The sequence below is a fragment of the Argopecten irradians genome, chromosome 16, assembly GCF_041381155.1.
Source record: "Argopecten irradians isolate NY chromosome 16, Ai_NY, whole genome shotgun sequence".
Classification (NCBI taxonomy): domain Eukaryota; kingdom Metazoa; phylum Mollusca; class Bivalvia; order Pectinida; family Pectinidae; genus Argopecten; species Argopecten irradians.
The window spans coordinates 4369784-4491679 of NC_091149.1; the positions used below are offsets into that span (position 1 = coordinate 4369784).

At 34.1% G+C, this 121896-nt stretch overlaps 5 protein-coding genes across 7 annotated transcripts; 3 read left to right on the forward strand and 2 right to left on the reverse strand.

The window, feature by feature from the left end:
* Nucleotides 1-31602: 31602 nt before the first annotated feature.
* Nucleotides 31603-33877, reverse strand: LOC138311074 (uncharacterized). The gene has a single exon (XM_069252511.1). The coding sequence runs from the start codon at nt 33748-33750 to the stop codon at nt 32296-32298; it is 1455 nt and encodes a 484-aa protein (XP_069108612.1). The 5' UTR covers nt 33751-33877; the 3' UTR covers nt 31603-32295.
* A 12149-nt stretch (nt 33878-46026) lies between these two features.
* Nucleotides 46027-70613, forward strand: LOC138311111 (islet cell autoantigen 1-like). Of its 3 annotated transcripts, none has more exons than XM_069252551.1 (14): nt 46027-46583; nt 48222-48289; nt 48683-48860; nt 50220-50292; nt 50949-51072; nt 52387-52585; nt 53068-53292; nt 53835-53923; nt 55843-56088; nt 57042-57139; nt 57710-57850; nt 66257-66508; nt 67238-67332; nt 67893-70613. In XM_069252551.1, exons 2-14 carry the CDS (start codon nt 48285-48287, stop codon nt 68004-68006), a joined length of 1839 nt encoding a protein of 612 aa, XP_069108652.1. In that variant the 5' UTR covers nt 46027-46583; nt 48222-48284; the 3' UTR covers nt 68007-70613. The 3 variants fall into 3 exon arrangements, with proteins under 3 accessions (XP_069108652.1, XP_069108653.1, XP_069108654.1); XM_069252552.1 differs by having other exon boundaries at nt 48686-48860; XM_069252553.1 differs by lacking the exon at nt 55843-56088.
* LOC138311109 (tripartite motif-containing protein 2-like) lies at nt 59862-63487 on the reverse strand. Its single transcript, XM_069252550.1, has 2 exons — nt 63333-63487; nt 59862-62190 (listed from the first exon to the last, which is right to left on the reverse strand). Exon 2 carries the CDS (start codon nt 62182-62184, stop codon nt 59980-59982), a length of 2205 nt encoding a protein of 734 aa, XP_069108651.1. The 5' UTR covers nt 62185-62190; nt 63333-63487; the 3' UTR covers nt 59862-59979.
* Nucleotides 70614-81337: 10724 nt separating the features above from the next.
* On the forward strand, nt 81338-105377 carry LOC138310855 (uncharacterized). Its single transcript, XM_069252185.1, has 14 exons — nt 81338-81851; nt 84574-84788; nt 85552-85635; nt 86543-86681; nt 91677-91848; nt 94739-94832; nt 95341-95418; nt 95756-95901; nt 98088-98137; nt 99462-99567; nt 99956-100120; nt 101174-101312; nt 101849-101920; nt 105150-105377. The coding sequence occupies exons 1-14, from the start codon at nt 81752-81754 to the stop codon at nt 105375-105377; spliced, it is 1788 nt and encodes a 595-aa protein (XP_069108286.1). The 5' UTR covers nt 81338-81751.
* An 81-nt stretch (nt 105378-105458) lies between these two features.
* On the forward strand, nt 105459-114235 carry LOC138310856 (uncharacterized; the record flags this gene model as incomplete). The annotated part of the gene is made up of 10 exons (XM_069252186.1): nt 105459-106137; nt 106270-106385; nt 107026-107084; nt 108231-108400; nt 109071-109176; nt 109896-109912; nt 111674-111806; nt 112409-112578; nt 113279-113343; nt 113638-114235. Coding segments are annotated over 10 exons (1533 nt in total), but the record flags the coding sequence as incomplete, so codon positions are not given.
* Nucleotides 114236-121896: the final 7661 nt, after the last annotated feature.

The following is a 121896-nucleotide window of genomic DNA, read 5'->3' on the forward strand; positions in this document are numbered from 1 at the left end:
ATTATCAGTCGTTGTATACTACATGCTCATTTTCAAGTAATTATGCCTAGTTTGCTAATTTCACCTTTGAGTCAGATCATAAACTCATAATCAAGTATTATCAACGCCGTGTGAGGTTTATGATTTGGAGGAAGCCGGAGTAGATAAAAGAAAACCACCGGCCTACGTTTCAGTGTCTGGCAACTGCCTTACTTGAGATTTCAACTCAAAACACAGAGTTGTCGGAACAAATGTATGATTATAGCAGTGCGGCATCTATGATGATATTGATAGTTATTAAACAGTCAAAACCTGGTCTTAGTGACAATCTTTGTATTACGACAACCTGCTTAATAAGACCACTAACTCAAAGTACCAAATGGTCAATTTCAACATACCTTCACCGGTGTACGAAGGCTATTTGGGTTTAAAGAACAACTGTTTTATTAGTCTATTGGGTGGTCATGTTTGACGCAGTAGTAAGGTTTGGCGAAATACGATGAATAATAGAACAATTGTAAATGCATTGTTTATAATATTCAACATGGTAGTTAGCCCCTAGATAGACATGTTCATTTAAGATTTGAAAATTTTGTCAAATATTTATTGTAGTCGATAATACAAAACATGCAAATAAATTGAAATGTCATGAAATGTTGCCTTTCAGTTCCAGAGTCTTAGAAGTATTTAAGTGGACGAAATAGAGTGCAAGAGCTGTCAGAATAATATTCGTGATTTAAGTCATCTCGTACAAAGAGCACAACAGGCTAGATTGTATACAGCTGCTGGGTCGAAATGTCTATGAAGCGGAGTGATATTAATAAGGATGTGTTTTTGATCAGATGTCACTTTTTTGGTTTATTTATTTTTACGTCCTATTAACAGCCAAGGTCATGTAAGGACGTGCCAGGTTTGTTGGTGGACGAAAGCCGGAGTACCCGGAGAAAAACCACCGACCAGCGGTCAGTACCTGGCAACTGCCCCACATGGGATTCGAACCCGCATCCCAGAGGTGGAGGGCTTGTGGTAATATGTCGGGACATCTTAACCACTCGGCCACCGCGGCCCCTCAGATGTCAGAATGGTTAACTAGGCGTATTAACAGAGATTTTGACTTAAAACAAGACAATGTTCAATTTTAGCGCTAGAATTTTTCGATATTTGGCAATTAGGGTACATAAATGATGGTGCATTCGATTAGTGTTTGGAGGTACCGCGTTCGAACCCCAGTCTGACCTTTGCATTACTTCACGCGGTGTTACACACGCACTGACTATGACAACAATAAATCAAATTCAATCTTAACAAATCACAACATATGATAATCGGTTAGTATTATCGCGACAGACATACAAATATGATTTGAAGGTTAAAAAGTGTTACTTAATTGTGAACGAACACTAAAATATTCGACACTCTCTTACTATAGTGCAAGGATTTATAAGTGAGAAGGATTTGTCACTGTCTTTTACACTACTACATGTAAACACCACGCGAGACGCCTATGAACCAGGAATAAAAAAACATTTTTCTCAACAAATCCTTGTCTTACCGAGTCAATCGAAACACCAATGTAAAGTTGATTAAATTTCACAACGTTTAGTACGGAAGATTTAGAAGAAATGTCTTACATTTTCGTTAAAAAATACGACAGCTCATGAAATGACAGCACGCTTCAGGAAAATCAGTCGTCGACCAACGTCAGGTCCGTGCACACACATAAAAGCTACTTGCCCAAAACCCAGTGTGGCATATCCTTCTCAAATACGTCCTTGCTATAGTGGGTTTCAAATAATATCAGGACAAATCGATATACAAGGCAAATGATACAAATGGGCATTTTATTTAGGAATAACTTAACTTAGCGGTTTATGATGAGAGTACACTCAGATTTTTGTGTTATATCTCCATAACATAAAAAATCTATTCAAATTAATCCTTATAATTCAATTTACTAAAGATAATATCTTCAATATTAAAAATTCATTTTGGGACTCTTTTTTTCAGTGAAACCATTACGTCTTTAGCCAATCCGATGCGACGTTACAAACGGTGACGCCATTTTTTCCTTTATAGAATGATAAAGTAAATGTTTAAGCCAATGAAAATACTCGTTACAACTGAAATTGAATTATACACCAATATAATGTGAGGGCAGGGGAGAATTACCTAAAAATAGTAAATTAATAAATAAAGCAATCTGGTATAATGTCAAAGTATCAAACTCATAGACTGACAAGGTCATGGGGCATTATACGCAATTTACATAAGCATGACAAAGTTGACTGTAAAATGTCGAAAAACCGATAAAACGTTAAATTAAAAATAAAACGGCCACAACAGACTGTATTGTGCGTGTGTTTTTTTATTTGAAATCTAGAGCAATCGGTCACATAAATTTGTGTCAACCTGGCAGTCAAATGTTTGGTCTAAACGTTATGTTCATTATACATTCATAAATGCTTATGTAAGAAATTATGATTCACATTTATGCATAATAAACTATGTTGAACACATTGAGGACATTCGGAAGCTGTTTTTTTTTCTAAAAATATGCATTATATTAATTTGCATGCCATTTCGTGATAAGTAAACTTACGCAGACGCCTCTCTGGTTGTCGCGGCATTGTTCCCGCTTTTATGGAATATCGGTGGGAGTTTGGTTCCATGCAAAAATATCAAAAACACAATAAAGTCTTTCCATGGAAATCAGAATACTAGATTGTTTTGGAAATATATACATAATAGGTTAAGAATACTAATTCACCAATATCTAGAGTTTAATTACGATGTGAAAAGAAATGAGACAATAATTTCGTTGACTAATATGGAATAATGGGAATTTTCTTATATTAATTGTCTTCGCTGTAAAATGACCCAAATATTTTTTGAATAAACGTTCCATCAAATTTAAAGTTTAAAGTTTACTCAAAAGTGCTCTTTTCACAGTCGACAAACAATTCATTCTAATATAAGTCATCTTTCATTACATTTCATTTCATTTACATTATTGAAAAAGTAGAATTATTCTTGGTGAGGAAATTTAGCTTTAATTTAGCTTTCATGTCCATCCCCGCTAATAAATATATATGCACAAAAATATCGAAAAGTTTATTGCAAATGATTATAGACTATAGATGTAGAACAATCACACCTGAGGAATTTGAAACGAAAATACCATTACACAAAAAAATCTTTTTTTTTCATTGTCATTGTCATCTAGTTTATGTAGATATATAGAATAGGTCTTGCATTTTTGCTCACCTGACGAAAATGCATTCAATATGCAGAATCTAGCATTTTCAGCAAAATAAATACCATAATTATTTGATCTTGGATAGTAGTATAAAAATGATGCATTCGATATCATTCTATAATTGCTTTTTCTTTTGCTTTTCGCAATATTGTTTGTTTGATAAATTAACGTCCTATTAAGAGCAAGGGTCATGTAAGGACGGCCTCTCATGTATGCGGTGTGTAGTGTGTATGAAGTGCGTTGTGCGTGTTTTGGGAGACTGCGGTATTTTCGCTGGATGGAATAAGATATGACAAATTGTGATTATATGATTTAATCTTCCTTTGTACAAGCATTTACATTGGCTTAAAACCACGTAACACACTGACGTCGCCGTTTATAACGCCGTATTTGATTGGTTGATACAGCAGCGTAATAATTTCTAAGAGAAAATAGTCCGTCATTAAAAGTGGAATTACAGGTAAAAGATTAACGTTAAAAGGGTAAACTTGAATACAAAAAATTGAGTGTAGTTTCATCATAAACCGCTTAGTGGTTTATTTAGAGTATACTCAGATTACATGACAAAAATATTTTCAAATTCATCAAAACAAAAGGTGTAACTGAATGTTATGAAACGTTTTCTTTTAGAAGCCTTACTAACATTTGCATGCAGATTTCAAAGGTTGCATCCTGCCTGAAAAGAAAAAACTAGTTGCTGTATACAAATATCACACTTAATATTAATTCCCTTAAATTTTCTTTTAAGCATATATTATAGAAATGAAATATTTAATGAAAGACCTGATAAATTCTCGCCTACACTGTTTTGCATGTTTCTCCACATGAGCTCTTTTCGACAAAGCAGCTTGTTTTGTATGTTAACAAAACGTACAATTTCGGACCATCTTAATATAACAAGATTAATATTATTTAACATATTAAAACCGTCAGGCCAAAATTCTTCAAAGATTTGTAATAATTATCAGCATGGTTCTTCCAAATTAAACCAACTATTGAGTCATATCTGTTCATCTTCTAAAGAAATATGAGTGAATAAATGAATAAATGATAATTAGTGTAACCACTAAAATTTAAAAGAAAACATATTTAAATGAAAGTACAGTTCAACATGTATATGGTGTGATTTATCTCAAAGAGTTCAATCGTATATAGGACTATATATTTGATATATGACAAGAGACATTTTCACCATTTGGTTCCGCAATGGACGATTCCTTAAGATGGTCCCGCCTATTACAACGAACCATCCACTCAAAGTGTAGAGTTCGAATCCTATGTGAAACAATCTGGAACCAACCTCTGGTCGGTGGCTTTTCTCCTCGCACTCAGACTTGTCTCCACTTTCTAAATGACATTGACTGTTAATAGGACGTTAAATAACTACTTACGTATCCACCTCTCGGATTCGAGTTCGAATCTCATGAAGGACTGTCCAATATCCCTTATATACATTGCAACTTCAAGTTCTTATAATCGACTACGATTGTACAATTTAATAAATCTATCTGCTTGTTGATGATATAACATAGTGTATGAGGAGTAAATATATGTCTATTTTTTATTTGCATATAAGTAGAAACGATTAAGTACAGAAAGATGAGTCGGACAGGTGAGACATGTTTTTGATGTTTTGTATTATACATTCTTATGTACGGAAATGAAGGACACCCAATGTCACCAATGTTAAACGTACATCCAATGTCATCCTCGATAATCCAGGAGTTACTATCACTGATGTTATTTCCACCCCTCACGCAATTTACCATAACTAAGGATTTGGCAGTGATTATCAAACTGGTGACAAATCAATGAATTCCAGTTATGGCATGGACTGTATTACATCGCCCTATCTTAAAATCCTGTCATTATGCTATTTGTTGTCCTCCATTGTTATCAATTTATTACATTTTAATTTATTTTTTTATTGATCTTTTACAATTACATAGTAATTCAACGGCAATAAAACAACAGAAAATAAACAATAACTTGACACTGAAATGACTAAGATTACGTTCCAATTATTCATAGTCATGGGATAACTTAAACAATATCATAACGCACATCAAATTGTTTTGTTGTTTTTGTTTCAATAAAAATATACTGCAACAAAAGTCATAAATTCATTATTTTCACTTCACTTACGGAAAACATCATAACCGTTTTTGAGGAAAAAAGAGCGTATGTCTTTGCATCATTATCGTATGAAAACACACTAGAATCAAAACTCGAAGACAGATGTCCTTATGTATTTAGTCCAACTGTGCACATCTTAATTACATTAAAAACATGTCATCTTAATTTGCACAGACATTTAAAAATGATATTCTGTATGTAGGCTAAATTACAGAGAGGTTGTCGGGAAAGTAAGACGGTTTTCTAACTATTCTTATGAATATGGATAAATGTCTGTTGTCTTACATGTTTGTATATGAATTTAATTGAGATTCGCAAAACACATGTAATTTTAATACTATTAAAATGCAATGCAAATTAATTTGTTATAATCGTGTTTGTTCCTTTTAAGTTCTGTTATAGTGACATAAGATATCATAATACGATAAACTGTTGATATATACATATATTTACATTACCACTGCACAGTACCTATATGTTGCTGCTAAGACCAATGTATGTTATTTACCAATATTGGCAGTTAGGCTCTGGCGTATTAATATCACAATCAAAGTTGAAAAGGTCACGTATACACTGGGTTCAAGTCAGTGCGATAATTCACTGCAAAAACTGTTAAAATATTCTTAAAAATGACCAATTTGACAATATATTCTTATTAAGATATTTGAAATGGATTGAAGTTTTGTATTTTTCTTTGTATATCTGGTTTATCGATAGGATTATTTCATCTACTGCTATTGTTTAGTCGGTTGTCCATGACAACATACTGCAGGCCAGTGGCACACAGTGTTTCAAACCAAATCATAGACTTTTCCATCGACTGACATTTTTTCTCTATGCAGACGTAAAAGTTTTATTATCATGCTTAATTTTTATCTATTTTCTTTTTTTCAAAACGATAATGACTTAAAATGTAAATATAAGCATTGGTTGTCATATCTTTGGCATATTTTGATGTGTAACATACATTGGGTATTCTAGCATCATGGTGCGCTAACGTGCACCACTGGATATGCTAGAACATCCAATGTATGTTATACACCAATATATGTCAAACATATGACAACCAATGCTTAAAAACATTAACATTGGGTTGATTGACTTAAGTTCTTTCAACAGCCATGTCATTTAAAGGCAAAACAGTTTTGCGCTTTGTTAGTCGAGGAAGGCTGGAGTATACGGAGAAAACCACCGACTACAATTTACCTGAAAATTGTCCCACATGGGGTTTGAACGGCTTTATAATGCAAAAAAGACTAAGAAACATTGTAAGTATAAACCATAAAACAAAAGGCCATGAATGCTTTTTAAAATATTATGAATATAAATATTGTCTCTGCAGCCAATTAAAACAACGTAAGAATAACAATAACAGTTCAGGAAAATGACGAGGTAGTTAAAATGATGAAATAAGACGTGGTTCATTTCACTTACTAATTCTTTATGACTTTTTTTATTTTGTAGATATACTTTTCACTTCGTCAAAAGTTACACTCACGTTTAATTGTAGAGATTTTGCGTTCTAATTCATGTACGTGGCCATGTTTTTGATTAACGGTCAACAATTTTTGTATAATCACTGCGTGTCTTTTGTAACGAGTTGTCCCTTCTTTCTGACAGACATAGTTTGTCATTGTGTGCGGATCAGCAAATCACTATATATTGGTGCCATCATGTTACTTAGATAAAAAGACTCAATTAAAGATGCTCCACCGCTGACAAATGGTATTTTTTCACTATCAAAACAGGAGCAGGCGATTTAGTATTTTTCTTCAGTTACAAAAGTTTCTTACTTTACACCATTACCACCATTGAAAAGTTTGAGCTTCTAATTTTACTTCAAGTTAAAAATATGAAAAATAATTAATTGCATCCCGAAAAAAATCCGTGACACTATATCCTATATGGAATGAAGTACTGATTGTGCATGCAACAAAGGCGAAATATATATACACGATTAAACACCAATTATTGTTCAAATGATTAATATCATTTTTGCTCTGTCGGCGGTGGAGCATCTTTAAGGTATGATAGACAAAATAATGTTCAAAATATATCAATAACGTCATTTTGTTTTAATAGTCAGGAATTATTTATGTCGTAGAAATTTAAAATATCTCAAAATCATATTATCTCTTCGATTTAAACATCTCCTGAACATATCAAAACCTGCATTTTTACCTGTGAATGATTTCACTGTACAGGTAGATGCACACTGCAAAAATATCCACACATAAAAATGTCCATGTTAACTGTACAAGGGTGGTCTTTGCGATATCTTGAGACGGTCTTTTCGAAGGAGGAGTTATTTAATCATTAACAACTCTTCAAAGCTGCGATATTGGTGAGTATGATTATATTAAAATATACTTATAGAAGGAGGAGTGCGGACACGTTGAGAATAACAGCATATCACGCTTAGCGGGAAAATCTAAACGGTAACGTTATGTTTTAATAATTCATTTTTGCTTGTTACGAGCATTTTCATTGGCTTAAAAATTTACTTTATCAGCCCATAAAAGAAAAAATGGCGTCGCCGTTTGTAAAGTCGCTTCTGATTGGCTGAGATGAATGCGTAATAATTTCATAGACAAAAGAGTCCCAAAATGAATTTTGAATGTTGAAGAGATTATCTTTAGTAAATTGAATTATAAGGATTAATTTGAATATATTTTTTATGTTATGGAGATATAACACAAAAATCTGAGTGAATGTCATCATAAACCGCTTCGCGGTTTATTTAGAGTACACTCAGATTTTTGTGTTATATCTCCATAACATAAAAAATCTATTCAAGTTAATCCTTAAATATAATATCCAAGCATTAAAACCATGTATAAAACAACATTATAATGTGAGTCTTGATGATAAACTACCATTGTACGATTTAATAGAACTATTTGCGTATGGTAATAATATGTTTAGGTTTGAGAACCCGAGATATGTCAAGTTTGTATATGCATACAAGTGGAAACGGTTAAGTGCACAAATTTTAATCGGACAGGTGAGATGGTTTTGCAATTAATACATTCTTATGTACTGAAATGAAGAAATATCCGATGTTTTGCGTGTTTGGATATCTATTCAATTGGAATGATTTGATATAAAGTTGGAATTCACGAACTTAGAGTTTTCTAGAAAGGGTTGTCTGTATTGGAGAACTGCTACAGGTGAAAGGGAATTATCGCCCAGAATGGATTCAGACCCGTTGCCCATATACACTAGCTGAATGATCATTTGATGTGTAATCGGTGATTGATGCAGGTCTCTTCAGATATATTTCTAACTTTTTGCAAAACATTTGAAGACACTACTAATCACAACATCTAGAATACACTGACAGGGGTTCGAACCCGGGACCTCCAAACGCTAGTCGAATACCTGGAAAATAGCACAGTCCAATCCTGCGACACGCCAGACGAAATCTGGAAAACGAATATTACATGTCTTTACATAGACCACAATGTAAAAGTTTTGCAATGTATTATTAAAGCAACTGAAGGATATTTAGTCGTTGCGTTTTGTTTTCTGCCTTCAAATATTATAGTAGATACAAAATGGGGCCTTCCAGCCATTTGGATATATAGTGCATTTTGCATTGACAAATCCTTAGATTCTAATGTTTTTATTATAAAAAAATTGATATTTTGAACAAAACATCTGTAATTTTCACACACATTTTAAATAAAATAGTGTATGTAGGCTAACTAACAGAAAGGTTATCGAGAAAGTAAGACGGTTTTCTGTCCCGCATTATGTATTCTAATGAGCATGAATAAATGTCTGTTGTCTTGTTTGAATATGAATTGAATTGTGCTTCGAAAAACAATGTAATTTTACCGAAATAAATTCATAGTGTGTTCCTTCAAAGTCTGTCAGTAAGCAACAGGTACCATGAACTATTTTTTTTATATATATTCATAAACTTCATGAACTTTAATGTGTTATTTTAGTTTTTTCCGACAGCCATTTCAGAGCGTACCAGGTTGATGGTTAATAGAAAGTGGAAGAAAGCCGGAGTACCCAGAAAAAAATCACCGACTGCATATTATCTGACAACTAACAAACATGGGATTCGAAGTCACTTTATAATGAGAAAGAAACAGAATAGGTATAAACAATAGTAAAAGACCTTTTATATTTTTGGAAAAACTATTTTGTCTCTAGCGCGTCAGAACCATAATTAAGAAAATCGCAAAGTAAAATAAAATGGTGAAATAAAAGGTTATTCATTTACTATTTTTTTCGACCGACATTTTATTTTTGTTTGCTTTTTTCCCTGTGACGAACATGTGTTTTAATTGAAGACATTACGCTGGCTAATTTGATTATAAAGTTTTGCTCTAGATCATGCACATAACTGTCATTTCAATTAACATATTACATAATTATTGCATGTCCATTGCTACGAGTTGTCTCTTCTTTCTGACATTTATAGCTTGGCATTTTGTGCACATCGACAAATCCTAACGATACATTTGTACCATTTGGGTGCCGCGACAGAACAAAAAAACAATTATTTGTCTTTAATTGTGCATTTTGTGCACATCGACAAATCCTAACGATACATTTGTACCATTTGGGTGCCGCGACAGAACAAAAAAACAATTATTTGTCTTTAATTGGGTTTGCCAAGGACGTATATGAGAAGGATAAGTCACACTGGGTTTTGGGGAAGTACAAGGCAGGAGCTTTTGTGTTTGTGCACTGACCGTGACGTTGGGCGACGACTGATTTTCCTTTGATATCTGCTGGCGCAGCCTTTGATGTAGCTTGTGGGTGCGAGGGTTACCGTCTTACTTTCTGAAGCGGGCCGTCATTTCATGAGCTGTCGTATTTTTTTAACGAAAATTTAAGACATATCCTCTAAATCTTCCGTCCTTAACGCAAGTGATAAACGTTGTGAAATTTAATAAACATTACATTGGCGTTTCGTTTGTTTGATAAGACAAGTATTTGTTGAGAAAATGGTTTTTATTCCCGGTTCGTAGGCGTCTCGCGTGGTGTTTAGTAATGTAAAGAGACAGTCACGAATCCTTCTCACTTATAAATCCTTGGGTTTGCTTTAAAGGGACATGAATCGTAAATAATTTGTTCTGTATGCTTAGATATGGTTTTTAGATGTTAATTGAAAATTTTATTAAAATGATTGGTTATCTAAATCGACAGGAAAACGTGGGGAATACCTACCTCAAAAATGATAAAAAGAGACCTCATTTTCTATTTGGAACACAAAACGAAAGCTGGCCGAAAAACGAGTTTATAATGAACAACAAACTTGCTGACATGACAAGGAATATTAGTTTTCCACATTTTAAGATTATTTTCTAATTAACGATAGTCGACAAATGAAGTTTTAGCCATATTTGTTATAAAACAATTTGTATTTAGCATAAGAATGATAAGTCAAAAGTCAAACGAGACTTTTCATTCGACAGGGCACCGCGAAGTGAGGTTCCTGACTTATTGCACATGTGCATCACGCAAGTATAAAGTGGGAAGTTGCTCCCGTCTCTTGCATTTCAGTGGTCCATTTATATTTACCTACTTTTCCAATCACGCACGTTACTGACTCTTGACGTACACTGTTTTCTATCGGAATTCGTTTGTGTTCGCTTCACCCACGCTTTTGACCCACCATTTTGTTTACATTGATATAATTTGTGCATTGCATTGTGGGAGGTCACTAAAGTTCAACACTACTATACTATCGTTACAAAATTCGACCGTGCTGGTTCATAATAGAGAAAGACGGAATTTCCATTATAATTATTTTATTTGACTTATTTGCACAATAACTGATATATATTAGTTAGTAAGGTATCTGACACGTCTTAAATATGTATTTTACTCAAATTTACATGGTTTATTTAGGTTCATGTCCCTTTAATTGCAAATAGAAATACCAAATCTTTATGTTACCAGATTATTCAATACACATGTTATTTTCTTAACTTAAAAGAATTTTTTTTCTACATTTGAAAAAAAGTTATGTCCTTTTAATTATAATTGCTTTCAAAATTGATATGTAAAAATTGTTTTTATATTGTTGCATACTGTGTGAGAGCCCTCCAGTGCGAGGACATATATAATTGTTCGGGGAGTCGACCCCAGGGCATCCCAAACCTGGCATCGCTCATCAAAACACTGATTTGTATATATATATTTTTTGCAATGCCACAAATATATATACACATTATTTGCACTGTGAAAATACTAATAATAAAAAAAATGCAAACAGAAAAGAAAATCAACAAAATACTTGAAGGTGTTGCTACCTATGAACAGTCAGTGTCATTTCAGGACGTACAATGTACCAGGTTTAAGCAGTGGAAGAAAGTCGGAGTACCCAGTACAAACAACCGATTTACAGTCTATCTCAGTATGCTTTCTACAATGTGATGCTTAATGTTATGTCTGCAAATCCTCCTCGCCCATTATAAGTTCACCAAACCAATCCAACAAACTCAAAGAAAAATGTTTTGAAAGACTATTAAACTTATAACCCAAAAAAACTTTTTCTCTGTAAAAAATATTGATACTTTATTAAAATTTTGATATATATTCTATTATGATTGATTTGTGAATATCGTGCTGTTTTGTTCGTTTGGTGTTTCTTTTCTGAAAGTATTTTGTAGTTTACTAAAAATCTAAAATAAGATCGATTAATTATAAATATTTCACATTTAAGTCTATTTTATGTGAACAATATATGATACTAATATGTTCATGAACATTGCTCTATTACTAGACATGCATAAGGACTCAAAAGAGTCAAAAAAATGAATCCTGATACCATGTGGATTATTCCATATATATTATACATGTATATATGATCAGGAACAGTCTCAAGTAAAGGGATACAACTCTTGTAATCTACAATGATATTTAATACAGAATTAGCTTGACACATTCAAATTATATACCATACCAGTTTTTTCAGCTAGCATGCACTGATACTAATCAAAAGTGAAGCATTGTTTATTTACATTCTTTAGAGAGAAGCTATGCTATGGAAAAATAAATTTATCTTTATTTTCAGTTGAATATTTTATGAAATCAAAATATTTAATTTGGATTAAGCGGTATGCTAAGCCTATAGGTTTTTTTGTGGGCTTTTTGTTGTTATTGTTTGGTGTTGTGATTTTATTTTTTTTAATTTATTATTTTTGGTTGGTTAAAACTTCCCGTCGAAGCGCCCTACCTACGAAGAAATTAATTTATAATAAAGAAATCCTAAACCGTCCTTCCGGCTGACTTTGTTCGTTTTTACATTTTCGCGCAGCCTTGCTTTCAAGTCAGGCGAATTTGTTTTCAAAACTGTGTTAAATTTACTCGGGGCATTTCCATATTTTCAATGGTCAAACTGGACAACGTAAACATAGCTTGACTGGAAGGGCTTTTGGAAGACCAATGAACGCTTTATACTGGTTTCCTTTGCCCTACTATTCACTTTAACACTGTGGGTACCCGTACTCCGTATATTGGTATAGAGGAGGCGGTGGCCTGTCACACAAGGGTAAGTTTTGCAATATATTAACAGTTTTAATGTGATTAGTGTATCTGTAACTATTGTCCAGTTCAAGTTTATTATATATCGCGTCCGTATGCGATCTGTCAACCCCTAGCGTCATATATTTATTGGGGAATAGACAGGAATCCAGGATCACATGCAGGGGATACCGCAATGAAAACGACTGTGAACTACGGTTTGTGATATTACTAGATTATTCCATGTCACCATTTTTGGGTTGTATAGACGGGTTATGATAGGGAAGTTCATTTTTATGCCAATAACAGTCATGGTCATGGATGTTTCAACAAGACAACTCAAAATTTAGTTTGTGTACGAGGGCTTGCTAAACGGGTATACGGGAGCTTGGTTTAGGTGATAAAAAATGGTGTACGGGTGCTTTGCATATCAAAATGACAAACTTCACAATAGGTTTAAACAGATAGCGTCTAGTCGTCCAAAAGACAGATGTAAAGTTTTCTTCCGACATCTGTGTATTTGTAGACTTCATGTAAAGATGTCAATGAAATATTAGGCCAACCATACGAAGATGATGAATGTTGGTTAGCCTGTAGATTTTGTACACAGGATCAGTTTGTTTGTTTGCTGGCATTTAAAAAAAATCTTTATCGGAGGGGATCATTTTGATGGAGGAATGCACTCTTATTAACCATGTAGCGTTGATAACTCAATTTCGATAAGAAATGCAACTTCACCTGGTGAGATTCAGGTGGAAATGTCATAATATAATAGCAATAGTAAATTTTAATTTTGAATTGTAAACCATGGCTACGAATACTAATTTCCATTGACCTATGTCTTTTTCTTTTCGTTCACAACGCTCTTAGAAGGCAACGCAATATGGCAACGCAATATTTGTCATAGCGTTGTTTTGACATTGCGTTTGTACAAGAAAAACTCCAATCTGGTATTTTCTACAATGTTCCAACCCTACGAAGGTGAGTAGTATATCTAAACATAATTGATTGTAATATTTTATGATATTTACGGTGCAACGTTTAACGGAAATTCTATCACCCTCAGCCGCTGCAAAACTTGTAGTTACAGTTTTTAATATTGAAACACTATAATTCGAGAATATAACACGGAACTGCAGTTAAATGCACACTTGTCCAGATTTCACCATTTACTGATTTGGTTCCGTTTCTTATATTTTCTGTTTTAGTTTGCATCTTATCCTTATTCGTCAGATTTATAATTTATCATTTGCTGTTATTTATTTCTATTTGAAGAAAATGTTTTAATACGTTAATGCTTTTAGTCGCCAAGACTTAAATTAATTGGAAAGAACCGTTTTTTTTCTAGATTGATCGAAATCAAAATGATTGATCAATCTGCATTGCGTATCGTTTCAATCAGTAATTTGATAATAATATAGAACGCTATGTATTGCTATTTAGAAAAAGAAATTTGACTTAAAAAGCTGCGTTTCTCTCAACTCATCAACCAATTCGCCGCACAATCGTCAACCAAGCTGGCGTACAATCAACATCCAAGCCCCCGAACACTTGATTTTTAACAACAAGCAAGCCCCCGTACACAACGTGATATTCACTGATTTATTTCGTAACCTTGTGGCCTCAAGATTTGTCACCGGGGCGTGAAATGCTTTCATGTGTAGCGAATTAGCCATATAAAATGATTACGTTATCAGGAAAGCATTAAATATCCATATCAGTGATTTATTTTGAACCGCCTTTTTCATGGAAGTACCTCCTTGGATGTGACCCTGGATTCCTGTCTATTCCTTAATATATATATGACGCTGGGGGTTGACAGATCGCATAAGGACGCGATATATAATAAGCTTGAACTAGACAATAGTTGCAGATACATTAACTACTTTGAAACTGTGGAAATATTGCAAAACTTACCCTTGTTGTGACAGGCAATCACCTCGTTGATACCAATATCCTTTGTGCGGATACAGTGTTTAACAGTTCCAATCGATATTTTGTCAACGCTGTACATGCAAATCAGACTCGAATAATATATTAAGGCTTAAAGAATATAAAGGTGATTTTAGCTCAGGTAGTGACAATGACATTGTTCAAGGTGACACAAAGAACCCGTATGCATAACAAACTCAAAGGTATTATCTAAACATACCGCCTTCAGAAAAAAACCATCAGGTCTTCTTGAATTGTCCTATTTACGACGTATTTGTCACGCTTAGCTAAGAACATCACACTTCTAAATATAATTATGCAAATTAAACGTTAAAGAATCTCCGAGTGTATTTATATTTAGATGATTTCAGTTGAGTCTGGTTATGAACGGCAAAAAAGCTGGATTGAAGTTATAAACATATAGCTGCTTTTACTGCCATGGGAAGACTACTTTTACAACATGGGCCGATTCATCTGTATTCCTAAATCTTGAGGAATTCCTTAACATCTTCCACGGAAAGGGAAAATTTCTTAAATTATTTTTTAAAAATCCCATGACTCTTTAAATATTTTTCGATGTAAAACTAATGTAAGGCTTTCATTAAATTTAAGAAATATTGATGAACCCGGGCACAGTTTTGAAGTATTTTAATTGCTATGTTTCAATATTATTAGCTTTCACTAGTATGCCCTGAGGATTATACTATTAGTTTATAAATGAATAAAAGAAGAAAGACTATGATCATAAGGTATGCAGATGTTAGGTTGTGACGGTTTCATATAATTTTCATTTTGCTTTGTTAGGCTTAAAGTCGTATGGTGGTCATTAAAAAATGCTCCACCGCCGACAGAGAATAAACGATACTCATCATATGAACAGTAACTGATATTTATTTGTGTACATATATGTCTAATTAACACATACATATAAAATTATTTGGTTTGTTTTGATGTATGCATAGTTAGTTCTTAATTCCATATAGGACATAGTGCAATGATTTTTAATATTTTTATCTTGAATTGAAATCAGAAGCGCAAACTTTTCAGTAGTAGAAATGGTGTAAAATAAGTAACCGAATAAAAAAAATCGTCTGCTTCTTTTATTTGAAAAAAACCCCTATTTGTCAGTGGTGGAGCATCTTTGATAAGTTAGGCTTAATGTCATATTTACTGATGGGGTCACTTGAGGACTGTTTGAATACAGTATGCTTTGTGTGTGGAAATGTCTGTGTGTTGTGGGATGGTGTTGTATATTCGTGTATAATAGTAGAACTTTTCTCTTTTTTATAGTGTTATCCTACTGAAACATGCCCCAGAAGACATCGAACACCACACTCCAGCTTGTCACATATAATGACAACAGACAAAGCAAATGTTGGTATAGATTTTTTATATCACATAATCAGTCTGATATCCATGGATTTCGCCCACGTAATATTTTTGCATACGTCATTAGTGATTATTAATCAAGGTTAAAATATTTCTGTATTGTGAAAATAGCTTCATCTGAGTGAGTAGACAATAAAGGTTACGTGAACATGTAAGGAACTTATCGCTGTTCGCCATTTAAAATGTCTCGACATAAAACCACAAGCCATTTTCCTCTGGGTTTCGACGTGGGCAATACAAATTAACACACAATGCATAAAAAACAATAAAAAGAATTTAAAATGTTATATTTGAAAAGTTTAATACATTTCTGATCCAATTATAATGTAAGTATTCTAATTTTGCAGCTCAAGTTATTTCCGAAAATGATTACACGCATCCGGCTTAATATTTCAAATGCGTAACCATTATGTATTTTATTTATTTAAATATTGCGGCTTGTAAGCATGATCACGTGGACATTCTGTTTTAGGAATATGTTCCGAACCTCTTCTGTATGCTTTCTTCTTCTTCTACTTCTTCTAAAACATCCATTTTTTCAACTATTTCCACAAGTTTGTTCGAACTACAAAAATATTAACGAGCCACCTATAATACTGACATTGTAATTTTAGCAATGATATTGTTAGACGTGAAAAATACTTAAGTTTAGCCATGATATTTTTAGGCTGGAAAATTCTTAAGTTTAGCCATGATATTTTTAGGCTTGGAAATACTTAAATTTAGCCATGATATTTTTAGGCGTGAAAAATACTTAAGTTTAGCCATGATATTTTTAGGCGTGAAAAATACTTAAGTTTAGCCATGATATTTTTAGGCGTGGAAAATACTTAAGTTTAGCCATGATATTTTTAGGCGTGGAAAATACTTAAGTTTAGCCATGATATTTTTAGGCGTGGAAAATACTTATGTTTAGCTTTGATATTTTTAGACGTGGAAAACACTAAAGTGTAGCCATGGTACTTTTAGGCGTGGAAACAAACTTCTAAATTTAACAACTCGATACTGGCAGATGCTTACTTAATTCATTGTAATTAGCACTATTTCCAGAGGATAGGTATGTTAAATGATACAAGACTTTTATTTTTCATTTCAGTTCAGTCTGTCTACGAAGAAAGGGGAGTAATCCTTAATCCTTAAATATAAAAATATTTTCAAAGAAGTGGTGTGCATAGAAATACGAGCTGCTTTCGTGAAAACATAATATAAATGCTATGCTGTGTTTTTAAGTGTATATTTACTTTAAGGTTTTAAACCTGTTGCATTTTATCAAATGTTAATAATATTGATAAGCGATTCCATTTAGTGTATGTATTATTCAATAATTCAATCATATTTAAAATGAAAGTTTGTTCCGTTAAATTCTGATAAATACCATGTTAATGCCTATTGCATATCAACTGTGCTCCCGTTTGTAAACTACTGTACAGTTATTAAATATCGCGGGTGTAAAATCTCGCAATTTACTGTGTGAAAATTATTCGCGAGGAGATTATTTCCACAGATTACCTGTGTAGCCCTTGAAAGCGTCATTCATCCGATCGCGACAGTTTGCAATATATTTAACCATGATTGTGCGAGGTATTAGTTCGCGTTTTTGGATGAATCCGCGAATTTTGCGAATTTTCCGTGAATATAGCAACAATACAGTAGTCTACATTACCTGGCTTCATGTTTTTGATGCTCCGGAGTACCAGTAATAAATACAGAGCCTCTCGCAAAATAAGACAAACTATTCGCAAAACAAGGAAAAAGCATCTCGCAAAATAAGGACAAAGCACCTCGCAAAATAAGGACAAATCATCTCGCAAAGAATATGGATATCATTTAGCCGGTCATGTTCGCGACAGTTTGCGTCTTTTTGTGGGACATCAGCGCAGACGCGAAAACATAAAGTGGTAGAGAAATGATTGTGATGCATTCTTACAGCCAAAACGTAAAATAATTAGCTGAACCTTAAATGCCCATCACGTTTCCGTAGTAATGACAACGTTAGCTGGTCAATGCTGACGTTAAAACGCCAAACAAATGCAAGGTTCCTTGTGTGAATCTATATTAACATAGAAGGTACATTTCGTTGTAACTAACGCTCAATAATTAGGACGACGGCGAGAAACATAATACGACACGCGTTATGAAAATTAACATTTCATTTATCTGTTTATAATTGTTTTGATAATTTGTGGGACTCTACAAAATAAGCTGGTTTAACACTTACATTTAAACTTCCAAAATCCACTTCGGAAACATAATGGCCTTGAAATATCAACTTTTAAGTCAGACTCATGAAAATAGCCGGCAACACGGTATATAACGGTATTTTTCTTTTTATAAACATGTGAGCGAAATCATGGTTAATTTCATCAAATTTTATCCATCATCACAACTCTTTACTTTAAATTCGGTTATATATCTAATCGTTAATACTATGCCGCATTTATAAAAGATGGGTGCAACTAGTTTATATTTTTAGCTATGGCACATGTCTTCATGCTTTAATGGTGTGTATTTATTTATTGCCTCTTGCCACATTAAGTGAAGGAACGGGGATAATTCAAATGAAATTACCATACACACTTTGTATATGACATATTTTTGCTATTTTGCAACTCCTGATTTAACAAAATGGAGAGCAAATATACATATCATATACATATAATACCATTAAATATTCATTGTGATTTATTAATAAATCAATTTTTGAATATACGTCTGGTATGCGGAAACGTATTTACATATAAGTTCGTTCATGAGTAAGGGTTCACAATGACTAATAAGCTCTTCAGTACTTGCAATACTACAGAACAATTTTCCTCTGGCGCCAAGGAAACCACATAGCCGGTTATTTTTGCGGAGACGATATTTCCGCGGTTTCACTGCACATTGATTTGCTCGGGAACATTTTTTCTTCCATACTTCTCAGGGATATCCCGTGTTAGTGGTTACAAGGGAAAAGATATCTCTATCTTACACAGGGGGTGCAAGACAGCTCACACGCGCTAGACAATAACGTGACGTCATCAATACATGCGGCGTAACCGCGGCGCGCATTGTAATTGACGTCATCAATTTTGAAGCATAACGACGTTCCTGCGATAATGGCGGGATGAAAAAGCTTGAAACCAAGTGGAATTTCATATTTTTTTCTACTTAGTATGGGAGAAAAAGAATCTTACATGGGTCTGTTAAGTGGACAGGGATATCTCAACCCTCGTGAAAGATTTTGGCCGTCAACCCTCGGCAAGCCTCGGGTTGACCGGCCAAACTCTTTCACCCATATAAGATTCTATTAATCCGCGACATATTAAGAAATGATTAAATTACAATTAAACACTGTTAAAGCCAGATCGCGAAAATTTAGAACCACTAAAAGGACTTTGTATGGTCTAGGCCCTATAATGACTGGGTTTTTTCAATTTTGCAGCTATAACTGGTCATACCGTTTAGCCGGGTTTTTCGCGGGAATGATAAATTCGGGATTTCGCGGCACATTGTTATGATCGCGGAACTTTGAGCGGCGAAATATTGAGAAATGATTGGATGATATCTACCTTTGAAATCGATGTCGCAAAAATTTAAAATCGCTAACACATGAGTTTCTCATTTTTAGATCAAAACGCGAAAATGTTGGTCAGCGACAATAACCGGCTCTACGGTAAGTTGTCTTTACGATATACATTGCAGGGCGATAAAACGGTGTTTATCATTTTAGCGTTAATGTCACCGTTTTCCCATCGGGGTAGGAATAAAATAGTTTACAAATTTGCACGATAAATCATGGATTTGATCATATTTAATTATCAGACTATTTGATTGATAAAAAAAGTGTCATGCTATATATTTTTTCATAATGGTATAATAATACAATGACAAATCAGAAAGTCAAATTTATTATGAAAAAAAAATAATAAGAAAATTATTATATTTCTGTGAAATTTAATTGATTTATTCATAACCATAAAAATTTCATTGAATTAAATTTATTAATTTGTTATTAATTTGATTCTGATAACTTAAATAACAGAATAAAGTTAAAAGGAAAATGCACATTGATCAAAGTCGGCATTTCGGTTTTTATTTCAATTTTAATGAGAGTTTTATAGGGCAGGAGGAGAGAAAATTTGTTTTGCTTCGTCAGTGCTGTCGTTTCGAGAGCTAAGCCAAGGAAGTTACTCTGGAAGGTCAAGAATGACAAAACCATTTAAGTCAAAAATAACAACTTTATTTCATTAAAATATTTTTTATTTCATTTTGTGATTCGTATGTTAATTAAAAAACCATTTGCAATTTAACCTTCATTTGCAATATGTACATTACTTAATGAATATGGAACATGTGCAGGTAATTAATATCATGCATCAAAATACATTATTTACATAAATATGTGAATTTTATTTCCATACACGTACTGACTAATGTTTGCATTTGATTATTTTATCTTAGATGAATGCATATGATAACGGCCAATTAAAGAAAACCAGAACGTTAGGTTTGTCACGTTTGCACTTAACAGATGACGAAGAAATAACTAGAACGAAAGAAAATAGCCTGAATTTCAATGTTAATGTATCCTCTCTTCACCATTGTGTAATACCCATCATAAATGTGATACATAAACAAGGTTTTCTTTTCTTGTTCATAAATACTTTATAGTGTATTAGAATCTTACCAAACGGCTGTTTTCTTCTTCCTAACGTCTTCCTTGACACCGACTCACCTTTGACCTTCTGCTGAGCACCTGTCCCTTTGAGGAAGGCTCTGGGTTCTGTCAACTGGGCGAAACATACCACAAACTATAACAGTGAAAGTTTCTGCTCGTGCACAGCGCTCAACATAAAGGGAGTGGGACGACTGGTTCCCCGTTGTTAGTATAATGTGATCGGGTGGGATGCGTTGCTTGGTATCTACGGCGGAACGCCTTCGTGATATAGCATCATAAAAAGGGTCAGAGTTCCACTATACAAGAAGACACAATATGAATATACCGCAGTCTCCCAAAACACACACCCGTAATTTGAACAGTGTTTTTATTGCGTTAGCGCTACATGTAGAATATGTCTGTATCCAATTGCGTTCACGACACCTTTACCACAATCAAAATACTATTTAATCTAAATATTTACATAAATAAGTCTACTTTTACATGTTCGTCGTCAAGTTAAAAACGGTGTTGGTTACAAATTTGGGTATTTACAGTATTCAGAAGATATAGCTCCGATTGTTGAAGCTGCAGTTTAATTTGAAATATGACAATGACACCTTTCAATTAACTATAATTATAATTTTTTATTACCGAGGTTGAACGACTATGTATCGTTGTCAAAGTAGCAATACTGTCCGAACTAGAGCCGTCATATTTGATTTTCAACCGAGAAAAGTTAGAGTGATATTTACAAGCCTAAAGATCCAAGACTTAATTGTTCATTGTCATAACTTCTATTTTCTTGTACGTAGGAAAGACAAGTGTTTGTATGGTATGTGTAGGCCCATTTATTTCTTTCTGGAAATCTGTACGTTATTTGTTAACCTATTGTTCGCTTAGAAGCTCCCAGAGTTGTTCTTCAATCAGATGTTCTGTGTATGCAGGTGAGATGAATGACCGTACACGCATAATGACGTAAATCATGTAACTATGGAATTGTTCGAACAATTCCAAAGTTATTGCGATTTTGAAATCCGCCAATTTATGACGTGGAAACTTTTTTTGACATTTCATTGTAAAATTTCCTACTGTCAACAGAGTACTGACGAATACAATATTGTCGGTGCCGACTAAGGATCAGTCTTGAGACCAATATAAGACCGAATACGTCTTTTATGAATCCAAAGCAAATCTGTCATCTGTGAAAAGGTTAAATGTAATTTAAGTAATTAAAGCTGATTTAGATTGTCACGTGATGCAAAATCTTATCGAAGCTTCAACAAGGAGTAGTCCGATCCTGCACTGGGTTTGTATGCATACGTCATTGCGATTACGCTTATTTCAACGCAAAATCCCTCCCATTGACTATATAGGGGCATATGTAAATACTAAGACGGTAATTCATTCTAACAAATAAACCTAAGTTCGGTTTAGCCATATAATACACCTGATTCTGTAAGAAATAAGTTGTATCTTTACCAGGGCTACGTTGTAAGCTTTCTTGTTTTCTTTCCTTGCTTTTTTAATGACACGATCAACAAAACACTGTCTTACCTCATTAAGATAACCCTTGCATAATTCCAACACTTATGACCATGAACTAATCAAGGATTAGCTTACCTGTTAACATATGCTGATTTGGACTAGGAGATATCTCCAACTATCGTCATAATCGTCTGTCACATAGAAATATGTTTCATGTGACATTAAATTTGTTTTGAATTCGATTGTGTCATCTAAGAGTGGAAATGGACTACAGTGAACTGCGTTTAAGCGTTTCAGATTAGACTCCTCCCCAAACGTTGTAGCATTCTATAACGACAGCCAATGAAAACTCTGGGAAATTGCCTCGATTGCTTAGACTCCACGTGGTGTAGCGCAAACAATATTGACTTCAAAGGGATCTACGGATTTGACTTGGTCACACTTTTTACCAAAGGTTTGTTAGCATTTACTTTTAGATAAAAAGGTTTAAAATATTTTTTTTGTTTAAGTCAATCTTACTACAAAACCATCGAAAGACAATAACACTATCTTGACATCTTCGTAAAAGTTCCCTGGAACGTACACGGTTGTAGATGTTCAGTAGATCTTTCATCTGCAAGCAGATATCCCACCTCTGATATGTATTGTTAGTTGTATGGATTGTAAGAATTATGTTTTAAAGTGTGCTTGTAAATATGTATTCGAACCTATGATAAGTTGAGCTAATAACATATTCCGCTATTGTAGCTCAAGAAAGCATAATTCTACATTACATGGACTGACGAATATACATGTAAATGCATAAAGTAACTACTCTCTGTATTCTGTGATTTCAAATAAAATAGTATTGTAAAGTTAAGGTACCAAATAACAAACTTCCATACACTTTAACGTGTGACCATGGCTATGAACATGTAAGTCATGACTAAATACATGCATGTAGCATTGTTTTTATTTAACGATCTGTATACCAAGTTGGTGCGGTATTAATAATTGAAATTGCGTTTTTGAAGTTTTTGAATGTGTATAACAGGTAAACTCCGCCCTCATATAGATTATCGCGGTTAATAAACTCCGCCCACATTTTGACTGACGCTATTCCCGAGCCGATAAAGGCGCATACGACTGGTTGAAACTTTTCACGAAATTTGTGGTTTGAACGATCCGAAAAGCAATTCCGGACGCTTGAATGAATATCAATATATCTCTTGCATGTAAAGTATATCCTTGATAAAGGCAGATTCTTTTGTATTATTGTTTTTGTTGTTTGTTTGTTTGTTTTTTTATTTTTCAAAATACTGTAAGCGTTCTTATTTCGCCTATTGACTGGTCAATAGTTTGACTGTTGACCGGGGCGGAACGTTTGCATGCGTTTATTGTTGACGTCATAATTAATTGTTGACGTCATAAATACTGGAGCGCCGGATCGACCCAAATACCGGTATTCTTTCAGCAAATGTCTATCTCACAAGAAGCTCAATGATAAGTTTAAGATTGCGGTTCAGGTATCAAAACTGTTGTTTCTATCGGCCTCGGGAAATAGTTCATCGGGTTGGTCCCAACACCTCGGGAAAAAGTTTAGACTGTTGACTGAGAAGGCATGAAACAACTGTATACTGTTATTAAATGGTTAGGACATCATGATATGTTCATGTTGAACATAACTATTTGCGTTTATTTCCCAAGCTGCGTATACGGATATTGATTGAATCAGTTGATTTTTTTTAACTCTGAGAGGGTTAGAATTAGATTATTACTGTACATCATTAGAAACATTCAAACGGTTACTATCGCTGACATTATATTCACCCCTTGGCTATATCATAGTAAAACTAGAGGCAAAGAAGACAAATGTAATCATTTGATGTACATCAAAATAATTATATAACGGTACAATGTGGTTGAATGTGTTGCTTTGAAGTTGGGCGTCGATCTCCCTGTGCTTTGTCATTTTTTCTCTTGAACTGCTCCAATACATTGATACGTACGTTTTTATTTATATTGAACATCTAAACGAAATCATGATTAATATTTAATTTAATTTTAATTTTATCTATTTTCACAACTTTATACTTTAAATTCGTGTAAATATCAAAGTGTGTATACTATACTGCATTTTATATAGATTGATGCAAGCAGTATGAATATTTTAACTATAACCATAGCATTTTCCATGCTTTACATAATGTCTTGTCTCTTGCCAAATAAAGTTTAAGGGCAAAGGAATAATTCAAACGAAATTACCACTTATATATTACATCATTATCTATCTTGCAAGTCCTGATTTATATGGAGAACAAATAATACATAAAATATGCATATCATCTATATATAATACCGTTAAATAGGCATTGTGATGTATGCATTCATTATTTTTTCTATATTTTGTTTGTACAAAAGGTCTGGTATGCGGAACCATATTTACATAAAAACTCGTTCACGAAATAGAGTGTAAAGAGACTAATGAATATGAAGTACTCAAGGTACTACAAAAAATTACCTTTGCTAAGGATATATTTTATTTACGATATACATTATTGGGCGATAAAACTTTATCATTTAAGCACTGATGTTACTATATTTTCATTAAGGCATGAACAAGAATTGTTTACAAACTTTTGTGAGAATCTGGGAATCTGCATATTATTAAGGTTTAAGATTAATTGATATATAAGATATGTTTTAATGTACGATTCCATTTATTTTCCAAGTTATTCCTTTTCCATCTCAATACGCAACTCATTGCATCTACTTTACCATCACGATAACATCGTGTTTTCGTGCTATTCTCGGATTTATTGCATAGTGGCATGAAAAAATCGCCAATCAGAAAGTCAGATTTAGTATGAGAAAAGAAGAAAAAATAGATAAATGTCTGTAAAGTGTAATTGATTTACTCATAATAGCAATATTTGGTTATCTAATTCTATTCTAATAATATTAGTATCTGGAAGAAGTGAGTTGAATTAAAAGAAAATTACATATTGATCAAAGTCGGCATTTCGTTTTTGTTTTTTATTAAATCTTAATGAAAGTTTTATAGGGCAGGAGTTGAGGAGTTTTATTTTACTCCGTCAATACTGACGTATCAGAAGTGATAATAAGGGACATAACTCCGGTAGATCAATAATGATAAAATCATTAAAGTTAAATTAACAAATCTTTTTGATTAATGTCTATTTGATTTCATCGCGTGATTCGTAGAACCATTTGCAATTTAGCCTTCATTTGCATTATGCATATTACTTCATGAATAGGATGATTAATTCATGCTTTAAAATGCATAGATTTACATATATAAAAATATCTCCATACACGCACTGACTAACGTTCGCATTAATAATGTTGGTTTCTTAAATGACTGCATACCATAACGACCAATTAAAGAAAACCATAATAGTATGTTTGATACGTTTGTAGTGAAGAGAAGAAGAAGTAACATGAACTAAAGAAATAAGACTTAATTTACACATTTGCATTACACTCATTATTTCTTTCATATGCAAATATGTTTTTCTTATCCTGATCAAACAGTATTTTATAAAGCATTCAAAATATACCAAGAGGCTGATTTCGGTCATGTCACACTGTCGCATTTGCTACAATGCTACAGCGCGAAAATGTGACATTGCGACAGTGCGTAACGCGACAGTGAGATAGTTGTTATCGCATGGCGCATTGTTGTACTGGTGCAATGTCACGCTGTCGCATTGTGCGTTGTCGCATGGTGCATCGTCACACTGTCGCACATTCGCCTATCGCATTGTCGTTTTTTGTTTGGCGCATTGTCGCATGGATTGTGATTTAATTATAGAAACCATGTCGTAAGAAAAGATATCCGTTATTATCGCGGCAGTTAAAACTTCTCTCAGTTGTAAATATCTTGATGCATTTCTTGCAGAATATGTGCAAGTAATGTTTTCGGCCCCACAAATATTTCAAAACATATTGTTATTTGATCTTCAATGGTCTGTATAAGTGTTGTTGCCATGGTTACTGTTTACTTGGAAATCTGGAAAATAATAAATCAATCATAATCGCTGATTTCTTTAATGTGTCATGTCAACCTGTCTTAATTTAGATCATTTTCGACACCGCATAATTATATAAAATGATATTCTGCAATTGCCTTTTTAAGCATTAAACTATCTTCTCATGGCATCTATGGTCATTACGCGCATTATGAAGATTGTCTTCAAAGCTCTGGCATCTATCTAAACCATAGGAAGATATATTTACATTATCAACTCATTTTAGGATCTCTGCATTAACATTGTTTAAGCTAGACCAGGAAACCGTTAATCAACGACGATTTACCACAAGATGGAACAGCCATTTTGACGGTGATCAGTTGACATCACCAGATCAACATTAGTGACGTCATAATTGTCACGTTTTGGGTGTCAGTTATACCGTCATATAATTCTCTTTGCCTTGGTTAGTTTATAGAGTAGAAGTGACAACTATGTAAATATACCACTATAGTAATCCAAATGAATAGTTCATTTATATATTTTTGCATATTTAAATTATGTCTTAATCGTCCATATAATTATTGATTACTACATGCTACTAATCGATTTCTAAATCTAAATCATAATTTGTCCATCAACATTTTCAGTTTTCGTCTCAGAAGTAATTTGATTTATTTATGTTCATAATATAATTACAATATATTTAATACCATCTTTTGGGACAGGGGTAATTGATACTTGTGATAGTTTTTCAAATAGTATATGTGTTAATTTGAGTTCGAATCATAGCAGTCGTGCAGCTATTTTTTTTCTTTTGTGATTCCTTTTTTATCTGGTCATTTGATTTTCACTGGTAGTTTTTTTTATTCATTTCTTGCTTTCGGTGTGTCAAGTTCACTATTAAAGAGTAACAATGCTGAAATAATTTTGTTTTTTGTTTTTTGCATTTATTGTGAAGTGTAAGAAATTTTAAAGAAAATATTTGATCTCAATATAGTTAGGAATTACGTACTTAATAAAATTAATCATAAACAAAGCAAAAAAAATGATTAAAAAATAAATGAAGAAGAAAAATAAAAAATAAATCTATACCAGAATATCATATCAAAATCTAGAACTTTGTCAACATTTCTTTTAATAATTTATGTGATGATTTTGAAAGGCACAACAAAGATATCACTAGTTTAACATAAGGTAAAATATTTAAATGCAAAATAAACATACTTTGACGAGCCTCTTCCTGTAAAATAACACAATTACTGTTTCATTAATGTAAATTGCATATATTACGTTTAATATTATCCTCAGACACCTGTCCTGAAACTGCATCAGTACAGTAGACCACGTTTTAGAAGCAGTTGACTCCATTTTTAACATTTATAGTTCGATTACAGATATATTACAGTACTGTATATATGTATATATATACAATAGAACTCAATTAAATGACATTAAATTCGGATCGTGTTCATACGCTGTAAGCTTTATTGTATTTATTCCATGAACTTTCAATGACAGGATCCACAAAACACTGCCTTACCTCATAAAAAGGTAAAAATTACATAACTTCTACAACAATGGCCATAAACATACATGTAAAAATAGCGCAAAAGTCATTTACCTCATTTGCCAAAAAACCCACGAAACCAGGACACCTAAAATATCAATGTCGAGCTTACCTGTTAAGTTATGGAAATTTGAGCTAAGGGACATCTCCCACTGGTACCATCATCGTCTGTCATGTAGAAACAGGTTTCATGCGACATTAAATTTGTTCTAATTTGTCATTTGTAAGTTGATCAAGCGGATTCCTACGTCCTTTCGTAATTACGTAAAGACGTTACGAACACCTTTGTAAAACGCACTTACAAGTTTTACGTAACTATTTTTCGTAGATATTTAATAACGTTCCTATGTTACGAAGCTTTGTGAAACAGTACCATGATTTATAACTTAAAAATGATCTTAGCTGTTTTGATTAGAATCAAACATTAAATGCTTTACTAGTTTATACATTTAAACTGAATTGTAGTCTTTTATCACAAAAAGTTTCCTTTTTGTTTTCTGGCCATCACCTCATCGGTGTTCAATTTATAAATATACAATATATATATTATATCAATTTCTTTTTGGCAAGTTCTGATTTAACAATATGGAAAAGTAATGTATTTAATTTGCATATACTTATATCAATAACCTATATATACGATACTGTTAAATAATCATTGGGATCTACGTATAAATTAGCGTTAATGCCGTTAGCAGAATGGGTTGTCTGGTATGCGGAACCGTATTCACATGATAACCAGTTGTATTCACGAGATAGTATGTACAATTAAGGAATGATCTTTATTTTTTGTTGTTTACTAGTGTCTAAACTGCATATGTTAGTCAGATATTTTAAATCATCGCGCGTTACCGCGTCCTGTTGAAATATCTGTCCAACAAATGCAATTTACAAACAGTAAACAACAAAAAATAAAGATAAATAAGTGTTCCGGTGTATGTATTCTTCCGCGACAACCGACTGCGTTTACACTGTAAACTATAAACGATTTCCCAATTGATAAGATTATTAAGCAAAGACAAAACGGAAATGTAAATATAACTAATGAGTACTTCTATACTCGCGATAAATTTTATCGAAGTACATTATGAAAAAAATGTTAAATAAACGATGGAATACTATTATTGTACAATTCCATTGATTCGAACTAACATGCAACGATATTGTATTTATTGTAACGTCACGAGTTTTTGCGATATTTAAGATTTGTGTTTCTTATTTTCATAGAGGTATGAAAAGAAAGGCCAATCAAAAAGTCAGATTTAGTATGAAAACAAAGAAAAATAATTATATTGTTATGGAGAATTACAAACTAATTAAACAAAAAAAATATGCCTGTTTAGGGTTACCCGACCGACCCTAATATTTTACCCCCGACCATAATATTTTTTTCACTTTTCTATGAAAAAAAATGAAAAAGTCGGGATATCGATCTCAGACTTCGGTTCCAGCCATCATTTAGAGTTAAAGACTCTAAAAAAAAACAATTTCTCCCGACCGACCCTATTTTTCACCAATGTAACCCTAAACAGATATCTTTTCTATTGCCTTAGGTTTATAATCCATGTTGAATAATAGTTTAATAGGGCAGGAGGAGAGGACGGTTGTTTTTACTCCGTCAGCAATGACGTTGTAAGAGTAAAACTAAGGGACGTAACTCTGATAGATCAATAATGACAAAGCAATTGGAGACAAAGTAAAAAAAGAATTTTCTATTAATGTTTAGTTGAATTCATTTTGATATCCGCATGTAAATAAAAAAATATATAATTTACATTAATTTGGAATTCTTTACATTGCTTAATCAATACGGATCCTGCACTGCGTTTGTATTCATACGTCATTGCGATTACACTAATTTGAACGCAATTCACATCCCATTGACTATATAGGGGCATATATCAAAATAAAGACGGTGATTTAAACAAGCAAAATAAATTAGGCCTTGCCGCAATGTCGCATAGGCGACCACGTTACGCGAATGCGCGATAGTTTATTTATCGCAAGTAGCATTGCCGCATGGCGTATTGTCTCACTGTCGCTCTTCGCGTGGTGCAATGTTGCGGTATAGCTGAAATCAGCCAAAAATACAAATGATTTTGTGAGAAATAAATTTTATTTTTACCAGTGCTATGTTGCGTATTGCATTGCTCGACAATTCGACTGTGCGGTATTGCGGAAATCATCCAAAAATACAAATGATTTTGTGAGAAATAAATTTTATTTTTACCAGTGCTATATTATAAACTTTCCTTATTCCTTCCTTGCCTTTTCAATGACACTATCAACAAAATACTGCCTTACCTCATAGAAAAGGTAAATCTTGCATAATTCATACACCAATAAGCATCAACATGCATGCAAAAATAGCAGAAAAGTCATTTACCTCATTTGTCAAAAAACTCTCAAAACCAGGACACCTATAATGTCAAGGACGAACGTAACTGTTAAGTTATTCAAATTTGAGCTAAGGGACATCTTCAACTGCTACCATCATCGTTTGTGACGTAGAAATATGTTTCATGCGACATTAATTTAGTTTTAAATTCCAATGTGTCATTTGCGAGAGGATCTCAATTTGTATATATTTATTCATGAACACACGACCAAAAGCTCTCTTTAATTGGGTTAGCTAATATGACTTTAAATTGGGTTTTCACGTATGTGCGTTCAATTCCTACTGAATTGCTAGTATATTTATATTTATATCATGATATAAATAATTGCGTTAATTTTCCAAGCTACATATACAGACATTGATTATATTGAATTGAATAAATTAACCCTGAGAGCGCTATAATAAGATTATTAATGTACACCCTTTGCAAAATCCTCGATACTCCAGGGGTTATTATCATAGACGTCATATTCACATCCTCAATACTACAGGAGTTACTATCACTGGCATTATATCCAACCCTTGGCTATTCCATAGTAAAACTGGCGGCACCAGAAGACAAAAGTAATTTGATCCACCATTTTCTATTTTGCAAGTCCTGAAGTATATGGAGAACAAAAGATACATATAATATGCATATCATCTATATACAATACCGTTCAATATTCATTGTTATCTATAAATACATTATTCTTTTAATGTGTTCTTTCTACAAAAGGTCTGGTATGCGAAACTGTATTTACATAAATGTTCATTCAGGTGATAGGGTCTATAATGACTGATAGGTATGAAGAACTCGCGGTACAACATAATCCCTCTGCATGGCGTCTAGAATATAATTCATTTATTAATATTTACAGTTTGCACTGACATGGACTGAATAGTCATGCTTTCTAGTATTATCATTATCAGTGTATAATGATAGTACAACACGTGCGGCGATTATATTGTTACGGGAATAATTGTTGGCGTAGCAACTTGGGGTCATGACCCCACTTTTGGTGGGAACATATGAATGACTCTATTCCAATCAGCTGTTCAATCGAATTCGTTGACGATGACGGGAGAGAAAATGTTATGGATATTTTAATAAAAAAATATGCAACTGTCGCGAGAATAAATAATATTCAATTACGTGAAAAACTGTAAATAAAAGGAATAGATTTTTGATTTGTTAAGGTTTTGATAAGTGTATAATGATAGTGGAGCCCGGCTTTGTCTAATTGATTTCATTTTGTGATTCGTATGTCAATTAAAGAACCATTTGCATGTTTGTCACGTTTGTAGTGAAGAGAAGAAGAAGTAACATGAAATAAAGAAAATAGACTTTATTCAAATTTCATTGAATCCTCTTCACACCTATGTATTATACTCATTATTTCTTTCATATGCAAATATGTTTTTCTTATTCTGGTCATACAGTATTTTATAAAGCATTAAAAACATACCAAGTGGCTGATTTCGGTCATGTCACACTGTCGCATTGGTGAATTTCCGATGTTACAGCGCGAAAACGTGATATCGCGACAGTGCGTCACGCGACAGTGAGATAGTTGTTATCGCATGGCGCATTGTTGTACTGGTGCAATGTCGCGCTGTCGCATTGTGCGTTGTCGCATGGTGCATCGTCACACTGTCGCATCGCGCATTATCACATAATCGCATCGTGCATTGTCACAGTGTCGCATCATACATTGTCACACTGTCGCATGACACATTGTCATACTGTCGCATGATACATTGTCACACTGTCGCATGATACATTGTCACACTGTATAATGGTACATTGTCACGCTATCGCATTGTGCAAGGTCACACTGTCGCATAATGCAATATCACACTGTCGCACATTCGCATTGTCGTTCTTTGTTTGGCGCATTGTCGCATGGCGGGGTCGCTAATGCGAAATGACCGAAATAATTTACTTCTACAATAGTTATATAGCAATTACAAAGTCGTATCATTATGTTTTAAGATGGCGTTCGAATATTTTACACTGACAATGATTAAGATATAAACAGGTGAACTGTGATTGAATTATTGAAATCATGCCATATGAAACAGTTTAATGGTTCGTTTATCTTCCTCAGATAACATCTTTCCATATTGTGAAACACAGATGATCTTCTGTCTGTTTGACACCACAAGCTTCCATGGATTAGTTGTGACATCATCAACAAAACCATCATATTCTTTCAAACAATCTCCATAAAATGATAAAGTGTACATTTTACCCGCATTCATTGACGTCAGCAAAATTTGTGTACCAATGACGCAAATCCCATGACAAAATCTAATCCGGTTATCCCTGACTTTCCAAATGGTAACCCCATTAAAATCTAAACACATTATATGCGTATCTGTCGAGATTTGGTCTGTGACGAAAATCTTCCTGTCACGTGATTTCAGTGCGATGTTTGTAAAGTCTGTTTCTGAAAAGCTTTCGTCTAAAATATTCGTCCATATCTCACAGTCTCTTTCGAAAATTTGCAATTCTGAAACAGAACATACAGCAATGCAATGGTCATCAGAATCTACTGCCTTACATGCAATGTTGACTTTTAATTTTTGACCTACGTCAATGGAACCATCTTGAAATACGTCACATTTCAACAATTCCTGTGCGTTTGGTATCGAACACATCACGTGATCTAATGATCGTGAAATTGACATGACGTCATATGGTGCCGGATGGATGTTAGTTTTGCTCAACATATTGAGATCGCGGTTAAATACAAACACTGCTTCATTACTGTAATCCACAATTAGTAGCTTCCCGGATGGTAGAAATTCCATCCCAGTTATCCATGACGGTTTGCCCTGGAAAGGGAGTTGTATGTTTCGACACGGTTGAACAACTCTATTATACATATTATGAGTTTTACTCTTCTGATTCATCTTTGGATCCTCGTGGTTGTTCTCGAACGTATTTATTCTCTCCCTTAATAATTTTATTTCTTCTTGAACATGTGTACTTTCACAAATACAGGGGCCTTTATTTTCCACTGGCTCTGCACAATTGTGCATCACATTTGCGCCTGTTATTTTGGAAATATCTTCCCCATATGACCCTTTGACCGGATCGATTCCATTGCACCGTCGAGGATCTGGAACACCATCATTGCAACTTTGCCTCTTGTGACAAAAACAGTATAGAGGATAGTTATTTCCAGATTCCTCCAAGCGCGTTTCATTTGTTTTCAAGTCTGACGTTTTGTATACATCTATCATCGATGAAACAACGTGATTGTTTTCAAGTTGATCCGCCCATATTTCCGGATTATTCCTTAATTTAACAGAAACGGACACACTACGTCGACAAAGAGGGCATTGATATCCGTTTCTATCGCGGCGGTTAAAACTTCCCTCGGTTATAAATTTCTTGATGCATTTCTTGCAGAATGTGTGTAGGCAAGGTAATGCTTTCGGCTCCACAAATATTTCAAAACATATCGTGCATGTGATTTGATCTTCAATGGTCTGTAGAAGTGTTGTTGCCATGGTAACTGTTTACTTGAAAATCTGAAAAATAATAAATCAACCATAATCACCGATTTCTTTAATGTACCTTTTTCAACCTGATTTAATCTAGATTATTACCTACGTCACATGAAATAGTAATGCTTTCTGGTTAATTATATATTACCTTTTTATCTACAATTGCTTAAAGATGCTCCACCGCCGACAGAGCACAAATGATATTCATCAATTGCAAAATAATTGGTGTTTAATCGTGTATATATATATATGTCTCATTTACACAAAAATTGCATAAATGAATTTATTTTGCCTTTGGTGCATGCGCAATCAGTACTTCATTCCATATAGGATATAGTGTCACGGCATTTTTTCGGTATGCAATTAATTATTTTTTTTTTAATTTTAACTTGAAGTAAAATTAGAAGCTCAAACTTTCCATTCGTGGTAATGGTGTAAAGTAAGTAACTTTTGTAACTGAAGAAAAATACTTAATCGCCTGCTCCTGTTTTTGATAGTGAAAAAAAAAACTTTTTGTCAGCGGTGAAGCATCTTTAAAGACACTAAAGGAATACAGATTATCTCAATATTCTTGATGATTAACGTACTATACGTCGATTTCTCAATCCGTTGTTATAAAAAATTGTCCATTAACACTTAAGTTTTCACCTTAGAATTCATTTGAATTTATTATCTTAACAATATAATTTTAACACCATTGTTTGGAACATAGTTAATTGATACATTTAATAGCTTTTCACTTAAAGATGTTCCACCGCCGACAGATCATAAATGATATTCATCATTCGAACAATAATCTGTGTTTATACAAAAAATAATATAAAATAATTTATTTCGCCTTTGGTGCATGCGCAATCAGTACTTCATTCCATATAGAATATAGTGCCACGGAATTTTTTCGGGATGCAATTAATTATTTTTCATATTTTTAACTTGAAGGAAAATTAGAAGCTCAAACTTTTCAATGTTGGTAATGGTGTAAAGTAAGTAACTTTTGTAATAGAAGAAAAATACTAAATCATCTGCTCCTGTTTTTGATAGTGAAAAAATACTATTTGTCAGCGGTGGAGCATCTTTAAGATATGTAATAATTTAAGTTCGAATCATAGCGGTTTCGGCGCTCTATTCTACTTGTTAGGTTGTTATTGATTCCGTTTTCCTCGGGTCATCATTTACTTGTCATGAGTTGCTTATTTCTAGATTATTTATTGATCGCTACTTGCGTGTCTGTCAATCTAGATTTCATATATGTTGCTTGTGCGTTCAACACAGGTCTCTTGCTTGTTATGAGTTGCTTGTTTCTAAATCATAATGCCTGCGTGTTAATCCAACCGTTTCTAGATCTCATACAATATATATACTGTCTGTGCTTTCATTTCGGCCAAAAATCTTGTTCATTTCTAAAGTGATCAACAATTTGTCAAATGACATTTTTGAAACTGGCTCATAATATTTATGTAAATTGTATGTTCAATAAATGTTCTTGTAATCTTATATATAACCATATGCCTAGTTTCTGAAGTTAATATTCATAAAATCTGAAGTTAATATTCATAAAATCAATATACGGATGGCATTGCACATGTGAAAGGGTCTTTCACCAAAATGACCAAGTTCACTATCATACCGTATGAAAATGCTAATATAAACATCTCTAAATATAGAGTGGCACATGCAGAAATGGATGGCAGTTGTTCCTGGATCTGAAACTCATTTTTTTTTATTTATTTGTTGTAAAATTAAAGAAATTTTCAAAATGAACATTTTGATATGAATATAGTTTAAACAATTACTTGAAGGAATTATTTTTAATAAAAGAAGCATATACAAAGCAATAATAAAATAACTAAAAATTAATGAAGTAGACAGGAAAGATATATCAAATTGTAGAACATTCTTTAGGTATTCCTTTGATGTATGTGAAAAGCTGAAAACATACAATCAGATTAAAATAAATAATAATGAAAAATGAACAAACCTTGACAAGCCTTTTCCTGGAAGATAATACAGTCATGTGTTCATTGATGTACATGCTATACTCTCCGTTTGATACTTCCGATGCATTACCTAAAACTATGATGCATTAAACGGGCAGACCTCATTTTATAAGCAGGTGAATAAATAATACGTTTGTTAATTTGCATTTGTAGTACTTATAGTTAAACTATATATACATATATATACACATATAATAGAAGTTGTTTAAATGACATCAAAACTTAACCTTATATATTAGGTATAACCTTTCACGTATTCTTTCTATGTCTTTTCAATTAGTGGACTGGACAAGATCCATAAATCACTGTGTTACCTTACATAAGATGTACAATTTACATAATTCCCAATGATCATGAACAAAACATGCATGCAAAAATAGCTGAAAAGTTCATACTCATTTATCAAAAATTATACACAAACCAGGGCACTCAGTGTATGTCAAGGACGCGCTTAACATATGCAAATTTGGGCTAGGGGATATCTCCCACTGTCCCCATCATGGTCTGTCACATAGAAATATGTTTCATTCGACGTTAAATTTGTTTTGAATTCCAAGTTGTCATCTGAGAATGTAACTGGTCTATCTCTTGCATGTAAAGTATATCCGTAATAAAGGCAGATTTGTTTTTATTATTGGTTTTGTCGTTCATTTGTTTTATTTTTAGTTCTGTTGATGATTGCTGACCTTACCAAAGAAAATCCATCACGTGAAGGTTAAACTTTAAGACATGTTTCATTGTTTAACACAGGAATCAAAATAGTTGAGATCGAGAAAGTTTAGAATTTATATTCTGTTTTAAAAACGAGATATTTTGTTCATCTTTAAAGTTTTTATTTCGGATGCGTTTTATACAATACTTCTTACTTTTGAAACATATACATAGATTCATAGATTTATTCTGACAACATACGTGAAACTTGTACATGATTTATAATCCTATGATAGTCAGGTCTTAGAAGTTTACAGAAATTTTTCAGTAAAAGAATAATTTTATGGGTGATCTTTTAAATATAAACCAAGTTCACGTTCAAATTGTTTAAATGTTATAGAGTAAACAGTATTTGATTTACTTTGTTGCTCTGTTTATATTCTGCATTTCCTGAGTTATATAAATCATGAACTGCGTTAAGGATGTACTCCTCTGAGAAGTCAAAATTTTCTTGTATTAAACTTTTTTTCTCATATAGATTTTTGGAAATAGGAGTTCATGTTATAAACGAAAATGGAAGAAAAAACATATGTCCGTGTGCTCGTTTTTGAGATATTGTCACTCAAAGATACCTAGTTGACAAAATATTGGATTTTATGGGAATTTTGCGGTTTTGACCATATACACATGAGATTAAAGTCATAATTTCCTATCGAGGTGTTTGATATGTATGGATGTTTGTAGAATTTATTTTCCAGTAGTCTTCTTTAAAAACATACCAGTTTTGATTAATAAGGCTAATATTTTTTCTCAGAATAACAACATATGCTACCCCTACCCCTTAATTTTGAGCTAAAAAATGCACCATTTTCAGCCATTTTTGCCAAATTTAACCCTTTATAGAAAAAGTTCTGGTATTAAACTTTTGTTCATATTTTGCATATCAACAGGGAAAGGGTTGTTCTTTCTAAATCAGGCAGAAAAATAAGGGGTCCGTGTGCTTACTTTTTTGCCCCATTTGAATATTTGTTATTTTTCAGTATTTTGGAGTAAAAAATAAAAGTGCCCAAATTACCATTAAATGTCAAAATAAAGTGACAAAAGTGTATCATTTCACACATTAATGCTCAATATTTTAATTACCACGAACCCAGTAACGATTTACAGCAAAAATTAGTTCGATACAGCTAAAAATACTGGCGCAGTGATGATTTACGTAAAAACAATTTCAGTAAAAAATGGTAAAACTGTGGCGCTTTTGAAGCGAAAAAAGACACAATTTCAAAATGGCCGCCAAATGGATCATTTCTTAAAGTCCCCGTATAAAAAAATCTACTAAAAATAGAAATGTAATTTTTTGACAGAATTTGCAACTGGCAACTTGCTAAAGATATTGATAGATTTTATCTTAAAATCTCATAACTTCTTTGATCTATGTCGAAACGAGACTTCAACGGGACTGAAACCTCAGAAGAATACAACCTTAATACCAAACATTTGAAGTACGCGTAGCTCCAACAAGTTCGATCGTTACGTTTTAAAACGGTGTTTCTCTTTCACATATTCATTTCACATCCATTCTAGGACGTATACTGTATATTACCTTAATTTCTAGTACAATTTATTCTCGCATATTTTGATTAATAAATAATTATTTTTACAGCATATTACACCACTTTGGCGTTAAGAAATTCTAAACTTTACAGAGGTTTGGGAAGAAAGCAAATTGAGCACAAATGCACGAAATTCCATCTTTACATCTTTACACATTAATATCTGGGACGGGGTCTCCCCACTAGAACGTATTCTATGTTGATACATCTTATCACTTCATTATTACATTTCTGCGCATTCCTCCTCCCTCCCACCACAAACCTATCCTCTATGCTTTCATATATATATACTCTCATGCTGTAAGCCTCTCTTTTTAGAGTATAATAGTTTAGTCTTTGCTGAGGCATCTTCTGTAAAGGATATGGATTGGTGAATAAATATAAGTTTAAAACTTATTTCCTGATCATATTTCTTTCGTTGAGACACTACTTTTGTAAATTACACAATAAAGCTTAAGTTAAATATTTTACCTGTCCTCATTACATGTAATTAACTAAATTGAGCAGGAAATAACGCAAGAATATAATGTTTAACAACTTCATTTCTCGTGCGATTTATTTCCGCTTATTTTGCGGGCGAAACAATTCGCCAAAAATAAATCGACGCAAAACTTTATTCAACTACGTGTATAGTGCTTACTGCAGTAAAGTACCTGTAAATCTACAGTACAGTACCTGTTAAAAGCGAAATTGTATATCATTGAAAATGTCGCTGGGCATGGAAACCTGAAATTAGGTCACCCCGAAAAAAAAAGTTGATTTACATTTAATGGAATATAGTGAAGCCATGGTAACGATCAGTCTACACTACGTTTTAATGTATAAACAGAGCGTAATGGAGTTTAGACACTGGTTTCCGATGGTGTTCAAGTTATTGCAATGGTGAATTCAACCATTTACAATAGTTGTTGTATCACAGATTTGCAGGAAAATTTAACTTAACGCAATCAGTTTCAAATATGAGTCAATCATTCTTACCTCTAAAATGGGTACGTTTTCAGAACATTTGACAAACAAAAATGTAATCGCCATTTTTAATGTCATAGAGGTGTGAACAAATTATGTTACAAACTTTTGTAACAATGTGTTTTGATAAAATTTCATGAAGTAAAAATACATTGAATGTACGATTTCAGTTATATTTAGGGAATTCTTTTCTGAAACAAATATATAACGTTAATGTCTGAGTTTGACGTCTCGATAACGCCGAGAAAGATACAAAGACTAGGGTATGAGCACTTGTTATCAAGGACGAACTTACCTGTTAACATATGCAAATTTGGGCTCGGGGATATCTCCTTCTGTCTGATTAGATTAGATTATTCTATTTCCTTATTTTAACACATTGGAGAGTTGACACAAAAAATACAATGTAACAATGCAGACAGTGCTGGACAAACATATAACTACATTTTGCATAACAAAACAGGTACATTGTATGATTAATTATATGTATATATACCATTTCATAAGACATAATATCAATAATTTGTAATGCAAATTAAAACAAATTGCAATATCAATTAACTTAAATTAGAAATTAAATTATCTCGAAGCTTTAAAGCCAAATCTTTATATTTCCTAACCTGTTAAATTCCCCTATATTCTGGGTTGATAATAAAACTACCAACTTAATCACACTAAGACGTCTATAATGATATGATTGAATATGTATTTTTCTTAATTCATAGTAACAATTGCATAAAAGTATAAAGTGAAATTCATCTTCAATGTCATAGCATTACAAAACTCACACAATCTCTGACGATTCCTATATCTCCCTTGATCAATGTTTAAATTATGTGAACTAAGCTTAAGACGTGTAATATTCTTTTTATGTGCATCATTAATTGATTTCGTTAAGTAAAACTGTTTAATCAATTTACTCCATAACTGAGATCTATCTATAAGATCAAATGCCTTCTTATAATCCACAAAACAACAATACAATAGCCCGCCCTTTTTACTTTAATACTTGTTAATTAAGGTTAAGTACATACATTGCATCTATTGTAGAATAGCCCAGTTTGAAGCCAAATTGAGCACCTGTTGTAATATAATATTCAGTACCCCATTTTACTAAACGCTCATTCAGTATAGATGTATCCATACATCTAACAAGAGTAATTCCCCTATAGTTATTAATATTTTCAGTATCAATTTTCTTACAAAAGATATCTTTGTGATAGAACCAGAAGACCAGGCCTTGGAAATATTCAAGAATAAAAGATGGTACATTGTATTAAAAAGCTTGACCAAAAATGGAGCAATTATGTCCTTACAATCAAGGAAAAGTTCATAAAGTTTTTGTCGACACCACAACTTTGGGTTTTTTAAATAATTTGCGAATAGAAAACAAAACCTCTTGATCAGTAATGTCCTTAACTAATTCATTAAACACACACGACAAATTGTTATCAATAAAATCATTAGTATTGTTGGTACATTAATCCCCATCTAGGTTACATTGGCTTGCGAGATTCTTAAAGTGGAGGATGAAATCATCAATTGAAAGTTTATCGGATATCTTTGATTTACTTTTGCAGAAAAATTTGTAAAAATGTTTTGGATTCTGTTTTCTTAAATATTCCATCATATCACCTTCATGTCGTTGATATTCTCTTTTAAGGCTGACTTCATACTTTTTATAAGCGGTCTTTTTCTCTGTATGATTACTGTCATTGTCTCATTATTGAAATTATACAAGGCTCTTTCGTATTCGTTACACTTTTGCTTGTCACTGTCACCATCATTGTCTGTCACATAGAAATATGTATATCCGACAGTAAATTTGTTTTTAATTCCAATGTGTCATATGAGAGTAATGATGGTATATCTCTTGCATGTAAAGTATTTATTCTTGATAATGGCGCAGATTTGTTTTGTGTTATTGTTTTGTCGTTTATTTGTTTTATTTTTAAATTTGTTGTTGATGACTGTCCTTTTCAAAGAAACACCGTCACATGAAGGTTAAAGATGCTCAACCGCTGACAAATGGTATTTTTTCACCATCAAAAACAGGAGAAGACTATTTAGTATTTTTCTTCAGTTACAAAAGTTACTTACTTTACACCATTACCACCATTGAAAAGTTTGAGCTTCTAATTTTACTTCAAGTTAAAAATATGAAAAATAATTAATTGCATCCCGAAAAAATTCCGTGTCACTATATCCTATATGGAATGAAGTACTGATTGCGCATGCACCAAAAGCGAAATAAATTATTTAACATTATTTTTTGTGTTAATTAGACATATATATACACGATTAAATACCTATTATTGTTCAAATTATGAATATCATTTATGCTCTGTCGGCGGTGGAGCATCTTTAAATTTAAAAACATGTTTACATGTAATTTATTTACAAACAATTTAAAATGTATATTCTGTTTTACACACGAGATATACGGTTTAATGTTGTTATTCCGGATGTGCATTATGTCACACATCTTAATTTGCATATGTATAATTAAGTAAAAATGATTCAAACGTGAGTTTCTGACAGTGTGTGTGTGTGTGTGTGTGTGTGTTCAATTACCAATACATTTTATATTTATTCTGTATTAATTTTATTCTTTTTCAATTATATAACTCCTGAACTTCGATGATTAAGGATTAACCTATTACTTTGCTTAGCTTATGAGATTATGATAAACCCAATGGAACACGAGGTGAATTGCGTAAACGCGACGCGAAGCGCTTACGTACAATTTACCGACTGCTCCATTGGATTTATCATCTCATAAACTAAGCAAAGTAAGAGGTTAATCCTTATTTTTTTCAATATTTTCTTTCGGCAATAGAATCAACAAAAACGTCAGATACAATCTTGTACCTGTGTTTTTCACCGTCAAAATTATACTGCCGTCATGTTGATACATGCACAACAACCATTAAAAAAACGTGCCGTTTACGGACAGCTTATAATCCCGCCCTTTTTCCATGACGTCACAAAAAATAGTTCTCATATTTCAGTTATTTTATTAATGCCATATAGTAATAATACATTCAACAATATAAATGTGTTTTATTGTATGTCTCCGATTGTCTCGTACATGCATGTGAAATGTCAAAGGAAGTCCGCCAATGTTTACATGTATATATCCATACACACCGAATCGGGTCACGCTCTGAACTCAAGTTTTTGGGAAATAAACAGATCTGTCCAACCATAGTTTATCGATAAAGAAACAGCGGATATTGTAAATATTACCAAACATTTGAAGTAGCTCGTACTTGACGTTTTAAAACGACGTTTCTCTTTCTCAGATTTATTTCGAAATCATGTCAAATACTAAATGATTAATGAATTATTACTTATACTGAACATTACTTTACCTTCGCTTCCAAAAAATACTAAGTACGACAGAAGTTTGTGGAGAAAGCAAAATACACGGAAATCTAACTTTTCACGTAAATATCTTACCTGTCCTCATTTTGAAGTTGATTATCTATTTTTTTAAATTATTTTTATTAGACCAACTATTGTTTAAATGATGAGTATCGTTTACGATCTGTCGGGAGCTTATATGTTTTAACTTCAGCTTGAATCTTTCAACGAGCATGAAATAATGTTACAATTTTTAAGAAGCAACAAGGAAAATTATAAATATTCTATTTTAATCTGCTATAAAGTCTTAACTGTTCTGATAATCTTACGAATATAAAATAAGCATTATACGTTTTCTTTAATTAAAACTGAACTAAACTTGAATTTTCTTTTTCTTTTCGAATATTGCCTTCCTTATGTGATTGTGTTCTTTGACATTGCCAAAAAAATAACATTTGAATTAAGCTTTTGCGAATGTCTGCTTCTGGTTACCCCTAAACGTAAAAAAAAGAATGGAATATGCCGCAATTCTACCTTGAATCTTAATAGTATTTTATTTATTAATTTGATTTTTTATTGTAATTTTAATATTGTAGAACTAATACATATATTCCCGAGACTTACATGCAATTGCCTAGTATGCATACCGTACGTGTGTAGCTGAGAGCAATTGTCAGTGAATTACAGTGCAGTATTACAAAACGAAGTCCAGCAACATACTCCGGGAAACGGTGAAGTTTCGATTTAGGTCGTTATGGAATTTTTATTATTAGATAATGTTGTTGTTTATAACATTTTCAAGAACATGCTCGCTGAAAGTGTTAAGCTGAAGTTAAAACATATTCCGAGTTTGCATATTACAGAGTTATCTGCACTTGCGGGTAGGTATTGATTGTGACGTCATGTGTTTGGGAGCGTAACGTCATACTTTCCGGAGAAAACGGCGTGAATTGCGCTCACAAAATGATGCCGTAACAATCGGTACCTACCAGCAAGGGAGGTAACTACTCTGTAATATGCAAAGACGGAATAAGCTGTTGAGTACATGAATGCTTATGCGAAAGATTTGGACTTAAAGATGCTTCACCGCCGACAGAGCATAAACGATATCCATCATTTGAACAATAACTGGTTATGATTGTGTTTATATGTGTCTAATTAACACAAAAAATGCTTTCAAAATAATCTAATTTGATTTTGGTACATACACAACCATTACTTAATTCCACATAGGCACAGCGTCATGATTTGTTTTCGGGATGCAATTAATTATTTTTAGTATTTGTATCTTGAATTTAAATAAGAAGCTCAAACTTTCCAATTATGGCAATGGTGTAAAGTAAGTAACTTTTGCAACTGAAGAAAAAATACTAATTCGTCTGCTCCTGTTTTGACAGAGAAAAAATACCGTTTGTCGTCGGTGGAGCATCTTTGTAAGTAAAGGTAGATTTTGATGAAAATTGGATCGTTTAATTAAAATTTCTTATACATTGTGTATTGTATTTCACCGGGAGAAATTGAAAGAAACTACATGGATTGAAGTATACACCATTGTCACCCAACAAGCTGTAGTGATCTGATAAACCGAGTTCTTCACGTGTTTGTGCTTCTCTATCTATAAACCTCATCATCACATATATCAGTTTTGAATAATACACCAAGAAATTTATCGACTGGGTAAATGGCTATACTCCAAAGTTGAACAAAGAATACATTATTCCTATTTTGTCGTTTAATGGAACATTAACCTTTGTGATGAAAACCATATCGTTAGTCTGATAAACCGCGCGGGTAAACACTTATATTTTATATATTACTCAATGACACGATAAGTCTTCCAGGTGAAAAAGTATTTTCACGCTTTGTTAAATTCAAACAAGGACACGATTCATAACATCCACATAGCCTTTCCGTTCATTAATTTGTTTGAAATTGAGCATCTACATGTAATATATATTCGTTCAAACATTATATATATTTTAATGCAATATTTAATTCTGAATATTTCCACCTTCTAACCTTTAATATACATATAGTATGTCTGATCCGGTATGGCTTAGAATGAAATTCTCGTTATGCGTTCAAAACAAATGAAAGTTAAAAATTGTGAAAGAAAGTGCCGATATATATTTCAAAAACACTGCTGCATGACACATTGTCGCACAGCCGCAAACGTTTTAAGAGAAAGCAATAAGTTATCTTCCTCTGGGTGCAAAACTTGACTAAATTTAGCGATTATTTACAAGTATTTTATTGGTAAAATTATATAGTTACTATAAGTAAACTCGAAGAAAATATGAAAATATTGTGATATTTCAAATGTGTATCATATTTTTCGTATTGGCAAGTAGTCAAACGGATTTGATGTACATGTAATGCGAGATTTTTTGTTGTTGTTTTTAACTTGCCTTTGATGAATAGCTTTCTTTCTCAGGAAAGGTCAAGTAAAGCCTTCCAAATCGATCACCTCTGTTTAAAACCAACCTGCTCAATAATTAAGATCACTTTCTTAAAGCGTTCCAAATTGAAGCGGATTGTCTATGAAAAGTACATGCTTAAAATCTTTGTCATTGTGGATAGTCTTTATAGAAAAGTCTGATAAACACTATGATTATATTAGGAGACTACATATTTCATGTACATTAATTTGTTCATTGATTTTTTTAACTTAAGTAATACCTGTGGGCGATAAATATAAGATATTAGGATCTGCTCTGGTGAGGTTTCAGTCTCGTTGAAGTCTCCGTTTCAGAATTAATCAAAGATTTTTTTTTTTAATTTATAAAAACGAATTGTCTCAATTTGTAGCAAGTTGCCATATAAAATATGTCTAAAAATGGACTTCTATTAGTTGTAGCATTGTTTTTTACAAAAAATTAAGCAATGACCACTTTGGCGTCCATTTTGAAAAGGTGCATATCTTACACTTTGTAGAAAGGTGAAATTTCACCTTTTGAATATTTTTATTTAACTCGCCCGTGCGATAACATGTTTAGCTCTATCAAGTAAATTCTTGCTGTAAATATTTTTAGACTCACAGATCTAGATGAAAATGATAAGCATTTAATGTTGGAATCCTAACCTATTGTTTTTTTTTTTTTTGTTTTTTTTTACATTTTAGTGCAGATAAATGTATTTGAATTTGTAGCAAGAAATGCTGAAAATGAAAAATAACCAATCGTGTATCGGTACAAAAGTTAATTACAAGCACGCTTATCCCCTATTTTATGGGGGTTTTAGGGGCAGCAAACTGTTTTCTTTTGAAGTGCAAATGTTTAGCAAAAATAAGTCATTAGAACTTTTTTCTGTGAAGCGGTGAATCTATCAAAAGTTATTAATAAGAGGGTATTTTCATCTTCACACTTTAGGGTTTATGGGTAACATATACAGGTTTATATACAGCTGTTCCGAGCAAAAATAACGGGTGGATTTTGTGATGTTATCATTTTTTAGGCAAAACATGTTTTCTTTGCAAATATTCATCTTCTTCTGACAACTTGCAAAATGTTGCTTAATTTAGTTTGTCGTGTGTATGCTCAAAACAGTGACATTCCGGTAAAATCACAATTTACATTAAAAATCTCTATATCAGTACGCCACCAAAATTATTTTTATTACATTTTTAATTTTGGTATAAATTCCTATTTCCTAAAATCTATATTAGAAAAAAAGTAAGTCGTCAGAATATTTTGACTTTTCAGCAGAGCAGATCCTTAAATGAGTGTTCATTTCATATAAGGTTTTATGAAACGAGTCTAAAATTTAAAGTTTTTTTATTTTTGCGGTCTCAGATTATATCATATAACTTCGGGTTGATTTTACTTGAGGGCAAGGACGTATTATCACATATAAATCCTTGCTTGAGGGTGGTATGGCTTTTTTTTTATTTCATTTTTTTATTAATACATTTTTACATCACTTTTCGAAAGTCTAAGAGTTTTTTTTCACTAGGTACATAATTCTAAATTCCTTCCAAGAATTAGTGAAAACATCTAAAAACACGCGTATATGATAGGCTATAGTCAATGTATAGGCAGTAGCCTCAGCGAATGCTCAAGGAACTCGATCAGATTCGGCATATTAGAGTTACTTCCCTTCTTTGTTCGGTCATTTCCGCCATATTCGTATTGATTTTCGATGTAAACATGGCAGACTGCAGAAGATGACTGCATATGTAATGACTTAGAGGCCATGTCAAGCTGTTTGAGATCTATTCAACAACCGTAATTGAAAACACTGAAAGGTATCAATTGAAAGTGGTTTATTTTACACAGTGCATATCACTTGAATTGAGTTTGTTTGGATCTATTCCCGAAAAAGTAAATCGTGCCTTTCTTTGACGTTGTTAGTACCCCCCCCCCCCCCTTCCTTTCTCACTGTATGTTACCCGACGCCTAGGTGTAACATTGTGGATAGTTTTAAATGAATTAATCTTGTTTTGTTTCTATTAAGTTTATATGTCTAGCTCTTGTGTTGATAATGGATGGCCATACACTTTCTCACAGCATTTTGCTTAGTGATATGGAGTATGCTGGTCGGGCCGAAATGACACTGGGGTCGAAATGACGTTAGCATTTTTACAATGGTGTCATTTTCGACATAGCTTGATAATATCCCATAAGTACAACTGTGTATTGAAACTTTGGCGAATTAATTAGTATTATTATATTTGTATCATATTGTATATAAGGTATAGATCTTGATGTGCAAGATTTCATTAGTTCAAGTTTTTGAGCAAATATGATTATAATTATGTACAGACTATAGATTTTGGTGGTCAAGAAGCTTTGCTTAAAATAGACCGAAATCTGGTATATCTGGTATATAGGTTGCCTTCAAGCTTCACGCTATGGGGAATTTCCCTTTAGCTCAGTCGGTAGAGTGCACATGGTGGACCAGTAAGTCTGAGGTCGTGGGTTTGAGCCTTGCTAACGCGGCACAATACCCTCACCCTGTTATAGTATAGGTGTCAATATTGTATGACATAAATGCACACCATTTATACATGTAAAAGCTAACAACATGTAACTTGAATGCACGGATGCTGGACCTTTGTTTAACTCTGTATGAATGCAATTTAAGTTCTGGACCAAAGATTTTTTTGACACACATTTCAATAATTTTGTTTGTTTGTTAATTAATTTTAATTATATAAATTAGGGCACAGAAGCAGTACTGAGGTCTGTAGACCATTGCTTGAATCGACAGACTGAACGTTTCTTCTCATCACCGTTTTACTCTCCCTCTTCAATTTCTAGTTCTAGTCTACAGCATCCAGCATCCTCGCAATCAATACTGTAGGGGTTACTATCACTGACATTATATTCACCCGTGGACTACCAATGTTCCACACAGGGGTAAACGAGCGAACGTGTGATTTGCACATGTGACTGAGAATACATACATGTATAAGCAATACTGTATTTGCCCTATTTAGCGCCCCTCCCCCTACAAGCATCCCTCCCCTATTCTGGAGAAGAGTTGAAGTTGTATAAACACTAGTGCTTCCATGGATTTAACAGTGTTTTACAACATGTGATGCCACTAACATCAGCATTGAATCCCATATCACATGAACTTGCGTGAATGCATGTTTTTTACATGTGAATAACAACATGATAATGTGTCCCATAAGACAAAAGGCATATGCATGTATACTGTAACAGATGGATGCACCATTTTAAGTACAGACAGATTTAAAATATGGCTGACTTTTTTGTCCACATCTTACATTTTGGTTCATTAATAAATGTCCCTTTTTGTTACAGTTATTTAAGCACTAATTGCGGCGAATACGGTATTATCCCAAGACAATAATTAAGGTGTTTATAAAACTGATGATTGTATGGTATACATAGACTTGGTTTTCTTTTTCTTGCAGAAAGATTTTCCTTTAACAGCACTCAAAACATATAAGAAGCGTTAGACTCCTAAATACTCCAAAATGTCGTAAGTATACTAAAAAAAAAAAATAATATAAAACAAAAGCTCTAACAATAAATATGTAGCTTTAATTGGGTTGATAAGTTATAATTAGAAAAGCTAGAGAACTTGTGCTAGTCTCATATATGGAAAACCCATAAGAAAAATTATGACGTCACAAGATCGTCTTATTTAGTATAGACCTATTGTTTTTAGGTGATTCACCAGACCACTAGTATATAGCTAGCCTAGAAAATTTTGAACATTCATGGTATGCCAACATTTCAGTTGTCGTGCAATTTGTCACACCAGCTGATAATTGTATTTTGGAAGAGATTTGATGAAAGAAAAAGACTTTTATATATAATACAAATATGTAATTTCATGGTGCATGTTGTGAGAATTCCTATTTTTCCCTAGTAGACATGGATACTCTGGTTCTAACTATGATAAGTATGTGGAGAGAACAGAGACATCAACTCTCCATAAGATGAAAGAGACATTCTGGACGACAAAGCAGGCCGTTATTCAGAAACTGGGTAAAAAGGAGGATGAACATGTCGTCGCTTCAGATGCACAACTCGACTCAAAACTTGAGGTAAGTTTGACTAAAACAACCTCGATGTAAGTTAGACTCAAAACTTGATGTAGGTTCGACTCAAAACTTGAGGTAAGTTTGACTCAGACCTTGAGGTAGGTTTGACTCACAACTTGAAGCAGGTTTGACTCACAGCTTGAAGCAGGTTTGACTCAAAACTTGATGAAGGTTGGACTCGGACCTTGAGGTAGTTTTGATACAAAACTTGATGTAGGTTTGACACAAGCAAACTTGATGTAGGTTTGATACAAACAAACTTGATGTAGGTTTGACACAAACAAACTTGATGTAGGTTTGACACAAGCAAACTTGATGTAGGTTTGACACAAACAAACTTGACGTAGGGTTGACTCAAATAAACTTGATGTAGGTTTGACACAAGCAAACTTGATGTAGGTTTGACACAAACAAACTTGATGTAGGTTTGATACAAACAAACTTGATGTAGGTTTGATACAAACAAACTTGATGTAGGTTTGACTCAAATAAACTTGACGTAGGGTTACTGAAATAAACTTGACGTAGGTTTGACTCAAACCTTGGTTTACAGTTCTGTATTGAATTTGATCAGTACCTTTTGTCAGCAATCAGATGAGAGTGATAATCAATTCTGCATGCAGTAGTGAAATTTATCCTATGATATAAGAATTTGATTCTTGGTATTTTCTATAAATATTCTATCTTTGCATGTAAAAAAAATATTTGCCCTTGCAGGTAGTATAGATTAAGATGGAATAGCTAATAAAACTGAATCAAATAATGAGTTACAACTATTACATTATCATTATCACTTCTCTGTATATTGTGTGAAACATCATTGGTAATTTTTAAATTATTTTAATGAACTTGGCTCTTTATGACTTTTTCCATAGATTGAGAGACATTCAATATTAAAGATGCTCCACCGCCGACAAATGGTATTTTTTCACTATCAAAAACCGGAGCAGACAATTTAGTATTTTTCTTCAGTTACAAAAGTTACTTACTTTACACTATTACCACCATTGAAAAGTTTGAGCTTCTAATTTTACTTAAAGTTAAATATACGAAAAATAATTAATTGCATCCCGAAAAAATTCTGTGGCACCATATCTTATATGGAATGAAGTAATGATTGCGCATGCACCAAAGGCGAAATAAATTATTTTATGTTATTTTTTTGTAGGCATATATATACACGATTAAACACCAATTATTGTTCAAATAATGAATATCATTTATGCTCTGTCGGCGGTGGAGCATCTTTAATAATAAGAAGAGCACACAAATAATTCGACATTTTTACATGCATCAATTGTATTTTATGTATTATATCATATTAAAGTGATGATTATATATCAAAATTATTTGACATTGTAGGTGTTTAGAGCCATACAGAAATCATCAATGGAACTTCTACGTGTCATAGAGAAATACCAGGACCGACTTTGTGGTATGTGATAAAAAATACTAATACTATTCTGCAATAATTCTGCATCTCGCCTCCAATTTAAGTACAAGGGAAAATTCTTTTGGCAAGATTACTTAACAAAACTTTATGAAGTATGTGTGGAATTCCAAAGTACGCTTTTAATTTCCAAAAAATATTCCTACATGATTATCAGCCTTGAAGAAAAGATGACGGTGGTACAAAAAATTGTTTTGAAAATATCACTTTTTAAGGCAGTTATCTCCCTTTACTTAGTATACAAAACTTTTTTTAAGACAAGTATTTCTTTTAAAAAGTTTTCCATGAGACCTCTGAAACATTTTCATGTATATTCATTATTGACAAAAACTATTTTTAAACACAAGTGTGCGGTGTATATAATTTGATAAGTGAGCTCATTGCTTGTGGAATGAATACCAGATTTGATAGCTAAACCAGCGATTAATATAAGATCCATTTCAATCTAAGAAATATTAATATTATATCAGTTTGTGAGCATAACGTCATATTTTTTTTCAGAGAAAATGACATGAAATTGGCTCATAAAGAAAATGATGTCATGATAGGTAACTAACCGCAAGGGAAGTCACTCTGTAATATGCAAAAACAGAATACATATTTATTTATGAAGATATCATATTTTATCATTTTACTTTTAGCCCTATCACAGGATGAGAACTCTATGGGTCGCTTCCTAAAGTCTCAAAGTAACATCGACAAGACCAGGGCTGGTAAAATGATGGCTGCCGTGGGCAAATCTCAGAGCTTTGCTGCTCAACAAAGGTAAGAACACCAAACAGTTCTGTCTCAAAAATTCTGACAATTTCCTTGAATTCCCATGACCATGTAAAACCATCTGGGCCTATTTTCAAGAACGTTCCTTAGCATTAGGAATTTCTTAACTTCAAATTCCCTATAAAAAATTGTTACAGAAGTTACCAGTAATGAAAAAAGTCTTAAGTTTTATAAGGAGCTTTTCTTTAAAATCTGTTATACATGTACTTTCCTATGGAGAAGTTCAAGTGATGGAATTTCTTAAATTATAAAAAACCTCATGCGCATATTGTAAGGAATGTTTATGAAACTGGGCCCAGTTGGTATAATTTTGGCCAGGCAAACACATTGGAAACAAACTATTTCGTTGCAATATGTTTTGGGTGTTTCAGACCTGGGTATGTGTACAATTTTGGCGTATTTAGTACGCATATGAGGTCCTAAATACACAATACGCATTGCGTTGGCTTTCTACCATTTATTGAAGCAAATTAAAACTTAAAAATAGACACAGTGTTTAATTTGTCTTTATTTGTGACGATTTTACCTTTCTCCGTAATGAACGCATTTGCGAGGAGTTCCGGTTGCTATGAAGGGTCTGAAGAGCGGTTGAATGTGATGAACATTTTGCATAAAAATGTGAAGCGTCAGCGTGACACTGATCTGTTAAAAAAGAATGTCTAAACAAAACAAAAGTGAAGATGACAATCATGAGGACTCTTGCACACCTAAAAAGGTGCAGATGCAGGAATTGATGTCAAAGTATTAACTATAGTGAGGAGTGGCCCTTTCTCTAGATGTCACAAGAGGGCACACATTTTGTATTTTGCTCCTAATGTGCCAGGTATTTTTCCTGCGGCCGTGCTTGGAGTTATATTTTTTAGTGCTTTTAGTTTATATTATGTTACTTGTTGTCTTACTCACTTAACTGTGCTGTGTGTTGGAAATATAAACATTATATTTAAAATGTATAAATTGTTTTCTTGTAATTGATATTAAGTTTGATATAAAGTAAATATTAAAAATTTTATATCATAATTAAGTACTTTTCTGTGCTGGTAACAGTTCATTGATCGATAATGTAAAATACACATTAGTTATGCAAAATACACATTCAGTGATTGGGGCAATGGGAAATCCACATTTGCTTCAGAATACATGTATATACCCAGGTCTGGTGTTTGTGAGTGTAACATTATATCTTTCACAGGAAGTGACATATTTTTTGCACTAAAACAAAATTAAGCAACAGTAAATGCAGATAACTCTGTAATACAATGTGCAAAGTAAGATTAATTGTAAAAAGCCTGTTTTCTTTTTCAGACTCTCTTTACGTGTACCTTTAGTGCGCCTGTATCAGGAAGTTGAAACCTTTCGATACCGTGCCATCTCCGACACGTTAATGACGATAAACAGGATGGAGGGTGCACGGACAGAATACAGAGGCGCCCTCTTGTGGATGAAAGCAGTCTCGGAGGAATTGGATCCAGATACATTTAAACAATTAGAAAAATTTAGGAAGGTAAGAATTTTATTACAACTTCTGAAACAGTGAGGTATGAGCCAGAATTAGTTTTACATAGTCAATACCTTAGCAGTTACATGGATAGCAATCTTATCCCCTTGACCAATGACGAAAGGAGACTTATATATTTTAAGAGCATTTTAGCTTATACAAAGAGTTCAATTGATTGATATATCATAGATCTATTTCATACTCAATAGGTAGTTATATTTTGTATACTGTGAAGCATATTATTTTTTGTGAGATATAAATTTTTGCGTAATTTTGCAAGAGAGCTCCAAAAAAATTCAACTGTTTCGCAAATAATTTATAAAGTGTATATTAATTGGTATGCATGGTTTTCAGTAAGATCACTTTATCAAGAATATGTATATTCACAAATATATTAGAAACAACAAAGACAAAAAATATTGTATGTTGGGAAATTACGATGTAACTGATACACATATATTTGAATATTATATCTCTCTTGTTGACAGGTACAAGGACAAGTGAGAAAGACCAAGGCCAGGTTTGACAAACTAAAGTTAGATGTGATGCAGAAGGTCGATCTACTAGCGGCCAGTCGCTGTAATATGTTCTCCCATGTCTTAGCCAATTATCAGTCAACACTTCTCCACTTTTGGGAGAAAACGTCTCGCACCCTCTCCGCAGTGGCTGAGAGCTTCAAGGGCTACCAGCATTACGAGTTCAGTATCATTAAGGTGAGATTTTATTTTGTTTTCCAGATCGTGTTCAAGATTTTTTATTGTAATATCTTTTGATAATTTAATTCTTTAAAATTTTCAAGGGTGGCCATGGTGTACACAATTTTCAAAAGATAACTTGCATTAAAATAATTCAAAATGATATCTTGCAATCCATTCTGAAAATGCGACAAAACCGCCATTTTGTTTACGGTGGGAACAATTACATTATTTATTGTATTCTTCTGACTAACAGAATTGTAAATGTGGTCAAAATAATGTGATGTCTCCAAATTTAAAAATCAAAATTTTTTAATGAAGATTATAATATGAAGACTGCTTCTGTATTTGCAAATTACATAATAATCTGCCCTTGTGGGTAGGTATTGATTGTGACATCATGTGTTTGCAAGGGTAATATCATAGTTTTCGGATAAAACAATGTGAATTGAGCTAAAAATATAATGACGTAACAATCGATACCTTCTCGCATGGGAGCTAACTCTGTAATATTTAAAGACAGAATAGTCAAAAGTATTTAACTTTTACTGAAATTTCAGGAATTAGCTGAACCTAGTAAATCGTTAGAGAATTCTTCGCGTCTGGAGCCTGCGGAACGAGATACAGATGAGGAGTTTGATCCCGCAGCGTAAGTGACTCGAGAAATTTTAAGTTTTGTTATTATCTTTTTTAGTTACATTATGTTGTAACGAACATTTAGTGTTTATTGACCACCTGTTATCAGAGGAAACTTTCAAAACCCTTCAATCAATCATTTGACATTATTTCTCATGAGATGTGATGGACATATACACAACAAAAGAAAATATCATGTTTACGTAAAAAATGAAAGACACATCATCTACAAAAAAGCATGATTGTTATTTGGTAACTTACTTGCACAATTTAATGCATCAATTTTTTTTTTTTTTTGGTAATTTGAAAGAAATTAATGTGTTCTTATTATAAAACAATGGAAGTTACCTGTGATGCACATTGTTTTGCAGTTAGCTAATACATGCATATGTTGTGTCCTAATGCTAGATGATTATATATACAAATTTTTGTACTTGAAACATACACATTTCCAAAAAGCAAATAATGTGAATGTGCCAATCGATTGAAAAATATGCTTGATTTGTAAGACTTTAATTGCATTGAGCAATATATCAATGTGTTTGTTTATTTTAGCTATTGCATAATGCACCTTTTATGTTATTGATTTTGTGACAGTTGCAATACACGAACTGTTGTGTTGTAGCTGTATAGACCTTTTGTTATGTGATATGCCAGCTAGTATATGTGTAGCCCTGAAACAATCCCCTATTTTGTATGTTATATTAGATTGTTTGCTTGCACTGAACTCTTATCCAAAGCTACATCCAGATAGCCATCATTCTGATTTTACTGTACTCAAACGTTATTCTTCCATGCTGAAAATATTCTTGAATTGAAAATATTGAAAAAGGTTTTTTTTTTAAATGAGAAAATTTACCAACATCTAAATTTAACTTGATTGATAATTAGTACATTTGTACATGCATGTAGTCAGCATTTGATATTTTAAGTGTCTTTAAATGTATGTGCCCAACGTCCTTTGCATGTCAAAATTTGCACAATTTGAGCTTTTACTGATAAAATTTAAAATCAATTGAATTTGGTCGATTTGGCTTTTATGATGCTAATACGCTGATGCTGATGTGTTTTTGAAATTGCTGAAAGTCATTGACATTTGATACAGTAAAACAATTTTGATGCTTTCTGTTGTTTGTATGTGTTGTTTAGCTAGTAATAGTATTGTACCACCTAAAACCGTTGTTGTAAAGTGAAGCCTTGTTTATCCAGTCATCAGTGGTTCACTCTTCCATCTGTGTGTAACAGTCCTGGCCCTGATTTCTCGAAACAAACTCAAGTGAAATCTGACTGAAGTGAATTTTTTCACATAAGTTACTTAGGGAGAAAAATTAAAGTTTTGACTTAGTCTGTGATCAAACTTTCAAGCATTTGAGACCCGAACCTGGGTTGTTTAATTTGATGACTCTGGAAAGTCACAAACAAGACAGTTCATATATTAATAGAACATTTAAGTTATTTGATATATTGACCTGCATGGTATCGTTTAATCAACATCCCCATAGGCCTTTTGTTTTAGCACTAAAGGTTCCACACTTATGTGTAATGTAAATTTGGTGATAAGCAAGAAATTGGAGGAGTGGGGGCAAAAAAAAGGGGGAGGGTGGTTATGGTAACTTAATTTGCAAAACTTTCTCCTACGACTGCTGTTTCCTACCGTAATCCGTACAAATATTTTCAGGCAAAAGTTTTGTTTTTGTACTGGTTCTCAATATCAGAAAATTGGTTAAAACCTGCCAAGGGATAAAAAAATATCTAAACAATTCTCAAGGAGAATAAAAAAAGGATGTCTTTACCATTAAAAACTACCCAAATCTGTAATTACTTCCTAAATGAAATCCTTGCTCCTTGATAATTAATCACCACATCTACACCACCCAGCTAGCTAGTGTTTTGTTGTGTTGTTGTAGCATGTGCTTTTATTGTTTTGACCAGTGATTTAGAGGATGTCAGTGACGACAAGATGACTGACCATAGTCCAGTGTTACAACCGTCCCGATTGACCGATGATACGGGTCAGGAAAGTCTAAATGAAGATAAAGAGGCATCGGCCGAACCAGCTCAAGAAATACCAAAAATATCCGCCCCAAATCATCATCCGCCAAATCATGAGAATCACGAACCTGATGAACAGGAATTAAATAATCTTATAGACTTACAGATTGATTCAGATAGTGACAGGTAGATACCAAGAAGAACCATTATCAAGTTTTGCTTTGGTTGCTCCCTAAATGGGGTCTTTTTCAGATGAAATTGAGTTGTTCATTATAATTTGAATGAAGCAAAAAGTGGGATTTTTACTTTTTATTTGCTTAAAAAGGATTTGGGGACGGTGTAAATCCAGATACTGATTATTGAAACATGTTTCATAGGTGTATATATATAAAAAAAAAACACAAAGAGATATAATTCTGTATAATGATTCATTTCAACCTAAAAGGCAAAAATTTAAAAAAAAAAAAAAAAAAAAGGCAATATCAAAATATGAGGTTTCTGAATACCTTCATATGGTAACATCTAACATATAGAATTAATAATTTTGTTTGAGAAAAAGTAGTTTGTTAATTGCAGTGTTGATAATTCATCAAATGACCGCAAAGTTGCATCATCATGCAATTTTGACAGGGTTTATCCTGGATTGGAGTTCATTTTTGGCTGTCGCTGTAAATAATATTTATGTATAACATTTCGAAATTATGTGCGTTGGGTAGTTGCCAGGTACTGATTGCTGGTCGGTGGTTTTTCTCCGGGTACTCCGGCTTTCCTCCACCAACAAACCGGGCATGTCCTTACATGACCCTGGCTGTTAATAGGACGTTAAACTAATAAAACCAAGGTTAATTAGTTATAGTGATGAGAGTCACTAAGGTAACATCAACTTCGGAGAATGCTTCTTGACCACACTGACTTATATAATTACTGATTGGAATCATCTAAATATAAATACTAATGACCTGTTTTCTGCAGTCATTTTGACCTTCCAGCCTCAAATTGTCTGCATTGCCAGTTATTGTCAATTATTCATTTTCTAAAAATTCTGAAAATTGAAAAACATATACCAGCATATGTACCAGAATTCTATAAGCCTGCATCATTATCACAATTATATACTATGTTTATATGTTTTGTTACAGACTATTGTCTTTGGAGGATGAGAGTACAACAGGGGATGATAAACGACAGACCGGCAGTTTGCAGAATCTATACGAAGGGGAGTCGGATAACACAGACGGTAAGTCTCCCCACTTAATCTCCCCCCAAACTTCTTCCCACACACACACACTCTCACCCCCAACCAATTAACGACAGACCGCCAGTCAGAAAGTACAGAATCTATACGAAGGTGAGTCGGATAACACAGACGGTATGTCTATAGAAAGTCTTCATAAGACTCCTTTCCACCTATTACCCCCCTTTCCACACACACATACACCCTCACCCCCAACCAATAAAAACGACAGACTGACATTTTACAGAATTTATGCAAAGGCGAATTGGATACCACAAACGGTAGTTCTATAGCAATTCTCCAATGCACTACCACAAAACCCACCCACCCCCCTCCAATAAGGATTATGGAAGACTCCTCCCACACCCCCCCCCACCCAAACCACCCCCTCCTCTTACTCACACCCTCAACACACATGCCCCTCACACAACTTCACCCCCCACCCAAAGATAGGTTGCTATGAGATGTTAAATATGTGTATAACAAGCAATGCTTATAACAAAGTGATATCATTAGTCCCCAGAGATTTGTTATGTTAGAAGTAAACATTCTGACGACCTGTTTGTGTTTCAGAAAAACGATTAGATGGCAAGTCAGACGGCCACGACATCATGGAATTCGGAGACTTTGTAGACGATTCTCAAGATGACCTTGATTTTAGTGGAAAAATTTTATCTTTACAACAGCAACACCCTATGTCAAAACTGGATAAAAGTAAGTCTTGGTGTTATCACTTAAAGGAGAATTCAATCTAAAAATTTGCACATAAATCTGCAACACACCTATACTGTGCTATGCCAGAAAACCCCATGATAGTGAAATGTTCAAACTCACTCGCTGTTCGCCATTACACATAGTGGTCTTGTACGCCGAACCCTGGCCCATGCTCATGGAGTGATGTTTTGTCTTGAACTATTCAAATCCCACATTAGTGTGTTTACCTCATTAGGTAAATTGTCATGCCTAAAAAATCATTTCATGAACTCCTCAGTGGTTATGTATGTTATTTGATTAAAGTACGTGACACTGGCTCAGATATTGGTACAGCGTACATATTATACCTTAGCTTCTAAATTGTATTGCTATACCATTTGGAATTTCAACATTATCAATCAAAATGCTTAACGATGACATGAAATTTGTCAATATGTTATGTTATAATGTTTCATAAGAAATGTATAACAATACATTTATGACATATTTTGCTTCGTGGTTATGTAACAAAATTAGGATGACCGAAATTTCCCTTTAATTTGAAAATCAAACGGAATTTATTTTTAAATTTAGAATAGATGCTACTGTACACCAACTTTTTTTTTACTTTGACTTAATTTTGCAATCATCACATAGTAGAGCCAACACAGTTATTTTTGTTCAAGAGGTTCGATTGGTTGGCTATCATAGCTCTGATACCTCCGGGTCTGCAGGGTGATCGAGAAAAAGTGTCTTAATTCAGATGTTTCAATGACCATAACTTTTAAAAGGAGGCGAAGCCTAAACAAATGACCTAAATAACAATAGAAATGATTTTTGATTTTAATTAAAATTTATTTTAGCCGTTTATTTTAGATTATTAATATACTAGCTTTATACCGTTTTTATCTCATTATGAACTACTGGTAGCTATTTATTTAAACCGAAATCACCACATAATCTTTCAAACACTTCCTGATATCTAATGTGATTGTAATATATGTGTGTTATTCTGTTTTAAAATAGCTGCATATACCCAAAAAAAATTTCTTTTTAAAATATCAAATTTGGACCTTTCTTTCTATCAGTTATGAAATGTTAAAATATTCCTGTTCATTTTAAGGTATGACACAGAATACAGTGCACAATAAATCAGTTCTAGTTCACCTTGCCTTCAACAGAAATTACTTATCATTTTGATATTCAATTTATTATTCAATATAATTCATTAATTAAAAGTAACATACACCTGCCATTCATCTTTGTGGCAGCTTTAAGTTTGCACCTGATGCACAGAGGTTTTTATGTGTAAATGTAAGATTGTGTCATATTCAAAGTCTCAGGTAATGGCATCTTTACAAAATCAAACTCATTTACCCCTGAAATTTCATAATGAACTGTTCTAGTCCTTGATTAAGGAGCACTTAAATGTGTCTACGAAGGTGAATGGAATAAAATAGAATTTTCAGTATATAAATGATTTAAAATAGCTGATATCCTTGCCTTGGAATTAAAAATACATACATTACCTTGAAAATTTGAAAATTAATTATAGTTTCATATCTACACTGACTGGTATGTTTTCTTCATTGATAGTGTATGTACCAAGATAGATTATATACAGACTAATTTATAGAAGTGAAAAACAACTCAGCATAGAAAATAAACACATTGAATGTAATAATTTCTAAAAGCTGCTAATTTTGAAAGACCTTCAACTTAACCTGTATGTAAAAGCAATAATTTTAAGAAAAAAAACTTATTATTAAAGTATTTTAGATGTTTATAATGATATATAGTGATTATTAAGACTAATATTTGTAAAATTAAAATGCAAATAAACTTAAACATTATAATGAATGATGTCAGATATTCAACTGATTTTACTACACCTTTAAATATGAAACAGCTGATTTTTCATCTTAAAACATGTTATCAAAACAAGTTTAGATCTCTGCACCATGTTTAAACAACAATGAAAGATGAGACATTTCTTTCTGTAAATAATTCTTTAATATTATTATATTATAATATATAAAAATTCTTTGATATATATAATTGTAAAGCGTGTCAATCTATTATTTTATCACATGGTCACCGATTTTTCAAATTTGACCCGACCCTCCAAATTGAGTAACAGGTCATAAAGGTCACACATATCGAAAGACCTTGACCTCTCCGAGAGCCTCAGTGACCACTAGAGTGTCGTTAGTAGTGGTCAGTGCCATTGGATGCCACAAACCATCTGCCTGTGTCAGAAGTGGACGGTTGAACTGACCGTCTGGCTTTAGGAGAAGAACTCGGTCGTTGTTGTTGTCGGCCACAAAAAGATGACCGTACTGATCACAGCAGACACCATAAGGCTGTAAAGTCTGATTGTCACGCGTTCCGTACGTTCCCGACCGTGACAGATACGACCCCTTGGGGGAGAAAACTTTAATGTTTGGTGCAGCGGTGTCGGTCACCAAGATATTACCCACACTGTTGACTGACACATAGAAGGGATCAACCAGTGCATTTGTGCCGTCCTTGTTGCGGCCAGCGATTGTGGTGACCAGACTACCGTCTTTGGGATCATGAACAGTTAGCTGAAGCTTCTGACAATCGACCACGATGATTTGTCCCTGTTTGTTTGTGGTGATGCCACGAGGGTTTCGGAAATGTCCCTTGATAGAGTACACAAAATTCCCTGACTGCGTAAACACTTTAACATCCTCAGATTCACGATCTGTAACTGCGATGTTGGAGTTTGGTAACACCGTTAAATCAAACGGGGTTCCAATCTTTCCCTCTCCTTCCCCGCAAAACACAAGCTTCTTCTGGCCGTCGCTACTGAAAACTTTTATGTTCTTGTTGTCGCGGTCAGCTATAACGAAACCCTTGTCTTTTGTGATGGCCACTCCAGTCGGCCACACATCTTTTGTGTCCTCCCCACACTTTGTCGAAAATGTGAGAGTGGACTGTGGCGTGTTCCTGACAGGTGGCAGTAGTGTAGTGGATAGACTCATGGTTGCCATGGAGACAGAATCATCGTTACCAAGAGGCACATGTCCCAGAGAGAGGTTACCAAACATGGCAGACACTGCAGCCTTGGTGGGACAGGTTGGGTTGAAATTAACGCGTAGTTTGGTGTTGATACCGTCCAGTTCCAGATGAGTAAGTTGTGTGAGCCGATGGGTAACCAAATGATGTAGTGACAAGAGTTCTTCCCCTTGGCCATGGGCCAGTAGGCACTCCAGGTAATTTGCATTGTCACCTAAGGAATGCTGAGCCCGTTCCAAACCGGAAATTTTCTCTTCCAACATTTGTTTCTCTTTTGTGCATTCTTCAGTCACACGCTGCTTTGTCTGATTCTTATGCTCGTCAATCATGGTGTGAAGTGTATTTGCCTGGTTTTCCAAGTCAGAGAAAAGTTTAAGTTTCGCCACCTCCACATTTTCACTGATGTTGGTGAGAAATGCACAGTACTTAGAAATGGATGGAATCTGTCTCACTAGTCCCCTCATCAGTCCTTGCATTGACAGTTTGTATCGCGGCACAGCAGCCTCCACTGAGCATGTGCTATGACCTTTGTGACCTGATGTCATGCATTGGCTACAGACAACTTCCTCACACTTGTCACAGAATAATGTCACACTTTCCTGTGGATGATGGGCACAGGAAGGCGATTGATGTCCGCGGATGTCGTGATCGTACATCCCCATCTTAATTTGTTGGTATGGCGCCACTTGGTGACCGCGGGTGAGCTTTGTGCGACGATGCGCATCACTGCAGCTGTCACATATATGGTCACGACAGTCTAGACAGAGTGAAGTCGCGGTAGACGACTTCCCAGTAAAGGCACAATAATCACACTTGGGTGTTGGACCATGTTTGTACGTGTGCAGCTCCACTAAATGTTTGAGAAAGTTGTTCACAGGGAAAGTTTGCCCTCTGATGCTTGATCCACATATCGGACACTGGAACACCTGGCCTGCAGGCGTTTTGTCTTCAGACTCTGTATCATGATCAACTCCATTACTAACATTTGAATCACATGACTTTCCATCTGTGGAATTATTCTGTGGGGTTGTAAGTTTTGTCGCTGGGTTTGATTTCTTTAATATTCCGTTGGGTATTTTGCCATTAGAATTGGAGTCTTTTGTTTGTGGTGAATCCTTGCTGGTGCTCTCTTGTTTTGTTGGTTGACTGAGATTCTGTACACAATCCACACACAGGCTGTGGAGACAGGGTAGAAGCAGGGGGGTTGTAAACTGTTCAGAACAGCCAGGACATTTAAGGAAGTCCGTTTCCAGTAGCTCTGCTAATGTTTGTTTTCCCTCCCCACTCACTCCAGGGGTGGCACCCCTCTCCATGGTCACCTGGAAATAACAAGAAAAAAGATGACATGAATGATAATTTTCTTATTAATTTTTTTCATTGATTCCATGGGTATATGGCAATGAGTGAGTGTATACATATACATTTTAAGTTATGATATTTTCTATGAGAAATATGACATTATATGTTCTAAAACTTAACGAGGTACATAACCATTAATTGGTATACCTTTGCACAAAGTCGGGGGAATAGATTTGTACATGAAACACATTGCACCCAATAATCACTCGTTGGGGTGGAGGCATAACGTCCCAGGATGTTGAAATCATAGACATTCTCGATAGAACTGGATCCAGGAGAATACAGAGGTCTCATTAAAAATTCAGGCTGGTATAAATTGTAAAGGAGTGAGTCCAACACGGCGGTGTATCCAAGAGTGGTACTGTGGGATACCTTATTAATTCAAAATGTACATTACTTAAATGTTGAATAATCTGAACTATTTGCAATCTTACACATCATTTCTCATACTCCATCAGTATCAGGACTTGTGAAACCAGATAGCTTGGTATTTGATTTCAGTGTAATTTGTTTAAAAAGATAAATTGTTTCTGGATCCTGCCATCAATAGCAATGGTATATATTGTTGATTGACCTAATATGTAATGTATTTGTATTTGTGGTGTGTCATACGTAGAAATGAACATCAAAATGTTCAAATGATTATTATTTCTGTATATTATGCATTTCTTAATATCAAAAGCAATGCCCCTTGTTCATATACTGCATTACAAAAAAATCACATCTGCTTTCTGCAAATGTACATGATCAATCAAAGACTTATGAACAGATCTAGATTTCAGTTGTATACACATAATTAATATAGAGTCGTGATATGTACATACCGGACATTGTGTTATATGTAACATTCATTATTATAGTTTGTTATCACTATTTTTCATTGTATAATGTATCATTCAACACAATTTATTTTTCAAAAATCCACTTTCAAGAAATCTCCATTAACTTTTGGTTTTCCTCAAATATTGTATTTGTATGGCATTCATTTCATTTAACAGGTTTGATATATTGATTAATAATTAATATAACAAATTACATATTGACATATTACATAATATTTACACCTAAAACTATATGTGTTTTGTATAAATATTAAACTCACCTTCTTGGGGATATCAGGCTCCGATATTCCTGTTTACCAGGTATCTAGTCCTGGTATTAACTACCAGTATGAATAACTGTCATAGAAAGTCTGTTTTTATGTTACTACGACGATACTCTCTGGTTCTTCCATTTACCATTGTAATCCGACCACCCATTATAGTCAGTTCCAGAAAAGCTGATTAAAAGATTAAGCTTCTTTTCTCTAGTATATCGGAATGTTTAAAGGTCTTTCAACTTATAAAATAATTGTCAGGCTTTCTGTGTTCATACATGTGTGGATTTTAATTATGTACATACCTGGATAATTATGTACATTTTTTTCCATGGATCAATAATGCAAGATTTTATACAACTTTTATTTTTCAAATTAAATGGCCATGCAGGAGGACTTTTGTGTTGACAAAAAATTATTTAATGAGTGAATTGAAATATTTCAAGGGTATATAACAGAAATTATAACGATACACATATAGTCTGATATACACAATCAAAGCTGTACAGAAAAAGTATATTTTGTGTTAGAGGTTGTGATGACTCAGTGGTTCAGGTGTCACATTACAAATTGACAAATAACCAAAACCTCCTCCATGTCTGCGTCTTGAGTTTAATTCCAATGTGAGAAGTTGTCAGATCGGTTAGTTGTTGTTGTTGTTTTTCTCCGGGAACTCCAGCTTTTCTCCATGGCTACTAAACTTGGCACATCCTTAAATGACAGTGGCTGTTTAAATTATTAGGATGTTCAATTAATCAAAACCATAAAACAATGCACGAACAATGATCCTTGAGACTGTTCAAGTTGTACTTAGGATACATCGCGAAATTTATGAAGTTTTCAGTATAATTTTGAAATAGACTATAATCAGTGACCAGTGTCTATAGCACTGCAAGCATTCGGTAATGTATTGAGTATTTTAGTTGATTGGTTTTCACCAGTTCCACTTTTATAATGTATGGTCAGTTTCACAAAATACAAAAAAAAAAGTTTCATTTACAATTTGTATGATGATATTATAAAATATTATAAACTATTGCAGATCATACAAAAAGTATAGAAACAATTATCATGCTTTGGTAGACAAATATTGCAAAAAGCTGACAAAATTCAAAATTTCAAGAAATAAATTTTTTTCTGAAATTATGGTCAAGCCGACAATACTTTATGAAGTGTCTTGAGTGGGCTATCGATCTCTTCATTGATTGTGTATTGGAAAGCTAGCTGGCTTTTCACCACATTTCATAAAGCTGAGCATTAATTCACTCTGTCAGCTCCATAAGCGTTTAGAATGACAAAACGGCCAAAGTCTTATCTACAGAGTAAATGCTTCCCTCCAATCCTTCGCCATTTAGAAAACGGACAATGTACAACTAGTGGTATGTGTCTTTAGAAATGGAGCCATTTTGCAGGGGATCTGTTTTGTAAATATTTAATAGACAGGTATTCAATTCTGAATTTCATTGTTGATTTTCGTTATTGAATTTTTAATTGGGCTTAAATACACAGGCATGTCATACATATGTCTAGGTGTATAGGTTTTGAGTTTACTTTCAAGGATACAATAACAGTTATGTTTTAAAAAAAATATGATCTGTCTATTTCTCTTTCACAAACTTGTTTTTCAATTTAAATGTCAGCTATATATATATAAGAAAAAAAAAATCATACACAAGTAATGTGTATAGCATATAACCTTGGGTTCTTTCTCTGGGTCTAAATTTTAGCTGTTTTTAAGAAAGAATATTTCATGGATCAAATTTTCACAATAATGCCCTGGAAGCAATAAATTCACATTCCACTAAATTGCAAAATAATTCATATATGTAAGTGACAAAGTGTATAACATAAGCTTATAAATATTGTTAATTAATGACTTAACAAATTTATTGTCTGAATATCAAGCTATCACTAACTGTGTTTGATAATATGTGTATCACAAGAATGCTTTGTACATGTAAGAAACAAACATAATTCTTTCTTTTAAACTTGACAAATGTAACATATTTTACACACGTTTTAAGTCAAACAAATGAGATACCGGTATACAGAATGAAAAAACTCAGTCCATCGGAGAACATTAATCTTGATAAACATGGAAATGTATTACCACATCGCTCAGGTGACATGTTATTATAATCAACAGGTCAACTCTCTGGGTACACAGCAATTGATTGTTATAAAGAAATTGATATACAGGTGTTTAAATAGAAATCAATTAGGGCCAATAAATATTGAAAGGGCAGGGATTGTGAAGTTTAGTCAGGCATGGTATTGCCTATTAACAGGTATTGTATGTAGGATTAAGATAGAATTACCTGCTGAGCTGATCAAGAGTTGTCCATGAAAAATATTTGTTTAATGTACAGGTGATTCAAAGCATAAGCTCAATGTATTACGTAATAATTATTATGTCTTTGGTCTTTGGATAGACAGAGTTATTTGCCCTTGTGGATAGGTATTTATTGTAACATCAGGTTTATATTGCATTAGGTTTATATGGGTTTAACATCATATTTTCTGAGAAAACATTGTCTTTTTGCTCACGAAGTACATGTAACAATGTCAAAATTGATACATATCCCCAAGGGAGATAATTGAACTCTGTGATATGCAAAGACAAACACTTATACTCATTGCAATTAAAAAAGTACATTTTAAGTGATTTCTAAACAGGATTTGTCTGTCCCGCAATAAAATTTGAAAGACTGAATAATAAAAAAAACAGTTGGTTATATATATATATATATAGTGCTGTTGGGATTCATTTCCGAAAATTCGTAAAATTCTGTATCTAGTTGGGAAGCTTAAATAGATTTATCAGTAGATTATGTTCGTTGAATAGTCTTCTTAGGTTGAAGAGAAATTAAAATGTATATTATAACTATTTTTGTTTTCGTTTATATATTTATGTGTTTGCTGTTTTACAGGTAAACAGGACCTTCTCTGTGACGATATCGACCAGGATGAGTCGGAGAAGGACGACATGACAATTCTCAATGAGATATTAAACGCTCCGTCGACAGGGGGCGATGATTTTACGCGGGAATGGCAGGCAGTGTTTGGAAATGTGCCGCTGTCTTCAGGAACGACGAACACACCCGTGGAAAGTGACCAAGCTGAGTCTGCCGAGTTCATGCCGTCAAATCTGCTGGATCTCGGCAAAATCAACAGCCAGTCAAGTAAGTCTTAATATAATCCTGTATCACTGCTGCGTACTTGGTATATAGTGGTAATATTGTAGCTCTAGGTAGTAATGATATCGTCTTAAAAAAAAAAAGAATAAAAAAACATGGTTGGTTTTGATGAAAAATGTCAATGATGTTCTGTCTGAAAGTGTGAGACCTAATATATGCAATAACTTAAAATTACAGTTATTCTTTTATCTAAGGTCAATAAGTTTATTGTTGAGTGAATTAAACTTGGGCATCATCATTATCATTTTTACACCCTCATAAGGAAGTTTGAGTTATCTCCCCTTTGTCTTCAGAATTTGTTATTAAAACTGATTGTTTTGCTATTTAATGAATATGATTTCATATGACTTATTCTTTAAAGGAATTTAAGACTTAATAATTATGTAATCTATTCAGACTTTTCACATATCCTGTAATTATACTTCTTGTGTTAGGTGTCATAATATGAGTATTATTTCATCTTTAACCTTTTCACCACTGTAGGTCATAATGGACTCATCCAGATCAGTGACTGGTAGAGTCTACTAAAGTTACATAGGGGTGAAAATGTTAATTGGAAGTTACCACCAGACAAACTGTACACAAAATGAAACTTAAATGTGTTCCAAATTTTAGCAATACGCTAATTAGATAATGCATAAAATAATAGAAATGAAAAGGAGAAAATTAAAGTGTGATATTTAAAAGATTCTTTATTTGTGTTGTGTGTTTTAGATGGATCAGCTAATGCAGGGACACAGAGCTCCAAACAAAACAGCGCTTCCGGACAGGAACTACAGCAATCAAAACCTAAAGGGGCTAGTAAAAAGGTAAGGGTCAGGGGTCATGTACATTGTAGGGCTCATATCCCATAGAGGCTAGTAAAAAGGTAGGGGGTCAGGGGTCATATAGGGTTCAAATCTGAAAGGGGCTGGTAAAAAGATCAGGGGTCAACTCTGAAATGGGCAAGGGAATAGGGTCAGAGGTCAAGTAATAAATAAAGGGTAAGAGATCAGATGTCAAGTTGGTTAACAAAGAGGTCAGGGGTTGAAGTTTTAAAAGGAGCTAATGAAAAATCAAGGAATGAGGAGTCTAATGTTAAAAGGGCACATAAAAATTGAAGGATTCAGGGGTCAGTTAAGTCTTCAAAGGTGTGTGTGTAAAAGGGTAAGTTATCATGAATTTAGTACGAAAGGTTGTAAACAGTGTAGTGGTTATGTAATAAATAAATTAGTAAGGGGTTAACACCTCAGTCCTAGAAAATGTTAGAATGTGAATAGGCTATCATAATCAAGTATGGAGCCTAACTCATTTTGAATTTGAAATAATAATTTTCCTTTTAAGTGTTTGTATTGGTATATATGTAAAACAATTCATTTTTAAATTACAGGGTGAAAAGAAAGATATGTCAGCGTGGTTCAACTTATTTGCCGACCTTGACCCCTTGTCGAATCCGGACGCTATCGGTAAATCAGCTGACGACATGACTGACGCCCAGATGTAACAGACTTATTATGAAGATAATGTTTCTCTTTAGCCTAGTGCAACCTGATCAGTTTCTCTTATGATTTCTTAACATTGATTTTTACCATCATCCTTGACCATGCTTGGATTCTCATATGACATACTGTTAGACCAAATTATTTTCATAGCGACTGAATTTCAATAAAAGTCATTTACCTGACATTTTGAATCATTCACCCCTGTAGTTTTACAATAGTCTATTCTAGTCCTTGATTTGGAAGAGTCTAAATGTGTCTTCAGGGGTGAATGAGTTTACTCCCCGATCTGATCATCAAAAATAGATTTACACCAAAAGTGGTATGTAACATTGTAAAAAACATCTTTGTGGCATCTGGCGATTTAATTCCATGATATTTACTAAAATAATAGTTCTTCTATACCTTAGCATGTAAAATGTTTTTGGCAATCAATCTTCGCAGAGTTTAATCTGGGATGAAAGTAAGTTAGTTTATATATAGTTCAGGGTACGTGTACTGTAAAACTAGCTTGTTTTCACTGTGACTTAATTTTAAATTTTTACAATTTTTTTCACAATGGTTTAATTTCGCGATCAAGACATCTTTGGTTCTTTTTTACATGTTTGAGACATTTTTGTGGCATTTTTTATCCCGAAATCTCATTGTCCGCGAAACACGCGGAATTCAATCGCCAATGAAAATAAGTTTGTTTACAGTCAGTATACAGTTCTTTCTGTTCCTTTGAAGAGACTTTTATTCTAAGGATCAATGGATAGGGTTTTTATTTTATTTTTTTTTGTAAGAAATATTACATTACTGTTAAACTTATGCTCATCAAAACAAATTGAATATGAGAAAATTACATTGTAGATAGCATGTTATATTATGGGTCTTGTTGTATGAAAGATGAGAAATTGCTAATCATTGATTAAGTGAAAATATCAGACCGACCACTATTCCATTCCTCGACAAAACTTTTAGGAAATATTGACCTACAAACAAGGTAATAATTTTAAGAGATAAATAAGTCCTGTTAACAACTCATTTTTTGTTGTTGTCAAATTCAAATTCAAATGTTACGCAAATAAATATTGCTAGTTTAAAAATTATATATGAATGCAGTGATATTTTATTGTCATAAAGAGCCTTTAAATATGAATGCATATATTTGTGAAAATTTTTGAAATAACAAAGTCGCGAAATATTTATACAAAGCAGTTTACAGTATAAACTCATCCATACCTGAAATTTCATAATAGGCTAGTCTATTCTGGTTTTTCAGAAGAGCCAAAATGTGGAATGAGGGGTGAATATGTTTAAAAGAAAATATCAGATCGAACACTATTCCATCTGTTGCCAATACTACATCTATATTATACAATTATGCCCTCTAAGCAAGGTCGTAAAAGATAAAAAGTATATGTCTAGCAACCTTTTAATTAGAATGAATGTGTTCGAGTAAAATGGAATAAATATAAAAATCTCATTCATCAGAAAAATTGTCTGTAAAACTCATTGCTTGAAGAATCTGTCTGTTGCCTTTGCTTGAAGTTAATTTTTCATGGTTAAAAAAAATGATAAAAAATGTCTGATGTACGTATCATATATTTTAAGTATGATAACGAAAGTTTGTAATATGTAATATCAGTTATATATTGGTGTGTAGCATCATCTTATCATAATGCCCAGAACCAGAGGATGTACTGTGTCATATTTATTCTATTGGAGCCAAAATCGGGATTTCAAAATTAATCATTGTCAGAGAAATGTATTACATGTCTAAGTATCACCAAGTTTAAATTTCAATTATTCATGTTTTAGATTTTTGACACAAATTGACGAACTTTAAATCCGGTAGCTTTAATATATACATGTGTATTCCAAAGTTTTTTTTCAATTTTTTAGGTTTTTGTTTTTCTAATTTTTTTTTTTAATTTTTTTTTTTTTTAATATGAAAAAAATGGATCTGGTATTCATGTAGCTTTTTCTTACTTATCAGTGAACCACTGGCATTTAGCTACCAATCGTGTTGTTAATTTGATCTTGTCAATTTTATTTCACTGAATTGATCATTAGGAATCAAATACAATATCTGCTACTTCTTGATCATTTTTGTTATGAAATAAATAAACTGTGTTCAATTCATATCACTTACAATATTGGGTTTTTGAAATACCAGAATATGGTGGGTAAAATAATTAGTAAATAACTTCAAATAATTGTGTTCTCTGGTTTTAATATACAATAAAGAATATTAAATAGTTTATTCAAGATATTAGAAAATATTTACTTCAAATCATATTTATTTATGCACTGTTTTGTTTGAAAATGTGCAATACAGTTTAAGTTTAAAAACATTTATAAAGGATATGCCAGCCGAATCAACTGTTATCATTCCATTCCAGTTACTGTTGATTCTTGTGCATTTATGTTAACACTTTTTAGTTTTAAGTAGTTTATATATCTATGTTATTATCGACAAGTGAATCTCAAGTTATATTTTACTAATTAAGAGGTTTTCAGCTGTAGTTGTAGAATATCAAGGTGTGTTGGATAATACGTAAATTTAATGAAATATAAAAATAATTTTTCAAGATGCCTTTGTCTTATTTAAAAAGTGAATACCGTAAAAACTTTTGCTCTTTAGGTTTTGCATAAATTGGAAAAAAAATACCTGAAGTATGTACCCTATGAAATTTTTAATCTGATTTGATTAATAAAAATGCATCATCGACAAAAATAATGTATCATAAAGTTTTAGTGTGCTTTAAGCAAATTTACAATATTGCTTGTGTTATCAAAAAATGACTACTTTGAGCATATGAATTCAATTCAAATTACCACTTTGATCATTTGAATTCAATTCAAATAACTACCTTGATCATATGAATTCAATTTAAATTACTGTGATCACATGAATTTAATTCAAATTACTATTTTGATCATATGAATTAAATTCAAATTGCTATTATCATAGGAATTAAATTCAAATTACTGCTTTGATCATAAAAATTCATTTTAAGTTATTACTTTGATCATATGAATTGAATTCAAATTATTAGTTTGATGATATGAATTCAATTCAAATTCCTACTTTGGTCATATGAATTTAATTCAAATTACTATTTTGATCATATGAATTCAATTCAAATCGTTACTTTGATCATATAGATTCAATTCAAATTATTACCTTGATCATATGAATTAAATTCTAATAACTACTTTTAGCGTATGAATTCTATTCAAATTATATTACTTTGATCATATGAATTTAATTCAAAGTTTAAAATGATTAAGCATGAATTGCTCATTAGAAATTTCAATATTCATGGAAACAAGGTTGTGTATTTTCAGAAAGAGGTTAAAAAATTGAAATGAAAGGGTATTGTGTTATTTATGATATATACAGATATGATTTTAGTTATATTATTTTGTTAGATTTATGTTTTCCTACTCTTTTCTGGTATAAGATATGGCTGTTTAGTTTAATATATAGTTATATATATATCTGTTAGAGTGTTTCGTGTTGTTACTATTTATGTATACATGTACCATATTTTTTCCGCAGTTTAAGCTGTGACTATTTTATATGAAAATTGAAAGTGCAGCTTATGCTAGCTACCTAAAATTATTTGTTTTGTGTTATTTTGTTCTTAGTTGTTTCTTTGATAGTTATCGCCAGAAATAATCTCTATTTCAGTAATATATTATATTGGTTTTTTAGTTGAAAGTTGAAAGGTTTATATTGGTTTTTTTTCTGTTCATATAAAACTTGACCAATATTTTGAAAGACATCATTCCATAAACTTGCTATAACTTATATTGGTATCTTTATTTACTAGTTGTTATTCATTTTTTCAACGCATTGTTTAGCAAGTGAAGGATCCATACTTTTCTTCGTTTACCAATTTAAAAAAAAAATGGTTGTGTATGACTGTTTATAATATTATATGGAGTTAAATACAAAAATATCAATGTAATGATAACCTTATTTCAACTTTGTTTCCACTCGAACCATTCCACCTAATTGTTTTAGTTGATCAGAAGACTGACAAATGTATTCATGCACTAAGTATCTTAATTATTTTCTATTTATTATTTTCCAAAGAATATTTTAAAGATGCTCCACCGCTGACAAATGGTATTTTTTCACTATTAAAAACAGCAGCAGACAATTTAATATTTTTCTTCAGTTACAAAAGTTATTTACTTTACACCATTACCACTGTTCAAAAGTTTAAGCTTCTAATTTTGCTTCAAGTTAAAAATACAAAAAATAATTAATTGCATCCCGGAAAAATTCCGTGGCACTATGTCCTATATGGAATAATGTACTGATTGTGCATGACCAAAAGGCAAAATAAATTATTTTATATTATTTTTTGTGTTAATTTGACTTATATATATACGATTAAACACTAATTATTGTTCAAATAATGAATATCATTTATACTGTGTCAGCATTGGAGCATCTTTAAAAGATGTTGACATGCTATGATTTGAAAAATCCATATTTGGCTTACAATTGTTATATATACAAATTGGCATTGCAATTTCTTTACAGTATTTTCATTTCATTTTGCAATTTCAGAGGAAGAAAACATCAGAAAAGATAGCATATCAGTTGAGAAAACAAAAAGCCTTAAAATTGAATGTATGTCAAAATGCATTAATGCAAATTAAATCAAGTAATCAAGGGTTCAAATACTTTTGTCTGGGCTCTGTATGTTTCTTATGGCAAACATTGTGTACCTCTACATTGTTGACCGGCATTTGTTTTGCTTTGTTAAACTGCATTTGCTCAAAAAGGATGAACATTCAATTTGAATGATTTATATACATGTACATGTAAAGCTATATACGCATCTAAGATTTAAACAGTGCCATAGCCACAGTTTAATATTTTGAGTATCAGTTCAAGAATAAACTGCATAGCATAATAGTTAAGATTGCACGAATTGGCTACCAAATTACACTGAAGATCATGAATTAAGGGAAAGGAGTTGGGCTACTTGACTGATTAAAGGGAAATAACTCTGTCAATCTTAACTTTAAAAGAAAAAAGACAGGGAGGAAACTCTGTCAATCTTCTGTCCATCTTATGTGAAAAGCATAATTATATACTTTATACCAAAAATTATTGATGAAAGGGAGCTAACTCTGTGTGATACTCTACACCTTATCTTTACTTGTGTGTCAGTATATGAGTTATCCTGGGTATAGTGGTGATCGTCTCTACATAATCATGATCATGTTCGTAAGAGTTGTGTAATCATGATCGTGATGTTTATGTTTAAATTTATTATTTAAAAATGCTCCACCGCTGAAGAATGGTATTTTATCTCTCTCAAAAACAGGAATGCACAAATTAGTATTTTTCTTCAGTTACATAAATTCCTTACTTTACACCATTACCACCATTGAAAAGTTTTAGCTTCTAATTTTACTTCAATATAAAAAATATTAAAAATGATTAATCTCATCCCGGAAAAAATCCATAGCACTATGCCCTATATGGAATGAAGTACTGATTGTGCATTTACCAAAAGCAAAATAAATTATTTCATATGTATTTCTGTGTTAATTAGACACATACCTGGTACATTCAAATGATGGGTATCATTTATGCTGTCGGCGGTTGAGCATCTTTAAAAAAATCACTCAGTGATATTAATCTTTATATTTCTTTTCATTCTGTTTTCTTTCATTAGCTTCATATTCTGTCTTCATATTTGGTTTATACTTATGATTTAAACATTTTCATCATAATCATGATTATTCTGTTTAATCATGATATGATTATTATGTTTATAATCATGATTAAATTCTAACTATTATTGTTTATATTGACATTCATATCGGTAATTATAATGAAGATGTGAAGTTATTTTCTCTTTCTTTAATACCATCTGTCATCGTGATTTTAACATCAATATTTTGTATCGTATACTGAAGGTTTATCGTGGCTTAAAGTTTCATTATAAACAACAGATAAAATAGATAGATTGTTATAAACATACTGTATGAATAAGGCTTCTACAATTTTGTATATGTAATAGTTAAAATTTGTGATGGTTAAAATGAATATTTGACAGTTTATCATCATGTTTACATGTTCATGATCGTGATAAATGTATATACATAACTAATACAAATGTTTTATTTGATTACGATTAATTTCATTTTGGGAAAAATGTGCAACATAAAAGTGTGTTTCCATGAACTCCTGTTTATAAGAAATCCTGCTTATTGTCATTTTACTTCTTGTTTCATTTGTGTTGTGTAAATTCTGGGAAAGGTTAGTCCGAGATACCTCTGGCTCGTTTATTTGAGCTTTGCGATTCCATTCTGATATGTCAGGGTTACTTCCCTTTGCTTCACTTTGTAAAAGTTACTTCCCTTTGTTTCTCTTTGTAAAAGTTACTTCCCTTTGATTCACTTTGTAAAAGTTACTTCCCTTTGATTCACTCATCTCTTCATTTTACTTCATCATTATTGACCAAGTTAAACAAAGGGAAGTAACTCTAGCAGAGGGACACAAAGGGAATTAACTATAACAGAGATAGACAAAGGGAAGTAACTCTAACAGAGAGAGACAAAGGGAAGTAACTCTAAAAGAGAGAGACAAAGTAACTGATATATTAGAATGTGTAATTGACATAGCCAGACAAAACTAGGGGAGATAACCAGGGTGATCTGATTCCGTAAAGTTGTTGGACCAATATACATGTTTCAGTTTTTAGACTCTGTCTGACCACTGTGTACTCTTATTCCTTGTAATTCATGTCTGGACTCCTCTCTGTGCTTTATCAAAGATTATATCAATGTTCTCAGAATATATTGAATAAATGCTAAGATACGATTATGATTACAAGTGTTGTTTTCTTATTTTTACCTAGTCAGAAGAACATGTGAGAAAAAACATTGACTTTTAAGGTCATCTGACCCGAAGGGTCAGGATGACCTATAGTCGTCATGTTTCGTCCATCGTCGTCCGCCGTCCGCCGTCCGCCGTCCGCCGTGCGCCGTGCGTTAACTTTTCACATTTTGAACTTCTTCTCAAGTTCTACCAGTGCGTTTTGGCTGAAACTTGCATGAAATGATCCTGCCATGGTCCCGACAAAGTGTTGTTATTTTTCGGGTCGATCCGAAATTCAAAATGGCCGCCACAGCCGCCATCTTGAAAACACATTTTGAACTTCTTCTCAAGTTCTACCGGTGCAATTAGGCTGAAACTTGCATGAAATGATCCTGACATGGTCCCGACAAAGTGTTGTTATTTTTCGGGTCGATCCGAAATCCAAGATGGCCGCCAAAGCCGCCATCTTGAAAGCACATTTTGAACTTCTTCTCAAGTTCTACCGGTGCGATTTGGCTGAAACTGGCATGAAATGATCCTGATATGGTCCCGACTAAGTGTTGTTATTTTTCGGGTCGATCCGTAATTCAAGATGGCCGCCACAGCCGCCATCTTGAAAATACATTTTGAACTTCTTCTCAAGTTCTACCAGTGCGTTTTGGCTGAAACTTGCATGAAATGATCCTGACATGGTCCCGACTAAGTGTTGTTATTTTTCGGGTCGATCCGAAATTCAAAATGGCCGCCAAAGCCGCCATCTTGAAAACACATTTTGAACTTCTTCTCAAGTTCTACCGGTGCGATTAGGCTGAAACTTGCATGAAATGATCCTGACATGGTCCCGACAAAGTGTTGTTATTTTTCGGGTCGATCCGAAATTCAAGATGGCCGCCACAGCCGCCATCTTGAAAACACATTTTGAACTTCTTCTCAAGTTCTACCGGTGCGATTTGGCTGAAACTGGCATGAAATGATCCTGATATGGCCCGACAAAGTGTTCTTATTTTTCGGGTCGATCCGTAATCCAAGATAGCCGCCAAAGCCGTCATCTTGAAAATACATTTTGAACTTCTCAAGTTCTACCAGTGCGATTTGGCTGAAACTTGCATGAAATGATCCTGACATGGTCCTGACAAAGTGTTGTTATTTTTCGGGTCAATCGGAAAACCAAGATGGCCGCCACAGCCGCCATCTTTAAAACACATTTTGAACTTCTTCTCAAGTTGTGCGATTTGGCTGAAACTTGCATGAAATGATCCTGACATGGTCCCGACAACGGTTGTTACATCTCTGGTTGATCCCAAATCGAAGATGGCTACCATGACACTATATCTAATTAACTTCCTACATGTTAAGGCCCTTTGGCCTCTTGTTTGAAAGAAAATTTGTTGAAAGAAATTGAAAATGATCCTGACACGGTCCTGACAAAGTGACACCATATGAAATTAAATTTACTATTGCCAAGGTAGTCAGATGACCGTTAAGGCCCTTTGGGCCTCTTGTTCCTATTAATTGCAACTAATTGTTGAGTGTCAAATTTTGTTAGTTCATCCGGAAAAATACTGGAACGTAGCTGCTCGTGTTGCTGCTCAACCGTCGTCATCAGCCATGTCAATCTACCTATGGGCGTTTAAATCCTTATCTTGAAAATATCTCCGGATGGTGAGTCAGTAAAAGTGATCAGTCCCTACTCTCCGAGGGTTGGCTTCCAGCTAGTCTCGTCTCTGTGTATCCCCGTTCTCTCTGCCTCCTTCTCCAACTCTATTGCGACAGTCTTCTTTGTCTTTCTTTTGATGCCGAGGGCTCCGTGCATCCGCCAACATGACTGGCTTCGTCATCAGTGACAGCCTACCTGCAACGGGACATTGCACGCCAGCCAGTTCAGCATGCTTGGTCGTTTTCCGCTCGTGGTGCGATTCACACCCAGGACACAGTCAGTTTCCTCTTGCTTAACAGCACTATGTCTGGTCGTAGTGCTCTCCCCACCACCTCTGGGAATGCAAACTTCTTGTCTCCTGCATATCATAGAATACTTTGGTTGGTCTTGCTTGCTGTTTTACTGGTGTTTGTCCCTCCTCTTGAAACTGAATTAATGTTGGTTCTTGCTGTATTCCCTTTGCCTTCGTCTTCTCCCTTTCAAAAGCGTCGGCAAGTTGTATGAGCACCTGGTCATGTCTCCAAGTATGAAGCCCTTGTGCCAGTGCCACTTCACACGGAAAGATGATGAAGAGTCTTGTCACACGGAAGAACATCCTAAGACAACTCTCAAGATGACTGAAGCTACCATCGTGTGCATGTTCAAATCTCTGCCCAAGATAATTTCCTCTCTTCTGTTTCCCACCGCCTCCACACCTCCTGATGCCTAATCTCTCTGCTATATTGGCTTCTTTCCATCTGGATGTCTGACCTCTTCCGAACCCGTCTTCCTATGCAGACTGCCCCAACTAATATCCTTGTGGCGAAGTTTGCTATAGCCTTGCTGGCAGACCATCTCCTTCCTGTTCTCACCTCTACTCTGCTTGTCTTAATTATTGTCATCATATCAACGTGTATTCTCGATCATGCAGCATTTCTGTTGAACGTAACTCCCAATTGTTTACGTCCTTTTAACCCCCCTCAATCAACAGGAGCACTAACACATTTGTTTGTAGCATATCACAGTAGAGCTAGCGTTTTCAAAAAACAAAAAATCAAAATCTAATCTCGAACACATTTTATTGATCAATTAACAACAAAATTCGGGACCCGCATATAACTCTCCACGTTGGATGCACACATTTCGGAAGATGTTTAATTTTCAATTCTGTATGCAAGTCTCTAAATAGGAGTTTCCCGCCAGATGAAAATGTCGCCCTTTGCTAGCCGATCCTCCTGTCGTCTGGTACCTATCTTACACTAACTTGATTTATTGGTTTGATCAATTAACGCGCGTAGATACCATAGACTTCCGTGCATTCACATCATTTTCCTTTGACATAATTTTTTTTCGGGATGCAATTAATTATTTCTAATTCTTGTATCTTGACGTAAAAATTGAAGCTCAAACTTTTCATTTGTGATGTTTGTTTTTTTGTTTATTTTAAAGTCCTATTAACAGCCAGGGTCATGTAAGGACGGACTCCCATGTATGCAGTGTGTAGCGTGTGTGAAGTGAGAGGTGCGTGTTTTTGGAGACTGCGGTATGTTAGTGTTGTGTCTTCTTGTATAGTGGAACTCTCGCCCTTTGGATATCTGATGTCTTTGGTGTATTATTTAATTGTTTAATCATCTTTAATATTACTGATTTACATGTGTGATGCAATGCTTTTTGGTGTATATTCGTACATGTATCTCGTCGATTCTTTTCCCTTCTGAAACAGTTTATGACACACATAAATCAAGGTTTTGAGTTAACTCTTCATGTATCATAATAATTATATAAGTACAAGAAAATATTATCATATGTCATCATAGTAACAATCCACTGTCGCCGCTATCGGTGGCGATAATTACATGGCTTAGTAGTAGTAATCACTAGTATCACAAAGGTATACAGGTATAATGCAAAGAAATAAGAGTTACCGGGATTGCCTTCACAGGGAAATAATATAAAATGAAAAAAAAATCCCAACTTTACTTTGCAAGTGACGATATAAATCCAAGTTAATTTGTGAATGCTATAAACTTACTTTCATGTATTCTGTTAAATAGTTAAACGTGTTAATTTTGGACAGAGATACAAAGGTATGTGTATTAAAAATATTAATAATCAGAAAGATTGATTTTAGTTGCTATATATAATGAAGTTCAATTCTGATGCTATATATCTTTCTTCTTTCAAACACAGGTACATAATGTACCAAGGTGTAATCAGAGCTCCCATAATCCATGATTGGCCTTCTCGTATTTTTACCCTGATGCAAATGTTACAGTGTACAAATACTACACTTACATGTACGTTTGTCTGTTTCCTTCGTTGTATCAGAGATCCCTAATATGCTATGGCTAGCTGACTTATCATAGGATAAACCTACCACCGATTGTTTCCATCGGGGTCCCATTTGTGGTATAGGCGACTAGTCCACGGTAAGCTGGAGAGAGGGAGTCATATACATGTACATGTATAATAGTGTGGAATGTCACATATTGTAAAATAGTTGTGGTGTAAACATTTTTTCACAAAAGAAATGAATCAAATGATATTCTGAATACACCTACGATACTAAAAGTGTCCAGAAATGCAGGGATGAGAATTCTGATTTTCAGTATTCATTTGGATTTTACTGCAACATTGTTCCGGGACAAGCTGCTTTTGAGGGGATTCGGCAGGGAGTAACATTGCATCCGCATTGTTTCAACCCTGACTACGCCCCTGGTACAATTGGTGCATGTATTTTTATGCTATATCATTAGTACGTGCATGTATACCATTATGCCCATGTAGTTGAAACAGTATACATTCGGTACAATCCTTATAAATCACCGATTACGTGCTTACAGAACAGTAAACATATTGGGTTGAATTTCATAGTATATAAAAAAACGTGCCGAGAAACGTCACCTTTTAAAATATATCTTTTCAACTCTAAAAATAAACACTAATAGCCGAGGTACTCACCCTGTCGTGAGATTTATTTTCACATTACAATGTTGAGGTGTGTCGGTGGAGTTATTTTTAAACTAGGTAGTAATTTGTACTGCATGGTACACCTGTTTCGTCACATAATTTGCCTTTTAACCGGTGATTGTCACTATTTAAAGATTTTACAAGTGTCACATGACAATGACGTGACGTCATGATATGGCAAAATGACACATTAAAGACATTGTATAACCATATTTCAGATTTCCGGAGCTTTATTTGAGCTTAGATGAAAAAAAGACGTCATAAAATGCTTATTTTATGTGAAATTTACGAAGCTTGGCTTAAGTTTTCATTTTTTGCCTCCAGATCTTCTAAGACTTTTAAGAACTATTTACATATGTAGGCTAATATTGCATCGCAAATGTAGTAGACCTTTTACTTTCTTCTTCAGTAATGAACACACAAAAGTCAGCTTTTTTGTAAGTTCAATTTTTACAAGTAACTTTGTAGAAGTACATACCACGACTTTGCTAATTCTGTTAAAATTCATCTTGAGTTCCAAACTTTTTGCTTCGCATAAGTTATGCATTGGGTCTATAGATATTGACATTTTTAAAATTTCGGCAATTTTTGGTGTTGATTAACCTACATTGAAAGATCTTCATGGTTTGTCTGTGGAAATATTAATTATTTCGCATATCCACATACACGTAGAACTGTTCTGTGCAATATAATACCCGAATCATAATTGGAATTTTGCACCTGTATATGTGTACCCATTGATAATATTAGCAGTTTGCGTAATTTTAAGTTACGTTTTTGTCGCCTCCTACTATCAATTTATCTAGCCCCTGGTATTACTGTATTGATATTCAAAGTACAATGTATGTAGATTGTGTAATTTAATAAAGATTTAAAACAGAAATTTGTCCCAATAAATTTCTACAACTAGCCCTCGAATGCTGGGTGAAAACATGTGAAATACACACCAGTAGACATTTCAAACAACTTGGGGCGTCATGTATATATAAAATGTATATATAATGCGCCATGTATATATAAAATGTATATATAATGCGCCGCGATATTGTAAGGTGATCTGGAAGTCCGTCAATGCATAACGATTTACTTGGCAAAATATAACATTCTTTATATGAAGCAGAGATAGATTTATAATGGCGACACCGTAGCTAAATTAGCACAAACTTTGCTATCGAATTCAAATTTCACGCGTGTATAAAGGGTGTTTCCTTTTTTAATGTGTTTGTCCATAGTCAAATAAACAGAGGTCGATTATATAGTCAATTGGTCATATAGGGTTGATGAGTTTCTACGTTATAGGCAGGTGTCCTTTATACAGAGGTCAATTATATAGTAAATTGTACCAAATGAGGTTGGTGAGTTTGCCCTTTATAGACAGGCGTCCTTTATAGACAGGTATCCTTTATAGACAGGTGTCTTATATAGACAGGTGTCCTTTATAGACAGGTGTCTTATATAGACAGGTGTCCTTTATAGACAGGTGTCTTATATAGACAGGTGTCCTTTATAGACAGGTGTCTTATATAGACAGGTGTCCTTTCTAGACTGGTGTCTTATATAGACAGGTGTCCTCTTTAGACAGGCGTCCTCTATAGACAGTTGTTTTATAGAGACAGGTGTCCTTTATAGAGAGGTATCCTTTGTATAGATGTGTCCTTTATAGCATGTTTGACTTATATAGATTTATAGAGATTATCAGCCATCTTCTTGTCCCTTTGTCAATGGTACTGTTGTCGCTGTTGACAAAACGTATTTTGCGTTCCACCCGGGGTCCTCCACACGTACTACAAACCTAAATATCGATTTCTGCCTCTATCGATAATTATGTACCCTGGTATACAGGGACATAGTTTAGATGACATCCATTTTTCGGACTCAGTGTTTGATGTGCATGGGATATGATTCAAACGCTGGCATTCAAACAATAACGGGGGTATATGGTGCATATGGAAGAAGACCTTTCAAAAATATGGATTTAGCAGTGACTTAGGAATTCAAAGCAGTTTCCAAATGGTCATATATCGGTATTACGTATATACGGGTACAAGCTAATAGACCCGACCTAATCGTGACGCAAAGCCATTTTGTAAAGTCTAATACATAATTGTCCAAAATGGATTCATTTCGGTTTCTCTGACACGGAAGGATATACACGAATAGCAAGTCACGATTTGCTCTATTGTGTGACGTCATTATCTCGGGTAGGGTGAATGACTGTCAAACCTAAGAACTGTCTCAGGTTTTGGTCACGCACCAGTGCCGGGAAATACAATTGATCATTTGAAGACCGGCTTTAATACAACATGGACGTGTTACTTTTTCGACTGGCTATTTGTAGTGTTTTGGGAATTATTTCGACAACGGCAATTAGATTCCAGGGGAAATATGACTGGGAAACCGAAGGTAGGTACCAATGTTGCAGACGACACCAAAATAAGTTTTAGAACCATGTGGATGAGCACCTGAGCCATGAAACAAAACTAGCATTATATGGTTTTACGGTTTTTGTTCAAAATGATGTTCGTCTTCCATTCTTTATTCAATTACTTTCTGTGGCAGGCGACACGTAGAACAACGCTTGATTTTGGCTTTTGGCACCATGTTGATACATTTACAGATATGCTACGAAATAAATTCAACTGATTATTTGAAGAAGAAGAAAGTTGATGCCAGGGTTTTTGTCCAAAATGAGTGCTCGTTGTGAATATTTTATCTTATTCTTTTCTGTGACAGACTTTTAGATGTCCGTATCATTATGCAATCAACAACTGATAAATTACATAAATAACCTTTCTGTAGATTATATAATTAGCTTGTTCCGTGGCATGACGTTTACAGTAATTATAGATTCCCAATTCTCTCCAGGATCTGGAATGTTACAATTTTTTTAACCAAGCCACACATATACACACTTGTGTGAAAAACACATGTATCGATACAAAATTCTGTACATATACATATGTACTAGTACATTTAGTGATTCATGCTCTATATACTTGTTTTAACCTACATGTACATACCCCCGTGAACAAAATCCACCCGTACTAGAGGACCTTTACAACACCGAAGAATTTTCACATGGGATATTAGCTCGGCTTTAATTTGTGTACACTTGTGAATAGGGATTTAGTCTTTTGTAAAGAAACCTAGCATACATTCACGAAAGTCATGACCTAAATATAGTTGGTCAATCGTGACAGGGTGTGGACATATACCCGTATTAATGACCCATTGATTTTCTATTTATACAACTATGACCTATTATGGTATGTGTTACTTATTTAACACACAGTAACATTATATTGACATGGGCTAAACAAATTTGATCTACATTGAAGCTACTCTTAGAAATCCTTACCCGGCTACGCCCAACCGTTATTGTGTTACTGTCACGCTAGCCTTAACATTGACCGGTGTCCGACCTAATGCTCAGAGTGCATTTAGGTGTAACGGCTTTATTGTCCAATAGTGTAGTCAGTCCGTTTGTATTGTCCGAAAAAGCAAACTACAATTGTATGACGGACATGTTATATACAACTAATACAAGACTGATAAAATAAAACGAACAAAATAACCGGCCACTCTTGAATGACATCTAATAAAAAAATGCGTTCGATTAATGAATGACCCACATTTTCGGTAAATGTAATGATTAGTTTATCCTTATATTAACAGTCAGGGTCACTTAGGACGTGACAGCTAAAATGGTAGAGGGAAGCCAGAGTACACAAAGAATAACCACTGACTAGCCTAGTGCAAATGGTCAGTATCTGGCAACTGCCCCATATGGGATTTGAACTCACGACCCTCCACGCGATCGTATCCTCGATACTTAAGGGGTTACTATCACTTTCGTCATATCTACCACTGAAATATGCTGTAGCAAAACTGAAAGCACTGTTTGCGACAACCGACGAGCAGATAGTTTGGTCATTTTATGTATATCAAAATAATATAATAACGATACGTCGTGTTACATTGAAGCTTTCTGTAATTTCCAAAGTCAGTCCAGGGGTAGATATAACGACAGTGAAAGTAACCCATTGAGTACCGAGGATACCATGGCCCTTAAATTCATTGGATATTTCTGACATATAAATAGAGCACAAAAATCCGGTCGAAAAGAAAACCCCTTTTTGTTAATTAGTCTGTTTGACCCTATATCGACGAGATATCTACAACAGAAAGAAAACTATAACACAGAAAACACACAGTATAAAATACTAAATGGTCGATATACATGTATATGCTAACCTTTCGTATTGTAAAGTTGACCTTGCATACTTATGAATCAATTCAAATACACTTTCATTTTGAAATATTTCTCGCACCGATGAAGTTGTTTGTGGTGTTTTGATAACGTTCATCCCAAATATATGTTCACCTAACTCTATTCCATGTCCATTCGACCATCAAAAACAATCAACAGCTAGATCCCCAGCATAAAATGGGATTTCTATGATGAATATAAGCAACATAATACCAACATATAAGTTTAGTTAATCTGTTTTATTAAAAGGGTGTCGGCCTATTTGGGAACTCAGACGTCTACTTTCTATCTTTATTATGGGTAGGAAGTTTAAAGAAATCTTCTTACCCCGTAACTCTGATAAAGTTTTCAATGGCTTCGGAACGAAATTCGTAATCTCCTCATAACTTATGAAAAACATGAACTTGTCGTCCCCGTCATCCAAAACATAATCAAGAATTTGACAAATCTACATTCGATTGTACTCAAACGATAATCATTGTTGACTTTCATGCAATGCGTTAATTTTATATTTATTTTTTGTTAATTTTTTATTTTCAATTGACGTGCAAAAACAAAGAAAAAAGAAAAATACAAGAAAAAAAACCAAAAAAAGAAAAATACAAGAAAAAAAACCAATAACACCAATATCCATTGTGTCTTTCTTCCTGTTCACTTACTACAATCTCCCAAAACACCCCCACACGCACACGCAACACACCACATACACGGCAGGCCGTCCTTTCAATATCATGGCTGGCTATAGGATCTTTATACAATCAAACAACACACCTTTCTTTATTTCTTTCTTTCTTTCTTTTGTCTTTTATCCATTTACTTGTAAAGAAACACTGATAAAGTGTGCGTTTTTTTCAGAACAAGTAACATTACATATAAGTGACAATGGACGCTATAAAAGATCATCAGATGGCGGTATTAGTATTCCGGATGTTCTGGGGATACATTTCGACACATCCAATGCAACCGTCAGTCTCTCACTGCGACGTAACTATGATCTGACTGAAAATGTGCCGGTCTTCGTCTCAACAGAGAGTGGCAGAATTGTTCAGAAACATTTACCCCCAGTTACGGTAAGACTAATTTAACTCGAACTTCTTTAACTCGAAGTCAGCATTGGTAGATTTGTTCAGGAACACTAACCTCCAGTTACGGTAATTAAGATGCAGCTTATTTAACTCTTTAGATGCAGATACAGCTTATTTAACTTTATTCAACTCTTTAGCTTATTTAACTCAAACTTCTTTAACTCGAAGTCAGCATTGGTTGATTTGTTCAGGAACACTAACATCCAGTTACGGTAATTAAGATGCAGCTTATTTAACTCTAAATTCTTTAACTCGAATTCAGCATTGGTAGATTTGAACTTTGATTTATCAAAGTGTGCATTAGTTTATTGTACTTGGATATAATATTTCAATAGTGCAACAATCACATACTTCGAGTTAAACAAGGTTTGCGAGTGAAACAAAATCCAATTAACAAAGTTCATTCAACTTATCTAATGTGTTATAATGACTAGATCGACTATTGGCATAGGTTTAAGATCACCCTTATATGGACATGACTTCCCGGTCCGTTTATCTAAATACAACTTGCGCTTAAATATGCTAATGAAAATCTATGACGAACCCTTTCGAATCCTGATGGATATGTACACTTGGTTGGGTAGCAGTAAAATGCACCTCTTATATGCCCACTAAGTTTCCGAAACGGTTTTATTTTTACAAATGGGAACGTAAAACGAGATTGATAATTTAGGAAAATATTGATTGTTTGAACTTTATTGAATATAAACTGATACACATTTTATCTTGTAACTATGTAACTTTACAGGACACAGCCTTTTACCAAGACGTCAAATATGGAGCAGCATTTACGGTCAAATTTCAAGAGAAGAGTTCAAAAGTTTCAAACCTGGTAAGCTACATCAATGGCCATTCAAAAGTTTCAAACCTGGTAAGCTACATCAATGGCCATTCAAAAGTTTCAAACCTGGTAAGCTACATCAATGGCCATTCAAAAGTTTCAAACCTGGTAAGCTACATCAATGGCCATTCAAAAGTTTCAAACCTGGTAAGCTACATCAATGGCCATTCAAAAGTTTCAAACCTGGTAAGCTACATCAATGGCCATTCAAAAGTTTCAAACCTGGTAAGCTACATCAATGGCCATTCAAAAGTTTCAACCTGGTAAGCTACATCAATGGCCATTCAAAAGTTTCAAACCTGGTAAGCTACATCAATGGCCATTCAAAAGTTTCAAACCTGGTAACTACATCAATGGCCATTCAAAAGTTTCAAACCTGGTAAGCTACATCAATGGCCATTCAAAAGTTTCAAACCTGGTAAGCTACATCAATGGCAAATAAAGACAACTTTCCAAAAACATTCTAAATGAAGTTTACGAATGAGTTTGACTTAAAAATATCTAATGTGAGTGGATATGACAAAGGTGGTAATGATCCCTGGAATATCGAGGATATCATTATTCATGGTGTTGGTAAAAAAATGATATTCTCATAGCGTCCATTTCACGTGATTGCTTATCATTCGTTGATAGATTTCACGATTAATTCAACAAAGAAGAAAACGCAAAAAGAACCTGTAGAGCGACGGGAAACCCCACCTTAAATAGCTAATTCTAACAAGTTTAAAGCAATTCGAAGTTTTAAAATCAAGATGGTTACAAGATGGTGACTTGATCAGTAGACTGCGATTCATATACTAGACAAAGGCTACGTAGCCGAAAATTTGGAACAGAGAAGTTTATATTATGTATATTGTAAATACAATTCATTGATGAATTCATTTTCCATTTTCCGCAGTTTGGGTCACTACATTTGCGAAAAGACAAATATTTTCTGGAGAGAACAGGTGACCTTGACAAAAATGACCCCTCTTTGTTTCACTTACGAAAGTTCAAGGTCAAGGCCGGAATGGTTACGGACTTTGTAAAAAGAAAAGGTGAGTGATTCGATTACGACAAGCGTTTTTAATGAACATTTTAATGCTATTTAATTTTTTACGTAAAATAATCCGAGAAGTAGCTAAAGTTCAATTTTTTTATGATACAAAGATTCGTGAACTTCTTCCTCTCTACAACGACAAGATTGTGTATGAAAATGTCATAAAGTACTTTTAGGTTACATATTTGGTCAATAAACAATTATGGTAAACATATGACATAAGTAAAAGTGTTTAAAATGCATATCTGTGATCAATTTCTGCAAAATAATTGTATTAAAACACTGCTTTTGTTTGTTTGATGATGCTGGCACTGTACACTTCGTACTAGTTACTGAAACGTCGTACATAATAATTGTGCACGCACTGGTAACCATATTATAATATATATTATTACGGTCATCAAAGATGAATGCCGGCGAAATCGATAAATTTCGGTTTTTGGCTGATTTGGTGGTTTTAGATGGCTTTGAAAATATTCCATTGTTGTTCGAACAAAGAGTTTCTGATCACCTGATGTAATTGAAAATCATATCGGTTTACCTTGCAAGCGTATAATTTTAGCGTAGGAAGCGTCATATGTGCACAGAACATAATATTCACTGGTTGTGAAACAACATTGTTACATAAATTATTTTTCGTAGACTTTTATTAAGGTAATTAAAAACTCATACTTATTAGCAAATGGGGATATAGTGCTGTATTTTACACTTATGCTGTATTTCTAGTGAAATTATATAACTGTGTGATTAGGTAAAATTACAAAACATCAGTAATCGATGGCGAAAGCTTATTTTTCATCGCTTTTGGACTTATAATGGACTAATAATGGACTTATAATGGACAAATAATGGACTTCTAATGGACGTGTTTTAGTTACACATTAGTCAAGCAAAAGAGTTTCCCAGCTTAAAGTTCATTTCATATACATTTGTATATATATATCTTCGTTTTGTTTACATTACTGCTCTTTTTGTGAAGACTCAAAAATATAATTATAAAAATACTCATAATTATTTTTTAAATGAATTCACACATCAAATAGATATTTATTTAACCTCCTGTATGTTGTTATTTTCTAGATTGTAAGGCAAACGATGATCTTCGTGATTTGAAAGAAACAACCATAAAGGTTTACTAGAGAAACGCCTAGATCGAATTTAAAGCGATTTTTTTTCTCATAGCAGTGATGACCCGAACTAAAGTATCACATTCTTTATAATTTGGTCTTACATCGCTCCCAGTTATGTGAATGATAAAACGAATTGCCATTCTATACAAAAAAATTCACTTTTAAGTTTAAACATTGTCACTTGAGCTATAGATAGTGCCGTTCATCACATGCGATAGGCCAATATTGTTTACTATCTTCTACCCCAGTCCTATATATTGTATTAGCGATGGATAGTAATCTGAGAATAGAATCGTGCCGTCCAATTTGTTCTGTCATGTTATTTAATACGCATGTATTTATGGAGGAGTGGTCAATGTGAACAGCGATAATTAAAAGTCAGGATCAACGTGTCCCAGTTACTTTGATTTAAAGGTACACTGTATGTCGTCTGATGACATTCGATGAAAAATAAGTAACACATTACTTTATTCTATATATAGATAGGCTTACATTTAGGTCATTTTTAGGTGCATGGTCTGGTGAACGCGATGGCGTGTTGAACCCACATAAACCATCTTTTGATATGACAGAATTACCCTCTTTCGAATTGGTACTCATTTTGACGTCATTATTTTGGAAGAAAACAATTACGTCGTTTTCACTGAAAAGTATGACGTTGCAATCAATACGTACTCCCAAGGGCAGTAAGTCTGTAATTTGCAAATACAGAACAATATTGATTGGACAACAACACAGTTTATGTATATAACATTATTTAATTAGTGTATATTACTAAATGTACAACGAACGAAAAAATGAATAACAGTTTTATACAGTTGTTAAAATAAATTTTATTACGAAAAGGTAAAATGTGTTTCACATATATTATACTATAATCTTAACTTCACGGTGTTGAATTTTGACATTTCATTTTTAAAGAAATAAAAAAATCTGTTTGGTGTTAAAATATCAGCAATGTACATTTGCTAAATACTAATAAAGAGTACAAATGTCTTACTGATAAAACTCATTGTCCCAGGTGCTTCAGAATACCCTAAAATCTTCTAAAACCAAATAACCCAGATTCTTTATCAATAGGTATATCGTCTATACAACTCTGTAATAATAAATGTTGATTTTCATGATACAATCTTGTACAAATAAATCCGTTCGTATCAATTAATAATACAATGCGTCGCGACAACCGTAATTCAATTCGCTTAGCATGTAAATGTCAAGGGAAACATATCTCAAGCTTTCACATGGTATTAGTATCTCAAAAATCTGTCTAGCAAATATTCGGTATACTAAATTTCCTTATAGCATTAAGGACCTTTTCTGGAGACTTTATGCGACTGATAATGGGCTCAATTCCCAATTTCAAATTTTAGTACAATTCCAATAATTTATAGTTTACTCTGGTCTTTATTCTAACTTTTCCAAATTTACCAGTTTTCCCCGAAAGGAAGTAAAAAGGTCCTTTCCAAATTCAACCAGAAAATGCCTTGACATTGCATTAAAAGTTTGGTACGAGTATGCTCTAAAATGGTCGACTTATTATATTAAATCAAATTAATTCATACAACCTGGTAAATGTTTTCATTTCAGATCAATTAGCAAAGAAAAATATACTTTACAATTTTCAAAAGTCCCTTAGATAACAAACTAAGGTTTGGAAAATAATAAAAGCTTGGAAGAATAGAAGATTTATAAGATTATAAATTTAACTTGCCTGTTCTGTTCCAATAACGCCCTGTTGCATGTTGCGATTACAATAAGGCGACAAAACAAAAACCAGGGCCCATAGTCATTAAAAAGTCTTGAGCATGTGCCCAGTGAGCATGATTTTACAAATATTACCATAGAAATTGTTTTCTTTCTTTAAATCAATCAATCAATCAATTTTTCATTTTAGTGTCACGCATCGTTACAGTCATTGATGAAATATATGTACAAGTATTTTTTAAAGATGCCCCGCCGATATCGGCTTATGGGATACTTATGAAAAGGTATATACGATGTAGAGTTATATATAACATCTATTACCAAAATGTGGCAAATTACTACTATCTCTTTTAAATCATACAACAACATTAAAGGGGCAATTCAGTCTAAGAGAACATTATATATTGAAAAAAACCCAGTTCTAATGGAAATTAGATCAGTCGGTTTTACTGTGATATGCCTGAAAAGCCCATGGTTGTGACATGTGTGTAGATGTTCAAACTCGCTCGCTGTCCGCCATTACACATTGTGGTCGAACTTCTTGTATGCCGAACCCTGACCCTTGCTCGTCGAGAAATGCAGTTTCATCTAGAACTGCTCAAATCGGTTTGACAGTAGTGTTTTTACCTTATCAGGTGAATTGTCTTGCCTAAAATCATTTTATACCCTTCTCAGTGGTTATGTAGTTTATTTGTTTAACGTACGTGACTTTGGCTCGGGTATGGGTACAGCGTCCATATTGTACCTGCTTAATCGCATTGATCAACGATTTGTTATTTCAACGATATTAATTAAAATACTTAACAATGCCGTGGAATTTGTCAATGTTTTACGTTATATGTTTCATAAGAAATGTAGAACAATACATTTATGCCATATTTTGCTTCTTGGTTATGTAAAGGAATTAGCCTGAGTGAATTGTCTCTTTAATATTATAAGTCTGCTGCATCTGAAATTTTACTTTCTATATCTAAGTCATGCTCAGTTTATAGGACTCAAAGAAGGCGCCAAAATGAAATGTTACTTTATTTTAATCAGAATTATGCAACATCAAATTAAAAAAAATCTATACACACTGACATTCTTTTAATGACTAGGTCAAATTTCCACGCTAACTTGATAAAATCATAGTGGTATGTAAAAAATTCATGCTCACTGAGCATATGCTTAAGACACGTTCATGAATATGAACCCGAGACTCTATGAAGTTATATTTTTTATTCATTTTGTAATATATTCGTGTCCTAACACCTTATTCATGAACGTCGGTTCGATAATCATAACTCTGACTTTGTAACAAAAATAACCCTATTCGATATTATCTTTTTGTCTGAATATCATAAAAAATATTTGTCTTAAATGAATCGAGTTCAGTTTCGAGTTAAAATTTAAAGGAAGAAAACAGAGGATATCTGATATTATCATTTTACTTTATCAGATCAATCAGGATAGAGTCTGGATGTTCTGCCTTGTTGACTTGACTGCCGTGACCCTTGATCACTTGACTGTTGTGAAAAGTCTCGTTATACCAGTATACAATATACATGCTGACGGTATAACACAACTAAATCATATAATTTGTTTTGAATGACGATAATATTACAAAATTGTGTATTTTATGGACTGAAACTGGGTGTTGCCGACACTGCCATTAGGCAAAACCACTATAGCCTATTGTCCACGCCTATCCGCACGATGCAACAAATGTGGCACATACATAAGTTATTCACTGTATATGTATTGTTAAAATGTTAAAAATAGGTTTTACAATCACATAATCAATTCTATAAATCGACCGTGTTGAGTTAATGGGAAGAGTAAAGAAACATTTTGCATAACAAATATATCTTTATATGTGACGCATATCCCTGTTTTTTTTTCTTTTGCACTGACATGACATTTATTGCAGTCAATCGCATGTACTTCCTCCTTCTGATCTTTTTTTCAGAAGAGAGGTGGATCATCTTGTGACAAAGAGATGTTTCTTAAACCAACAAACAAACACTCCCCTAACAAAATAAAAAAAACACCGAAAAAACCGATCAAATACGGAAATAAAAACATCAAACAATCTACAAACGCCTCTTAAGATTAGATGGTGAAAAAATCATAACGAATTAGAAATCCGCTTTATAATTTTTTTACTTATGTTTTAGATCATGATACAACCAAGGGCAATTATGCTGGAACTAAAGCAGGGAGACAATCGATAAGAGACAAAAGTAGAAGAGGCGGGAAGACGGATGATGGGAAGTCAAGGATGAAACGGTCTGTTGTTCAACAAACTGTGGAAATCATGATAGCGTCGGACCACACCATATACGACTAGTAAGTCTGTTTGGCATCCTCGATAATCCAGGAGCTCCAATCACTTACTACAATATCTAAACCCATGAACTATCTCATAGTAAAGCTGAAGGCAGCTCAGTGGACATCTGAACCAATCACATCCATGCAAAGATTTCCTTTGAAGACTACAAGAGAGCGACGCCTAACTTTAAAGGCACACAGACAACCACAGTATACCGTTATACGGCTCTTTGATGTACATCAGACGACTAAATTATTTGTTTTGTTCTGTTGACTCCAGTTTCACTATGAGAAAGTCCAGGGGTGTAGAGATCATATGTGATTGTATGTTGAAAATATATATTATAACATCCAGATAATATAAAGATTGCATTTTGTTACGAAATAAACAATAACAAAACATCAACATTCACACTCACACATTCAGACAGCAAAACGCTTTTAGAAAAAAAAGTTTTTCAAAGTCAGTCAAATTTATCTTTAATTATTATTTTTGGATTTACTTACTTATAGCGAAGAACATGTACACAAAAATTAAAGGATACTTCGAGCTTGGGAGTTGGGGGCGGGGGAGTTACGGGTCAGTTTGCCAGAAAATGTAATTCAATATTGAAATTTTGATCATAGTCAGAGACTGAAAATTGCTTTCTGTGTTATAACTCACATGATAAAGATCGATTTAATGTCATCCCTTTCAAGTATTTTGATGCCGTGAAATACATTTTCACAAGTTTTCTAGGAAACCAATGCACTGTTGTATCATTCAATCACAGACAATATTACAAACAGTGACTTAATTTATGCCAATGAAAACGCCTTTTTTCATACACACTTGGATATAATAAAATGAAAGCTATTTAAATGCTCTCTCTTTATAAGAACTGTAGCTACTTGATTTTGCATTATTTTATGTTTACAAAAATACCGTATTACACGCTAAAGTGGAAAAAATACTTTCATGAATCGCAGATTGCATTTCAACTATCCTAACAAGTTTGGCAAGTTCTTCATTTTTTTAGATATACTGTATATTTGGTTATTTTCGTATGAAATATTTGTTGAGATCGCGAACATTTCATCCTCGAAATAATAAGTTATAGATAAATCCAATGCACCATGTTAATATCGCGGAATTTTCTGTAAACATAATTTTACATAAAAAATCGCGAAATGTTTGACCCGCCAAAACAATCAGTTTTGTAGTATCATCGTAGGATTATATGTGAAGCACTGACAACGCCTACGTTCATGTCTATGGAGATTATTGTTCGCTGTATTTACGACGATAATTGGAGTAATTTCGTGAGGTAGATGAGGCGATAAGACAATTTATTAACCTTGCTATATGATACGTTCCACTTCACCGACTCTTAATACTCTCACTAGTTCGCACCGATTGTTTTTTATGTCAAACTTTTATAAGGAAAGTTACACGATATATTGAATGAAAAGACACCTAAGAAGAGTGTGTATGTGAAACATGACACAAAGATGTAAATATATATATATTTCATAGTGATTTGGCTCCTATTTCTCGAAATAAAACGGAAGACTGAAGTCAAAACTGGAGTTTTTCTTCTTATATAAATTATATGAACAATTGTGACTTAAGTCCTTTTTTAATTAAGTTTGTTTCCAGAAACCGGAGCCAGGTCTCACAAGTATATTGTACATAACGTAAATGATTTCAGTGATATTTTACCTATATACTCATCTAAAGATGCTTCATCGCTGATAAATTAATTTTTTTCTCTATCAAACACAGGAGCAGACGATTTTGTATTTTTCTTCAGTTACAAAAGTTACTTACTTTTCATCATTACCACCATTGAAAAGTTTGAGCTTCTATTTTTTCTTTTCTATTTTATGAAATTGACGCATGGTTACACTTGATTGGTTACCGTTTACCACGGAATCATGTAGCCACGCCCTGCCCCTTAAGTCAATAAAATCAACAATAAATGATGTTATATGCATACATTATGAGAGATCAAATGTAGTAAAACGATGAGAGAATAACAAAAACGACGAAATAGTTTTCTGCTGACTTATTTGTGAATTGCACTGTAAGTAGGACGGAAACCTAATAATGTAACTGGTGTCCGTATTGCTCGATTGACTAGCGGCTATTTTTCCTGTGCTATTAAAGACTTTTTATTTAGTTTATCCTCCTGCGACTCGATTTGATGCCTTGCCATAAGTGTCTTCCTCTGTTGCGGCCGCGTTGGCCGAGTGATTTAGAGGCCCTATCATATCACCACAAACCATCCACCTCTGGAATATGGGTTCGAATCCCATGTGTGGCAGTTGCCAGGTATTGACCGCTGGTCGATGGTTCTTCTCTGGGTACTCTGGCTTTTCTCCATCAAGAAGCCTGGCACGTCCTTACATGACCCTGTCTGTTAATAAAACGTTAAACAAATAAAACCAAAACCTCGGATGGGGTGCGCTATTTGAAGTCTTTGATTGTGTTTCAGTGCGATTACACAATGTAACAAGGTATCCTAGAATTCATGTGAACTATTCACACATACACATTTCAAATAGCTGGAATTTTCATTTAAAGTGATCAATGAGAACGCAAATGATTACAATTTATGACTATTCATCACAAAGAGGGACATACAAATGTAACTCGTGCAGATTCAATTCATGGACGAAATATATATTATGTAGGTTGCAGGCTGGTATTAATTGTCCCAATTACATCTTAGTACAGTAAAACAAGGGATCAAGGATCAAGAAAATGGTATATCCAAGGGGTCTTTGCTCAGACAAATGGTATTGGAATTGACCATTTGGGACCTTGAAAAAGAGGTTTTGATAAGCAGGTGGTCTTTTTACAGAGGTAGTAGCTATGGCGGGTTGACCGTACTTCGTTATGAAATAGTTATGTTTTTTCTTTCAGTTGGTATGCTGACAGCAGTGCTTCAACGCCTTCAGGGAAAGACACTGACGCAGAAAACGCCATGCGGCAGTTCTACGCCCATTCCATAAACGAGGTACGTTTAATTATAAAAAAAAAGTTTATTCCGTGTGATTTATGTAATTTCCTTTTCAGACAATCTCTAACCTCATGAAAACGTTTACGGATTAACTTGAGTACACTCATTGTTTTGTGTTATATTTTTATTAATTGATCATTATAATCCAATTTACTAAAGATAATCTCTTTCAAAATTCTAAATTCATTTTGGAACATTTTTTCTATGAAATCATAACGCTGTTATCTTAGCCAATCAGAAGCGAAGTTACAAACGGCGATGCCATTTTTTTCTTTATGAACTTTTAAGGCAATGAAAATGCTCGTTTGAAGAAAAATTGCATTTATTTTCAAATAAACCATCAAAACAACCATCTCTAAAAACTCCTTTGCAAGGTTTGATATATCTAATTGTTTTGTGTTCGTTTGTAAAGTGTACGCCTGGTTTTAATACGCTATCCCTGAAAGATTTCAAATTCATATTTTCTCAGTTAACATAATGATTTATATACATTGTATAATTTCAGATAGATACAATGTACGGCAGTGTCGACTCATCGTCGATTTCCATCAGCACAGTATTTGCTTGCATGTACATTTCAAAGGTAAATATCCTCATATGTCACATTACGGTTTTGAAATGGCTTATATTTAACATTATTATAGACCCGTGATTGGTTCAAATTTGTTCTCCTGAGGTGCCTTCAGTTTTATTGTGAGATAGAACAGAGGTGTAGAGATCGTAAGTGACCGGAGGCCCTGGAGTATCGGGCATGATATACCTCCTGCTTATTGAAACCACTTTCCTAGGATCTCAAATAGTCATTTATAACATGATTTGACCTGTGTTTGAATACCAGTTGATTGTAGAAACCATGCTCCTTGGATGGTATTTATAGACAGGACATACCCCACCTATTTTGATGTTTTTATATATTATAGTCCGCAGCCACGTCCGAATGGACAGAACCCATAGTCAGTAACGGACAAGTGGACGCCTCCAATGTGCTTGACAGCTTTACAGAGTGGGAACAGCAACAAACGGATGCAACTCTTTGTGGTTATGATCACGCCATGTTGTTCAGCAGGTAGGTTGAACGTCACATTTAGCAATACAAGGTCAAAGGTCACATATCGCAATATGAAGGTTAAAGGTCACGTATCGCAATACGAAGGTCAAAGGTCACATTTCCTAATAAAAGTTCAAATGCCACTTACCGCAAAAGGAAGGTCAAAGTTCACATGTCCTAATACAAGTTCAAATGCCACATAACGTAAAACGAAGGTCAAAGTTCGCATGTCCTAATACAAAGTTCAATTGTCAGATATCGCAATACGAAGGTCAACGGTCACATGTAGTAATAAAAAGTTCAAAAGTACGATGTTAGGAAACAACTACCGAACAGTGGACACTCAATACTCCGCACACACGTGTCCCCGGATTAAACCATCCGGATTGCGAAGGTTCCAGACTGCCGTTTACTTAATTATTAATGAAATCCGTTCCCTGACATTTTCGTCCTGATTGTGAGTTTTCCGGACTATCGGCGTCCGGATTATCGCGGGTACACTGTATGGTAAGGTAAAGCAAAGAAAAGTATCTTAATCAAACAATGTAGCATATCATATACTAATATTTACACAGATCACCATTTAAAAACAAAAAATGCTCCACCGCTGACATTTGATATTTTTTCTCCTTCAAAAACGAAAGCAGACGATGTAGTATTTTCTTCATTTACAAAATTACTTAATTTACGCCATTACCACAATTGAAAAGTTTGAGCTTCCAATTTCATTTCAAGACAAAAATATTACAAATAATTAATTGCATCCCGAAAAAATCCCTGGCACAATTTCCTATATGGAATTAAGTAATTATTGAGCCTACAACAAAGGCACATTGGATTATTTAATATTATTTTTGTGTTAAGTAGACATAGATATATACGATTAAACACCAACTATTGTTCAAATGATGAGTATCATTTATGCCCTGTCGGCGGTGGAGCATGTTTAAATAATGTCTTTTACAGAACCATTGATAATCGAAAAAATAATATTTATTTGAAAAGAACTAACAAAACTTCAAAAAAAAAAAAACATTTAAAAAATATCACTTCGTTATTTGAAATTTACAAGAGTGATTCAACCAGTTCTTTAAAGCTTGGTCAATCCTTAATTAAACAAAATATCTAATCTATCGAATGACTTTGGAACCAAGAAATGTATGAATACGATGTCTTATAAAACATAATGGTGTCAAAGTTAAATTTCATTTATTTTATCTATTTGGATACAACCCCTGCATGTAACAAATTATTTTAATCGACGTCATCTCAAAGAAATGAAAGAATCATATCATTTATAACGTGCAAAGTCTTGAATTAATGGAGTCTATAAGAAAAAAAGAAATGCAAAAAGTAAGTGTTTGGTAATTGGATTCACTATCTTTGTGTTATAGTTACGCTATATGAAAGGTGAATAATTTGAAGAAAAAAATCAACAAGCTTTTATTAGTATCAAACCTACAAGTCAAATTGTGTGCAAGTAAGCATTGAAGTCACTATTTTTTAATTTCATCGGGGTATGAAATAAATTTTGTTTGCAAACTGTGTGAATCCGCGTAGCGGTGAAATTAAAAAATAGTGACTTCAATACTTATAATTAATTTCCCAGGCTACTTTATAAAATGAAATACATTTACACGTACGATTCCATTGATTTTTTCCAAGGGATTATTTTTTCCAAATCAATACGCAACGTCAATGTTTCTATTACGTCATAATAATGTCGGGAATTCCGCGCCATTCTCGGATTTTTTTTCATCGTGGAATGAAAAAAATGAATAGACCAATCAGAAAGCCTTTATCAAAGAGAAAATTAATTATATGGTATTGAACAGAAAAGATTTCGTAAATCAAGCAAAATTGAAGCTAAAAGCAAATCTAATACGTTCATGCTGTAATCCAACTAATTTTCGTATGTGATTAGATATTATGTATTTCGCCGGAAAGAACCGCAAAAATAAATCTGAGCCAAAAAGTGTTAAAACGTTATATCTCTACATCGCAGAACTAAATTACTTTGTATAACAAGCAAAACATAGTCGCCGCGCAGATCATTTATAAGTTAGTTTATACTACATTTTATGCATTTTAGTATTTGTTTAAGAGAACATTAGTTTAAAAGTCAATCAATTTGATTTCTGCATTTTACAAATGTCTTATCTTTACGAATGTGAACTAATGGAGTGTTTTCCCGTTTTGAACAGGTACGACTTTACATCGACAATTTCTGGGACTGTCTTTACGTCAACAGCAGGTTAGCTAAATTTATTTTATTCTGTACTTTAATGATTCTTCACCGCAGACAAATGATATTTTTTATCTATCAAAAACAGGAGCACACATATTAGTGTTTTTCTTCAGTTACAAACGTTACTTACTTTACGTCATTACCACATTTGAAAAGTTTCAACTTCCCGAAAAATCCATGACACTATATCCTGTAAGGATATGAAGTACTGATTGGGCATGCACCAAAAGCAAAATAAATTATTTCATATCGTTTTTGTGTTAATTAAGAATATATATATCACAATTAAACACCAATTATTTTTCAAATGATGAATATCATTTATGCTCTCTGGGCGGTGGAGCATCTTTAATACATCAGCATGTTTCATTGTCTCATGTTGAAGTTTTATTTTACATTTTGAGAGCATGTAAAATGACATTTTATCACATAATCCGCCTAATATCCAGTGATTTGCCCATGTAATATTTTTGCATATGTCATTAGTGTAATATGACATGGAGCGATTTTCATTGGCTGGGAATTCATTGTGACGTCAGACAGAAATAATAAAATGACGTCAGGAAAAATGACGTGACGTCAGAATTACGAGGACAGTGGGACAAAATGGGGGCCTCTGCTAGATTGTCGGAATTCATTTTGACATGACATTCTGTGCTATGTAGGTATTTGTAGATATGTGATAAAACCTGTCTTAATTAGTGTTTGTTTCATATGAGATTTTATGAAACTCGTCTCGCCAAGGCTCGCAAAAATAAAAATTTCTTAGACTCATTTCATAAAATCTCATATAAAATGAACACTCATGTAAGATCCTATATGTATGTCTAAGTACTGAGCAGTCGATTTATACTCATGAAATACACGTTAGCCGTAACCTATAATTTTGTCTCTGCTGACACATATTGAGTCAACTTATGATGGTTTTGGTATTTACATTGGTGTAAGCGTTGGTCATTTGCTCTAGAAGAAGGTGGACGAGGTGATCCAAAAGTATTTATCCTTCCCTCCGTCAGTTGCAACGATCATAGATGCCAATATTCTCGACCGTCAGCTGGTGATCCTCTATCTGGATTTACACTGACGTGAAATAGTGTATAAACTAACATCATATCTTCATAACCTAAATTAATTTATTAAACACACATCAGATTACCTACATATTTAATAATGCGCTAGCTCGCAACATAGTATATGTACATGTAGGTAGCTGAATGTTACACAGCGATGCTGGTCAAAATGTGACAACTAATTCCTGAAGAATCTCAACACATTCATGGTGTCTAAACGAAGAACTTTTATATTTTTCTTTCTTATTGGACATTGTCAGGTCTGGCATGGCTATCTGGAACTTGTCGGACTTACAAGCAGTCCATATCAGAATATTCATTTGACACCAGCATGAATGCAGTTGCCGCTCATGAACTCGGTCACAAGTGAGTATAATTACCCCTTACGACTCCTCTGAACTCTTCTCAAACTAAAGCTGGAACAGTTCATTATTGAATTACAGGGGTAAATGAGATAAAGCTTGAGTATAACCGTCATGGTAACAGCAAATGACTCCCATGTAATTCAAGACGAAAAGGGAAACGTTTACTAAATGTCCATTTGCACATAATTACGTTCATTAACGTTACATTGAAATACATACATTGTATGTTGGTTTTTCATCCATCCTCATTAGTTTCATTTCTCCGTATTTAATCATTCTTCCGACGCAACCATAGTATTACCATATTGTTCTTTAAATAATGATGGTCGTAATACAGACACTATAAAGGTGGAATCCATCTCATCACAATGTCTTTGTTTTTAACGTAGTCTTGGAGCTGACCATGACCAGGACATGAATGCCTGCCTCAGTAGCGATTCTTTCATCATGGCGCCAAGTCTTGGCAATGGACCTGACAATGCCAGAGATAACCCATGGAAATTCTCCAGCTGTTCTACCACGTATTTTGAGACTTACATAGCAACCCTTGGCAGGTAAATGGTTAGACGATATCCCATCTTTGGCAAAATACTCGGTTATTTGGGGATTCCTTATTGGAAACTTCCATAGCATCCCTTGACAGGTAAGTGGTTAGACGCTATCCACCATTTGGGAAAATACTAGGTTATTTGGGGATTTTTTATTGGAGACTTCCAGAGCATGCCTTTACAGGTAAGTGGTTAGACGCTATCCCACCTTTTGCAAGATACTCGAATATTTTTGAAGACACATCTGCAAACACATTGAGTCGAGATAAGTATTCAAACAAATAATCTGGCGATTATGTTGACTTTATACATGTTCATTTACATTTGCGCTCGAGTTTTCTATCGCAATTTTGCGAAAATGTATATATCGCAAAAATACAAGATACGGTCATCTGACTGTTAATACAATATATAGTAAAACTGAAATACGCAGCAAGTTGTTTTCGGATTGTAGCATATTCCATTCCTGTGACCTTGAATATAGGCCAACGTCATTCATTGAACAAACTAGTTTTCTGTTGATCACTTTCAAAAGCAAAACAAAAAATCAACAAATCTTCTTTCGGATTATTTTAAAGAAATAGACCACGGCAACGTATTCGAGTCATTCAGTGAAGTGGAAATTGCATCAGTTTTGAGTCATTGGGGTTAAATACATAATTCATTTACAGTTATTTGATTGAATGGCCCTTTAATGGGATGAATTTGTTACACAGTGTATTAGTGACCTAATACGGAAAAAATATTGGGTCTACAATAAACTTGTATCAGGCTCGGCCTCGCCTTGTCCGATACAAGTTTATCATAGACTCAATATTGTTCCGTATTAGGTCAGTAATGAACTGTGTAACTAATGATATCGGGCCTATGTAAAAATGTATTTGGCTCTCCGCATCCCTTAACGCATTGACTAAATATATTTCCGTATCATACCAGTGCCACACTCTTAACAAAAAGGTATGTTTTATCCATTTCATTGTTGAGCAAAGTATTGTAGTTTATAACATGGAAATGAAATTACCACAAGCAATTGACCGAATATTGTCATTTAAATAACAGCCAGAGTTGCCTCTTGACCTTGAGTACTGACCATGACCCAACGGCCTTGACCCCGTATGACCAGGAAATCCCCGGTCAGGTGACCACGGCTGACGACCAATGCGTGCGCGACCAAGGAACGGGATCCTATCTGTGTAGGGTAAGAATATACTGCGAACATTATAACAACCGTGATATTAGACGAGAACTTGAATTGCCGTCAATATCTATGCATTCCACTATCGGTATGGCAACATTTAATGGAATATGCTTGGATTTGTCTAATTCAATACACAAACAACATGCATAAACACCCATCAAATATAATACTGTTAATTTGAATTTATTTACATCAACTACATCCAAAAGTATTATGGAAGAATGGCCGCAGTATGATCAGAGCCTAGAACTGGTAGCCAAACCGAGTGTACAAATGTATCCCTCAGAACCACGAGAGACCGGTTCCTCTAGTTTAAAACAATTGGAGGGCAAACTCGACAATGAGACACACATCCGTTTACTAAAACCCATTATGACCACCAGTCCACCTGCGGTGGTCAATACATGGTACCTACTCCACACGAGGATTGGACTCGCGACCAAAAGGTGTAGCTTATGGTAATATACCGGGACATTAGTGAAATATCTTAAGATTCATATTGGGACTAAAAGAAAAAAAAATCTAATTTATTCCAGGAACAATACAACGCTGATTATTCGGACATGTGTCACACGATGTGGTGTAGGCAACCTGGTTCCATTAATGGTGTAGGCAACCTGGTTCCATTAACTTCTGCACCAGTGCTAAAGCTCTAACAGGAACCACATGTGGTAACCGGAAGGTAATAAACTTGTAATCTACTGCGCTGTTTGTGAATCCTCCTTAAGAATTATTGTTTGCGCAATTTCAGAGAAAAAGAAAGAAATAAGCTATATTGATTATCTAACTTATTAGTCTTTCCATTTTATTAGCGGACATTAAGTTTAAAGAAATTTAACCCCCACTTCGAAGTACTACGATACAGTATAATACAATGTATTACCATATCCAATGAACATGTTGAACGATGCCCCATCCATTCCCTTTCCATTTCTTAGTATTTAAATCCATCGTTTGTGACGTCACAAGTTTATGTGCAAAATACCAACATCGTTTTCTACCATGTTTTTTTTCCAGTGGTGTTACCAGGGTTACTGTGTATCCAATACCTCGGCTCCGGCAGTCAGTGGTATGCATTTCATTTTTTTTCGTACAATATGTCAACTTAAAGTTTATGTCAATAACAAAATTAAATCCCCATGAAAGAATCTTTTTTCTCGAATACAAAAAGTAGTCCGTCTTTGTATCTTACACAGTTATCTCCCTTGAGGATAGATATTCATTGTGATGTCATTATTTTTTTAGCAAAACTCACGTCATTTTCTCACATTTTCTGACGTCACAATTAATACCTACCTGCAAGGACAGATAACTCTGTAATATGCAAACAGAGAATAGTCACCACCAAAAAAGTTGATTGATAGTACATGTGTTCAATTTTGTTTTTGAGTTAAAGATAATAACATTGAATATTAATTTTCTTCAAATGACTTTAAGGCTTAAAGATTGCCTCTATGAAAGCAATAAGAGGCGCGAAACCTTCATGGCGTTCATAACTTCCTGTTTGTTACTACGTACAACTGTGCTAATGTGTGATATAGGGAACAGCCAACTAAATGAACAAAAACCTTCGAAATAGCCCCAGTGTATACAAGATTGAGCCCAGGATAGAATTGTAACCCGCTCGCTGATTGACTGGCTAATTATGCATTTCAAAAGTAAAAATGTTTTCTGACAGGTAATTATTCCTGGAATTTCAGATTAAGACTTAGGTTCAAAATATCAATTTTGAGAATGAATAAGTGAAAACATTAGAATTTCAGGATTTTTAGTGCAAAATGCGCCTGATTTCAACATGGCTACCCTGGTTGGAGTTTGTGCTGAAGGACCCAAACTTTGTTTTCTATCTAGTGTTATATGAGAACCTACACTTTATAGAACACAATAGCTAACTAAAACTTTAACAAACTTTAACACTATGGTCTATGTAAAATTATTTAGTTTGTTGTTATCTAAACAGAAGTTCAAAAAGTATAATATAAACATCATTGGCTTGACCATTTGTTGTGATTTCAGATTATCAGTGTCCCTACGGTGACACTCCGGGTGTAGTATATGAAGCGGGAGGAGTTTCGTACACGTGCACTACGCTATTTGATAGTTTTGGTATTTCGAACTGTGTCACTTTTTATGCGAGGTGCTGTGCAACCTGCTCAGCCTACGCTCGTAAGTATTACCCAAGGGTTCGAGAAGGTGAAGCGCATTTCTTGTATCACGGTACATGGACGATAAATGATAACCGAAAATGACAATACGATGTAGATATCACAATTATATTAAAAAGATTTTACTAGTAGAGGAGAGCAGTATACATATTAAATATGAATTGTAAATAAGTAAACCTTAAATAAAAACTTAGACTGTCTTACTATAGCTTGGTATTCTCATGTTGTGTCGTGTAGTTTTCTTCTAACACTAAACACGCTTTTGGATCTCTTAGCGAGCAAAACAGAATTAAAATAAGAACATTAATATAGTTGTGTATCACCCCCTTACAATAATCTGATCATTTACTTATTTCAACCTAATCTGCATTTGATATAAACGTAGGGTTTCGAAAAAGGTACAAACGTAAAAGCGATGATTAATAGAAGATTGCTATCTGAATAAAGATAAACAATTGTAAGCATCAAATAAAAAATAACAATACATTTTCCCTTCACATTGTAGCTTCGACGACAAGTACCACTCCAACAACGACAACTACCACTCCAACAACGACTACTACCACTCCAACAACAACAACTACCACTCCAACAACCACAACTACCACTCCAACTACCACTACTACCACTCCAACAACAACAACTACAACTCCAACAACAACAACTACAACTCCGACAACCACAACTACCACTCCAACAACAACAACAACCACCACTCCAACAACCACAACTACCACTCCAACAACCACAACTACCACTCCAACAACCACAACCACCACTCCAGCAACCACAACTACCACTCCAACAACCACAACTACCACTCCACACCAACCACCACAACTACACTCCAACACCAACAACCACAACCAACACACCACTCCGACAACTACAACTACCACTCCAACAACACAACTACCACTCCACACCAACACACAACACTACCACTCCAACAACTACAACTACCACTCCAACAACACAACTACCACTCCAACAACTACAACACCACTCACACCACAACTACCACTCCAACAACCACAACTACCACTCCAACAACTACAACTACCACTTCAACAACCACAACTACAACTCCAACAACCACAACTACCATTCCAACAACCACAACTACCACTCCAACAACCACAACTACCACTCCAACCACCACAACTACCACTCCAACCACCACAACTACTACTCCAACAACCACAACTACCACACCAACAACCACAACTACCACTCAACAACACAACACAACCACCAACTCACAACTACATCCAACTACTACAACTACCACTCCAACAACCACAACTACAACTCCAACAACCACAACACATCCACAACCAACCACTCCCAACAACTCAACAACAACCACTCCAACAACCACAACTACCACTCCAACTACTACAACTACCACTCCAACACTACAACTACCACTCCAACAACCACAACACCACTCCGACTACTACAACTACCACTCCAACTACTACAAACCTACCACTCCAACAACCACACCAACCACCACAACTACCATTCCAACAACTACAACTACTACTCAAACAACCACAACTACCACTCCAACCACCACAACTACCACTCCAACTACTACAACTACCACTCCAACTACTACACATACCATCCCACTCCAACTACCTACACAACACTACCTCTCCAACAGCCACAACTACCACTCCAACACCACAACTACACTCAACTACAACTACCAACACACAACACCACACAACCACAACTACCATCCAACAACTACAACAACTACACTCCAACAACCACAACTACCACTCCAAACAACCACCACACCACTCCACCAACTACCACTCCAACAACCACAACTACTACTCACCCAACAACCACACCACCACTCCAACTACTACAACTACCACTTTAACAACCACAACTACTACTCCAACAACCACAACTACCACTCCAACAACCACAACCACCACTCACACTACTACAACTACCACTCACTACAACTACCTACACACTCCAACCCACCACTCAACAAACTACACAAACCACAACCACCACTCCAACTACTACAACTACCACTTTAACAACCACAACTACTACTCCAACAACCACAACTACCACTCCAACAACCACAACTACCACTCCAACCACCACGACTACCACTCCAACAACCACTCCAACAACCACAACTACTACTCCAACAACCACAACCACCACTCCAACTACTACAACTACCACTCCAACTACTACAACTACCACTCCAACAACCACAACTACCACTCCAACAACCACAACCACCACTCCAACTACTACAACTACCACTTTAACAACCACAACTACCACTCCAACAACCACAACTACTACTCCAACAACCACAACCACCACTTCAACTACTACAACTACCACTTTAACAACCACAACTACAACTCCAACAACCACAACTACCACTCCAACAACCACAACTACAACTCCAACAACCACAACTACCATTCCATCAATTACAACCACCACTCCGACTACTACAACTACCACTCCAACTACTACAACTACCACTCCAACTGCTACAACTACCACTCCAACAACCACAACTACAACTCCAACAACCACAACTACCACTCCAACAACCACAACTACCATACCAACAACAACGACTTCCGTACAGACAACACCCCAAAGTAAGTACTATTTCTTTGTTTGGAAATATATTAAATTGAAATATATAGGTTCAGTTGTTATAATTATGATAAACAAATTCAAGAACTTACATATATCTTCCTTGCTATTGACGAAATATATTGATCTTTCAGACACTGTTCAAAGGGTGGTTACGATCAGAATTCTAGTTGTAATATCTGTCACGATAGACCTTAGCAACACCCAGAGTCAAGGTTACCAAACAACTAGACAAAACGCCCGCGCTGCAGTAAGTAATTATCTCTCTAAATATTCAATATTTGCATATTACAGGATTTTCTGCCTTTGTGAGTAGTCATTGATATCAAATGCATACATGTGTGTTGATGGTCGAAGTGTCATATTGTCACCAAATATGGCATCATTTTTGCTCTGTATAATCTAATGACGTTACAATTAATGCCTACCAACAACGTCAGGGACTCTGTGGTAATCAGAAAATGTGATTCGTAGAGTCTTGTAGGTCACGGCGACATAGTTATAGGAGAATGGAAATTTGAAGTCTAGGCCGTGCCAAAATAAAGAAAATGAGTACATCATCCACATCGTTTTGTTAACCAAAAAGCAAATACAGGATATTAAATATTTCGTATTACAGAAAAACAGGTAATGTTTGGTTAGCATCAATACTTCGATTATAATTCGCGGAATTTAGTTGCATTAAGAAAGGTTAATCGAAAAACAGAATTGTTAGAACTTCTCGCCTGTTGAACATAATTTGATATCAAAATAGTCACAGAAAAAGCGTTAAAATATATAATAAATATTCGAAATATAAGAAGTTGAATTTGAGTACGTATCTGATGTTTTTAGCTGGCGAGGAAACAGCAGTGTAGTCAGTTGTTAAAAACGTTTTATATATATTTCAGCTCTTCATATTTTACCGGAATATCCCTGGATTCATAGATGTTATTATATTTGGCTTACGGTGAGTATAAACTTCACCTTCTGTCCTGTATATAGTAATCTCCTTCTTCCGATCTTCTTCCTCCTTTCCTTCCTTCTCCCCCTCCCTATCCTACCCATCGATCTCCTCGTCCTCCTCTTTCCCTCTCCTCCTCCCTCCTCCTTCCTCTCCTCTCATCCCCCTTCCTCCTTTTCCCCTATCCTCTTCCTCCCTATCCTCTTCCTCCATATCCTCTTCCTCCCTATCCTCCTCCTCCATATCCTCCTCCTTCCTCTCCTCTCATCCCCCTTCCTCCTTTTCCCCTATCCTCCTCCTCCCTCTCCTCTCCTCTCCTCCTCCTCCCTCACTCTCGTCGTCATTCTTCTCCCTCCCTCTCCTCCTCTTTCCCCTTACTCCCTCTCCTCCTTCCTCCTTCTCCTCCACTTCCACCTTCCTCCCTCTCCTCGTCCTCCTCCTCCTCCCTCTCCTCTCCCTCTCCCTCTCCTTCCTCTCTCTCCTCCTCCCTATCCTCTTCCCTTTCCCTTTCTTCTCCTCCCTCCCTCTTCTCTTCCTTCTACTCCCTCCATATCCTCTTCCTTCCTCTTCTCCCCTCTTTTCGTAAACAATATCTGATCAGTGCTTCTGTTGCAATCATTTGATTAATGGCAAATTGATAACACAAATATTAAGACCTTTATAGTCAATTTTCAAATGAAACTATACAATTAGTCATGAAATATGAAATGTTAACGACCACACTCAATTTAGGAACACAGAATTTCGAACCGCTAGCGGGACGCTCTACAGAATCCTTGAAAACATTCTCATCCCACAAGTACCAGAGAAGATAATAAAACATGTACCTATTTGGATGACTTTGATTGGCCAACCATTACAGATTGGCAAGACTATTCTGCATTTGCATATTACAGAGTTATTTGGGTATTGATTGTGATGTCATATATTTGCGAGCGTAACGTCATAAGTTTCGGAGAAAATGACGTGAATTGCGCTCACAAAATAATGACGTCACAATAGATACCTACCCGCAAGGGAGCTAACTATGTAATATACAAATACGGAATATTGAATTCTTAATTATCAGTTATAAATTTTAGACCTCTTCCGTTTTCTTGTCTCTACTCTTCAACCGTATATATAATCATTTGTATTTTTCTTATCTGATAGACGTGGAAGTCTTGTTGTAGACCATAGAATTGTGACAGAGGCCACAGAGGAAGCTAATGCTGGGGTTACCAATGCGCTTGTTGGACTAGCTTCCGGTGACTCACTCACCTATGACAACCAAAGCGTTCAAACTTCTGAAGTAATTTTACAAAACGATGCTGGAGCACAAGGTAGGTAACTCATTCAAAGGCACGTAATGTATTGACTTTAACTATTGAAGAATTAATTTGAATATATTCGTTATATTATAACATTAAAAATGAAAAATGTCAATGAAATCATTACGCCGTCATCTTAGCCAATCAAAAGCGCCGTTACAAACGGCGAAGCCATTTTTTCCTTTATGAGCTGATAAAGTAAATTTTAAGCCAATGAAAATGCTCGTTACAAGCAAAATTGAATTATTATAATACATAAACCAATATTTTGAAACAGGTCATTAATATTACAAATATATAGCTGTTGCCTAGTATACTTTAGTTGTGACATAATGAATGATCTCAAACTAGAACCAGAGTGGACATCCCCGCTGCACAGCTTTAGTAATTGATAGGGACATTGTAGAAATCTATATAATTTACTCAACTCCGCTTTATGTCAGAGTTCTGTGTACCAAAATTGTATCACAATTTGTCAAGTAGCTCAGGAGGAGTTCGCCGGACAAAGTTGTGTCTATAGACAGACGGACGGACGAACAAACCCGATTCCAGTATATCCCCTTAACTTTGTTGCGGAGGTATATTAATATGATCACAAAAAACATTAATACAATAGTTAATTGCATATTAATAGACAGTTAAATGTGTTTGATTGTCTAATCTATTGTTACCATCTTAACAGTTCCGATAACGACCAACTCAGAACCATGTGCCCTTTTCACAACGGCATTGGGAGGGTGTAGTGACGGACAATCATGTTTGGTGGTGGGAGGAAATGCCACCTGTGTGTAAGTTTTTATGTAATGTTTTAATATGATTTTATGAATTTAATTAACAATGCCCCTTGTTTAAGTTTCCATGTATAGTTTTAATTGACTTTGATGGATGAATGGTGTTAGTTTAATGTAAACTTATAGACGCATGGTTAACACGCCTTTAAAATTGTATCAAAAAGAACTTTTTATGAATATTGAAAAATTGAATCTTCATCAAATGAAAGTAACATTCCATTATTGTATTAGAAGCATGTATTCTCTTATCGATTGTTTGTTCTGTAATTCTATAAACGTTTATCATGTTTATTTAGTTATGCGGTGTCTTTACTTTTCAATCAGCCTTACGTTAGCCTATAGAAAAATCCGTATAGCCGGTTAGGTTCGCCGGCCAAAAGTTTCGCGGTTTTATCTAAAAATGACAAAATCATATTTTAGCGGTTTAAAATTTTCGCGATATGGATTTAAGGATATATAGCGTTCAACATTTCTCAATATTTTGCTAATCATATTTACGCGATTCGGCTATGATCGCAAAAATATGATTTGCGAAAAACCCGCGAAAGTATCCGGCTATACGGTAATTCAAATAAAATAAATGTTTGTTTTGATTTGTTAATTTTCATTTCATTCCCGTTAAATTGTCCAATGGTATTGTTATCTACATAACAAAAACCCACGATAGTATCATGATATGCACCTTTAATATCCAATGTCTTCCTTCTTTCTTCCAGAGACAACCTTCCGACTGGTGAGTGAGAATTGCCTAAGACGCATTTTTTATCAATTTTATTTTATTGTTTAAATATGCTACACCATTGTCAAAGTTACTTATTTTACACCATTACCACATTTGAAAGTTTAAGCTTCTTAATTTCCTTCAAGATAAAAATATATATTTACAGTCAGTGGTGAATTGATGGTATAAACCCCGTTGATTTCAACAGAAGGCTACTCAACTTTATTTCTCGATAGATTGAGTATGTCACGCGCAATTTGGAGCCGCGCGGATGAATTTATGATGGTCCAAATCCGAAACTTGGTGTTTTCAGTACCGAACGTACGTTCGATGAACATGTACATGTATCAAAATAGGTTTGAACACATATACATGTACGTGTGTGAATACAAATGTAGAAAAGCTACAGTTTTATGTTACTACCGTACCTCTTTGAACAATGTTGTACAATGTACAGTTTTGCACATTCCGATGACGTCGCAATGTTTACATGTTGTGTGTCGGTGAGTCTGTGTTGTTCGCTACAACATGTAGATCTACATCCTATTTGTATCTTAATATCTTTGGTTGTACGCAAATGGATAAGATGTGTCAGGACAACATCAGTCTGAGTTGCATAAGTTTAACCAAAACGACCTAGCACGATAATTTATTTTTGTTCGCCTCGGGGGACAGACAAGTCCTGTACCTATCTAGATTCTACTGTGAATCGGCGAGATTAGGCCTTTCACAATATACGTTTGGGTGTTTCGAAATACATGTATCAATGAAACGGAATCCTACAATTGTAGCTTTACAATACTTGTAATATATATCTCTAACATTTATTGAAGTGTTTGAAACAACAATATAAACATAAGCTAACATTTTGAGAGCGGTAAACGTTTACAGTAGTGGGCCTACCTGTGTCACAGGGGGCCAACTCAATGAAAATGGATGTTGTCATACATTTTTTGTATTTGGTGGATGGACTGATGAGTATATGTGACAGTCATGTGATTTTTTTCAGAAAATATGAAATTTGAAAAATTATTAAAAAATCGGGATATTTAGACTAGTATAAAACAGAGAAAGGGACGACAGTCGCCATATTGGAATTTTTACCCCCAACTCCATTAAAGTTATTTTTTCACAATAGTATACCTTTTTTCCTAGAGTCATAGTCACGCATCAGTCCTCCGATAATCTATAGTCACACACATACAATGCAAAAGCATATAAACGATGTCTATAAAGTCGAACGCAATATTTTAATCCAAAATTACCGGCGCTTTCTGACTTGTGACATCGAAAGCAACGTCCTAGTGGAGAGCGATTAGAGTGACTTCCCCTGCAGTGTAATTCAGTGGGTTTAGTCAGAGATATTCCGATACGTTTGTTTTCGCGGAAAATTTTAATATTAAAACGGCAAATAGAGAATTTACGATTTTCATATAGTTCGACAAAGTAATATTATCAGAAACTAAATTTTGCGTATTTGCTATGAGATCATAATTTAATGAGTTTTTTATCAGATCAATGTCGTACAAAATAATGTCTTTCACTTCTGCGAGGAATATACAGATATGCGGTATTTACCGTCTAATTAAAACGATATGATAATCACAAGTCACATCTTAATTTATTAATAAGAACACATATTTATTTTACCAATTGTGACGTCACAATGACAACACAGTGGAAATATCATGTTTGACAGTCATGCACTGAAATTATCAAGAGAGGTTTGCGTGAGAATGTAAATTTCATGTATTTTTCATGTATGTATTGCAGACGGACTGGAGGTTATCATTGGTCTTGGTGTCGGGGTGTCGGCCATTATTCTCTTCACCACGATTGTATTGATTTGGATGTGTATTAGGACCAGAACCAAAAGAAAACACGAAACAAAGGAGAAAACACTCAGGTAATCTACAGATCAGTTCACCATTTGTGATGTTTCCTAACTCGTGCTATGATTATGCCTCTTTATATATTACAGAGTTATCTCCCTTACCATTAGGTATCCACTGTAACGTCATTGTTTTGTGAGCGCAACTCACGTCGTTTTCTGTGAAAAGTATGACGTTACCATCTGAAGCATATGACATCACTATTAATACCTAATCGCAATGGCAGGTAACTCTGTATTATACAGATACGGAATGTTATTATAGGTTATATCAGCTGTATATAACAAGCTATGGCGATTTCTGTAAACTGTTGAATGTGCAAACAATGCATTAAACATTTGAATGAACACCCTAGTGTAATGAAATTATAATGAAAATCAAGATCTATTTGTAGAAGAAGCGGCAAAATATGCGGCCAGACCGCGATTCGAACCCAAGCCAGATGTTCTAACTGGTCACTGACGGTCGGCCCGTCACACAGAAAATACAATCAATGCATTTATATGTCAGTAAATGTACTTACGTGGGAAAAGTGCTAAGCAAAACTTTCTCTTAAACAGAGACATCTACAGTAAGTATTTACTCTTACAATGACAATGTGTTTTTGTGTCGCCAGGCCTCCAAGGACATTTCCCAAACCACCTACACGTTTCCAGTCTAACGTTCCAAGTTGGAGTCATCAGCCAACGTTTTACCACAATAAAGGTCTGGATCTTAGTGAGGAAAAGTTTGTGCCTACCTCATTAGGGTACCTGCCATCCTATAATTATCTGGACCACGAAAAACGTACGTAAAGAATCGTCTTACATTATAGTCAATTAAATAACAAAATCTTAATGTTATTTTTTAAAATTCTTATCTTAAATAAGGAACAGTTGTTAGTCATTTAAAGTAAAATGTACTTAATGGATGGATTTTGAAGAAGCTGTAAGCACCTATCACATAGCATTATGACTGTTTAGCTTAATTGTCCAAAACTATGGTATATTCTCCTTGATATGTGAGGATTATCCTCACAGAAAAATCTGTTCTGTCAAATCGTATAAGAGTTATTGCCCCTGTTGTATGATAGTTTAAACGAATTGTCGCCTAAGTGGTGTTTTTGTCGTCACGTCTCCAAAGCATAATATTAAACTAGTGATTGATATAATTAAGAACTATAAGAAATTGTACTTGTTAGCTGATCAGGTAAGCTTTTACACTCTAAATATTAGGGATAATTAAGGACGGCTTCCAACGTATGTAGTATGTTATGTGTATGAATGTCTAATTTTTGGATACTGTGGTATATTCGTGTTGTGTCTCTCCGCCATAGCGGAATCGTTCGCCCATTTTATATTATTATCTTACTAAAGCATATCGCAAGATAAATGTCTTAGAATTAAAATACAAAATGTACATTACATTACTGATTTATAAAAATGATATCTCAAATGCATTATTTTTATTCAGACTATTTTAATTATAGCTTAAATCTTCTTTTTAGCTCGAAAGAAGCGAGATCGTGGACGTCAGGCTGATGATACCTATTATTTTAGTTCTTCGGGCTCCGTAAGTTTATACTTTTCCTCAATACACATGTTAATATTTAGGTTTTCACTTAAGCGTTTAAAGCTCTTTATGGACTCAATGTCATTTGTTCAGTAACGTTGATATAGGCCTACGCAAAAGATAAAAAGGGTCTCAACATACATATAACTGTTTTAGTTCTTATGACTTCAAAACAAAAAAAAAACATTATTTTTTAGGAAAGATTTTGGTCGGCGTGAAATAGCATGGACGAAGTCATTGAAGATTTGTGTATGTCTTGCCAAACATTTTGTACAGTTACAATATATTTTCTAGGAGGGTTACCGGCATTGATGGAGGGAGAACCTATCGAGAGGATGTTGCACCGACGAGTAGTAGAAATGACAGTTATAATATTCTGTGATCTCACACAGTCTGTCAGTGAAGTGGCAGCCACAACTTGACAAGTCGACATTATGGTCCCTTGGATATGGACGGGGACGAAATAATGCTTCAGACTTGTGGAGCCTTGTTTCATTCCAACTTTTGGGACAGTTCATAGAGTAGATATGGACGGGGACGAAATAATGCTTCAGACTTGTGGAGCCTTGTTTCATTCCAACTTTTGGGACAGTTCATAGAGTGGATATGGACGGGGACGAAATAATGCTTCAGACTTGTGGAGCCTTGTTTCATTCCAACTTTTGGGACAGTTCATAGAGTGGATATGGACGGGGACGAAATAATGCTTCAGACTTGTGGAGCCTTGTTTCATTCCAACTTTTGGGACAGTTCATAGAGTGGATATGGACGGGGACGAAATAATGCTTCAGACTTGTGGAGCCTTGTTTCATTCCAACTTTTGGGACAGTTCATAGAGTGGATATGGACGGGGACGAAATAATGCTTCAGACTTGTGGAGCCTTGTTTCATTCCAACTTTTGGGACAGTTCATAGAGTGGATATGGACGGGGACGAAATAATGCTTCAGACTTGTGGAGCCTTGTTTCATTCCAACTTTTGGGACCATTGGATATGGACGAAGACGAAATAATGCTTCAGACTTGTGGAGCCTTGTTTCATTCCAACTTTTGGGACAGTTCATAGAGTGGATATGGACGGGGACGAAATAATGCTTCAGACTTGTGGAGCCTTGTAGTCGTTTCATTCCAACTTTTGGGACATAGTCGATATGGACGGGGAAGGAATAAATGCTCAAGACTTGTGGAAATTCGTGGTCGTTTCATTTCAAGTATTAAGACAGTTCAAATGTTTCACTTTTAATACCAATACGAATATGTAACATCGATGCGAAAAACGATCGGGTGCTCAATTGTCATACGATGTATGTATGCTAAAAATGTGTTTGAGCTGAATGATTGCGAACTTTTGAATTAATGCTTAGGTTTCTTTTTCATTATTTGAATGATGAAACTAACTACAATATATACATAATATATGCACGTCAAAGATGCCATTGCAAATTATTAGTAAAAAATACGCTGGTAAATAAGTTGATGAATTATCATATTACATTATCCCTCGGTTAATAGAATAATAGATACTGTAATTTTTAGATTGGGCCGAACAGACACCAGAAATGTCTTTTGATGTTCAGGGTTGATTTTCCGTAAGTTTGATAGGTTATATAATGTTGAATGTATGTAAAGTGGGAATATGGATGTGATCAAATGCAGTTTGAGTTCTATAAAACATGTGTTCATTTATTTAATAAAACTATTTATATATATTTATATATTTACCTCTGCGTAGTTCCAAACAAAAAAAATGTATAAAATGATATCGTTAACAATCATTTTTATTGTTTGAGATTAATATTACTAAAAGTTGGATAATATTCATGATGATAATTATTTCATTTGAATCTATAGATATTCATGCTGGCGTGAACGTATATAGACGATATTCATACCTTAAAATCAAAATCATGTGTCTTCAATGTCCATATCTTTTGATTTTTTATAAAATATATTTGACATACAATTTATAGATACATTTGACAATAAAACTGTAATATATATAGATAATATGTAATGTATGTAAATAATGTGTATTTTTTTATAGATAATATGTCATTTTTGTAAATAATCGTGTGTACTTTTTGGAGATAATGTTTACTATTTGTATATAATGTAACTATGTTACCAATTGTGCCTTGATTTACTCGACATTTGATTTTAAATTTTCAAATTTCGTATTAAGACAGTTTTAGTTAAAGAACATTCATTCGAATGATCGATATACCCGTTTCTTATTCACAATTTGAGACTTCGTTTTTATCCTACAATTACGTTAATAATTACTACAAGTAATTTTATAATGTTGAGAGCATGTTATATTTATTGAAAACAAAAATAAAATCAATTGTTCTGTTCATCAGAGTTTTTCATGTAGAACAAAAACATCTTCGAATACTCATATCAGTTTTGTCGTAATATCAGACACATCTCCCGATGAAGGACCCATTTGTTTCAAAGTGGCTTATGAACCATTGGCTACACCCGCCATTCCCAACCTGGTCAATGTAGCTTACTTTGCAGGGGTTACTATCACTGTCATTATATCCATCCCTGCACCATCCTCGATATTCTATGGGTTACTATCACTGTGATTTTATCCATCGCTGGGCCACCCTCGATATTCTATGGGTTACTATCACTGTCATTTTATCCATCGCTGGGCCACCCTCGATATTCTATGGGTTACTATCACTGTCATTATATCCATCACTTGACCCCCATCGATATTACACAAGTTATTATCACTGTCGTTATATCCATCCCTTGACCATCCTCGATATTTTTAGGGTTACTATCACCATCCTTGAGAATCTAGAAGAAACATGTATTTCGCAGCTAAAGAGGAATCGCGAAAATAATTACTAAACAGTAATTGCCGAATGTTTTCGACCACAATTGAAATCAAGCATTTTAAGGGATTGACGATAAAACCTAAGTGTTTTGTTTTAAGACATAATATGGACAACAATTTTTTGCAAAGATTTATTCAGAATATAAAAATAGATCAGGTGACACGCAGGTGCAGGCGTCGGATGCTTTAGAAATGCCATCCACAGAATTTTCAGTATTTGTGTTTAACATATAACAGGCATGAAATAAATGCACAAAACCATTTTCACATTTTGACAAGCAAATGGCATCAACTATTTTTTCTATCATTAATATATACATTGCATTAAAAAATAAAAAAGCTTAACATATCATTTTAACATTTCACACCTTCAAATCATGAACACAGAGGTGGAGTGTTTGTGGTAATATGGCGGGGAATTTTAACCACTCAGCAAACGCGGCCCCTACATTCGAAAAGATATAAATATCCTCTATAAAACTTAACTGACTGAAAACAGGAGACCCAGAAGGCCTGTATCGCTTATCTATTTATTTAAAGTTGTATTTGCCGTAATATTCATACACACAGCTTAATTCGTCAAACCAGATGGTTTTCAATAAATTACTGAAGAACAAATAAAACGTCCATTTTGTTGCCCAGTTATGCCACATATATCTTTTTTAATCAAGTAATTATCACTCTGACAATTAGAAATTACAAAATTTGCTTAATTAATATTTAACCCCCACATTATAATGATGCTTTTAAAAATATCTTACTAAGAGCTATTACATACTTTTAATTAAGTTTCAGATAAGTTGCTTATATATAGATATCACCAATTTGACTCCTGTTGGCCCAACCCTCTAACCCCTGGGGGTCAGCGCCACCATTAGTTGATTTAGAATCCCCGACCAATAAGGATGCTGCAAATGCATTATGAGTGCTATCCCATGCTTAGTTTCAGAGAAAAGGTCTGTGCTATGGAAAAAGCCAAATAGAAGCATTTTGGTCTCGCCCCTCAGGACCTCACTGAGTCAGCCCGACGATTTGTATAATTTTCAGTCAGTACACCATTAGGTGCTACTAACCAAATTTTGTGCAATATCCTTCAGCGGTTATGAAGAAGTCAATGTTTGACGGACCTGCGGACGGACGGACGAACAGACGAACGGACGACAGACGCCACGATATCGCGTAGGCTAACCTTGGTCTTTCAAACCAGGTAAGCTAATGATCTAAAGAGTTATACCGTACTGATGTCAGTATACCTCTGCCCTTGCATTATGTGCTCTGTGTATAGGGCAAAACCGGTGTATTATAAGGATCGTGGGATTAACGTCTACAAAACGCCAGTGTATAAATACATTACTTCTCGTCTATTCCATTTCTGATCATGCCGGATGACCAAATAGGTATAATTCCACGTGAATCAAAATCGTGATTTTTCGTTTTCCAGTCTTATGCAAATTTAACTTTAAACCTATCCTCTCTATACTCTCACCATTAAAGATGTGCTATAATCAAATCAAGATATTTCGTTAGACGGTAACCAGTAACCAATCAATGGACGAAAATCGGGATATTTACCTCGAAAAGATTTGATGCATTGAGTGATGTTTGGCTTTGGGATATTAGATAACAAATAATTTAAAACCTCGTATATATGGCGTCCCTTTCCGAATATTGTTGTGCCGGAGCAAACGGTACGACCCATATAAACGAATGCAAACTAATAGTCAGGGTGGAGTTTCATCAGAGAAGCCACTGACCCTTCTACACTTGATGATTTATTCAAAATATTTTGTCAACCGGAACATTTTTACAGAAAAAGTATAAATATGGCTAGGATGAATGAATTGATAGATACTCCATAGATTGTCAGTGTTGACCATGCATGGATATAGTTCTACCTGGATATCAATTCTTTTATTTGTGGGTATTGAAATTATTGGTGCAATCCGCTTTGAAGGAAAGTTTGAATGGGACCATGAAGGTAAGTCAGATTTACTTGCTACTTCTGCGTTTAGGTTTATTAAGTTTGCTACTAATATTAGCCTTTCTAAAAAGTTGATATTTTTTAGTAAATGCAATTTCGATATATATATGAAAAGATATCTAAGTGAATGAAACGTGCGATATAAATATGCAGTTCAATTAGTAAAATTCTTCCGATTGCTCTAAAAACACAAAACAATTTTGATTTAATTTGTTGCATTTTGATGCATACAAAATGACAGGTGAAGTAAGAATTCGGTAGAGTTTACTATAGATATGTAACCTTAAACTATTATTATTATTATATGGGAGGTACTGATTGGAAAACGCGTGAGTGACCAATTTCCAATTAACACATACGCAACCTAATTGTGACACTAATGCTATCAGGCTATATTAAGTTCATATGTATTTTGTTGTTTTATTTGAAAGAAAAATATCGAAAGTAAGATCCATTGCTATATATTAATTGTTTATGAAGAGGTACACTGTACATGTGAGGGGATATACCTTTGCGGTTTAAAATTACATTATTCTTTTATAGAAAACACATCATGTTCGCTTTTCAAGCTCTTCAGTCAAGCTTGGTGGTTATCAGGCATGATTCAAGTCACTTTTCAAAGAAGTGTATAAATCTATTCCGTAGCAATGTACATGCTAATCTACTTGTAGTGTATACATAGTTTAGCACACTGACATTGATCGAAAGCTCTCGATCGAACGATATTTATACAGAAAAGACTATAATAGGGTTGAATGATGTAACGGTTATCGGTGGTATGATCTGTTTCTCCTTTAAAAGAACGTTGTAATACAGACTTACGAGAGCATGTAATTTGCACAAAATGAAACCGGACCTTAACATCCCTCTACCTACTTGTCTCGTGCGTAATAATGTACGAAACGTCTCTGAAATGTATAACGAAATGTATAACGTAAATGTATTGCTGTCAATCAACATCAATTGTAATCTACCCGGCATAACCACATAGCCTGGGGATTTCATTGTAAAATATCATCCTAGTTTGAGGACGTTTTATGCTACAAAATTAAACATTAATTAAAAATGTAGCTAAACACAGATGAAAATAAATTTGATTTAGCAATGAAAAAGTATCTTTACACACAGGCGATTTATTTTAGTTAAGATATATTTCTATTTCTAAAACAAATCGGACTATAATCAATATAGTTTTGCTGTTATCATTGCCGTGATATATCCATCCGCACCATCCAACTTTGTGTATCAGTGCAAATGTAGACGCTGTAAATTCATACTGACCGATGTGATATTCTGTAAATTATTCTGGAAAGGTATTATTCATTGTGTCTAGATAAACGACAATGCAAAGATAGCAATAAATGCTCTAGTTTCTTAATAAACAAACAGAGTCGATATGAAGACTTATTTTTTTTAAGTAACTCAGTCGGTAGAGCATCCAGCTAACGTTTGGAGGTATGCTTATTATTTTCAGAACATATTGCGTTACAAATTGATGATGGAGAACGTCATAAAAGATCTCCTAACGGGTTGCAGTCATTTCCGGATATTCTCGATGTGACCTTTGACACAGACAACACTACAGTCAGTCTCTCTTTGAGACGTAACTATGGAGTTAATGAAAACATGCCTATCTACGTCATCAAAGGAAACAAAGTTGTCATGGAAACGCTTCCGCCAAAGAACGTAAGCTTATCTTAATATTATCAAAATCTTGAGTATTAAGCTATAAAAGAACCGAAAGTAAGTTTTCACAAAACATTTTAAAACACATATCGGCATTTTATTGTGGCGGATAATGTTGATAAATAAAGTTGTAATTATTGGGGAATTCTAGATCATAGTTTTGTTTTTACTGAAAAATAAACATATTATCTAATTGATTGTAGCAATAATAATACAGTCAAACTGTGTTTTCCGATTCTATATAGTACTTTAGTGAAGTACGATAAGCATTTTGATGTGTCATTTTTGTTTACATTAGCGGACCGCGTTCTACCAGGATCGTTCTCACGGGGCGTCGTTTATAGTACAGTTCACGAATAAAGAACTGTCAAACATGGTGAGTCCGAATGTCCTACTATAAAATCATTATAAGTTATGTGGTAGATTAATTTTGGTGGATTTCATATTAAGATCAATTTTTTTAATCGATCTTCATACAAAAGAAAATGTCATTTAATGACATCATTTTTAAAAAACATTTCCTAAAAGACCTCGTTAAACAAAGCCTTAAACTGAAACTACACTAACGCCTGAAACAATTGGAATGTCACTTCTACAACTGAAACAAATATAACTAGAAAGTGGTTTTCATTGCACCAACTGGAAAATATCTTATACGAATATCAATCAGTACCGTAAAAATACCAAGTTACTATAATGCTTGAACGGAAAATTAGATGGATAAATGACTGATGTTTTTATTATTATTATTATTTTATTTGCCTATTTTACGTATAAAAACAAATACAAGCTTTATGCTTATTATGACGAACAAGAATATGCTCATGTATTCTTTTTCTAGCTTATATCTACGCTGAATAAAATAGAGATAGAATAACAATACATACATATAGTCAGAAAGAGAGATTTTCGAAACCAAAATAGTCAAAATTTGTTGTGATTTTTTTTATGCCAAAAAGGAAATAAGCCACAATATCACTACACTTAAAAGATGCCAATAATAGTACGTATTTTAAGCACTATCTATCACTCTATGACCATATTATTTTTAACACTTTAAGAATCTATATAGTTGTTGTTATTATAATTCTGTCTTTTTTCTCATTACAGCACGGTACAGTTTATCTAAATGGCGTCCAGTACTTTTTAGAAAATTCAAACGGAAGCTCCACCAGTGCTGAATTTGCAGATTTTCGGCTTCGCAGGTCCAAAACAAAGGAAATTAATTTCATGGATTCTATTTTCGAAGGTGATGTAATCGCTTTGTTTTGTTAATTTGCCGATGTGCAACAGGGAAGTTGGGATTAGTTATTGCAAACGTATATTCAAACTGATCTTGTTACCATTATATTATTTTTCAAGTTATATGTACCGCAATTTTCATACACACGAGTCAAGGTAAGCTTTCAATATGTTATTCATCACCAAAAGTTACCTACATCAGTACAGCCAAACATCAATATATCTACACCTCTAGTGAAGTGAAACGAGTACCTACGATCAGACAACGAAGCCAAATAATGGTCTTTATTTACATTTTGCCACTGCGACTCCCATTATTCTAATGATAATCGAGATCTGCATGATGAGCCAATAAATGCAGCCTAGACTTGGTGTAGTAATATCTACATAAATGGATGTGAGTCTTGTTTACTGACACCATGTTAGTCCGCGAAAGAAAATTAACATTGCAGTTGAATGAACCAGTATGGTTATGAAACTTTTAAATATTCATAGCGCCCTGACGGGCGCTATTCCATTTATCTGCCAACCAGATTGTATTTATATCTCCAATAAATGCAATCTAACAATCCTTTAATTGCTGAATAATTTCATTTCACATTTTTACTTTTAGTAGTTTTAAAGGGATTTCTGCAGGAATGTTTCCGTCTTAACAAATATTTTAAATAAAAACTACAATTTTACAGTTTCTCAATTCGGTGTTGTAACTACGCTAGGTTTATAAGGCTTCTGAAGCCATTTTAATGATTTTCACGTCTTGTTTCATCAAACCTTATGGTTTTTGATAGATAACT

Bases quoted from the DNA above. Each gene is read 5' to 3' on its own strand.
- LOC138311109 (XM_069252550.1), bottom strand. From the start codon at position 62,184: ATGGAGAGGGGTGCCACCCCTGGAGTGAGTGGGGAGGGAAAACAAACA.
- LOC138310855 (XM_069252185.1), top strand. From the start codon at position 81,752: ATGGACGTGTTACTTTTTCGACTGGCTATTTGTAGTGTTTTGGGAATT. The intron at 81,852-84,573 runs GTAGGTACCAAT...CGTTTTTTTCAG, and splicing joins ATATGACTGGGAAACCGAAG to AACAAGTAACATTACATATA. The intron at 101,313-101,848 runs GTAAGAATATAC...AATTTATTCCAG, and splicing joins CGGGATCCTATCTGTGTAGG to GAACAATACAACGCTGATTA.
- LOC138311074 (XM_069252511.1), bottom strand. From the start codon at position 33,750: ATGGCAACAACACTTCTACAGACCATTGAAGATCAAATCACATGCACG.
- LOC138311111 (XM_069252551.1), top strand. The intron at 51,073-52,386 runs GTAAGAACACCA...TTTCTTTTTCAG, and splicing joins AGCTTTGCTGCTCAACAAAG to ACTCTCTTTACGTGTACCTT. The intron at 57,140-57,709 runs GTAAGTCTCCCC...TTTGTGTTTCAG, and splicing joins GGAGTCGGATAACACAGACG to AAAAACGATTAGATGGCAAG.